At 36.3% G+C, this 144,179-nt stretch overlaps 11 protein-coding genes across 13 annotated transcripts in view; 7 read left to right on the top strand and 4 right to left on the bottom strand.

Annotated features, from left to right (window-relative positions):
- LOC136224171 (peroxidase N1-like) overlaps positions 1-616 on the top strand; it is a 1,427-nt gene extending 811 nt beyond the window's left edge. Inside the window, exon 2 of the mRNA XM_066012436.1 lies at positions 213-616. Coding sequence (XP_065868508.1) covers positions 213-616 — 404 coding nt within the window. The remainder of the gene's footprint in view (positions 1-212) is intronic.
- A 14,060-nt stretch (positions 617-14,676) lies between these two features.
- Positions 14,677-21,053, top strand: LOC136224059 (rust resistance kinase Lr10-like). 2 transcript variants are annotated; one of them, XM_066012286.1, is made up of 7 exons: positions 14,677-15,114; positions 15,193-15,428; positions 16,474-16,526; positions 18,347-18,376; positions 19,462-19,503; positions 19,697-19,759; positions 19,846-21,053. In XM_066012286.1, exons 4-7 carry the CDS (start codon positions 18,361-18,363, stop codon positions 21,024-21,026), a joined length of 1,302 nt encoding a protein of 433 aa, XP_065868358.1. In that variant the 5' UTR covers positions 14,677-15,114; positions 15,193-15,428; positions 16,474-16,526; positions 18,347-18,360; the 3' UTR covers positions 21,027-21,053. The 2 variants fall into 2 exon arrangements, with proteins under 2 accessions (XP_065868358.1, XP_065868357.1); XM_066012285.1 differs by having other exon boundaries at positions 14,677-15,428.
- A 24,456-nt stretch (positions 21,054-45,509) lies between these two features.
- On the top strand, positions 45,510-47,449 carry LOC136222592 (rust resistance kinase Lr10-like). The gene is made up of 2 exons (XM_066010342.1): positions 45,510-46,227; positions 46,317-47,449. Exons 1-2 carry the CDS (start codon positions 45,510-45,512, stop codon positions 47,447-47,449), a joined length of 1,851 nt encoding a protein of 616 aa, XP_065866414.1.
- Positions 47,450-48,366: 917 nt separating this feature from the next.
- On the bottom strand, positions 48,367-49,735 carry LOC136222591 (rust resistance kinase Lr10-like). Its single transcript, XM_066010341.1, has 2 exons — positions 49,679-49,735; positions 48,367-49,547 (listed from the first exon to the last, which is right to left on the bottom strand). Exon 2 carries the CDS (start codon positions 49,516-49,518, stop codon positions 48,367-48,369), a length of 1,152 nt encoding a protein of 383 aa, XP_065866413.1. The 5' UTR covers positions 49,519-49,547; positions 49,679-49,735.
- A 1,030-nt stretch (positions 49,736-50,765) lies between these two features.
- Positions 50,766-65,700, bottom strand: LOC136222590 (uncharacterized). The gene is made up of 3 exons (XM_066010339.1): positions 64,935-65,700; positions 59,024-59,056; positions 50,766-50,818 (listed from the first exon to the last, which is right to left on the bottom strand). The coding sequence occupies exons 1-3, from the start codon at positions 65,698-65,700 to the stop codon at positions 50,766-50,768; spliced, it is 852 nt and encodes a 283-aa protein (XP_065866411.1).
- A 10,895-nt stretch (positions 65,701-76,595) lies between these two features.
- LOC136224732 (LEAF RUST 10 DISEASE-RESISTANCE LOCUS RECEPTOR-LIKE PROTEIN KINASE-like 2.8) lies at positions 76,596-106,467 on the bottom strand. The gene is made up of 6 exons (XM_066013143.1): positions 105,659-106,467; positions 91,733-91,765; positions 91,357-91,386; positions 85,623-85,664; positions 79,118-79,180; positions 76,596-77,975 (listed from the first exon to the last, which is right to left on the bottom strand). The coding sequence occupies exons 1-6, from the start codon at positions 106,428-106,430 to the stop codon at positions 76,864-76,866; spliced, it is 2,052 nt and encodes a 683-aa protein (XP_065869215.1). The 5' UTR covers positions 106,431-106,467; the 3' UTR covers positions 76,596-76,863.
- A 1,044-nt stretch (positions 106,468-107,511) lies between these two features.
- LOC136224733 (rust resistance kinase Lr10-like) lies at positions 107,512-110,378 on the top strand. Of its 2 annotated transcripts, none has more exons than XM_066013145.1 (2): positions 107,512-108,259; positions 108,964-110,378. In XM_066013145.1, exons 1-2 carry the CDS (start codon positions 107,551-107,553, stop codon positions 110,043-110,045), a joined length of 1,791 nt encoding a protein of 596 aa, XP_065869217.1. In that variant the 5' UTR covers positions 107,512-107,550; the 3' UTR covers positions 110,046-110,378. The 2 variants fall into 2 exon arrangements, with proteins under 2 accessions (XP_065869217.1, XP_065869216.1); XM_066013144.1 differs by having other exon boundaries at positions 108,901-110,377.
- A 15,931-nt stretch (positions 110,379-126,309) lies between these two features.
- On the top strand, positions 126,310-128,596 carry LOC136224736 (sugar carrier protein C-like). The gene is made up of 2 exons (XM_066013149.1): positions 126,310-126,807; positions 127,444-128,596. Exons 1-2 carry the CDS (start codon positions 126,340-126,342, stop codon positions 128,563-128,565), a joined length of 1,590 nt encoding a protein of 529 aa, XP_065869221.1. The 5' UTR covers positions 126,310-126,339; the 3' UTR covers positions 128,566-128,596.
- Positions 128,597-128,961: 365 nt separating this feature from the next.
- LOC136224734 (rust resistance kinase Lr10-like) lies at positions 128,962-132,316 on the bottom strand. The gene is made up of 3 exons (XM_066013146.1): positions 131,356-132,316; positions 130,556-130,582; positions 128,962-130,449 (listed from the first exon to the last, which is right to left on the bottom strand). Exons 1-3 carry the CDS (start codon positions 132,026-132,028, stop codon positions 129,347-129,349), a joined length of 1,803 nt encoding a protein of 600 aa, XP_065869218.1. The 5' UTR covers positions 132,029-132,316; the 3' UTR covers positions 128,962-129,346.
- Positions 132,317-132,325: 9 nt separating this feature from the next.
- Positions 132,326-133,299, top strand: LOC136222589 (uncharacterized). The gene is made up of 2 exons (XM_066010338.1): positions 132,326-133,111; positions 133,226-133,299. Exons 1-2 carry the CDS (start codon positions 132,343-132,345, stop codon positions 133,297-133,299), a joined length of 843 nt encoding a protein of 280 aa, XP_065866410.1. The 5' UTR covers positions 132,326-132,342.
- On the top strand, positions 133,108-135,328 carry LOC136224738 (rust resistance kinase Lr10-like). The gene has a single exon (XM_066013151.1). The coding sequence runs from the start codon at positions 133,635-133,637 to the stop codon at positions 134,703-134,705; it is 1,071 nt and encodes a 356-aa protein (XP_065869223.1). The 5' UTR covers positions 133,108-133,634; the 3' UTR covers positions 134,706-135,328.
- The last annotated feature ends 8,851 nt before the right edge of the window (positions 135,329-144,179 follow it).

The following is a 144,179-nucleotide window of genomic DNA, read 5'->3' as shown; positions in this document are numbered from 1 at the left end:
TTCCTATTTTACTAATAAGTCTGAATTACCCTCTCACTATTTCTGACGTGGTATTCAATTTATTTCAACCCTGGTAGGATCCCTTCTTGCTTAGACCTTCTATCAGGGCGTCACCCACTATGGACAGAGTCGTTACATAAAATCTCTCATATATTAGACTTGTAATGAACATATGGCATGTTTTTTTTAATCAATGTGTTATATTGATGCAGGTGGACATACCATAGGAACAACATCTTGCCAGCTGTTTAGTTACAGATTATACAATACCACAACGAGTGTTTCAGACCCTACCATTGATCCAACATTCCTTCCTCAATTAAGAACACTTTGTCCACAAAATGGTGATGGAAAGAAGCGGGTTTCATTAGATACTGGTAGTGAAAACAGATTTGATTCCTCATTCTTCAACAATCTTAAAAACGGTCGAGGAATACTTGAGTCTGATCAGAAATTGTGGACTGATGCTTCTACTAGACCATTTGTACAGCGGTTCTCAGGTGCTCGAGGAAACTTCAATTCTGAGTTTACAAAATCAATGATTAAAATGAGTAATATTGGTGTTAAGACAGGTACTGAAGGTGAAATTAGAAAAGTTTGTTCTGTAATAAACTAATGTTTCCGAGAATTTCTATTATGTATCGAGTAATGGACTGATTAATGAAAAATAGATTGCATATGTTGTTATACTTTTTGTTCCTTTGAATTTAATATTATTGTTTTGAAAGAACTGCAAATTTATCCTAAACTATAAAATAGTAAAATCAATTTATCATTCTCTAATAAAAAAATTTAAAAAAATTTAAATGTGCATTTTTTAAAGTAATTTAATGGTCACATCTTTCCAAAAAAGTTATTAATATACTGGAGCAGTTTTTGTATATTTTGGGCCGATTTTTGTAACATTGTTAATAGCATAGTAAATACTTTACGCAGATTTTGCCATTAATTTATATGGCAGAAGACTTAGTTGTTTGTAATTATATTAGTGACACGGTAATCATTTTATAGTTAAATAACATTAAGTTAGCTGGTATGTCGAAATCTCCTATTCCATTTTAGTGAAATTGATCTTACTTGGAAAAGTTACGGGTAACCATTCTATACTTTAAGCGTAAATCTACACTTCCGCCAATCGGTAGGTCAAAGAAGTTTATTAACAACGGAAATGAAGTCGCGAATTTATAGACAGAGTTAAAACAATTTCAGCAAATAGCAGATCTACACGTATACAAGTCGGATTCAACTTCAACATTTTTAGGAAGAAGCTCAAATAAATTGCAACTCAATTCTAATGCAATTTAAATAAAATGGCAGCAACTTATGAGCATGTCCTGTAATTCAAAGAAAAATCTAACAAGTCATCAAGCAATTCCATCACACAAGTTGCAACACACACCATCAATTTTTATACAAGATTTACTTTGGTGATCTTCATCTTTTTTCCGAGCCATGAACCAGGAGAAATCAAATGTGAAAATGACGAGGAAGCTGTAAAAACGCAAACAAATTTCAGCTTCAGCAAAATTGACATTGACAGGTAAAACTCAAACTAGTTAATTCTCGGTTTTAGAAACTAGTTATTTGTAACCACGGGTTGTGGTAGAGTGGTAAATGCTCCTCCTCCCTTAACCAAAGGTCCAGGGTTCGATCCTCGCCTTTGGAAATGGAAAGAATTTCCGTGGCCAGCAGTCCCACCTATAGAGGTGCAAACCATCTGCGAAAGTGAGTAAATAGTTATTTGTGTTTTTTATTCATAAAAAAACATAAATAGCATTGAAGGATTAAGTGAGTAACAAGATTGAGAGTAAAATAAATAAAATAAAAGACTTATTTTATGTGCGAAATTCCTTTTCAATTTTTTACACATAAAATAGAGGGCAATTGTTAGGGGTAATTTAATTTTTACATTTTTAGTATATGTTATTTTTTTTGGTAGGAAGGGAAAGGAAAACAAACAAACAAAAACCTAACCCGGGATCAGTCTAGGAAGGCTGACCTCAACCCTATCCTCAAGAAGAGTAGACAAAAGAAAAGAAGGAGGAACAGAAAGGGTAGAAACTCCTAACATCCCCCCATGCCCAGCAGCTGCCAAGCGATCCGCCACGCGGTTTTGCTCCCTGTAAATATGGGAGAAACTAAGAACTTCAAAGGCAGGACGAAGTCTCAAAATAGCTTTGATAAGATTCTGGCTACTCAGGCAAAAAGCCTGGCAATCAGAGATCCTGTTGATAGCCACCAAATTATCAGATTCCACCAAAAGCCTCTTAATACCCATGCGAATGGCCAGTTTAATTCCTGACAGAATACCCCAGAGCTCCGCAGAAAAGGACGAGCCCATCCCCAAGTTGTGGGTAAACCCAGCCAGCCAAGCGCCACTAGCATCCCGAAGAACTCCTCCAGCAGCAATTCTGCCATCACTAAGGCAGGAGCCATCCGAATTCAGCTTCACAACCCCTTCTCTAGGCTTACTCCAACCAACTAAATGGACCACTTTTTCCGGGGAAGGTCTAACAAGGGGCTCCCCTTCAAAGCTATCTAAAATAACAGAGAGCTTTTTCGAGAAGTAACCAAGTAAGTCAGGGATAAGGATAATCTTCTCAGCAAATAACTCTTCATTCCTCCATTTCCAAATTTGGTGACAGATAATCGCGAAGAAAATGTCACCATGATCCATATCGGCTAATAACTTCCCACTTGCTCCCTCCGAGAACCAGTCAACATCAGAATGAGCCATAAAGGAAGGGAGAAAGTGGATAGGAAGAACCTTACTCCAAACCACCCTGCTCTTGGGGCAGTCCCTAAGAGCATGGTACAAGGTTTCAATATGGCCACTGCACCTACTGCAGGCGCCCGACTCCGCCAAGTGCCTTCTATGTCTTTCCGCGTTAGTGAGCAACCTGTTCTTTACTCCCAGCCATAGAAAACTCCTAATACGGTAAGGGATTTTAAGGGCCCAGATAGACTTCCAGATATCTAAGGGAGGCTCGTCCCTGATAGGGAGAAAGGCTTCATAGGCCGATTTACAAGAATAAGTGCCATTGTTGGTCAGGGCCCAGCAATGCTTGTCCTTATCTTCCTCTTGATTGCTAACTTTGATTCCTCTTATTTTCAGGAGGGTATCCAGGTTAAAGAAGGTATCAAACTTTGACTAGATCCAGTCACCTTCAGAGTTCACCACATCGGCAATTTTCCAGCAACGGGTGTAATCCGGAGGGGGGGAATTACACACTTCTATAAGCGGTTTGTCACCAATCCACGTATCATACCAGAAACTGATCGATTGACCATTTCCCACCTCCAGGCCAACTCCAGTATAGAACTCTGCAAACACAGCGTTAAGCCCTTTCTAGAGGAAGGAGCAATTAACAACTCTCTCCTTAGGGCCACCAAAAACTTTATCTTTCCGATACTTACCACAGAGTAGACGAACCCAAAGAGAGGAAGGGCATTGCCACATCCTCCACAGAAGCTTCATCAAGAGGACCTTGTTGTTATCTTTTGCTTGTCTGATGCCAAGGCCCCCCTTGCTCTTTGGTTGGCAGACCTCCTTCCAAGGAACCAGGTGAACCTTCCTCCCACTCCCAGATTCTCCCCAAAGGAATCGCCGGTTGATTTTATCAAGATCTTTGAGAACCGGATCAGGGAGCCTACAGGCTTGCATAATATGGTTAGGAGCCGCACAATTGACAGACTGGATTAAGGTAAGACGACCAGCAAGCGAAAGGGAATTGGCTTTCCAACTAGCACACAAACCGTTGGCTTTATCCAGAGTATCTTTAAAAGAAGCTTTAGAGACTCTGTCACTATGAAGAGGAATCCCAAGATACTTACCCAAGGACTGAGTAAGGGGAATACCGGACAGATTGCTAAGTCTTCTGCTCAGGCTAATATTCATGTTCTTAGAGCAAAGCATCCGAGACTTCTAGATATTAATCTTTTGGCCAGACGCCGTACAGAAGAAATTAAGCATATCCATCACCACACTAATTTGATCCTCAGACCCCTCAACGAAAAGCATCACATCATCAGCAAAGAATAAGTGGGTGATAGGAGGGCAATGTTTATTAATGGAGACAGGGTGGAGAAGACCCTTCCTAACCGCCTCCTGGATTAGGTGAGACAATCTTTCCATAGCAATAACAAACAGGAAGGGGCTCATCGGATCACCTTGGCGAATTCCCCTGGAGGGTAAAAACTCCTCTGACATATCTCCATTAATCATAACCTGGAAAGTAGAAGAAGAAATGTATTTCTCAATTAACTTCCTCCAGGATTTAGGGATACCAGCTTTAAGCAGACTATCCATCAGAAAGCTCCAGTTCAAGTGATCATAGGCTTTCTCTAAGTCCAGTTTGAGAGCCACAATCCCTTTCCTACCTTTCTTTATCTTCATGGAATGGACCATCTCTTGGGAAATAACGACATTGTCCATCATTTGCCTGCCCGGAACAAAACTCCCTTGATTTTGGCTAATAATATCCGGGAGGATACGCCGGATTCTATTAGCCACAATCTTAGTGATAGCTTTGTAAAGCACATTGCAAAGATTGATAGGCCTCATCTGAAGAAAGGAGGAAGGCTTATCAACTTTCGGGATCAGAACTAGGAGGGTTTTATTAACCAGCCTAATATCATTGGAACCACCAAAAACACCTAACACAAAGTTGTAAATACCCTCTTTCACAATGTCCCAGTGTTTATGGTAGAAACTAGCAGGAATACCATCGATCCCTGGAGCCTTAGTGGAGCCGATACTGGAGAAAGCCCGATCGATTTCTTTCAGGCCAATAGGCTGGAAAGCTTCCTTAATAACTTCCTCCCCTACTCTGGGAAATGAGATCCCAGAGTGGGCACACATTAAGTCCACTACATCCTCTTTAAAGAGGTCTTTGTAGAACTCGAGGGCAGCCCGCCGGATATCTTCTTCCTCAAAAATGCAAACACCATTGGAATCTTTAATGGCATCGATCCTGTTTCTCTGTCTCCTGATAATCGTAGAAAGGTGGAAAAACCTGGTATTTCGGTCCCCATCCCTAATCCAAGCCTTCCTAGATTTCTGGAACCAAAGAAGCTCTTCCTGTCTAAGAACAACCTCCAACTCGTTTTGAAGGGATCTGAGATGACAGTTAAGATTGTGGTCAAAACGGATCTCTAACCAACGTTGAGTGCCTTCCATCCTCCTCAAAAGATTGTTCTTTCTTCTTATAATATGGCCAAATGTGTTTTTATTCCACCCTTCCACATTCCTCCTAAACCCCTCAGCAGCACGGAGAACATCAGAGTGAGGATGACAATTATCTTTGACAAAGTTCTTAAACTCAGGATGGGAATCCCAAGCAACAAGATACCTGAAAGGTCTGTTTCCTTTAATCTGATTGCCTTTAACTGGTTTAATCAGGATAGGACAATGGTCAGAATGACGGAAAGGGAGGTTAAGCACTTTTACCTCAGGGAATCTATAGATTGCAGCAGTATTAGCGTAAACTTTGTCTAAACGAACAAACACGTTATTCCTTTTCCAGGTAAACTTATGACCAGCGGCCCCCAGGTCAGACAGCCCGCTTAAATCCATACTCTGCCTGTGATTAAGGCACAGGTTCACATAATGATTACCCCATCCTCTTTGGTCACTCATAAGGGCAATGTCATTAAAGTCCCCTGTCACCATCCAAGCATCCCTCATGCTAGTACTGATAGAATAAAGGATCTCCCACAGCCTTCTCCGGTTAGATAACACAGGATCGACATACACCCAGGTAACAAAGAAAGGACTATTACCAGGGCAACAAACCTTACAATGGATAAATTGTCTATCCATCCTGATAATGTCAATATTAACTTGACCTGGCTTCCAAAAAAGCCAAATCCCCCCAGCCCGACCAGTAGCTTCCGATCTAACACAACTCCAGTTCTTAAACTTACTAACCACTTCATCTGCTTTGGACCCACTGACCTTGGTTTCCAGAAGAGCAAAACAAGAAGGATTAAATTGCTTAATAAGATCATTAACATGGATGCGGGTAGCCTTACTAGCCGCACCTCTAACATTCCAAACGAAGAAGTCCATCAGAAAGGAAGACTACTGACTCGAGACCAAACCCCTAGATCATGTATTTATTCGGGGCTCCAGAGAGCCTAGAAGAGGAACCTGAAGGCCCCCTTTTATCCCAAGAACCCACAAGATTATGGTTCTTTTTAGGTTTGGCTTTGGGTTTCTTAATATTAAACTTCTTGATTCCCATAGCCTTTCCAATAGGAACATCAAAAAGAGGATTCGAACTACTAACCTCTTTCTTCAACCCTTTTCCTGAAGAGGGGACAGCCTGGAGACTCCCTTTGGTGTCAACTGTAGAAACAAAAAGGGGGTTAATAGAGTCACCTAACGAGGAAGCAGGCTCAGCCATCTCCAGACCTGGCATACATGACTCCACATGCCCAACAGCAGGATCCACTTCATGTCCCTCCTCCATCGCCAAGACCCCGAACCTTGATCCTAATTCAGCAATTGAGACATTACTCGCCCCATCACCCCTTTTCCTCTCAGGAACCTTGTCCTTTCTCTCAGAATTAATATGGAGGGAGGCTATCTCTTTGTTGATGTCTGGAGAGGGACTCCTAACAACATTAGCATTTGGTCTCCTTCTATTCGATCTTTTGGCAAGCATCCATGGGCCAAAATTCTTTCCATCACCCTGATTATCAACAACCCTACTAGTGGTAGGAGCTTCCCTTTCCTCCACCACCTTCTTCAACTATGGACAGCCATCATAAGTATGGCCAAACATGCCACATTCATAGCAGATATTGTGAAGGCCTTCATATTCAATGTGGAAAACTTTATTCTTAACACAGAACTTGGACAGAAGCGGTTTAACAAGATCAATGTCAATACACACCCTGGCAAACTTGCCTCTTACTGCCCCAATGGTAGTCTTATCAACATGATGAACCATCCCAACCAGGCCACCAATCTTATTCAAGAATCTTTCATTGTAGTACTCCATAGGCAGGCCTAAGAATCTAACCCAGGTAAGGATCCTTTTCACAGAGCAATCATGAGGATTGAAATTTGGGACCCATGGCCTCAAAGCCAACACATGGTTGGAGATAATATAAGGTCCTCCATTCACCACCATGTTGAAATCCTCAGCACTTGTAAACTTGATTACATAATAATCATTTTCAAGGTCTATAATGGTAATTTTTCCTTTCTTTCCCCATTGTGCCCGAATCCTTTGAGCAAAGTAATTGAAACCAATCCTCTTACCAAGGACCGTGACTATCAAGGCTAATTTCCACTTCGATCTGAGAAATCGCTTATCCTTAGCAGACAGACGGATCACCGGGCAAAGCGGGTCATCAAGCTCTCCATGTTCAGCATCAGAATCGGATAAAAACTCCTCTGAGTCATCCTCAATAGAGAACTCCTCCAGCATAGGCTCTTCTTCAACAACCCCTAACACCTTATCTCTCCAAGATGTTCTCCCTATCTCACTATCCACATTAGAATTGTTTACCAAATTAATAAGTTTAGGATTATTTATTAAATTAATTTGATTACTAGACTCCAGATTAGAATTAGGTTTAAATGAAATTAGGTCCATAGCCCCTTGAGTCAACGGAGTAGTCCCCGGGAACCCATTCATCTCACCAACCACACTAGGATTAAGGGCAGAAGCCATCAAAACCGCTACACCCCCTATTGCCGCCGGAACCGACTGCCTACCATTCAGCTCGGAACTGGCCGCGGCTCCCTCCGACAGAGGCCGTTTATCGCACCCTTCCCCCAAGGATCTCGCCACACCGCCCGAGTACACTCCCGGCTCCCTGCCCCTCTGACCCGATCCATCCCCAATCAACCGGATCTCAGAATCCACCTCCCACCACTCCCGCGGCTTCACCGATATCTCCTCGCCATCGCACCCCGGGACAGACACCGAACTCCGATCCGAAGCCTCCTCAAAGGGCGGCCGACCGCGATCCAGAGATCGCTCTCCAACACAATCCGTAGTGGCCTGACCGCCAACAATGGTGCCCTCAGCCGTCGCCGGAAATCCTTTATTTTGCTCCCGGCCACGCACAGAACCGATCTCCCCTCCGCCATGATTCAACCCCACCGGACTCGGCCAACCGCCCTCATCAAAGGCCGGCCGCACCCTTTCAGACGATCTCTCCCTCACACGATCACCACCTCCCTTCCCTTCCCGCGACGATTCCACCTCCTCCGCCCTTCTGCCTTCCGTTCTCAACTCATCTGACGACAGATCCACCTCCAGCTCCTTCTCCGCCAACGGATCCCCCTCTCCTCGCATCGATCGGCCATCTGGACCACTCCTCACCATCGCCGCTTTAGGTTTTGTCGTAGCCCTAGGTTTCGCCATCCAGAGCTCTATTTTCGATAATTTTTTTTAATTTGCTCAAAAGATTTTTTATTTATTATTTTTTTTAGTATATGTTATAATTTTACTCTATAATTAAATTCATTTAACTAATTTCATCTTTCAACAAAATAAAATAAAATAAAATAAATAATATAAAAAAAAAGTAAAAACAGAAAAAGAAAAAGGAAAGGAGAAAGAAATAGTAAAGATACAAACATGGAGCCACATCAGATTAAAATCCACCATTGTCATCTTCCTTAAAGCTTCAAGCAATTTTTAGTGAAATCAAGATTATTTGAAACTTCATTTTCAAGTCATTCTTAGTTTACACACTTGTTATCAATCATGTTTAGAAGCTTTTTATTGCTTTCAATTAAAAACCCATAACATCTTGAATTTTTATTCTTGAAATTCATCAAACAACTTTTCTGGAGAACCATTTTCTAAAAAGTCTTCTGAGCTCTTTACTTCATCATTTCATCCCGAACTAATTTTAATCTCTTTAGTTACATCAAAGCTCCAACTCCCAATTTTTTTCGTCAAAAACGACCTTCTATAGCTTTCAACACCGTCACTAAAGTAGCTCCAACTAAAGTAGCTTACAACCTTCAAACAACTATTTTGTTAGAGTAGTTTTCAAAAATTTATTCCGAACTCGTTACTCGATATTTTTTTGAAATTCCACTTCCGAGTCCTTCCCTTACACACGAATTTTAAATATTAGTTTTCGTTTCGCTCAAATCAGATTTCTACGGCCTCCGAAAACGAGTCTCAAAGTCCCACAAAATCACTATTTTGGTCGAGAAATTGCTACTGTTACATTCATTAAATGAAAATTATTGTTTTGGTTCCTGAACTTTTTAAGTCGCTCCAAATTCGTCTAGAATTACCTGAACAACGCGATGGTCCTCATTTTCACACATCCCAACATCGTCAACAAGATCTGTTAATTTTATTTAACCCCCTACATATTGTTTTTATGATTTGTTTATAATTTCGAGCTTTAAAGTATTATTTCCAATTTATAATTTTCATACTTTATGCTTATATTTGTAATTTGAAAACATTGAAAATTATGAAATCAATAAAAATATAAAAGAAAAATTAAACAATTTATATTTTTATGTTGCTCTCATTGCGTTTACTTTCGGTACGATATTTTAAATAATTATTTTCCGACCGACCTGTCAAGCAACGTCGGGACCCAAGACGGTTGTTTTTATTTTCAGTCCTTGTAACGGTTGTCAATCATTTTTTATTTATAATTCAAGTCTTAAACTCATTTATTTTATTCAATTAGTATTTTACCCTTGAGAGCTAGCTTCTCTAGCACGCTCGCATTATTTTACCACTCTTTAACCCCACACTCGCGTATCAAGATTGAGAATTGAGAAATTTCAAAAATATCGCCAACAAGAGTATTAATTTATTTGGCTATATATTGAATTAATATTATTGTGTTATAAATTGAGTTAATACTATTAAAAAAGTCATAATGATTTCGTTTTAACTTGTGGAATGAAAAAAAAATTGTCCAATTCATACGGATTGTGTTTGAAATGTTTACTCTCGGCTTTTGGTGGTCTAGAATATTAGACAAAATGTGTCATCTCGTACGTTACACTTATTACATGTTAATTTTCATTTTCTTGAATACCCTAATTAATTTTATTTTCTATATGCAGTACAGCCTCGTGGAGCTTTTGCTCCTGACTTCGCCATTGTGTCCCCTCATATTATTTCATCAAAATTTAGCGCTTATATATCAATAAACAATATTTACCGAGCTCTAAATATTTGATCACGATAACTTGGAGTTAATTCATTATCAGAAAAATATTTGTGAAGGATATGTCTCACAAAAACTAAAAGAATCAAACACGAACTATTTAATTCGCCTTAAATACAAAAAAAGAGAGATAATCTTATCTCTATAACCAATTAATCTATATAAAGAGCCAAAGCCAAATATTTAGGGGTGTAAAGAGAGAAAAGACGGTGGTTTATAGAGAGAGAAAAGACAGTTGTCGTATCTGCGATAAAATTACTCATGTCGCAGCTGTGATAGCGCAATGCGACAACTGTTGTCGCATTTGTGACGAAATTTATCGCAAATGCGAGAACAGTTGTCGCTTCTACGACAAAATTACTCCTTTCGCAACTGTGACAGCGCAATGCGACAACTGTTGTTGCATTTGCGACAAAATTTGTCACAGACAATTGTCGCAGCTGCGATAAATTTCGTCACAAATACGATAAAAATAGAGGGAAATGGAAGTTGAGGAATTATGTGATATAAACATGTGCTAATTCTGAATTACTAAAATGAAATCATAAGTAATATATTAGTAATTGGTTCAAAGTCATATTTAATCACAAAGCACACCAAATTTTCTTCAAAATATTTTGTTAACTTCCAATTTAAAGGTTTAAATTATAATCCCAATCATATCCATATGTATGTCTGCTCTTACTTTTCCTTTTCATTTTCCTCTATATCCGTTTACATTGCACCTCAAGGAGACGCAGTTCTCGAGAAACGCAGCTCCGGTTTGATCCTGTTAGTGTCGAAAGAAATCTTAGAAATCAAAGCTTTGGATCTGAGAGAGAATAAGAATAACGAGAAAGAGGAGATCAGAATTGGAAATGTAGACATAATGGAACTACGAGTATATTTGTTCAAAATGGATGAAAATATCTAATTTAGTGAGATAGAAGCAAAGTGGATCAAATATGTTAATTGGTCTAGATTTATAATTTACCTTTTTATATATAGTATATATTATGTTTTTATTAAAGGTAAGTATCGAGAAGCTCTACATTATGGTCTTGCACATCCAGATCCACTGCACTTATTAAATATACATTATCTTTTCGATTCATATGCAGGAAATATTATAGTCACATGCGTCAAAAAGCAGAGGCTGATACTTTGAAATTTTCAAATATCATGTGGACTTCTAATTTTAATTAATTATTATAATAAACTATATAGAGGCCATGTCAACTTTGTTGTTCTTTTATTGGGTTATATCTATTTTGTCTTACTTATTATTATTATTATTATTATGGTACTCAATATTGTGTTTCTGAACTTTAAAAGATAGAGTTGGATTGTGTTCTTTGTCACTTAATTTCAACATCAGTAACATCAGTTCTGTTCAGTAGTATTTAGGTTCTGTTCTTTTTACTGAATTAAATAAATTGAACTGAACTGAACTGATGAATACTACTGAATTGAATTCTACTAAAACTGAAATAAAAATATAATTCTTTAAAAATAGAAATAATTAAAATAAAAAATCTTATAAAAATAAAAATGATTCTAATAATAATGATAATAATAATAATAATAATAATAAATAATTATAATTATAACAAGTAAGGATAAATTACTGAACTGAACTGGTTACTAAATTGAACTAGACTAAACTGAATGCTACTGAACTGAACTAGAATTATAGTTACTGAAATTTAGTGACAAAGAACAGAACATTAATTCAGTTCGGTTCGGTTCAATTCAGCATTTAATAATTTATTATTATTTAATATAATTATAATTATTTATATATAATTTATTATTATTATTTAGAATATATATATATATAATTTATAATTTATTATTATTTATATATAATTATAATTATTTATATATAATTTATTATTATTATTTAGAATATATATATATATAATTTATAATTTATTATTATTTATATATAATTCATCATTATTTATTATAATTATAATTATTTATAGGAAGCAAGCTCTAAAAATAATGATTGGAAAATAAAAAAATGGTATAATATGATACGGATCGAAAGTCGGGTGAAGATTTTAATCTTAAATCCACAAAGAATGCTTCTTCTCAAACCTATTTTGAAGGAGTGAATCCCAAGTTTGAAGAACAAGCTCTTAACAATGGAGGCTAATTTCATGTAATTTCATAAAAGTTGAGTTTCTTACAAAAAAAAAAAAAAAAAAAGATTATATACCTCTTTCAAAAGACAAATAAATCTCCACTAGGGTTACACCATGAAGTGTCAGAGCATAGGGGTAATAAAGGAACAAAAGGCTAAATGCTTTTTTAGTGATTAAACCCAAATGACAAAACAGTAAAAATCTAGGTGGCAAAATAGTAAATTCAAAAATTTATACAGGAAATGGCAGCCAAAACAAATTGGTCGGATTGTCCTCCAAGTAACTAAGTCGGTATGACATGGTGTGTCACGAATGGGGCATGACCTGTAAAAGGTCCAAGTTGGGGCAGAATGTTTGGGGAGCTCGACACGACGTGTCCCCCAACTAACACGGCGTGTCCGGCTAAAAATCAGCCGTCCTTGGTTTTCTTAGGGCGTGTCGCTAGATTTGGCGCAATTAGCTTCTTGCTTCGGACCGGTGTTGGAGATGCCCTCATTATTCACTCCTTCTTTAAAGGAGTTGGCCCCTAACTCGTTCCTTGTAGTCTCAAGAGTCCCATCCGGTTGCCATGGGCTTAAATCCCAAATGTTGAAAGAGGGCGAGATCTTTCCGAGCCAATTGGGAAGGGCAATATGATAAGCATTTGTGTTTACCTTCTTGATCACTTTATACGGCCCATACTTCCTTGGCTTTATTTTGCTACTCGGAGCATTCATGAGTCTCTCCTTACTCAAATATACCATCTCGTCCCCACCTCAAATTGAAGATTCATTCGGTGTTAGTCTACTATAGCCTCGACATTGCTATTCTTTTCTTCAATACTTTATATCACCTCTTGATGCATTTGGTGGTAGTCAGTTAGCTAGGTGTTGGGCAGCCGCATTCTTCATTACTATTATGCCATTATCTTTTACTGTTTTGCCTTTGCCTTTGCACATCTAATCTAATCTCATATCATCTCTATTTTTATCTTTTCAAGTTGTAATCCTAATAAAGATATTTTAGTATTTTTGCACAACTTTTATGAAATGAAATTTTTTGTTTTATAGATTTAAGATTAAAATCTTCACTTGACTATAGATGCATATCATCTTCTTCCTCCTCCAATAATGAAACTTTTTCCTCTCAAATTGGGTGGAGCTCTTTTTTTTATTCATCCCTTTTCTCCAACTGATTTTTTTCTTTCTTTTTATTTAGAGAGGTCCTTCGTTTGACATTAAAAATAGGATACTTTTAATAACTTGCCCTGTCCTTTTTCTTTTTGTTTTATGTCAAAAAATTGAGACTCCATTCTCCTGTCCGAGAAATTATATTATATGCAAAGTAGACCACGCCTAAATCCCATGCGGCATGACCTTACCAATAAAAATTTTACAGGTATTAAAAAAAATGAAACAGATCTGATTAGCCTACCTCCAGAAATAATGGAGCTGTGTCTTTTTTAATTGATCTTCTCTCCCAAAGTTCGAGCCCTTTTGATTAGTCCAATCTCTTCTTTTTTTCTTTAGAAACCTCTCCATTAACCACGTGAATCTCTGGCCTCTTCCCTTTTTTGTTTGCTTGTTCAGTGCATTGGCTCTCTAACTCTTGTCTTTAGTTTCTCTGTTAATGACACCCCATCACTCTACTGCCACCCTCCCCCTTCTCTCCTTTGCTTATTATTATTATTTTCTTGGATAATGGTCAAATTTGACATTAGGAAGTAGTTAAAACTGCCTCTCAACAACAATTTTTGTCGCTAATTCGTACTCCAGTCCTCTTCGCATTTGCAGTTGTCTCATTTGCGACAGGAGCAACTGTTTTGCAAATACTACAAAAGCAATTTTATCACAAATGTGACAACTGTTGTCGTATTTGTGACCAGCAAAATAAGTTGAGGCTTATAAACTAAAAGCATACCGTTTCTACTGGAAAACTTCATTTGTTTTGTGTTTAATTTCCAAAATTTAGAATACTTCAATAAATATTTTGCTATAATCTCTGTTAATCCCAAAATCGCTAACGAAACCGAACTCATGACACATATTCCTGACTACTGAGATCACCAAAATCAAAGGACATTCATACAAATATTTCATCTTTATTTTTGATCTTGGCTATATGGCTCTCTTTTGACTTTTATCTATTTTGGTTTGGTACACAAAAAACACGTGTGAGAGTCTGAAAAATGAGGTGAATTGAATTGAAATAAGGATAAACTTATCAAAATATGTTAATTGACCTTTTCGAATGGGCTAGATTTCCATTAATTCTAATACATACATGTGTAGTATAGTCAAACAGCGGAGGCTGATAGCATATATTTATATTTAAATACAACTAGCTACTCTTTCAAAGTATTCTTACCCCCACTAGACACTAATTCCATGGATACCCAAAAGCTCCTCTTCGGCTGCTTTATTTTCCTCCTCCTCTCACTCTTCAAAATCTCCATTGCTAATGGATATTCATGTGCACCTTCTTCTTGTGGAGATATTCACAACATTAGTTACCCTTTTCGATTAAAAACCGATCCTAAAGCCTGTGGAGTTTATACTTATGAACTCTCTTGTGAAAACAATTCCACAGTCCTATATTTCAACGATCAACTAACAAAATTAAATGTGAAAGCCATCAACTACGACAATTACACGATCCGAGTAGCCGATCCCGGCATTGATGGAGAAGATTGTTCCTCCATTCCTCGTTTTGCAATTTCCAGCTTTGAGAGTGTTGGGTATAGTATAAGCATCATGCGCAGAGGCATATTTCTACAAGATTTGACAGACACTATTAGTTTCATTAAGTGTTTGAATCCTGTGAATTCTTCGAGGTACTTGGAAATCAGGAGTCAATGTATTAATGCAGTAGTAAATTCATCAATGATGTATAATTATGCATTTCGTGGAAGGGTTAATGCCTATGATGATTTGAGAGAGAATTGCAGCTTAGAGATGACATCTATGTTTCCGACAAGAGATTTAGAATTGGATTCAATGGAGAAGTTCGTTCAAATTCATAGGGATATGGCGTCTGGATTTGAGGTCTCCTGGTATAGCTTCTACTGTGCTAATTTAAGTTGTCCGGGGCAGTGCTATCTAGACACAAGTCAAGGAAATAAGTTCGGATGCCCAAAATTTAAATTCGGTATGTTAGTGTTCTTATTTTTTTCATACAAGTACTATCTTACTGCATATAATATATCTCAACTTGTTACTAGTTGTTTGTACATGGTGAATCTCAATTTATTCCCTATTTACAAAACTAACTATATACTTTCTTATTGTTTCTAGTGAATGTCTAGAAGCAGTTCCAAAAAACTGAAACAATAACACTCGCTAGATGTCTGTTCAGTTCTTTTATTTGTACTTTTTTTTTTTCTTTTCACTTCAAACCTTAGAATAAAATGGTGGGTTAGAATTGAAAAACACTAACGGATAACTATTTCAAAAGAAAAATGGGAACTTCTATTAACAATAGCTTTTATATTATTATTATCTCTAACACACCCTCTCATGGAATGTTCCCTAAGCTTGAAGGGTATATATTATAGGTCCATCTTACCTTGTGATGAAATCCATTAATAAATGGAATTATAGGAATTCGAACTCTTAACCACTTGGTCTCCTGATACCAAGTATGGAACCAATTGAATCAAAAGGTTTAATAAATACTTAATGTTAAGCATCAAGAGATTGGTAAATCGAAAAGCTATATGACTAAATATGTAACACAATCCTTGCTTTTTTATGTATATTTTGGGTGGGTTAGACTTTTGTTATAGTTAACACTCAATAGTTAACTTTTATATTACTCTGACATAGCCTTGCATGCAAATCCGCTCTGATACAATACAGACATCTTACCATATGTTGAAATTTCTCCAATTAATGGCGTGGTAATAATAACTTTTACGTTTTGTAACACACCCCTGCACCTAAATATGTAGTAGGATTGATGTGTGAACAACACAAACTCATCCAATTAATATGCAGTAGGATTGAAGTGTTGAAATTTGACCAATTAATTGGAGTTGTACAAAATTTAAACTCTCATCCATTTGATCAAAGATACTCTGATACCGTATCATTGAACCAATTGAACTAAAATATTAATATGATAGTTAAATATCCAATTCATATTATCTTACAAAATCAATAATTTTTTATCTGTTATTTTTAATAATGTACAGGTTTTAGTTTTTTTAATTTTTGCTGAAGGGTTTCGCATTCTTCTCATTTCAAGGTAACTTCCCTTTATTCAAAACTAATAACAGTAGGACAGTAGTGTTCACATGAACTCTGATAACCAAATGAATTTAATTATTTAATGTTAGATTTAGACTTATTAGTTCTAAACCTTATGATGCTTTAAATCTATACCATAGGACACTAATAAACTTAAATCTAATGGTAAATATGACCAAATGAATTTGGTAAGTATGGTCCAACAATAATTTATTTGTTTGTTCTGTTAATATGCAAGAGCCAATAGTAACAAGGGAATTATAAAATAAATAATTTATTGTTTCATGATTTTCTGCATGTTTTAATAGTCAAATTCTTTTCATATATTATATAATTTCTAACTTTTTAAAAATCAATTATTTTGTTTTTGTTTCACAATTTTATTACTTAAAAGTTAAATTTTATACAAAATTAAAGAATTTGTAGATACATAATTTATTTTTTCTTGATTTTTTTACATCTTTTATTAGTCAAATGTTTTTTCATATATTATAAAATTTCTGACTTTTTTAAAATTAATTATTTAGTCTTTTCATTCATAATTTTATTATTTAAAAGTTAAATTTTATACATTTAATAGACTTAATACATTAGTAAAATTATACTCCATTCATTCCTTTATATAGATCATTCTAGTAATTAGTTTTTTCTCCAAATGCAAGTCATTCTAAGATTCCAAGAACTTCTAGTTTATTTTTTTATCCAAATATTATATTGTTTATATTGGTACATGTGTTTTTTTAATATTCCAATGCTTATTTCCCAATAGTAACATGAGAGAGAATTTTTTTAGTTAACCAATATATTTCTTAATTTGTATGAAATACCTTAGAATGACTTATATAAGGGAACAGATGGAGTAACTAAATTTATCGTTTCATGATTTTCTGCATATTTTACTATTGAAATTTATTTAATATGTTATAAAAAAAATTTAAATCAGTTATTTCTTTCCATTCATAATTTTATTATCTAAAAGTTAAGTTTTATACAAAATGACAAACTTATTCAACTAGTATAAGTTATTTAATTGGCTTAATATATTAGTTGCCTTGAATTTGTTCAAAAAATTTTATAGGCCTTCCGAATTTATATAGTATCTCATTACGCTTTTGAACTTGCTTAACTTGTTATTATTAAGTCCTTGAATATATAAAAATGTCCTAAAAGTCTAAAATTAGAAAGTCAATTAGTTTTAAGATTTAACATCACAAATTAGACTTTTATTTTATGCTCTATTTTTTCTACTAATTTGGAAAAATTGAAATTAATATCACTTTAAAGAAATTTAGGATCTAATTGTCATTGTAAACAAGTTTAATGGAGCAATATACCACTTTAAACAAATTCAGTTGATCAATAGATTATTTTAAGCAAATTTATAGAGCTAATGAGACATTTTATAAATTTAGAGGACCAATCAAGTTTTTAGAATAATTAAGTTTAGGGGCTCTTGATCTATTAATTCTATTTAATTGTATTTCAAAATGTTAAGTTATTTTGTAAAATTTAATTTTATAACTAACAAAATTCTTGATAAGCGACTAAATAATTGATTTTGGAGAAGTCAGTGATTATAATATATTTTTTAAAATAAATATATTTTGATAAATATAATATACAGAAATTTAATAAACTAATAATTTATTTACGGGATATATATATATATATATATATATATATATATGGGAAAAATATAAAAGAAAATGCAGTTTGTCCTATTTATAAACACAGATATGGTTTAAATGTACTTTTTCCTTGTATTATACACATTATTATTCTTATAAAAGTGTTGTTTATGCATGTTTCTGTCTGCAGATTTCCATAGACATATGAGGGCATTCTTTGGTAAGAACTATATTAATCCTTAAAATTATATATAACTAAGCATGTATTAAAATTTTAAATGATAAATTTCGGGAAAAATGAAAAAATTGGGTCAAATGGGAGGCTCATTTACATATTTAGACCAATTACTCAATACATTTCTAAAATACCCTTCATATATATATATAACACTTAGAAATTTCTTACTCTTTCTTCTTTATTTGATTTCGCATTTTTCGCAATTTGGGAAGCCTGCGAATATAATACTATTTAAGAACATGATTTTACATTGCATTTTTCGCAATTTGCGAAGCCTGCGAAGATAATACTACTTAAAAACATGAAACTTACTTCGTATTTTTCGCAATTTGCGAAGCCTGCTTAAAAATTATTCGCAAAATTGCTTTTACTTCGCAGTTTTCGCAAAATGATTAGACCTTAATTCAATAATAAAATGGAGTAGATAAGAGTGGGTCAACACTAAGAATTCGGCGACTCTGGTAGTATTTCTATCTAAATTCAATTTTGGTTGCCATTATTAAAGTCTCCATAAATAGTGCAAACTATATGCCCTAAACATCTCCTTCCACTTCATAAAGAAAATGATTAAAATCGAGAATTCAGTACTCGGACATGTTTAGTTTAAAAACCGAACAAATAAATTTGAATAAAAGGACACTATTTTGTACTATTTCTCTAACCAAATCTTCTTGATTCCACAATATTTGTCTTTCTATATAAACTTTTTGTTTTATAATATATGACGTTTCAATTGAATCATGCACATTAATTGATTTTTACCAAATATATTCCTATTTAAGTTGCTTTTTTATTTTGGGAATAGATAAAAATTAATTAGCTTTTAATTAAAATTAATTACATTTTTTAATAATTATACCTTAACTTTAAAAGTCAACTATCGTAGAACAAAGGAAGTAATTATTCATAAGCATCAAGTTGAAGAAAATATTTTATCAAACATAATATATATGGATAATAAATATTAAATTAATACTTGTTTATTATAATTTTGTTAAATTATTGTATTCTGTTTTTGAGAATTAATTAAGCTTATTGTATATTTTAATTTTTCTTAATTAATGAAGATGGCGATTTCACTGTAATCCAAGTACTCAACGGAATCAAATGTAAGTTTATTCTGCCTCTTTCTCTACGTTAAATAAACGATAAAATTATTTTCCTGAAATATTATGAAGTACCATGCAATTTATTGGTGATGTCAATTTTAATATTATGAAACTGATGAAGACCTTATTTAACTTGATGGAATTTATTTCAAAGGGCTGAAATGTGTGTGTTTTCTTTTCATGTTTGATACAGGGTCTTTACGAAATAATATCTCTCAACCAATATATGAGATCGTATATACATTGAATCTTCTCGGTAAGGGCTACTTATATTTTCAAATATTTATATGCTATTTTACACTGCTATGGAAATTGAAATCCTTCCATAAATTCATTTTCCAGGAGTACTCTTCTTTCTAAGGAATTTATGTATGGCACCATTATTGATCATATTTGTAACCTATAAATGGCGAAGAAGGCATCTATCGGACTATAATAAGATTGAAGAATTTTTACGAAGCCAAAATAATCTTATGCCTATAAGGTACACTTTCTCAGATATCAAAAAGATGACAGGAGGTTTTAAGGAAAAGTTGGGTAAAGGAGGGTTTGGAACTGTGTATAAAGGAAAGCTTCGTAGTGGTCAATTTGCTGCAGTGAAAATATTAGCAAATTCAAAAACTGATGGACAAGATTTTATCAATGAAGTGGCTACCATTGGTAAGATTCACCATGCCAATATAGTACAATTGGTTGGTTTTTGTTGTGAGAGATCAAAGTTTGCACTTGTTTATGACTTTATGCCTAATGGATCTCTTGATAAACATATAGTTTCCGCAAAAGTTCAATCTATAACTTTAAGTTGGGAAAAATTATACGAGATTTCTGTAGGAGTGGCTCGTGGCATTGAATATCTCCATCATGGTTGTGAGATGCAAATCCTTCATTTTGACATCAAGCCTCACAACATTCTTCTTGGTGAAAACTTCGCTCCCAAAATTTCAGATTTTGGGCTAGCTAAATTTTATCCCAGAGGCGATGTGGGATCACTTACAGCAGCACAAGGAACAATTGGATATATGGCACCAGAGTTGTTTTATAAGAACATTGGATGTGTTTCGTACAAAGCTGATGTATATAGTTTCGGAATGTTACTATTAGAAATTGCAGGTAGAAGGAAGAACTTGAACTCGTTGTTAGAGAACTCTCGGGAAAGTTATTATTCGTGTTGGGTTTCCGACCAACTTTTTGACGAAAATCTTGCGTTAGAAGACAGTACAGAGGAGGAAAATAAAATTGCAAGGAAACTTGTCATAATAGGATTATGGTGCATACAAATGAAGCCATCGAATAGGCCTGCAATGAATAAAGTTGTGGAAATGCTTGAAGGAAATTTGGAAAGTCTAGAAGTGCCTCCAAGACCTCTACAGTATTCAATGGAATTACTACAGAGTACTGGCACAGAATCATCAAGCTTGATATCACATGATTTTACAAAGTCAAGTAGCTGGACAGAAAGTGAAGTTGATCCTGTATCGGAATCAATCAGCCTAATACATAATCAAGTTAATATTAACTTTTAGATTATTAATTTTGTGTGTTATTATGATTTATTTGAGATTGATGAAAGAGCAGTGATTACTAATTCAATGATTTTTAGATTTATTTATATTTTGATACTATCTTCCTTCAATCCAAATAAGTATGCTCATAGAATGAAAGTTGACGGAAATGTTAGATGATTTTGACAATTTAAATGTCAACGAAAACCTTAGTTAATTTGAACGATTAAATATCAATGAAAACCTCATAAGATTTTGACTGTTTAAACATCAATGAAAAGTGAGAAATCTTTTACTATTTAAACATCAATGAAAATGTCCGAATATTTTGACCAAAAAGATTAGTCATGACAAAATGATAGCATTCAGAGATGAAAATTTCCTTCAATATTCCATCAGCACATTGTTGAAACACCTTTCCACATAATTTTGATTTGACAAAATTGTTTAAGTATAATTGAATTACATATTCTAAACACACTAAGTTTAAATGCTTTGATTTATTCTACTAATGTGTTTGTTCAATGTTGAGTTAAAATTGTTTATAAGACACAAGAATTTAAAGGCCCAAGCCCAATACGGAAGTCAAGGCCCAAGTCAAACAACTCAGTACAACTCGGCCCGCGTTTGTTAAAACGCTGTCGCTTTGGACAAAACGCAACTCATCAAAAGAAGGATCTAGAAGACCTTCGGGAACAACTTCAAGATGAAGCTGCTGAGTAGTCTCGACAAAGTGTACAAGACAGCAGCTGGCTAATGAAAACTTCCAGACAAAGTATTTCTACTTTGGGTAAAGTTCAGACGACACAGTATGCTGTCCAGTTGACTTTACCATAAAAGGAGAGACAGTCTGCTGAGCTGACCGAGGACAGAAGATACACAAATCTGATTGGCCGATAGCTCTGAGCAAGTCAGGATGACAACGACAGGAAGCCGTTTCCCTCCAACGGTTATTTCGAAATTCGAAATGACCGATGCCCAGACGTCTCTATAAATAGTGCCATCAGAAGCTTCATTCTACACAGAACTTGATCAAGCCATTACGCTGACCCAATTTCTACACAAGTTCTACAAGCAAAGAAGCAAAGCAAATCTTACACTACAATTCATATATCTGTGTAAAAGTCTAGAGTGATTATTTCAATCGTCTAAAGTGTCTTAGCAAATCTTTGTATAGGACAAAACACTTATCATTTCTAGAGATAGAAAGGAGATGCTGAGTACTCGGTTATAGTACTCAGCGAGAGATTAGGATTGAGTAGAGGTATAGAGGAAGGTACTCTTGTTATACTCAGTTGCTAAGATTGTAAAAGGTTTGAGGCTCTACCTTTAAAGAGCTCAGTAGAAGATTCGAAATCTCGGAACGTGTTCCGGGGACAGGACGTAGGCTTAGAAGAAGCCGAACCTGGATAAATCTGCTGAGTGAAGTATTTCTTACCTTTAACTCCTTATATATATTGCTTGCTTAAATAACCAGAAACTGACCAAGTAAAGAGGTCAAGTAGAGTTGTGCGCGTTGAACATCCGAGCTCAGGAATAGACTCTAAGTGCTATCTCCTGACTCAAGCTAAGAAACTGACCTAGTCACCAGTTGACTAAGCCAGTATCTTGTTGTTTACTCAGCGCTGCTGTTAATACCTTTTTCCTTAGAAAAAGAAGTCTGCCCTAATTGCAAAAAATTTTAAATAGTTCCTAACCCCCCCCCCTTTGGAACTATACTTGCAACCTTACAAGGGACCAACAAGTGGTATCAGAGCTTAAAAGCTCACTGTAAAAGGTCTAACAACCTTGAGCTGATCCCTACCATGGGCGAAAACAGCACTCGGTTTCTACCTGGAAACCAAACAACTCAGATACTGCCTGAAGGGCTGTCCATTACTAGGCCTCCCCTATTCTTCGGGTCAAACTATACCTTCTGGAAGAATAAGATGAAAAATTTCATTCAGGCTACAAACATGAGTGCCTGGCTATCTATAGGCCAAGGCCCATTTGTACCTGTCGAAGTTGTGGCTGGCCTAACAGTTGTAAAAGCTGAGGCCAAATGGACAGAGGATGATCTTAAGAAGCTTCAAAATCACGCTTCGGCTATCAATATGCTTCACTGTGCGCTCGATGCTGCAGAATATAATAAAATCTCAGATTGTGAGTCGGCACAAGAGATCTGGAAAAAGCTGGAAGTCACCTACGAGGGAACCAATAAAGTAAAGGAGTCCAAGGTGAATCAGCAGATGAGACTGTACGAGCTGTTCGAGATGAATAATGATGAGGGCATTTCAGATATGAATGCAAGGTTCACCAACATCATTAATGAGCTCAAGAGACTTGGGAAAATCTTCACTGAGGAAGAACAAGTCAAAAAGATACTCAGGAGTCTTCCTAAAGACTGGTAAGCAAAGAAGACAGCGGTTGAGGAAGCTCAGGATTTAACCACCTACAAATATGACGAACTCATCGGCTCGTTGCTGACCCATGAGATATCCATGAAAAACTTTGAGGTGAAGGAAAAATCTGAAGACAAGAAGCAGAAATCTCTTGTCATGAAAGCTGACTCCACTGACGGGAGCTCAACTGATGATGAGGAGATGGCTATGTTCACAAGGAAGATGAAGAGGCTATTCAGGAAAAATGACAAATACTCTAAGAAGCCTTACAGAAAGTTTGATAAGTATAAAGCTGACTCAAGCGACAGCAAATACAAAAAGGACAACTCAAAGCCCATTACATGCTTTGAGTGCCATCAAACTAGCCATATTAAGTCAAGCTGTCCCACACTGAGGAAAGACAAGAAGAACGGCAAAAAGGCAATGGTGGCTACATGGAGCGACAGTGATGAGTCTTCATCTATAGAAACTGAGGCCACTGAGTCAGCGAAGATATGCTTCATGGCTGACGAACTTGCTGAGCCATGCGTCTCTGAGCATGCTGATCTATCTGTCGCATCAGATGACGAGGAGCAATCAAATGAGGTAATTTCTCTTCCCCAGCTCAGAAACGATATGGTTAATGCCCTGAGTGATCTCTACACACTTGTCAAGAAGTGTAATAAGAAAGTTAGAGCACTCAGCAGGCGCTGTGACGAAGTGGAAGAGGTCAAACTGAGTGACCTCAAATTCCTTCTTCAGGACAATTCAACTCTGCATGATAACATGAAGATCATACATGAGTCTGTCTCTGAAGTCCAGTCAGTTTCAAAAAAACTGAGAAAGGACGTCACAACTATCCAGAACCAACTAAAGGTTCCAAATAAAAGAAACAGTCCTCTGAGAACTCAGTACCAAGGTACTCAGCAGAGATGGAATCCTCAGCGAAAAGTCCAGTGTGACTTTTGTGGGAAGTTAGGACACACCACTAAGGTGTGCTGGCATGCTCAGCACTAGGGTGCTGACAAGTCAGTGAAACATCCTAAACAGAAGGTCAGCTGTGACTTCTGTGGAAAGAATGGCCATGCTGTCCATGTATGTCGCCATAAAATAAAATATGATGCTTTACCTGTTGCACCTAACAAGCAAGGACCCAAAAAGAATTGGGTACCTAAAAGTAACTAGTTACAATGCAGGTAAGCCTGAGATGTGCCGAGAAGTCAAAGATGTGGTATATTGACAACGCATGCTCAAGGTATATGACGGGTGATGAAACTCAGTTCATCACGTTTGAGCGTAAACGAGGAGGAAGTGTAAGTTTTGGAGACAACAAGAAGGGTAAGATAGTAGGGTCAGGAACCATCGGAGGTAATCCTACTATTGAATCTGTCTCCCTAGTCAGCGGACTCAAATATAACTTACTCAGCCTAGCTCAGCTATGTGACAATGGGAGAAAAGTTATATTTGATGCTACTGGATGTAAAATATACGAGGGTAAAACAAATGAGTTAATTTTAACTGCCCCTCGCATAGATAATGTCTTTATGCTAGACTTAGAGAAAAAGTTTTCAAAAACTGTGTGCTTAGTATCAAAGGAAGAAAATTCCTGGCTATGGCACAGGAGACTTGGTCATGTAAGCATGGACCTCTTGGCCAAACTAGCAAGAAAGCAATTGGTTGAGGGACTGCCTGAACTTAAATTTGAAAAAGATCAATTATGCCACGCTTGCCAAGCTGGAAAATAAACCAAACAATCTTTTCACAGCAAAAATATTGTTCTCAACTAAGCGTCCGTTAGAGTTACTACACTTGGATCTCTTTGGTCCAGTCCAGCCGCTGAGTCTGGGTGGAAGAAGATTTTCCTTGGTCATTGTAGATGACTTCTCTCGGTATACGTGGGTTATCTTGCTGACCAGCAAGGATGAGACCTTTGAGACATTTTCAAATTTGGTTAGAAAAATTGAAAATGATAAAGACCTAAAATTAGCTCACATCCGTAGTGATAACGGTGGAGAATTCAAAAACCAAAAGTTTGTTGAATTCTGTGAAGCCAGCGGCATTGACCACAATTTTTCTGCTCCTAGAACACCTCAGCAAAATGGGGTTGTAGAAAGGAAGAACAGAACTCTAGTTGAAATAGCCAGGACAATGCTGGATGAGCATAGGCTTCCAAAGTATTTTTGGGGAGAGGCTGTCAACACAGCGTGCTATATTCTTAATAGGGCTCTAGTTAGACCTATACTCAAAAAAAACCCCTATGAACTTTGGAAAGGACGAAAGCCCAATATTGGATACTTTCGTGCCTTTGGCTGTAAATGTTTTATTTTAAATACCAAAGATAGCTTAGCAAAGTTTGATTCAAAAGCTGATGAGGCTATCTTTTTGGGCTACTCAACAAACAGCAAAGCATACAGAGTTTTTAATAAGCGAACTCAAGTTTTAGAAGAGTCAGTACATGTAGAGTTCGACGAAACTAACCCTGCAGGTAGATACCAGCCGCTGACCGAAGATGATCCACACTCAGTAACCACCGCTGACCAAGAACCAGCTACTGAGTCATTCACGAAGAGGCTAACCAAGAGTAAGAGTGAACATAAGATTACTTTTACTGACCCATCTACTTTTGTAGAGATTGTTGAAACACAGACAGCACAAGACATAAATCTACCTAAAGAGATAAGGATTCCAAGAGGGGACTCAGAAAGTGCAATCCTTGATTCTGCTGGGAATACCCTGATGACGAGGACTCAACTCAGTAAGTACCTCAGTAATGTTGCTTTCGTCTCAGTTCAAGAACCGAAGAATTTCGCTGAAGCTGAGTACGATGAATTCTGGATGAATGCAATGCAAGAGGAGCTCGATCAATTCAGAAGAAACGATGTATGGGAGCTAGTGCCTCATCCAAAGAGTCAAAAGACCATTGGAACAAGATGGGTCTTCAGGAACAAGATGGATGAACAAGGAAATGTAGTCAGGAACAAAGTAAGGCTTGTAGCTCAGGGCTACAGTCAGCAAGAAGGTATTGACTACGGTGAGACCTTTGCCCCAGTGGCAAGGCTAGAGGCAATTAGAATTCTATGTGCATATGCATCTTACATGAACTTTAAATTATTCCAAATGGATGTCAAAAGTGCATTTCTTAATGGAGTTATAAACGAGGAGGTTTATGTTAATCAACCTCTAGGTTTTGAGGATCATAAATTCCCTAATCACGTTTATAAACTTAAAAAGGCTCTGTACGACCTCAAGCAAGCACCACGTGCTTGGTATGAGAGGCTGACCAGTTTCCTGCTGACCAGAAATTACATCAGGGGCAAAGCTGATACAACCTTATTCATTAAGAGAAAGGGTAAAGATACCCTGCTGGCCCAAATTTATGTTGATGATATAATATTTGGTGCAACTAACGAATCAATGTGCAAGGAGTTTAGCAAACAAATGCAGACTGAGTTTGAAATGTCCATGATGGGAGAACTCAACTTCTTCCTCAGTCTTCAAATTAAACAAGGAAAGAATGACATCTTCATCAGTCAAGCCAAATATGCCAAGGAGATATTAAAGAAATATGACTTGGAGAATTGCAAGCCAATATCCACTCCTATGGGCACTGACACTGTCCTCTGCGCTGACGAGAATGGTAAGTCAGTAGACAGAAAATTATATCGAGGTATGATAGGCTCTCTACTTTACTTAACAGCCAGTAGACCGGACATTCAGTTTTCAGTATGCTACTGTGCTAGATATCAATCTAACCCTAAGGAATCTCATTACATTGCTGTAAAAAGAATCCTTAGATATTTGCAAAGCTTAGTGAATGCAGGTTTATGGTATCCAAATACTCATGATTTTACACTCATCGGATACACTGACGCTGACTATGGACGAGATAAGCTGGAACGTAAAAGCACCTCTAGAGGATGTCACTTCTTAGGAAGCTGTCTTGTATCCTGGTTCAGTAAAAAGCAGGCGTCAGTAGCCTTGTCTACCACTGAAGCTGAGCACATTGCTGCTGGTCATTGTGTTGCTCAAGTCCTATGGATTAAGCAACAGCTTGAAGACTATGGTGTTCAAACGAAGACAATTGAAGTCAAATGTGACAACAAAAGTGCAATTGATCTTTCAAAGAACCCAATTCAACACAGCAGAATGAAGCATGTCAGCATCAGACATCACTTCATTAGAGACCATGTACTCAAAGGTGAGATCAAGCTGACCTTTGTCCCAACGGACGAACAGCTTGCGGATATCTTCACGAAGCCACTGGCTCGTGAGCAGTTCAGCATACTGAGAGAAGCTATCGGTATGTTTAATCCTCTTCAGTAAATTCCTGTACTAAATGAATATGTATGCTGAGTGAATTATTATGCTGAATGATTGGTTTTGCTGAGTAACTCATAGAAATTGATTGAACATCAAATACTGAGTAAACTTGCACACTGAGTAAGTTAGTTTAAACTTGAACTTAGAAATCATCCCTTCATGCAATACTGACCACTCAGAATATCAAACGCTTAGTATTCTAAACGCTGAGTGTTAGATCCGTTAGAATAAATGCAATAGCACGCGTATAGCCCTAGGATGACGTATGCGCCGTATGTGTCATAAATACCAGGATCTTTGTCGGTTCACAATCCCAAGGCAAAACTGACATATGGATTCGATTAAGATCCACACCACACCTTACCTCTATAAATAATGGGAAATTCCCCATTTTTATTCTTTACACTTATCGAATACTCTGGCTAAGAAATTCTTTCTGTCTAAAAATCCCTCTAAGCTTTCCCATCCTCAACGATGACTAAGGTTTCCTACAACATCTCCGGTGCTGGCCACTCTAAACCCAGCTCCGATGACACTTCCAGGCAAACCTCTGTGCCGGAACCTACCAAAGTAACCTCACCGAGCAAAGGACAAGCTGGCCAAACCTCTAGTCAGGGAAAGCCTGTAAAGGTCAGGACCTACTCCAAGGTCTTTGAGAACGTCTGCGAATGGAAAGTTGAGCCCTCAAGATGGGTATCAGAAAACTTCGTACAAAATGAACAACCGTTCTGCGAGTGGATTTCACAGAATGGATGGACTGGGCTATTTTCAGTTAGGGATTATACTTACCCTGACCTTGTGAGGGAATTCTACCACAACCTCCGCATTGCAAATGACAACACTGACTATCTGTGTATTGTGGTTAAAGAGAAAACCATCTTCATCAACCCTCTCTACTTAGGAAATCTGCTCAAGTTGAAAACTGAGGGAGCAAGGCTGAGAAGATCTGGAGATCAGGATGGCGCTGGGTATGAACACAACTTTTGCAAACCTGAGGGCCACTCAGGAGAAGTCTCAGCTTCATCAATGGGTCAGCACCAGAAGATGGCTCATTATTTGCTGACCTACTTTATCTACCCAAAGATCAACTGCACTACATCAGCAACTAACTTCGAGCAATGCTTTATATGGCATATGCTGACGTACACTCCCATCAATATGCCAGTCTTTCTTGTTGCTGGTTTCCTTCGAAGTACTGGCACGATGCGACTAGGATCACTGATCACCAGAATCCTCATTGACCATAAAGTTGATCTAGAAGGTGAGGAGAAGACTCGAGGATCTGAGATAACAGCTGCCTCGCTGAGAGCACTAAAATTTGGACAGCCTTTGAAGAAAGGTAAAGCTGCTGCTGCTGCTACTGCTGCTGGACAAACTGAGGGAACTGTTGAGCCAAAGAAAGGGAAAAGGACTAAGGCCCCAGCTTCTCGCAAAAGAAAAACTGCTGAGACTCCTTCCAAAAATGTTGAGTCTCCAGCGAAAAGACAGAAGTCAGTTGGTAAGTCAGCTGAGAAATGCAGCAGGCAAAGTGAGCCTGGAACTGAGAAAACTACTGAGCATCCTCAGAAGAAGCAAAAGCCTTCTACACTGACTCCCCTCAACGCCATACCTACTGACTTCGTTGTACCGGGTGACTCTCACTTCACCCAGTGTCAAGGTACAATAGCTGAGTCCGAAGAACATGAGGTACAACTGGATGATCACTTCATCTCTCAAGTTGAGGAAGAACTTGATGGTGACAGTATAGAGGAAGAAGAAGAAGAGGCCAGCGGTCAGGATGACGCTGAGGACTCTGAGGAGACAGCTAGTGAGCATGAAACTGAGTAGGCCAATGCTGGGTTTGCTGCTGGAGATGAGCAAGTACTTGATCAACACAATGTTGATCCATTCCAAGAACAAGCTGACCAGCCTCATGATGAGCAACACGAATCTTCTCCTTCTCACTCAGGAGATCCTACTCAAACTGTCACTCCACCTCGTAGAAGAAGAAAGTTGGTTAAGGCCAGTGAGAAGCCTGTCAGTGAAGATTTTGTGCCACCACCAACTCTTCCTGACTTTACTATTTCAAAGACAACTAAGGACCCCTCCTCAGTAAAGCTGAAATTTTTCAAACGCCAATCAACTTCCACTACATCGGCGCCATTAGAAAAGCAAGCCTCTGTTTCTTCTCAATAGGAACATGCTGACCAAAATGCTTCCGCCACCTCAACTTGTCAGGTTGAGCCGATTACTGTTCATGCCATTTCTTCAAGCATGGTGCTGACTCCACACACTTCTGCCGTCAGCACAGACAGTATTCGGATTACCACTTCTCCAACTCAACTCTCTGCCGATCAATCAACTATACCTAAAACTCAAGTGCAGATTGAAAATGCTATTCCAGTCACTGACCAAGTTACTCCTTTCACTCCTCTTCCTTCCGGTCACACTGATGTCCCTAAAGGCTCTCAAAGCTATGTGAATGCCACTGAGTCCGGCAAAAAGCTCATTGACTCAGTTCAAGCGCTGATCAGAGACCTTCAACATTCCACTCCTCCTGCTGCTGGGTCTTCATCTCTTGAGACTACTCAGCTCTCCCAGGTCACTCAGCTTCTCAACGAAGTTAAGGGACTCAAGGACTTGCTGAACATCATCATCTCTTTTCAAGCACAGCAAGCTAAACAGGATTCAATCGCCAAGCTGGCTGAGATCCAGCTGACAACTGTGCAACACTTGAACTCTTTACAACAACAAGTTCAGAAATTGTCAGCTGTGAATACCGACTATGCCACTTCGTCTGAAGTCAAGATGCTTTTTGCTCAGCTTCACACCGAGTAACTTAAGACAAATGAGCAAATGGTTTCTTACAATCAGTGCTCAGTAGAGCAAATTGGTGAGGCTATTCGCTTGCTTAATCTGAATAAGCAAGAGATGGATACTGACGCAATGAAGCAGACCGAGATGCAGTCTATCATCCAACAAACCTTCAACCACATTCGTCATAACAATATTCAACGTCAGTATTACGACACAGCCCTTTTAAAGACCTTTCACCAAATCTTTGCTGGTCTTACTGAAGCTCTCATCTGGCAAGGCAAAGCTCAAGCATTTAGTGTAAACATGCTCAGTGCTGCTGACCTCAACATACCCGAAGAGGTATCAACTGATGGAGTTGCAATTTTTGACGGCGTCAATGAAAGCGCTGAGAAACTTAAGGAGCTGTCCCAAGAACTGACTCGAGCTGCCTTAACTGATGCCTTCAGACTTCCTCCTCCTGATGCTGACAAAATGGGGGAGAAAGAAAAAGCAGCTAGAGCTCAGCATGAGCGAAGTCAGTCGCAACACAAGAAAAAGAAATAGATAGGCTAGCTCAGTATAGACTAAGTTAGATGTAATCTTTATGCCTTATCTATAAGTTTTGCTGTGTAAACACTGACTTCCATCAATATATCATATTTGCATCTTTTATTCATATTCCTGAGTTATGATATATGTTAATATATGTTACTGTGTACTGAGTCATTACGTATCTTCAATTAAATCAGCTATGTTTTATACTTATAAATCTTATTGACTGAATCAAATGCTGATAACATGTTTGACATTGTCCTATGTGCTTATAAAACATTGTTTGTTAAGAATCCATTGAACAACAAATTACTCAGTGCACTCTATATGATTAAACCTTCCGCTTTATACTGAGTAAATAGAATATGTTTAATAAGCTGACCTATATCTGAAAACTGACCTTAGACTTACTCAATTAAACCTTTAAATGTTTAGAGTAAAACTAAGTCAGTAGCTCAACCCTTACGGGGGAGTTTGCTAAATTATACTAGGTCAACTATCATGGGGGAGCTCATACTGAGTTTCTTGCTGAATAGTTTTGCCAACATCAAAATGGGGGAGTTTGTTGAAACACCTTTCCACATAATTTTGATTTGACAAAATTGTTTAAGTATAATTGAATTACATATTCTAAACACACTAAGTTTAAATGCTTTGATTTATTCTACTAATGTGTTTGTTCAATATTGAGTTAAAATTGTTTATAAGACACAAGAATTTAAAGGCTCAAGCCCAATACGGAAGTCAAGGCCCAAGTCAAACAACTCAGTACAACTCGGCCCGCGTTTGTTAAAACGCTGTCGCTTTGGACAAAACGCAACTCAACAAAAGAATGATCTAGAAGACCTTCGGGAACAACTTCAAGATGAAGCTGCTGAGTAGTCTCGACAAAGTTTACAAGACAGCAGCTGGCTAATGAAAACTTCCAGACAAAGTATTTCTACTTTGGGTAAAGTTCAGACGACACAGTATGCTGTCCAGTTGACTTTACCATAAAAGGAGAGACAGTCTGCTGAGCTGACCGAGGACAGAAGATACACAAATCTGATTGGCCGAGAGCTCTGAGCAAGTTAGGATGACAACGACAGGAAGCCGTTTCCCTCCAATGGTTATTTCGAAATTCGAAATGACCGATGCCCAGACGTCTCTATAAATAGTGCCATCAGAAGCTTCATTCTACACAGAACTTGATCAAGCCATTACGCTGACCCAATTTCTACAGAAGTTCTGCAAGCAAAGAAGCAAAGCAAATCTTACACTACAATTCATATATCTGTGTAAAAGTCTAGAGTGATTATTTCAATCGTCTAAAGTGTCTTAGCAAATCTTTGTATAGGACAAAACACTTATCATTTCTAGAGATAGAAAGGAGAGGCTGAGTACTCGGTTATAGTACTCAGCGAGAGATTAGGATTGAGTAGAGGTATAGAGGAAGGTACTCTTGTTATACTCAGTTGCTAAGATTGTAAAAGGTTTGAGGCTCTACCTTTAAAGAGCTCAGTAGAGGATTCGAAATCTCGGAACGTGTTCCGGGGACAGGACGTAGGCTTAGAAGAAGCCGAACCTGGATAAATCTGCTGAGTGAAGTATTTCTTACCTTTAACTCCTTATATATATTGCTTGCTTAAATAACCAGAAACTGACCAAGTAAAGAGGTCAAGTAGAGTTGTGCGCGTTGAACATCCGAGCTCAGGAATAGACTCTAAGTGCTATCTCCTGACTCAAGCTAAGAAACTGACCTAGTCACCAGTTGACTAAGCCAGTATCTTGCTGTTTACTCAGCGCCGCTGTTAAAACCTTTTTCCTTAGAAAAAGAAGTCTGCCCTAATTGCAAAAAAGTTTAAATAGTTCCTAACCCCCCCCTTTGGAACTATACTTGCAACCTTACAAGGGACCAACACACATTTCCGTCAATGATTCGTCAATTTTTATTTCTCACGCTTGTATGTTTGAGGTATTTGTTCCGTCCAAATTCCGCTAGTAAAGTTACTTACAAACGGTGAAATTTCTGTCATTCAACATGTATTTTCTTGTAGTGATTGTAAGAAAATATATATTGAGTGAAAGTCTGATTGAATTAATATTTTACAGATTTGTGAAAAAACTATACTCATATAAATGCATTATGTGTTGCTGGAAGAAGCAAATGAATGTAAGAATTTATAAATACCCCATTATGTAAACCTAATCATTGTAATCTGATTTTCGCCTCCTAATAATACTATTCTCCTTCTGCCCATGGACTAGCCAACATAATGTTGGTGAACCACGTAAATCTGTGTTTTTCGATTGCTTGTTTATTATTTTATCTTTCATTAATTCCGCACAACAAACTGGTATCAAAGCTTTCGGTTTCCGATCGGGGTTTTGTTTTCTGGAGAGAAAGATGTCTGCGATGAACGTGAAGATCAAAAATTCTGGGAATAGAGATTATTAGTTGCCCTGTAGGGGGCGACTCTGAGGCAGAGGGAGAAGTCTGTTCATCTGGCACTGTCATGGGTGCATCTGTTATGTTTTCAGGAGGATTCAAGTCAAGGTGGAGATTTGTCGTAATACCTTGAATCAGTATATCTTGTTTCCTATTCGGAGTAGTATTGGGTTTCGGATTCCTAGTTGGATTGGGATCATGGGTTCCTAGTTGGATTAGGATCATGGGTTCCTAGTGGGATTAGGTTAGATTGGGTATTATAAATACCCCATTATGTAAACCTAATCATCTAATCTGATTTTCGCCTCCTAATAATACTATTCTCCTTCTGCCCGTGGACTAGCCAACACAATGTTGGTGAACCACGTAAATCTGTGTTTTTCGATTGCTTGTTTATTTATCTTTCATTAATTCCGCACAACAAAAAGTTTACACCGGATTTTGTCAGCAATGATTTCTCATGATTAGCATAGTTTTCAATGGTAAGGATTGAAGAATGATGACATTTGAGCTAGTTTTAGTTGCTGTAATTTGTTGCACATTTGGTTGACTTGGATCTGGATTGGTATTGCTGCTATCAAAGATATATGGTTACTCTGTTTCTGATATGGTCTTCAGCTCTAGGTGAAGGCGTTTTTCAGTATTTTGTACCTTGTTTCTTGAAGAATTGAAAGGATTAGGAGGTATTTATAAATTTTCTCCTTCTCCTTCAAAGATTTGAATCACAGTTTTCATGGAAGGTCGATTTACTGTGTTCCATTGAATGCACCATAATCCCAAAACTGCAAGCTTCTTTGCAATTTTAATATCTCCCTCTTCCCCAATTTCCACCCTTAGATGGTCTCGTTCTTCTAACAGATTATATATCCATTCCAGAAAGTATACTTGCTCATCATTTTCCTCTTTTATTCACAGTGTTTCTTCCTCCAACCATTTTTAAAACCAACATTCCAAAACTATAAACATCTGATTTGAAGGATACATTCCCAAAATTTCTAGAGAACACTTCAGGTGCCATGTATCGTATAGTTCCTTTATCAGTGTCATAGACACTATATTTTGATTCTTGTCACGCAACTTAGCCAAACCAAAATCAGAAACTTTTGGATTGAAATCATGATCGAGCAATATATTCTGTGGTTTGATATCAAAGTGGAGAGTCCTTCGGTCACACCCTTGATGAAGATATTCAACACCCTTAGCTACGCCAAGAATTATGTTTTGAAGTCTTGTCCAACCAAGGAAACACTCTTATGTGTCAGCTTAGGAGATGAATTTTTTTAGCGAACCATTTGACAAATACTCATCAACTAAAGCTCGTAAATATTCATCCTTGTTTCATAATCCTCTTAATATGAGCATAAGAAAATCTTGTAGGCTTGAAAGCTTAATGTGTACGCGAACAAAAATAATGTTTTCAGTTTTACACTTAATTAATTCAAAATCCAATCCGCGGAAGGCAAAGGAAAACTGGGAATTAAGTGGACAGGGCTGTACAGGATAATCGTTAAGATTGGACCCGCCACTTTCAAAATTCAAGACATGGAGGGAAATATGATGCCACGGACGTGGAATATTCAGAACCTCCACAAATATTTTCCCAGAGAGTAGGATGTAATCAAAGGTCTTGAGCACTCTTTTTCTTTTAGTAGGGTTTTTCCCATGAGGTTTTTCTTATTAAAGGTTTTAACGAGGCTCACATAACCAATCCGCTGTAATAAGGCAAATCGCCATTCAATAAAATGAAATGCTTGTTTGGAACTTCTCTTTTTAAGTATTTTTTTGCAGAAATATAAATATTCCAGATTCAAGGATGAGAGGCAACAAAAGCATTCCCATCATAGAAAACGCCACTACGGCATATCTACCTTCTCCTCAAAGATATGAGAACAAAAAGCTCCAATGGTGGATCAATCTACCTCAAAGATAGGAAAAGGATTGACCACCATCAAAAGCGGGTTAAAATTGTCTCAAACATGAGATCATTACACCCTCAACTTTCTCCTCACAAGAGAATCAAAAGACCCACCGGCGGATCGACTTACCTCAAAGATAGGAAAAAGTCGATCGCCACCAAGAGCAGCTTAATTTCCTCAAACGGAATAAAGCTTTTAACCTTCAAAAAAGGTCCACACATTGAGGTACGGCTGGCCACCTGCCCTAAACAATCAAACAAATCTTAAACCAGATTCTAAGTAATTACTTGCTAAAAGATATGATGCATAAGTAAACAAAGTTCTAGGAAAAGAAGGATTCATTCAAACAAAAAAAACAATAATTGTACTTGTTTACATCGAACGAGTCAAGTTTTTACAATGGCATCCTCCCCTGCACCTTTCTCTAAAGGCGCATCCTTCTGAGTAGCCTCATCCCCCTTGTTGGCAACCTCCGCCTGAGGAACTTCGCCATCAATCTCCACAACGTCAACCTTATCACTAGGCTCCTTGGATGCTTCGCTAAAATCATCCGCCTCAAGGCTGACAATAGGCTTCGAGTTTTCTTCATTCAACTTCTTCAGCTCGTTTCGAACTTGACCACGAATGAAGTCACGAGCATTCACCATCTTGTCATACCTGATAGCTTCCTTGGAGGAAGGGACGATAAACTCTGGATCCATAAAATCTATCTCCGGATAGGTAAGCTTGACGTAGGCCATGATCCGTTCGCCATAATAAAAGGCACGGCTACCAGTCAAGACCTCCATATTCTGCAAAGCAGCCTTATGGTCTTTAGCATCTTCGACAATCTTCTCTTCCAGCTTGTGGATATTGGCATTCTTACTCTCATTAAGCGCAATGGCTGCAGTGGCATTGGCACTGATGACAGACACTTTAGCCTCCAACTTTTTGATGGTGGCCTTATCGGCAACACCCTGGAGAAGATCCACCTCCATCACGCACATATGGGCATACGCCTGATGAAGGGAAAAAGGTCATTTCGAAATAAGATCCATAGAACTAGGACCACTCTTTTATCCAAAAATGTGAAACAAAGGGAAACTTACCGTGAGAAGATCCTTTTTTCCCATCTTAGCATGGGCGGATCCAGAGTACTTGGCATGGCTCTCTCGCACCTTCCCCAGCTGACCGATAGCTTCATCCAGATCATTTATGACTGCCTCGTTCTCAAGGGCTCCCTTCCCCCCGTTCTTGGCGAACCAGTACTTCCCCAAATCTGGTTTCGCCACCTAAATGGAAAAAGCAAGAATTAGGACCCATGGAAAAGGCAGAGTAAAAAGGAGGAACTATACCTTCTCCTGAGTAAGACCCATCGAATCAATTTTAGGCTTTCCCGCCCTCGAAGCAGCAGCCATCAATTTTGCTCCACCTACAGGAGTCGCCTTTGTCCTCTTGTCTACGGGAAGCTGAGCGCCTTCCAAAGGGCGTTTCCCGTCTTTCTTGCTGGGATTCACGACTGGCTCATTCCTCTTCTTCTCTTCCAGCTCATTCATCTTCTTACGCCTCTTTGCAAGGGTGTGATTGGCCTAAGACAACTCCCTGGCAGGGGACAAAAAAGAAAGTCAAAGTTCAAGGAAGAATAAAAGTACCTTCATCAAGTTGAGAAAATGTCACATAATCGATCTGTGTGCCCACTCGGCGGACCAAAGGAACCTCAATCCTCATGAACTCAAGGGCATCAGCATAGGTCCAAAATTCTATCTTTATACTTCTCATGAGATTCGCCACATACTTCTCAATAGGAGTCAGCTCGGTTGATCCGCCAGCCATGTGTTGGGGTTTATAGTTCCAATGAATCGGGAATCCCAAAGATTCGCCTTCTTTCAGTTTAACGAAGAAGAATTTTTCATCCCAGTTATGGACGTTCGATATCTTATCACAAAAAGGCGAGTAACCCCTAAAGTTAACAAAAGTTATGAAAGACTGCTCTGTCATTTAGAAGGTTTATGAAGGAACCTGAAGACTCGTGGAGTTAAATTTACCCCCAGATTGGCTGCCAAATAAGCATCCAAAGCTAAATCCAACCAGCCGTTTGGATGCAATTGGTTGACAGTGATCCCAAAGAAATCGAGGACTTCTCCAATCACTTCGGGAAGGGGTAGACAAAAACCCCTTTCCAGATGGCTCTTGTACACAGAAAGGAATCCCTTAGGAGGGCAGGCAGGACGCTGATGGGCATTCGCCAACATCAGTTCAAAATTCTTCATCCAAGGATGATGATCCGCCAAGTAAGCAAGATCCCCAGGACTCATGCGATACGAAGTGATCTTTGCACGGGGACCCTTTTTCCTATAGGGAATCAAAGGAGAAGCCTCCATCCCTGATACAATTCTAGAAGTCGCCGCCGATACAACTGGGGCAACAGTAGCGAAGGAATTCTGGTTCTCTATAAACCCAGAACAACGATTCCTACGTTCCTCTAAGGCACTACGCAAACTAGACGAATCACAGCTCGGAGTACTCTCAGAAGAATCCATGCTTTCAGAAGATTCTAACCTAAGTGAGTAATCAGTGGAAGAAGACAAGTCGAAAAGCTCAGAGGTAGAACCAGAAGGAACTCATAAAAGCAAAAGAATTGGTAAAACGGAAAGAGGTACGAAGTCTACTTACATGAAATTCCGAGGTGAAAGGGAAGAAGCTCTAACGAACAAGTTCTTGGCACGAAACGAACTGTAGAAGAAACTCAGGCGAAAATTAGAAGCTTGAACAATGGAGAAGAGAAATCTGAAGAAAGAGAAATAGAGAGTTTTAAAAGAAAGACGTCGCTTACATCGGACAGAGTGTCCCAGACACCTGTCAATCGAAGAATGGCCTGGGACAGAGCAGCTAACAATAAGCCGCCTATTGACGGCACGCCAGGAAGATCAAAATCCTTAAAGGACTTTAGCGGCATTTTAAGGGGGGCTTCTGATAACACCCAGTTATTATTTACGGGACTAAAAAGGTAATTAACCAAACGATCGCGGATAAAGGGGATCGCCAAGGCTAATGGCGTATGAAGCAAGGCTCCTAGACGGCGAATCAGATAGATTCCTCAACACGCCATTGATAGTCACACACTTGGGAGACCCGCCATCTCACCTCGATACGCCTACAGAACGGCAGAGCCGATTCCTAATAAAGCCAACTAATAACTCATTAATAAGCTAACGGTCATACTTGAATAAGATCAGTAACCGTCATTAATGAGGTATTAATGGAGACTTTCTAGTTATCCAGAGTTACAACTAAATGAGTATAAATATCTTGCACCCCAAGCTATTGAGGTACACACTTTCCAAAACCCCACTTCGTGCTTACATACAAGTTACTGACTTTGGCATCGGAGTGTCCCCCGCCGATCCCAACAGCGCCTCACAGGGAAGGGCTCCGATCAAGAATTCATCATTAGTCATCAATGATATAGTTCAATCTTACCCCAAAAAAAAAAATTGATATAGTTCAAAAAGGGAATTTTATGCTAGTAAATGATATAGTTCAAAGATTTTATATCTTTGAAACTTATAGCCGTAAAAAAAAAAAATAAGAAGTGAGTTTACAACATGGTCTCTAAACTCTTCTCTTCCATTCACATGGTCATGAAACTTCAAATTGGGACATTATGGCTTTTGAATTTTAGCTTTATTAATAGGGTATATAATTTATTAATCACCATATTTTTATATAATATATTATTTAATTTTTATATTTTAAAAAATATATTATACAATATCAACTCTGTGGTCTTTTGACAAAATTAAAACCTTAAAATTGACAAGAATTAAAATTATTTACACAGTCACATTTTTAATAAGATCGTCATATTTTTTATTTTTTAAACTTACGCTCTTTCTAAATAATATATTCTCTTCAAACAAAGCAATATCTAAACGGTATCAAAATAAAAAGAATCGTAATATTAATACAGTTCTAAGGCTATAATCTCTAATTTTAAAATTTAGAGATAATAGTAAAAGTAAAAACAAAATTAAAGGTGTCATGGATATAAGTTGCCAATAGAATAATAACAATGGTTTTTGATAAATAATAACAACAAAATTGACGAGACTTGTGTGTAGTTTACCGTAATAATTAATTAAAATATTAGAAGTCCACATGGGATTTGAAAATATAAATTTGTCAGCCTAACCTTTTTGAAGCATGGGAATATATGATAGTAAAATAATATATTTGAAAAGATAATATATTTAAGGGTTAAGGTGCAAAAATACCCCTAACGTTTTGGGTCTGGAGCAATTTTACCCCTAACGTCTAAAATAGTGCAATTTTACCCTTAACGTTTGTAGCCAAGAGCAATTTTACCCCTAACGTTGATAAATTGGATCAATTTCAGAAATAATTCATCAAACTGTTTTCTCGGTCATGAATCTTATCATCTACACTTCATATATGCGTCATTTTATCAGTAACAAATCATAAACATATGCTGGGATGTGAAAAAAATAAAAAAATATATTGTCTTTTGTATGAATTAGATAAAAAAAAAATTCAAAAAATTCACCGAATTTGTAAATATTAATCTCCAATTCTATTATTAAATTACAAAAAAACATGAAATTCTTTTTTTAGGATGAATTGATATGAAATTGGTGCAAAATAATGAATAAAAATATATGTGTTTTATAATAATATCTGAAATTGACCCAAATTACCAACGTTAGGGATAAAATTGCTCTTGGCTACAAACGTTAGGGGCAAAATTGCACCATTTTAGACGTTAGGGGTAAAATTGCTCCTGACCCAAAACGTTAGGGGTATTTTTGCACCTTAACCCTATATTTAATAAGTGCAGTGGACGAAAGACAATAATATAATGGGAAAATTACAAAACTAGGTCAAATGGGAGGCCCATTTACATATTTAACCCATTTACTCAACCTATTACATATCTAGACTCATTTTGTGTGACTTTCCAAAAATACCCCCAATATTTACGCGCGGCTCGCCCCATCCCGTCTGACTTCGCATATTCCATACTATGCGAAGTCTGCGAAGTAAATGTTTGGGTTTGCTTGATGAATTTAGTTCGCATATGCGAAGCCTGGATGTGTTTTGAAGCTAATTCGCGAAGTAGTATATAACAAAAAAGGGCAAACAACAACGGATTCTAACATTCAAATCATAACATTATCAAAATTTACAAAAAGATTGCCACAATAACAACATTCAAATCATAACATTATCAAAATTTACAACAAGATTGCCACAATAACTAATCCGGTACCAATTTTGAAACGAAGATTACTCATCCGCTTTAAAATTGGCACCGGATTAAGTTAGGTCCACTTTGAAGATTGGCACCATAGGATGGACGTGTCCCATGGTGCACCCCGAGATTGACACAATCTCTCATAACGAATCATTTCAGGAGTGAATGTGTCAATCTTGGGGAAGTTCATCCCTATATAGGAAGGAAAATCATCTTCCCTGCAGCCCAGTACGCCGCCTTCCAGAAAGGGATGTTACGTATTCAACCAACAACAACAACAACAACAACAAAGCCTTAGTCCCGAAATGATTCGGGGTCGGCTAACATGAACCATCATATAAAACCGTGAAAATCAAGTCGTGTCAGCGACACAGATTCGCTCCCTCCACTCCGTCCTATCCACTACCATATTTTCCTCAATTCCCAATAAACTCATATCATTCTCGATCACCCTCCTCCAAGTTTGCTTAGGTCTTCCCCTACCCCTCACCACTACATCCCTTTGCCACTCTTCGGTTCTCCTAACCGGCGCATCAAGCGCTCTACGTCTCACATGGCCAAACCACCTTAGTCGGTTTTCTCTCATTTTATTCTCAACAGATGTGACCCCTACTTTTGTCCTAATTATTTCATTACGCACCCGGTCCTTTCTCGTGTGACCACACATCCATCTCAACATACGCATCTCCGCCACCGCCATCTTATGGATGTGGCAGTGTTTCACTGCCCAACACTCCGTACCATATAACAATGCTGGTCTAATTGCCGTCCGGTAGAATTTTCCCTTCAATCTATTAGGCATGCCGGGATCACAAAGGAAACCCGTAGCACTCTTCCACTTCGACCAACCAGCTTTAATCCTATGGGCAACATCTCCATCTACTTCTCCATCCGTTTGGATAATAGATCCTAAATACCGGAAGCAATCCGAGGCCTGAACAACTCTCCCATCTAGGGTGATTGTCCCTGCCTCCCTACTCCTACGGCCGCTAAACTTACACTCCAAATATTCTGTCTTACTTCGACTCAACTTAAAGCCTCTAGATTCTAGAGTTTGCCTCCATAGTTCCAACTTCATCTCCACTCCTTCTTTCGTCTCATCAACCAACACAATATCATCTGCAAACAGCATGCACCATGGTATACCATCTTGAAGTGAACTTGTTAGTTCATCCATAACGATGGCAAAAAGAAATGGGCTTAGTGCGGAACCTTGATGCACTCCAATCGTAATAGGAAACTCTTCAGTTTTCCCAACACTAGTACGTACACTCGTGCATACTCCCTCATACATGTCCTTTATGATGTCAATATATTTCCGCGAAATGCCTTTCCTTATCAAGGCCCACCAAAGTACTTCCCTTGGTACCTTATCATATGCTTTCTCCAAGTCAATGAAAACCATATGCAAGTCTTTCTTCTTATTTCGATAGTGCTCCATTAATTGTCTCATTAGATGGATGGCTTCCATAGTTGATCTTCCCGGCATAAAGCCAAACTGGTTTTCCGAGATCTTCACCGTCCTCCTTAGCCTTTGTTCAATCACTCCCTCCCAAAGTTTCATAGTGTGACTCATTAATTTGATTCCCCGATAGTTGGCACAATCTTGGACATCGCCTTTGTTCTTATACAAAGGGATTAAGGTACTTTTCCTCCATTCTGATGGCATCTTATTGTTTCTCCAAATTTTATTGAAGAACGTCGTCAACCATTCGATTCCTCTTTCTCCCAAACATCTCCAAATCTCAATAGGGATGCCATCAGGTCCTACTGCTTTCTTCAACTTCATCTTACTTAATGCCATTTTGACTTCACCCTTTTGAATTCTCCGCAGGCATTCATGATTTATCATATCGTGATAGATACTTATATCTCCAACATCTTGTTGGCGATCTCCATTAAATAAGTCATCAAAATAGGACCTCCATCGTTCCTTGATATCCTTATCTCCAACTAGGACTTTCTGGTCCACATCCTTCACACATTTAACTTTTCCGAGATCTCGCGTCTTCCTATCTCTCATCCGAGCAATTCTATATATGTCTCTTTCCCCTTTTTTCGTATCCAATCTTGTATACAGATCCCGATTCACCTTAGATCTAGCATCTCGTATGACCTTCTTTACTTCCCTTTTAGCCTCTTTGTATTTTTCGTAGTTCTCGTCACTCCTACATTTCCCCAATAGTTTATAGGATTCTCTCTTACTCTTTACTGCTTGTCGTACTTCTTCTGTCCACCAAGATGTGTCCTTACCCGGTGGCATGCTACCTTTAGATTCCCCTAGAACTTCCTTCGCTACTTCCCTTATACTATGCTCCATCTTATTCCATATCGAATCTATATCTGAATCCATATTGCAAGTCCAAATATCTTTTTTGGTCATCTCATCCACAAATTTTTGTTGATTCTCCCCTTGCAATTTTCACCACTTAATCTTAGTCTCTACTTGAGGTGTTTGTTTTCTTATACATTTCCTACTTCGAAAATCTAGCACCACTACTCTATGTTGGGTTGTCGTACTCTCACCAGGGATCACCTTACAATCAATATAACTCTTTCTCCAAGCACTCCTTACTAAGAAGAAGTCAATTTGGCTCGCATTACCGCCACTCCGATAATTCACTAAGTGGGATGTTCTCTTCATAAACCATGTGTTCATGATACTCAAGTCATAGGCTGATGCGAATTCCAAAATATCATTTCCTTCTTCATTCTTATCTCCAAAACCATACCCTCCATGAACACTCTCAAACCCATCTCGCCTAGAACCCACGTGTCCATTGAGATCACCCCCTAGTACCATTTTTTCATCCCTAGGAACCTGTTGCACCACTTCCTCTAAGTCATCCCAAAAAGCTTGTCTTATAGACACATCTAATCCTATTTGGGGCGCATATGCACTAATGACATTCACAACCTCATCCCCTATCACTAGCTTAACACTCATAATTCTATCGCTCTTCCTAGACACCGCTACTACCTCATCAATATACTCCCTATCAATAAGAATACCTACTCCATTTCTACCCTTATCCTTTCCTGAGTACCAAAGCTTATAACCCCAAGGAGCTATCTCTCTAGCCTTGGCTCCAACCCACTTGGTTTCTTGTAGGCATAATATATTTATTCTCCTCCTCTTCATAACATCTACAATTTCAGCTAATCTTCCTGTCAAAGAACCTATGTTCCATGTCCCAAAGCGTAACCTACTACCCTTACCCCTACCCCTACCATTACCGTGGACTAACTTATTTACCCGCAACCTTTGCATATTTGACACCACCCCCGGGTCCTGGGGTGGCGCGCCGCTTCGGGGCGACGACCTAGCAACCCTTACATATTCAACCATCTACAGAAAAAATTAACCGTGTTAGTTATGAAAAAGGACGATTTTGGATTCGCGAAATGAAAATTAGCGAAGCATGCGAATGTAAATGTGCATGGGAAGAGGTGATTTTACTTCGCATAACGATTCTTTCGCGAAGTCTGCGAGGTCTGAAATGTGACTATCTACGTCGCATATCGATGCTTTCGCGAAGTCTGCGAGGTCTGAAACGTAAGGATCTATTTGCAGACTTCGCGAACTAATAGATTCGCGAGGTAGATCCATACGTTTCAGACTCTTTCTCTTCGCAGAACGTCGCGAATTCATCGATTCGCGAAGTAGATCATCAAGTTTCAGGCTCGTTCTCTTCGCAGATCTCCGCGAATTCATCGACTACGCGAAGTGAATTCATGGAAAACGCAGGAAAAACAGCAGATACTTACATTTTTCGCTCCTAACAATATGATAAACTGGGAAGAACGACGGAAATAACGTAGAATAACCATTTCTGGAATGGTAACAAGAAGAAAGAAACCAATTAACGAACAGGAAGATGAAGAACCATGGCTTCGTTTTCTAGGGTGAGGAAGTTGCAGAATCAAGAGATGAAAAGAGAACTTCATTGTGATTTGGAAACATGGTGTAGATTTCATGCAATTTAAAGGCAAATAGGAAGATCAAAAGTCTTCAAATCATTAATGGAGGAGCCAAACCGTTTTCGCGCACCAAGGAGAACAGGGGAGAGAAACCGATAGAGTGAGGGGAAGTGGGAAGGGTAGGGGTATTACGGGAAAGTCACACAAAATGAGTTTAGATATGTAATAAGTTGAGTAAATGAGTTAAATATGTAAATGGGCCTCCCATTTGACCTAGTTTTGTAATTTTCCCTAATATAATAGGGAGCTTCTAGATACTCACCTTTAATCAGAATATAGTACTAAATATAAATAATATGAATGTTGTTGTCGTCATTGTAACATCTACTTTTTTGGGAATTAATTTGAAGAATTGGTGTCAGGTAAATGGGTTCCAGATTTTGACCATGCTCGGTACAATTTTATATGCATACAATTAATCAATCTACAATTATTTATTTAGGCTCTAATTAAAATAATTACATTTCTCGACAGAAAATACTCGTCTCTAAATATAACAATCCTGCTAATTTTATTAGTTTTTAGAGACGCAACAGATTTGACATAATATAGAATTGGCGACCGATTTTTCCGTTGCTGCTCTTAATGTCAAAAAATGAATATGTATTTCTTGTGTGGTGGAGATTAAAATTATCATAAGTCTTAGATTTGCACTTCCTAAATCTAATGGTGATTGACCACATTCACTTTAGTCACTCACTGACTAGATGAAAACTACTGTAATAGATGTAAGACAAGCATGAGGTGAATGCTTGATTATATTTTCAATGGGCATCAGAATTGAAAACAATAATATGAATAAATTAATTCAGCGTTAACTAAATCATTATTTTTAAACTTCCAGATCTTAACCCAATAAGAAGGATATATAGTATAGCTGTTATTTAAACTAAATCATTATTTTTCTTTGTTTCTTTGAATATGTTGAGGCTTTTCCTCTTCTTCTTCATCAATACTTGTGCAGTCTTCTCTATTGTCAATCATGCCAATGGACTAGAGTTTGACGAATGCAAATACTCCTCAAAATGTGGGGAAAACGGACCACCTGTCCGATTTCCGTTCCGAATAAAAGGGCAGCAACCAGACCACTGCGGCTATCCTCAACATTGGTTCGAGCTATCCTGCTCTCAAAACAACGAAACTATTCTTCACTTGACGCCTTCCTATAAACTCATCATCAAATCTATTGACTACTCTTCTCAACACATTTCTGCTTTTGATTCCCAAGTTTGCACCCCGAAAAGCCTTGTAAATTTCAATTTCTCCCTTTCTCCCTTCCAATTCAAGGATGCCGCATCCCAAAGTAATTACACATTACTTAATTGTTCATCAACAAAAGAAAATAGAACAGAAGAAGAAGATGAATTTTCATACTTTGAGATCCCCTGCCTTGGCGATGTTCATTTCGAAGTATATGCCCTTGTCGCAGGCAACTATATTGACTATTACAAGACTTTATACTCTTGCATCAAGATTCATGATATTTCATCAGTTCCAGGAAACTATCTCCTCTCTCGAGATAAACATCTCAACTTGACCTGGTACACTCCGGATTGTAGATCTTGTGAAGCCAAAGGCGAGTACTGCAGATTGCGAAGTAACACAAAACGATCTCAAACTGAATGCTATGGGAAACCAGGTTTTGTACTCTTATTCTAGCTATCTTTTGTTGTAATTACATAAATTTATAGTGAAATCAGTATCAAATAAATTTGTACTATTTTGCAGCCTCAGTGGCCAAGTTCATAGCAACAGGTGTAACATTGGGTTCTATTCTTCTTGTGGGAGCAGTAGTCCTACTCCATCGGATGTATAGGTGCAGCAAATCGGAGACAGAATATCAGTCAAAATTTGAAAAGTTTTTAGAGGATTACAAGTCTTTCAAGCCTACAAGATTTTCTTATGCTCACATTAAGAGGATTACGAACCAATTCAAGGATGAATTAGGCCATGGAACTTATGGAATAGTGTTTAAGGGAAAGCTATCTGATGAAATTATGGTTGCTGTTAAGGTACTCAATAACTCCAAAGGGAATGGGGAAGAGTTTATCAATGAAGTTGGAACAATAGGCAGAATTCATCATGTCAATGTGGTTCGCCTGATCGGATTTTGTGCAGAAGGGTTTCGACGAGCTTTAGTTTATGAGTATCTGCCAAATGATTCACTACAAAAGTTCATCTCCTCAGCAGATGCAAAGAACAGTTTCCTTGGATGGAAAAGACTTCATGATATTGTTCTTGGCGTCGCTAAAGGAATCGACTATCTTCATCACGGATGTGATCAAAGAATCCTCCATTTCGACATAAAACCACAGAACATACTCCTTGATCATGACTTCAATCCAAAAGTTTCTGATTTTGGTTTGGCTAAGTTGTGTGACAAGGATCAAAGTATAGTGTCTATGACAACTGCTAAAGGAACTATAGGATACATGGCACCTGAAGTGTTCTCTAGAAATTTTGGGAATGTCTCCTTCAAATCGGATGTTTATAGTTTTGGAATGTTGGTCTTAGAAATGGTTGGAGGAAGAAACACTGTGAATGAAAAAGATGAGCAAGTATACTTTCCGGAATGGATATATAATCTGTTGGAAGAAGGAGAGGATCTAAGGATGGAAATTGGGGAAGAGGGAGATGTTAAAATCTCAAAGAAGCTTGCAGTTGTGGGATTATGGTGCATTCAATGGAATCCAATAAATCGACCTTCCATGAAAACTGTGATTCAAATCTTGGAAGGAGAAGGAGAAAATTTACATATACCTCCTAATCCTTTCAATTCTACCCCTTCTTCAGGAAACAAGCTACAAAATACTGAAAAACGCCTTCAGTTAGAGCTGGAGACCATATCAGAAACAGAGTAACCATAGATCTTTGATAGCAGCAATACCAATCCAGATCCAAGTCAACCAAATGTGCAACAAATTACAGCAACTAAAACTAGCTCAAATGTCACCATTATCAGGACACATTGAAAACTTATGGTAATCATGAAAAATCATTGCTGACAGAATCTGGTGTTATTAGAGTGTAAACTTTTCTTGTTTTCTCTTTCTAAGTTGTACTTCTTATTTACTAGATTTGTTGTAGATTTTAGCATGTAATGATTCGTTTCAATCATTGACAATGAATATAAATTCTTGCATTCATTTGCTTCTTCCAGCAACACATAAGGCATTTATATGAGTAGTTTTTTGACAAATCTGTAAAATATTAATTCAATCAGACTTTCACTCAATATATATTTTCATACAATCACTACTACAAGAAAATACATATTTACTGACAGAAATTTGGCCCTTTGTAAGTAACTTTACTAGCGGAACTTGGACAAAACGAATACGAAAACATACAAGAGTGAGAAATAAAAATTTACGGATCACTGACAACAATCTGCTGATGGAATATTGAAGGAAATTTTAACATTTTGTCCTGACTAATTTTTTGGTCAAAATATTCACACATTTTCATTGACGTTTAAATATCAAAAAATTTCTGACTTTTTTTATTGGCGTTTAAACCGTCAAAATCTTCTGATGTTTTCATTGATGTTTAAATCGTGAAATATACTGACGTTTTCATTAACATTTAAATTGTCAAAATCGTCTAATTTCCATTAAGTTCATTCTATGAGCATGCTTATTTGGATTGAAGGAAGATACTATTAAGATATAAATCTAAAAATCATTGAATTAGTAATCCCTACTCTTCATCAAATAAATCATATTTAAAATTAATATTCAATCTAAATTGAAACATAATAACACATAAAATTCATAATCTAAAAGTTAATATTCACTTGATTATGTATTAGGCTGATTGATTCTGATACAGGATCAACTTCACTTTCTGTCAAGCTACTTGAGTTTGTAAAATCATGTGATATCAAGCTTGATGATTCTGTACCAGTAGTTTGTAGTAATTCCATTGAATACTGTAGAGGTCTTGGAGGCACTTGTAGACTTTCCAAATTTCCTTCAAGCATTTCCACAACTTTGTTCATTGCAGGCCGATTCGATGGCTTCATTTGTATGCACCATAATCCTATTATGATAAGTTTCCTTGCAATTTTATTTTCCTCCTCTGTACTGTCTTCTAACGCAAGCTTTTCGTCAAAAAGTTGGTCGGACACCCAACACGAGTAATAGCTTTCCCCGGAGTTCTCTAACAATGAGTTCAAGTTCTTCCTTCTACCTGCAATTTCTAATAGTAACATTCCGAAACTATATACATCAGCTTTGTACGAAACACATCCAATGTTCTTATAAAACAACTCTGGTGCCATATATCCAATTGTTCCTTGTGCTGCTGTAAGTGATCCCACGTCGCCTCTTGGATAAAATTTAGCTAGTCCAAAATCTGAAATTTTCGGAGCTAAGTTTTCATCAAGAAGGATGTTGTGAGGCTTGATGTCAAAATGAAGGATTTGCATCTCGCAACCATGATGGAGATATTCAATGCCACGAGCCACTCCTACAGAAATCTGGTATAATTTTTCCCAACTTAAAGTTATAGATTCAACTTTTCCGGAAACTATATGTTTATCAAGAGATCCATTAGGCATAAATTCATAAACAAGAGCAAACTTTGATCTCTCACAGCAAAAGCCAACCAATTGTACTACATTGGCATGGTGAATCTTACCAATGGTAGCCACTTCATTGATAAAATCTTGTCCATCAGTTTTTGAATTTGCTAATATTTTCACTGCAGCAAATTGACCACTACGAAGCTTTCCTTTATACACAGTTCCAAACCCTCCTTTACCCAACTTTTCCTTAAAACCTCCAGTCATCTTTTTGATATCCGAGAAAGTGTACCTTACCGGCATAAGATTATTTTGACTTTGTAGAAATGCTTCAATCATATAGTAGTCCGATAGATGCCTTTTTCGCCATCTATAGATTACAAATATGATCAATAATGGCGCCATACATAAATTCCTTAGAAAGAAGAGTACTCCTGGAAAATGAATTTACGGAAGGATTTCAAACAGTGCAAGATTAATCAATTGCTTCTCTAAAAGCATTCAAACAGTGTAAAATTTCATATAAATATTTGAAAGTGTCAATGTTTTAGTAAGTAGCCCTTACCGAGAAGATTCAATGTATATACGATCTCATATATTGGTTGAGAGATATTATTTCGTAAAGTCCCTGTATCAAACATGAAAAGAAAACACACACATTTAAGCCTTTCGAAATAAATTCCATCAACTTAAATAAGGACTTCATAAGTTTTATAAGATACAGTTACTTTTGTAAGAAATAATGTACATCATTCGAGTAAAATTTGTCAAAAATAATATATAAAAACGTACTAGAGTTGTTTAAACTAAGGGGTCGAGAATTTAAATACTGCTATAAAAAATATTACTAGACTTTATTATTTATTAAGTTAAATTTTCAAGTAAATTCATTGATAATATTAAAATTGGCATCACCAATAAATTGCATGGTACTTTGTAATATTTCAGGAAAATAATTTTACGGTAAATAAACGTAGAGAAAGAGGGAGAATAATAGACTTACATTTGATTCCGTCGAGTACTTCCATTACAGTGAAATCCCCATCTTCAATTCTCATAAACAAATACAAATAAGTCTAATTAATTCTCATAAATAAAATAGAATAATTTAACAAAATTATAATAAACAAGTATTAATTTAATAATTATTATCCATATATGTCATGTTTGATAAATATTTTCTTTTTGCTTATGAATTACTTTCTTTATTCCATAACATTTGGTTTTAAGATTAAGGTGCAATAATTAAGAAATGTAATTAATTTTAATGGGGATATATTTGGTAAAAATCAATTAATATGCATGATTCAATCGAAACATCATATATTATAAAACAAAAAACTTTATCTTGAAAGACAAATATTATGGAAGGCAAGAACATTTGGATGGGAAATAGCACAAAATAGTGCCCTTTTATTCAAATCAATTTGTTCGGTTTTTAAACTAAACATGTCCGTATAGTTGAATCCTCGATGTCCTTTTTTTTGCTAAGTGGAAGGAGAAGTTTATAGTTGGGGAGTTCTTATTGTTGACCCACTCTTATAGACTCCATTTTATTATTGAATTAAGGTCTAGTGACAACTCTTTCTCTAATAGATAAGCTCCAAAATTTATCATTTAGAATTTTAACACATACTTAGTTATATATAATTTTAAGGATTAACATAGTCCTTACCAAAGAATGCCCTTATATGCTTGCGGAAATCTGCAGACAGAAGCATGCATAAACAACACTTTTGTAAGAATAATAATGTGCATAATATAAGGAAAAGTACATTTAAACCATATATATGTGTTTACAAATAGGATAAAATGGGTAGAAAAATATAAACATAAATTTAAAAACACTAAAAAAAGAAAAATACAATATGATATGGATATATTAGTACCAAAATTATATAAGGACATATTAGAACCACTAGAACATAAAGAAAACTCAATAATAACAATATCAGAAGAAATATATAGAGATTTTAATTCTAGAAAAATACGACCAATTCAAAAATTATTACCTAAGATAGAAGGAGGAAAGTTAAATTTTAAAAAAGAATTAATAAGACAACCAATTCAACCTCTTATCAAAAAGATATACCTTGGTTATATTCAGTGTGATACGGATTAATTCTATCTGAGAGTTTTAAACCGTAAACTCACAAAGGCTAACACTTATCTAGCTAAACTAGAAGGAGTGGATCCCAATTCATGGACTAAATCCATTCGAAATAAGAATTCCCCATTGTTGAAGGATAAAACCTTAACAAGCTTCTTAAAGAAGAATTTTAGTTGATTGATAAAAAGTTAACCTATTACAAAGAGAAAGAGATGAATTTATAGCATCTCAAAAACCTAATTGCCAAAGTACAAAAAGGGTAAACTATCTACTAATTACAATACAAATATAAAGGGTAAAGTAGGGTTAATGGTAAAGGGGTGGCATGCTTGTAAATAAGGAGTGGTAGAGTTGTAAATAGGGAGTGATCCCAAGTATGGAGAACTTGGGGAGGAAGTATTCTTCAGCTGAAACACGCCCCGCGTGTCACGTACTACGCCCCGCGTGAAAGCATCTCTGAGTTTGAATGCTCCGAAAGTGGTCTTGCACGCCCCGCATCTGAGGAGACACGCCCCGCGTATGAGGAGGCACGCCCCGCGTATTAGGAGGCACGCCCCGTGTACATGAGCTCCTGGAACTGGTTCTCTTTGAAGGTTCGATCCACGCCCCGCGTGCTGGACAACACGCCCCGCGTGGACTGCCTGCGTGGCCCCCTTCTCGCGTGGTTTCCTCCTTTCTCCCGGCCCCGGATTCACGCTCCGCGTCCAGGGACAAGATGTCCTCATCATTCTCCTCTTCTTCAAAAGAGTTGGACCCCAACTCAACTATAGAATAAGACTTGTGCTCGGTAGGGGTTAGCCACTCCATATATTGTTGGCTTCTTCCTCTCGTTATGCACTCTTCCCACACCTCAACTCGTGTCTTTCCCTCGGTGCTCATCCCCCATAAGACTCGCCTCAATATCCGACCGACATCGAATGGAATATCTCGACGAAGTTGATCAAACCAATCCGTCCCAATGTCTTGGAAGCTCCTCCACACCCCCCACGACATGTCTAACCGACCAACCTCGGATCTCCTCTTTCTCCACTTCACGAACATGGACATTAATCACAACTTCAATCCGCTCATAGCCGACATCAAAGGGGATGTCCCGACGACACTTGTCATCCCACTTCGTAGTGATCCCAAGAGCACTTGTATTGATCCCTCCTTTGTCTTGGGTTAACAATCTCGCGGCTTCTCGAGTCGCCTCTCCACTAACTTGGCTACTTTCCCGCCATTCTTGAGTTTCTTCCATCCTCTCCACATCACCCGGACGGCCATTCCCGTTCACCAAATACTCTTTGGAGCTCACTCTCTTCATCATCACATCACTCCTCATTGACTCCTCATAGGGTTGATGTCCCCTCAACAAACATAACATATATCCCAACACATGCACCTCAATCAAGAACAAAATAACAAGTTCCGAATTTACCAAGTGAGAGGCTCGGTTCATTCCTAATGTGCGTGCGCTAAGAATCTCCTTTCTTCCTAGAGGCGTCACAACATACCCTTCATCTGTTTCCTTTAAGCTCAAGCAACTATGAGGAAGACATAGCATACGACCTCCCGGATCCCATACAATGTCACGTGGTATCTTCCCCATAACTGTTTGGATGATCTTCCAACGCTCCTCATCTGGTTGCACGGACCACCCATGGACCCTCTTGATCTCCCCATCACGTACTTGAGGAATCAACACAACCTTCTTCCACCCATGGCCTACTTTGAATGGAATATCCTGACGACACATTTCAACCCAACTAGAATCAATCTCACAAGTATTCTTCAAAACCCCAACATGATCTTGAGTCGAATATGCCCGGATCTCAATGTACCTCACACCATTAACCCGGATGCTAGGATCAACCTCCACTCGCACATAGTCAACCTCATATAACAAGTCCCGGCGCCCTATATCAACCCAAATTGGAGCGATCCCTTGAGTACTCTTCACAACCCAAATACGATTTTGACTTGAATAGGCCCGGCCTTCGCTTTCATTCATGCCACTAACCCGGCTACCATGCTCAATCTCTCATTTCCCATGGCCCACATCAAACGGAATATCCCGGTGACACTTGTCAACCCACTTCAAAGCGAACTCAAGAGCACATAGATTAGCTCCATCCTCACCTTGGGTTAACAATCCCGGAACTTCAAGACTTGCCACATTACTAACTTGGCCCTCAATCCCCAACTATTGAATTTCTTCTACCTTCTCAACATCTCTCGGGCGGCTATCCCCATTCATCAAAGACTTCACAAACCCCACTCTCGTCATCCCCATATCGCTTCTCATTGACTCCACATAGGGTTGATGCTTCTTCAATAAGCACCACATATACCCCCACATATACATAGCAATAAAGCACAAAATAATGAGTTCCGAGTTTACCAAGTCTTGATCTCCTGCCATCCTTTCTATATTCCACGGGAAGCCATTCCCCTTCAACAAACCATCACCCAAGCCCACAACAAGATCAACCCTCTTGGTCCCATCATAGGAAGTGTCCTCCCTCAACATAAAGCTCACATCCCTCACAACAAGCTTGCCTCTCATAGGCTTATAATAGGGAAGGTTCTCACTCAATATAGAGTCCACATTCCTCACAACAAGATCATCTCTCATGGGCTCATCATAGGGAATGTTCTCCCGCAATATGAAGTTCACACCTCCCATGGGCTCTTCATAGGAAAGGTTCTCCCTCAACATACACAACCAAGCTTCCAACACATACATTTCAACAAAGTACAAAAGAACAAGTTCAGATTTTACCCAATGAGTGACTCGACTCTTTTGCAAGTGGCATGTGCTAGGCATCTCGGTGCTATCAATAGGCTTCATAAAGTAACCTTCCTCCTCCTCTCTTGAGCTCAACTCACTATAAGTAGAGTTAGGTGCACTATCTCCCAGATCCCATGCTATGTCTCGTGGTAGCCTTCTCAAAGGTGGAAGCCCTTTAGGAAACCTTTTAGATGGTTCATTGAAAGACACATGCTTGTCCCCCTCAAACATCGGCTCTACTCCCTCACTTCCAACTTTGCTATTCTCAACCTCATTCTCCTCTTGGGATTTGACTTCACTAGGAGAGTGGTTAGCTAGCTCAACCATGGAACCCAAGTCAAGATGATTCAAGGTCTCAACCGTTCCACCAATGCACCCATTCACGTTCAACTCCCGAGTTAGACAATCTCCCAAAGTGGTCTCCATTTTCTTACTAGGAGAACTCTTCAAAGGTATAAGGACGTATCGGATTCCACCTTTGCGTATGGTATAGGCATTGCTTCTTCCCGCATGTGAGGCATCACAATCAAATTGCCATGGCCTACCAAGTAGCACATCACAAGCACCCATCTCTACAACATCACACATAGCTTCATCCCTATAAGCTCCAATAGTGAAAGAAACCTTACACCAATGAGTAATTTGAAGCTTTTCCACCTCGTTGACCCAACCAAAGCGGTAAGGTCTAAGATGTGGCTCGGGAACCAACCCAAACTTGCTCATGGCGAACCGACTAATGATATTCACTTGGCTTCCTCCGTCGATCACCATCTCACACTTCTTCCCACGAACTAAGCATCGAGTTCTAAATAATCGATGACGTTGGCTAGGCTCCTCTTCACTAGGCATTGGCACCCTAGTCACCAAATACACATGATGCTTATTGCCATCATCATCAACTTCATAGGTGCCTTCATACTCAACACTTCTCGACTCATCCTCATCTTGGAACCGATTTTCTTCATCATTCTCACAAGAGTCTTTATTTCGGTTCCACTCTTCATTTCTCAACTCGTCGCCATAATGGAACCTACCTCCATCACTCTCATAGATATCTTCGTGGTGGTTCCGTTCAACATCCTCCAACTCATCATCACAATAGAATCTACACTCATCATCTTCATAAGGAGTCCCGTGTCGATCCCACTCAACACCCCGATGCCCACTCTCATTATAGTAGACCCCATCTTCGTCTTCCTCATAAGCGGTCCCATATTGGTTCCACTCAATGCCTCGACGTTCATCCTTCCCATGGTAAACTCTACCATCTTCATCATAATCAAGATCATAGGCACTATGACAAAGTTTACCATCTTCACATATCTCACCTACGGAAGCATGCTCTCCCTCTTCAACCCCATCCTCGAATTTGCCTTCACAATAACCATCTTCCTCATGTCTTACTAGCTCATTCTCGGATTGGTTTTCCTCTTTATCAATCTCCTCTACTAACTCCTCTTCTTCATGGTCATAATCAAATTCATTTCCATCTTCATCCACAATCCGTCTTTTCCCATGACCTCTCGTTTCCTTCCATTTCTCCCTATAGTTTAAGCCGGCTAAACCATTTGAATAGCTACCCGACCCAAACGACATGTTACACCCAACTATAGTTGAACCACCCACATCTCTCCCATCACCATAGCCATCAACCTCTACACATAAACTAATTTCATCATGCTCCTCAAAGAGATTACTAAGACCATAGTCACTCTCCCTTTCCTCAAGAATAATGCCTTCACTTTCCTCAAGCTTACAAATAAGAGTATGCTTAAGAGGAATTCTATCAAACACTTGGGGAGCAGCCCTTGCAACATGGGTTTCCCCAACATCATCTCCTACAAACATCCCTTCCTCCTCATCCACAAATGAATCTAAACCCTCCTCCACAATTTCATTGTCAATAAGTTCACAAGAAGAATTTAAATCCACCTCATTATCACAAACAACTTCACCAACATCCAATTTCTTCCTAACAATAGGATTATCCATAACTTCAACATTAGAAATGGGAAGTTTGGGAGTTACCTCTACAATATGTGACGGAGAAAAGGTCGGTGATGGATCTTTATGAGGAACTTCTACCGCGGGTTCGGGCTCATTTCGGTCTCCTAGCTTGCGACTCTCCAAAGAGGCCTCAAACTTCCTTGCTATCTCGTGTATCACCCGAAACTCCTCCTTGCAACTCGCTTGTTGCCTTCTCAAGACGGCTGCAATCCTTTCCAACCCTTTGATGAAAGGATCTTACCTTTGAGATAAACGTGGTTGAACCATAGTCGAAAGAAGTCTCCGTTCAAGGAAAACGATCGGCTCTGATACCAAATGATACGGATTAATTCTATCTGAGAGTTTTAAACCGTAAACTCACAAAGGCTAATACTTATCTAGCTAAACTAGAAGGAGTGGATCCCAATTCATGGACTAAATCCATAGGAAATAAGAATTCCCCATTGTTGAAGGATAAAACCTTAACAAGCTTCTTGAAGAAGAATTTTAGTTGATTGATAAAAAGTTAACCTATTACAAAGAGAAAGAGATGAATTTATAGCATCTCAAAAACCTAATTGCCAAAGTACAAAAAGGGTAAACTATCTACTAATTACAATACAAATATAAAGGGTAAAGTAGGGTTAAAGGGGTGGCATGCTTGTAAATAAGGAGTGGTAGAGTTGTAAATAGGGAGTGGTCCCAAGTATGGAGAACTTGGGGAGGAAGTATTCTTCAGCTAAAACACGCCCCGCGTGTCACGTACTACGCCCCGCGTGTCACGTACTACGCCCCGCGTGAAAGCGTCTCTGAGTTTGAATGCTCCGAAAGTGGTCTTGCACGCCCCGCGTCTGAGGAGGCACGCCCCGCGTATGAGGAGGCACGCCCCGCGTATTAGGAGGCACGCCCCGTGTACATGAGCTCCTGGAACTGGTTCTCTTTGAAGGTTCGATCCACGTCCCGCGTGCTGGACAACACGCTCCGCGTGGACTGCCCGCATGACCCCCTTCTCGCGTGGTTTCCTCCTTTCTCTCGACCTCGGATTCACGCTCCGCGTGTCCTCTCTTACGCCCCGCGTCCAGGGACAAGATGTCCTCATCACAGTGGCGGATCCAGGGGTTAAAGGTTAGAGGGGCTACACTGTGGGCAATTTTTTTTTAATGCTACTTTAACGTATTTATAAAAAAGATATCATGCAAAAATATCCTAACGTTTACATTCAGGAGAAATTTAACTCTTAACGTCTAAAATGGTGCAATTTTGCTCCTAATGTTGACAGAAAAAGAGCAATTTTACTTCCAGCATTGGTAAGTTGGCTCAATTTTAGACATCATTATACAACACACATATTTTGTTCGTTATTCTACACTAATCTCTAAACAAAAACATATTAATAATCTCTAAATAAAATTCTAAATTAGAAATCACACAAAAAAAAATCCCAATTTAGCAATCCCTATATAAATCATAAAATTAAATCTAGAAACAAAATAAACAATAAGTAAATAAAATACTTATTGGAAAGTTAGAAGTTGGAAGTTAGAAGTTGAGTGAAAATAAAAAATAATTGAGGAGTAATTTTGACAAATTTCCCTTTGTTTAGGAGTAAAATAATAAATTGACTTTTTTCTTTCTTTCTCAATAAAAAAAAAAAAAAAGAAGAGGCCAAGAGAAACAGATGGAAAGGCTAAAATGTCCTTCCATATGTTTCCTGTTAATGAAGAAGAAGACCTACAAATCTTTTTCTTCAGCCACCATGGCTTCAGGGGTTCCAATAATGGCGGGACTTTTGGCGGAACCAAGGTGGAAAACCCCATTCCTGAGGTTTTTCGGTAGGGTTGGAGGGTCGGCCGACCCTTCCCGCCCCCTCTGACTCCGCCCGTGGTTATATGTCATCTCTTTAACAAGTTTAGCAATGAGTATCAAACTACTTTTTTTTTTACTTTTCCCTAATTTATATATATATATTCAGTAAATAATTTATTAGTTTATTATATTTATCAAAATATATTTATTTAAAAAAATACATTATAATTACTGACTTCTCCAAAATCAATTATTTAGTCGCTGGCCAAGAATTTTGTTAGTTATAAAATTAAATTTTACAAAATAACAAATTGATGCAACATTATGGAATAATATTAAATAGGCTTAATAGATAAAAAGTCCCTAAACTTAATTATTCTAAAAACTTGATTGGTTCTCTAAATTTACAAACTGTCTCATTAGCCCTATAAACTTGCTTAAAATAATCTATTGGTCAACTGAATTTGTGTAAAGTGACATTTTGGTCCACTGAATTTGTTTACAGTTATCAATTAGATTCTAAATTTGTTTAAAGTGATATTCATTTCAATTTGTCCAAATTTATAGAAAAAAAATAGAACATAAAATAAAAGTCTAATTTGCGAAGCTAAATCTTTAAAACTAATTAACTTTCTAATTTTAGACTTTTAGGACATTTTTATAGATTCGGGGATTTAATAATAATAATTTAAGCAAATTCAAAAGACTAATGAGATACTATGTAAATTCAGGACGCTAATAAAATTTTGGGAAAATTACACATAAATTCATGTTTTATTTACAACTATGTCAAGTCATAATTTTGGATTATATCAAACTAATAAATCAGTACTTTTAATATATTTTAAGAATTAGAATTTACAAATTAGAAGTCTAGAATATATTTTTAGGGTTTATGATTTATAAATTGGAGTCTAGAATTTTTAAACTATAATATAAAATCATAATATATAGGAAATAATGACATATTGAGAATTAAATTTGGTAATATGACTTTAGTTGTAATTGTATACTTAATTATGATATTCACGTATTTGATCCTAAAATTTTTTAGACAAATTCACGAGCAACTAATATATTAAGCTAATTAAATAACTTATAATAGTGGAATAAGTTTGTCATTTCATATAAAACTTAACTTTTAGATAATAAAATTATGAATAGAAAGAAATAACCTATTTAATTTTTTTTATAACATATTAAATAAATTTAACTACTGAAATGGAGGAAATTACCTTGAAATGAGAACAGCACCAAATTGCGAAACCCTTCAGAAAAAATAAAAAAAAATAAAACCAAATTAAGTCATTAAAACTCGTACATTATTAAAAATAACAGAGAAAAAAGATAATTTTGTTGTAAATGTGTGTATCTCATTACTTATGGGTGTAACATATATATAGATATAACAGGGGTATAATGGTCATCCATTACATTATTTATAACACTCCCCCTTGGATGTCCATTATACAAAAATAAGTAAATGCGCTTAGGGATGCTGCCTCATTAAAAACCTTACCAGGAAAACCCAGTGGGAAAAACCATGGTCGAGGAAAAGAGTGCAGCACGCATTTACTCCCCCTCATGAATACATAGCTAAAAATCTTTACAACGACGCAATCCAATGCGATAAACTAACTTCTTGAAAGTAGCAGTTGGAAGCGCCTTGGTGAATAAATCCGCCAAATTGTCACTTGAACGAATCTGTTGAACTTTCACATTACCATTCTTTTGTAGATCATGGGTGAAGAAGAATTTTGGTAAGATATGCTTCGTTCTATCTCCTTTAATGTATCCTTCCTTCAGTTGTGCAATACATGCAGCATTATCTTCATACAAAACTGTTGGAGCTTCTTTTCCGGTAGATAGACCACAATCTTCTCGAATATGTTGAGTTACAGACCGTAACCATACACATTCACGACTAGCTTCATGAATAGCTAAAATTTCTGAATGATTAGAAGAAGTAGCTGCTATGGTTTGCTTCATAGAACGCCAAGAAATTGCAGTATCACCACATGTAAACACATATCCCGTTTGTGATCGAGCAGTATGAGGATCAGACAAATATCCTGCATCATTGGCTCTAGATACTTAATGATTGATGGGGATTCAAAACCAACATATATTCCCATCCTCCTTTGAGGACCCATCTTAGTGCGTTGTGGTGGAGCAATTGGAACATATACCGCACATCCAAAAACTTTTAAATGAGAAATATTTGGTTCCTGACCAAGAACCAATTGTGATGGGGAGAATTGTTGATTACTCGTTGGCCTGATGCGAATTAATGCTGCTGCATGTAATATAGCATGTCCCCAAGCTGATATTGGAAGTTTGGACTTCATAAGTAATGGTCTAGCAATCAACTGCAAACGTTTAATTAACGATTCAGCTAGACCATTTTGTGTATGAACATGAGCTACAGGATGTTCAACATTTATCCCAATGGACATACAATAATCATTAAAAGCTTGTGAAGTGAATTCACCAGCATTATCGAGGCGAATCGCCTTCAAAGGAAAATCTGGAAAATGTGCTCTTAATCTAATTAATTGAGCAAGTAATCTCGCAAACGCCAAGTTGCAAGTTGATAATAGGGAGACGTGTGACCATCTAGTCGAGGCATCGATTAAAACCATAAAATATCTAAATGATCCACACTGTGGGTGAATTGGCCCACAAATATCTCTTTGTAAGCGTTCCAGAAAATTGATTGATTCATGTATAACTTTGGCTGGTGAAGGCCTAACTATTAATTTTCCTTGTGAGCAAGCAGCGCATGTAAAATCATTAGGAAGAATCTGCTGGTTCTTCAATGAATGTCCACATGAATTTTTGATTATTTTTCGCATCATTATTGAACTCGGATGGCCTAATCGGTCATGCCAAACAGTAACATTATCAGTAAACTTCTGGTTTACTATAGCATATGATTCAATTGTACTAATATTAGTGTAGTACAATCCAGTGGAGAATGCAGGTAATTTCTCAATAACATGTTTAGTGCCTTGGGTAATACTCGTGATTTGAAGGTATTCTACATTTCCTTCACTTATTGTCTCAATATGATATCCATTCTGACGGATATCTTTAAAACTCAATAAATTTCTTTGAGACTTGGGAGAGTACAATACATCCATAATGTCAAATTTCGTTCCCATAGATAATAATATATTTGCTCTTCCGGAGCCTTCAATAATCTTTGAACTACCCGATATAGTATTAACACAAGTTTCTTTCATTGTCAAATGAGAGAAATATTTCCTACTTCTCAGTATGGTATGAGTAGTTGCACTGTCTGCTAGACATAATTCTTCACTATCCATGTTCTTCAAAATAAATAAATTAATAGTCACATAAATAACTTTAACAACTCAAGTTCAATAATATCTCATGCATATAAAATTCAAAATAAAATCCATAAAATCATAAACTCATAGTTTAACACAAATCCATAAAAACATAATAATGAAGAAATCCTAGTTGTGAAACTTAGGGTGTTCCTCTTATTTATCAAGTAAGCTAGCAAATTCCCAAGTTTTCGATTTTTCCTCAATTAAACTCCACTAGTCTTCCTCTTGGATTCTATCTTATTCACAAACACTAAGCATAAACAAACCAAAAAAAAAAAATTTCAAACGTAACAGAAAATCTGCACTTCAAGTAATCCATGGGCCTCATATATCCTGATCCAAAGTCTATAGACAATAGAGCTCAATACCTTTTTCTTTTCCCAAATTCTAACATCAGTTGTATCAAACTGATAAACAAGGGCAATATCTCAAAGCCATAATGGGCTAAAGAAATCAGGTCCAATAGGCCATTCAAAATTTATATTCTTGTACAGGGTTAAATGGGATTTTGACACTTAGAACTCCAATCTCAAACTTCTATCATTTTGAATTTAAACATTATCACTAAGTAAGGTCCTGACAGCATTTATAACCAAATAAACAGAGCAGATTGTTTTCCAGCAATCAAGCTACCTAAATGTGAGAAACAACCATACAGCAAAGTGCATACCCACAGCAGGAACATGCAAATCACCTAAACAATCTGACATGTTAAGACACCCTTTTGCAAGCCAAAAAGACTTAGCAGCAAGCAACTGCCCCTTTTACATTTATATTGCAAACTAAACAAAGGGTAATATTTTAGCTATTAGAAAAACATAAAGAGATAAGAATTTGAGCACATACCGGAGTATTATTATAGCTTGTTAACTACATGTGTAGAGAAAGGAGCAACTCTTAAAACAGCTAATCTTATCAGGAATGCTCAAGCCAAACAGCATTATTTACAGTTAGGTTTATATCATAACAGTTTATTTAAGAAATTTTATTTACATTTAAAATTATCAAAGCCTCCCACTCTTGGTTATTTTATGTTTGAGCCTTATGTTTGTCCAAGTTTGATTGGTTTTGATTTCATGTTATATTTCCATTGCGTTTATAGCTCTTTTAGTCAGTATATTCAGCTAGATGAAAAATTTGTTCCTGTTGGTATTTTGAATAAGCAAGAATATAAATATGTTGGTGATTTTACAATTGCAAAAATAAAGTACCAAAAATGGGAAACTGTTGGGATGCAGGCTCCCCGAATTCTAACACAAACAGAAAACCATTCCCTGCCTATGTTCATTGTCTAATAATCCCCAGAATTATCTAGTTGACAGGCGAAACCACGAGAGGAATATTACTGTTACATTAACCAAGAGTTGCATTAATTACAGCTTTGGTAGTGGAATTCAGTAATCATGGTAATGGAAATCCACCTAAAATAGAGGACTAGAATTGTTACACTATATTCATTCCGAATTACATCACCTGTTTCTGAAAACAGGATGAAAATAACAGCTTAATGCCAAATTCATGTTTCTTTTCTTCCATTTTATAATCAATGAAGATTTGAACATAAAAATAGCACGGAATTGAAAGGAACTAATCTATAGAATGCAGAAAAGTATGTTTCAGTCAAAGCAGCCCAATTCTCAATAAATAAATAAACAAACAAAAGAACGATCACGCGCGATGACGATAGGACCTTAAACCCCATTGAACAAGGAGCTTAATCTCATTTCTTTACCCCTTAACCAGAATTTTCACACAAATCAAACAAACAGAGAAAAAAAATGTGAAAATTGAGCAAAAAAAAAACCAAAAGATATAACCAAAATGGAAGAGGAATGATGAGGATAATGATAGATGAAAGCAATAAATACTGCGGGTACCTGATTGTTAATTGATGAAAGAAAGCCAAATGTACATTAAATACACTGAGGTTTAGCTTTCAGAGTAACGCCAAGACAATAGGGTTTTGATTCTGCACGCATCCAGCAAGGAAGACAAAGAGAGTGAGAGAGAAAGAGCCCTGCAACGATAGTGGCTAGGATCGTCTACTGTTGATGGGAGGCGTGCTCAGACGGCTAGGGTTTCGTGCTGATAACGTGTTGTAAATGTGTGTATCTCATTACTTATGGGTGTAACATATATATAGATATAACAGGGGTATAATGGTCATCCATTACATTATTTATAACAAATTTCCATTATTATTATTATTATTATTATTATTATTATCAAAATATAAAAAAAAATATTGATTTTGTGAGATTAATATGAATTGGATATTTAACTATCATATTAACATTTTAATTCAATTGGTTCTATGATATGGTATTAGAGCTTCTTTGATTAAGTGGATGAGAAATTTTGTACAACTCCAATATGCAAGGGTGTGTTACATAACGTAAAAGTTATTACCCCATTAATTGAAAAAATTTCAACACACTGTAAGATGTTTGTAATGTACACACTTCAAGCTCAGGGTGCATTTGCATGCGGGGCTGTGTCAAATTAATATAAAAGTTAACTATTGGGTGTTAACTATAACAAATGTCTAGATTGTTTTACATATTTAAGGAGTCATATAGCTTCCCAATTTAGCAATATGGGATGCTTAACATTAACTATCTATTAAACCTTTTGATTCAATCGGTTCTATACATGGTATCAGGAGACCAAGTGGTTGAGAGTTCGAATCCCTATAATTCAATTTATTAATGGATTTCATAAGGTAAGAGGGTGTGTTAAAGATAATAATAATAAAAGCTATTGTTAATAGAAGTTAACCCATTTTTCTTCTGAAATAGTTATCAGTTACTGTTTTTCAATCCTAACCAACCATTTTATTCTAAGGTTTGAAGTGAAAAGGAAAAAAGTATAAAGAGAAGAACCGAATAGACATTAAACGAGTGTTATTGTTTCCGTTTTTTGGAGCTGCCTTTAGACATTCACTCGAAACAATAGGAAATTTAGTGTGTAGCTAGTTTTGTAAATTGGGAATAAATTGAGATTCACCATGTACAGACAACTAGTTGACAACTTGATTTATCTCACCTTAACAAGTTGAGATATATCAAATGCAGTAAGTATAGTAAGTCGATTTATGGAGAATCCGAAGAAGCCTCATTTACTAGTTATTCGAAGAATTTCACAATATGTCTGAGGTAGCATGGACTATGATATCTTGTACAAGTAAAAAGGAAAGAGTGAGGTACGTAGATATTGTACTCCTGATTATGCTGGTGATCACCACACAAAACATTCGACCACAAGATATGTGTTTAGTCTCAGATCATGACTTATATCTTGGTACAACAAAAATACAACCTACAGTTTTCATATCGAGGCAGCGTTAGGGCATCAACAACTAAAGCTTATGTTCTTCATCAGCAAGTCAATTACTCAGGCAGTTATATTATGATAATCAGTCAGCGATACACTTAACTGAAATCCAATGTTCCACACTAGAATCAAACATGTTGAGGTTCATTATCACTTTGTATGAGAAAATATCTTTCATGGAGACATTAAGATATAGTATATGAATAGTGAACACCAAATTTCTGACATATTTACTAAAAAAAACTCAACCATTCAAAGTTTGAATACTTCAAAAAGCAACTTTGAATGACTAGCAAATACGATTATAAGTGGATGTTGAGAGGAGTAATGAAGGACACCACCAACTATGAATTTTTTAGAATTTAAAAGAGAGTTTCATATAAATAGACTGTAACTAGATTATATTTCTAAAATTGAAAAATAGTACTTGTATGAAAAAATAATAACACTAACATACCGAATTGAGAGTCTAGAGTAGGGCATCCCAACTTATTTCCTTGAGTTGTGTCTAGATAGCACTGCATCGAACAACTTAAATTACCGCAGTAGAAGAGATACCAGGAGACCTCAAATCCAAACGCCATCGCCCTATGAATTTCAACGAACTTCTCCATTGAATCCAATTCTAAATATCTTGTGGGCAACATAGATGTCATCTCTACGCTGCAATTCTCTCTCAAATCATCATATGCATTAACCCTTCCACGAAATGCATAATTATACATCATTCTTGAATTTACTACTCCATTAATACATGGACTCCCGATTTCCAAGTACCTCGAAGAATTCACCGGATTCAAACACTTTATGAAACTAATAGTCTCTGTCAAATCTTGTAGCAACATGCCTCTGCGCATGATGCTTATACTATACCCAACTTTCTCAAAGGTGGAAATTCCAAAACGAGGAAGAGAGGAACAATCATCTCCATCAATGCCGGGATCGGCCACTCGGATCGTGTAATTGTCGTAGTTGATGGCTTTCACATTTAATTTTGTTAGTTGATCGTTGAAATATAGGACTGTGGAATTGTTTTCACAAGATAGTTCATAAGTATCAACTCCACAGGCTTTAGGATCGGTTTTTAATCGAAAAGGGTAACTAATGTTGTGAATATCTCCACAAGAAGAAGGTGCACATGAATATTCATTAGCAATGGAGATTTTGAAGAGGAAGAGGAGCAGGAAAATAAAGTAGCAGAAAAGGAGCTTTTGGGTATCCATGGAATTAGTGTAAGAATACTTTGAAAGAGTAGCCAGTTGTATTTAAATATGAATATATGCTATCAGCCTCCGCTTTTTGACTATACTACATGTGTATTAGAATTAAACAAGTATTTTTCACATTAACCTGATCACGTAAATTTGGTAATTCACCGTTAAATGTAGATTGATTAAATCAAAGCCTTAGTATATTTTGAATCTCCACCTTAGAATTTTAATCACCCTATATCTAACGATGAATGACTAAATTCACCGTGATTATCAGGGTCCGTGTGAACACTACTGTTATTTATTTATCTAATAAAATAAACTTAGTGGAAAATTTATAGTTTAAATGTTATTTCATGGTGACTCATCTATATTCACCTTCAGAGGAGGTTGCTAAAGGCCTTTATGCTATTGTATGCATTTGAATTTTGTTCGGTGTTCTTGTAAATGTCTGACCATATTTCGACGGAATTTTACTCCGTCAGTATACTATTTCAGACAGAATTTTACTCCGGCGGTATAGTTATTCCGTAAAAACATACTTTGACAGAAGTTTCCATCAATAGTTTTAAGGTTTTTGTCCTCTTATACAAAAAAGTTTGATTGGTCCTTTAAACTTTTAAAGTATCGCGATAGCCCCCTCAACTTTATAAAATGTTCAGTTAGCCTCTTAAACTTGTGTAAACTGTAATTAATTGATCACTCGGTCGTAAAAACGTAAGTTAAATGCGGAAGATGTATTCCACGCATCTTAGAATGTTATTACATAATTCAAAAATAGATTAAAAATGAAGTTATTGTTTGCTCAACTATACAACTTGTCGTTTTACTTTTTTTTAAGACTCCTACAATACATTTTCCGTATTTAACTTACTTTTTTACAACTGAGTGATCAATTGATTACATTTTGCACAAATTCAAGAGATTAACGGAACATTTTATGTAAGTTAAGGGATTATCGGGACACTTTCAAAGGTCAGGGAACCAATGAAGCTTTTTGGATAAGTTCGGGAGTAAATGATATATTAAGCCTAGTTTTAACTACCCAATTCCCAATGTCAAATTTGACCATTATCCAAACATAAAAATAATAATAATAAGAAACTAAAGACCAGAGAGCCCATGCATCACATTCACTCAACAACCAAACAAAAGAGGGAAGAGGCCAGAGATTCACGTGATTAATGGAAGAGATTGGACTAATCAAAGGGGCTCCAACTTTGGGAGTGAAGATCAATTAAAACGGACACAGCTCCATTATTTCTGGAGGTAGGCCAATCAGATCTGTTTCATTTTTTTCTGTGTTTTTTTTAGATTTAAAGCAACTATTTTTGGATTAATGGGGGAACTATTATATATGCTTGGTCTACTTGGCATACAAAAAAAAAAAAAAATTTAATACATGTAATTTTTTGATCGGTAAGTTCATACCACACATGGGTTTTTGGTGCGGTCTACTTTGCAATAATATAATTTTTCGAACAGGGGAATGGAGTTTCAATTTTCGGACATAAAATAAAAAGAAAACGGACCAACCGAAATAGAGGGAGCAGACCCAAATAAAAAGAAACAAAAAAATCAGTTGGAGGAAAGGGATCTAAAGAGCAAAATAAGCTCAGAAATATTTGCAATACAGAAGAATTTCAGAAAAGGAAGAAAAGAGGAAAATGACAATAAAATGTCTTTCATTCATCATGATTGCAACAAGAAGATAATACAGCTATATAGACCAGTACACTAGCAAGCAGCCAAAATAGAATAACAACCTCACCTATTGTGCTGCTTACACGTACCTGATTTAGGGAAATAAAGATAACAGTACAGAAATACAAAAGTAAAGGAAAAAATGCTAATAAGTCCAATAAGTAAATGTAACAAGCTAGAATGCCCCTTAATACTCCCCCCTCAAGCTGGAGAGGAAGATGACACTCCAAGCTTGGAAACATGTCAAACATGATCTTTGACTGGCAGACCTTAGTGAGCAAATCGGCAACCTGGTTAGTTGAGGAGACATGAGTAGGAATATTAGTGCCAGCATTAACTTGATCTCGTACACAGTGACAGTCTAATTCTATGTGCTTAGTGCGTTCATGTAGCACAGTGTTGACAGCAATTGAAATTGCAGCATGGTTGTCACAATGTAGAACAGTATGTGGTAAATTCTTGAGACCAAGATCTTTAAGAAGAGTTGTAAGCCAGACAATTTCACAAGTAGTGAGAGCCATTACTCTATATTCTGCCTCTGCAGAAGAACGAGCAACTATAGATTGTTTCTTCGCCTTCCATGACACAGGTGATGCCCCAAGAAATGCAATAACATGTTGTTGATCTTCGAGACATTGGACAACTAGCCCAATCGTTGTCACAATATGCAGCAAGCTGAACTACAAAAGAAGATACAAGCAGAATTCCCTGAGATATTGTCCCCACCAGATACCTCAAAATTCGTTTAGCAGCTTGCATATGAATAGATGTAGGCTTATGTAGAAATTGAGTCAAAAGTTGAACTAGAAAAGCAATGTCTGGCCCAGTGATGGTGAGATAGATCAGTTTTCCAATCAATCTTTCATATGCTGATGGATAAGATAAAGGATCTCATTGATCAGGTATGAATTTCACATGACTTTCCATGGGAAGTTTCAGCGGCTTAGAATGAAGCATACCAAACTCCTTAAGAATGTCCAAAGTGTATTTCTTTTGTGAGACAAAGAATCTTGACATAGACCTATCAATCTCAAGCCCTAGAAAATACCTTATTGGACTAAGACCTTTCATGTGAAACAAGCTAGAAAGCATACTCTTCAGATGATCAATTGAAGTCATGCAAATTTCCTGTAATAAAGTCATCCATATAGACTAAAACCACTGTAAAAACAGTATCAGTGCTTTGAACAAATAAGCTATAGTCTGACTTTGATTGAACATATCCCAAAGATGTAAGAGAAGTAGACAGTTTGAAGAACCATTATCTAGGGGCTTGCTTCAGTCCATAGAGCGATTTCTTAAGTTTACAGACAAGATTAGATTTGACCTTTGATGCAGAGGAAGAATTCATCTGTGTGACAATTCTGCAACCCAAGTGTGAATATCCCTGAGGCATCTGCATATACACATTCTCAAGGAGATTACTATGGAGAAAAGCATTTGTAACATCCATTTGCAAAGTATGCCAGTCACCAATGGCTGCAACAGCTAATAAGGCACGTACGGTTGTCATTCAATTGCGCCATCTGGATTATACTTGGTTTTGAACAACCACTTGCATCCAACGGATATCTTTCTTGTAGGTAGAATGGTCACATCCCAAGTGTCATTAGACTCTAAGGCATCAAGTTCAATGTTCATAGCCTTAACCCAATGATCATGAGTAACTGCATCCTTGAAATATACTGGATCATAGGTATTAGTGAGAACAGTCATGAAACAATGAAATTCAGGTGCAGTATTGGTGAAGGCCAAGTTAGAGATATGAGAAGCAGTGAAGTCTTTCAACCAAGAGGGAGCTTTGTGAGTTCTCATGGATCTTCTCACATGAAGGGGAGGTGGAAGTTCAGGAGTAGGAGAGATGATAGGCATAATATTTAACAATGGTACTGATGCTGTTAGAGATGTGCAGGATTGAGAAACTAGAGATGCAAGGATTTGTGTGAGAGTTTATTTCTGGATTTGTAGAATCAATAGGTGATGCAAATAAATAAATGTGATCAAACATATCAGCCTTTGGAATGGAAGAATCAAGAGTTGGTATAGGGTGCATATAAGAACCAAAAGACTAATTTAACCTCCTAAATGTCATCACTTTTAACCTCCTAACAAATAAAGTGGATCCCACCTAATGTTAAATGATTAATTCACCTTAGTTATATATATTTCACTAAATACCCATATTCTCTCTCCTAATTCTCTCTCTCATCTAACTCTCTCTTCACTCTTTCAACATTCCGGTCGAAAATGGAGAGGAAACATCAATGACGCCGGCCTCCTCCCTCTCACGTCCTCCTCTCAGCAGCCTTACCTTTAATGCTTCCTCTCCATTTTCCACCTCCATTTTCTGTGACAGAGGACAGAATCAAGGTTTAAGCTTGGATCTTGGTTAAGTTTAGAGGTCGAAGTAAAGATCTGGAGTTGACCCATGTCCAGAGCTTAATATTGTTTTATCTTTCTTCGTCTCGGCCCAATGGAGAGTTCTCTCATCATCCCTCAGTCGCAGTAGCCGCCTCGGTCTCAGTTCCCGAAACTTCTTCGTCTATTGAGATCCCTCCTCCACCTCCGCCCCTACCAAATTTCCAGAATATGGTGCCTTTGCAGCGAGCAGTGAGCATGCCAGAGATCAAATAGAAGATGAAATCGAAAATGGAAGACGAGGAGTTGGAGTTACAAATCCAATAATTTATCCAGTAATTTATTAATGCATGACATGTTACTAATAATGTGAATAAAACTATGCAATAACTTACTTACATTGATTGAAGTACCTTCAAAGATAAAGAATGGAAAGCAAGGAATATATATATATATATATAACGAAGGATACATTAGTCATTTACTAAGGTAGGACCCACTTTTATTTTTTAAGAGGTTAAAAGTGATGAGGTGGCAACGTTGACTTACGTTGACCGATCAAAATTATCGGTTGTACAGTTTAGTGGGAGATCACTAAAAGGTTGTACAATTTAATGTGATAAAATTTTAATCCTATATAATCGTACCCACCAGTTGAATTAAAAATAAAAGAAGAAAAATAAAGCAACAAGTTCAAATTTTAATCCTATATAAAGAAGAAAAATAAAGCAACAAGTTAGGGTTTAGAGGAGATTTGGGCGTCTCTTTCTCTTTATATACTCTGGATTTTTTAATAATATTTTCTTATTCTGTTAATATATATATATATATATGAGGGATCAAGTGAGAACCCCCCCTAGGTGAGAACCATCCAAAACTACATAGTTTTGGGTGTAAAATTTAATAAAAAATTATTGTTGCTTAGGGGAGTCGTACCCTGACCTCTTGATTTCCACTTCACATTGCTTACCACTGAGCCATTTACTTTTCTTGTATACTTTGCCGCGAGCTAATTAATATACCAATGCCCTTGTAGCTTTTATTGTTTAATATTTGATGCATGCACTTATTAATATTGATTAAATTTGCATAATAATTATTAATAGAAAAAAACAAATATGCATAATAATTAATTATTAAAAGAAAAAAACCAAGAACATACTCTAATTTCTTATTTATTTAATACTTCTATATTTATGTAATTTATATTTTAAATTGTTAAAGACGATGTTCTAAATATTGTTACATATGTTCTAAACTTTATAATTTGTGTTCTAAAAATTAAGATAATGTCTTAAAAAAATAGTAATTATATGGGCCATTTTTTTGTTCAAAAAAAAAAACTCACATTCTAAATAACATAATGTATGTTCTAAAAAACATAACATATGTTCTAAAGTTGATAGTTTGTGTTCCAAAAATTAAGTATAATTTTCTAAAAAAAGCAGTAGATATCTGGATCTTTTTTTCACTTGTTCTATTTATAACTCATGTTCGAAAAAACATAACACGTGTTCTAAAAAAACATAACGTATGTTCTAAAAAATATGTCGTACGTTCTAACTTCATAGTTCGTGTTTTAAAAGTTAAAATATATGTTCTAACGTATGTTTTAAAAAATATATAGTTTGTGTTGTAAAAATTAAGTATAATGTTCTAAAAAATCAGTAGATATCTGGATCGTTTTTTCATTTGTTCTATAATATAATTTATAACTCATGTTCGAAAAAACATAACACATGTTCTAAAAAACATAACGTATGTTCTAAAAAATATGTTGTACGTTCTAAACTTCATAGTTCGTGTTTTAAAAGTTTAAAATATATGTTCTAACGTATGTTTTAAAAAATATATTTTCTTATATAACATAAATTACAAAAATATAAAGGAATTAAATAAATAAGAAATTGGAGCATGTTTTTGGATTTTTTTTTCTATTAATAATTCATTATTATGGACATTTTCTTTCTATTAACAATTCATTATTATGCAAATTTCTTTTTTTTCTATTAATAATTTATTATTATGCACATTTAATCAATATTAATAAGTGAATGCATCAAATATTAAATAATAGAAGCTAAAAGGGCATTGGTTTATTAAGCATTGCACAACATAATACACAAGAAAAACAAATGGCTTAATGGTAAGTAGTGTGGAGTATAAGGGAGGAGGCTAGAGTTCTCACCTAGAAAAGGGTTCTCACAAGAGCCCTCTCCTATATATATATATATCTCATATATATAGAGTGAGGTTATAGAGAGGGATTCCCTTACTTCTTATTCTAAGGGAAGAATATCTCTATTCTAATTACCAAACAGTATTAATGTTATTTAATTAAACAAATTTAAGTGAATTAAAATTCTAATATGTATCTTTTTCTCTCCTCCTCTTAAACACGATCTCTCTCCTTTTAAACATTCACGGCTCTCTCACTCCTCCTTCCCTTAAACTATTGTTCCTTTGTGCCTCATTCCGGAGAGAGTCGGAGAGAGTTTTCCGGTGAGGTTATTGCTGCTTAACTTCAACCATAAAAGTGAAGGTAATGAGCAAATAGAGCTTGGAATATCACCCACCAGGTTGTTTTTGGAAAGATCTAAGACCATTAGTCTCTGTAAATTCTGAAAATTTGAAGGGATTTTTCCTGAGAAGTAATTGCTTGACAAATCAAGGAAACTTAAATTCCTCAGTTTACTCATGGATTGTGGAATGCTACCATTCAAAGAGTTCATTGAAAGATCCAGGTTCTCCAATCTAGGCACAATTTCTCCAATGTTTGTAGGAATTGGTCCTGACAATAAATTGTTCCTCAAAGAGAGATTCGTCATGTTTGGCCAAAGTGGTAGCTGACCTTCCAAGCAATTGAAACCGAGATCAACCCATGCTCCGAAGTTACTTACTGTTATTGAGTTGGGAAGTCTTCCTTCTAGCATGTTATCAGAAAGATCCAACCACCATAGCCATGGTGATAATGTCCAAAGCCAATCAGGTATGGTACCTGAAACTGCAGTGTTTGAGGGTGATACTTGAGAAATTCGGTTTTGAGTTTTGAGCCATGAAGGAAACTCCGGGCCGACTTGGCAATCATCGAGTGCTAAAACACTAAGATTAAATGGAGGAATCCAGTCCGGACTCACATTGAAAAACAAATAATCTGATGCAACAGATGACAAGGAAAACTCATTCGAACTTGTGAGATTCTGAAAACAAGTTTTAGTGACGATTCCTTCCCATGAATTCCCACACAGCCCCAGATAATATAACCGATTAAGTTGTCCAATGGTTTCCGGGATGCTCCCACTCATAACGTTAAAGGACATGTTGAAAACGGATAAACTAGACAAATTTCCAATAGATTCTGGAATTTTACCAGAGAATGAGTTATGATTGAGCCTAATTGATCTTAAATTCCTAAGCAATCCCAGGGAATCAGGCAAACCCCTGCAAATTTGTTGGAACTAAAATCTATTTCCTCCAGGCTATTATTTTGACAACCACTTAAAGAATCAACAAACTCTTTTATTTGGCCATCAAGAGCATTATATGAGAGATCTACACTACGCAAATTGCATAACCTTCCCCATGAAACTTCAGAAACGTTTCCTGTAATGTCAGAAACCCAGAGATTCAGTGGATACACAAATGTGGTAAGATCAAGTTTGATAATTTTCCAAGATGTTGAGAGAGCCCTGAATGTTTAAGAGGAGAGAGATCGTGTTTAAGAGGAGGAGAGAAAAAGATACATATTAGAATTTTAATTCACTTAAATTTGTTTAATTAAATAACATTAATACTGTTTGGTAATTAGAATAGAGATATTCTTCCCTTAGAATAAGAAGTAAGGGAATCCCTCTCTATAGCCTCACTCTATATATATATGTCACGTCCGTGTCCAAAAATATTAATTATAATTTGATATTAGGTTTATATAATATTTTTAGTTTAATAATTAACTAATTTGTGTTAAAAAGGTAGAATAAGAGTTATTTTTATGTTAAGGAGTTATATCAATTGTTTAATGTTGGAAAAATTCTTATAATTAAGATAACTTAATATAATGGAATTAGATTTAAAAAAAAATTAATTAATTAAGGGTTATAATATTAAGTTAATATGTATAACATCATAATTAGATAAGTTTGGGGTACAAAAGGAAAATATATAGGAAAAATGTGGTAGGAAAATGACTGATTATTTTGTTAAGGATTATTTTGGATTTTAGGGAATTGGAATTAAAAAGGGGAGTTTCTCTTATCCGGGTATCCTCTCTTTTCTTTGTCTCTCTCTCCCTATCTCGAGTACACGAAGGGATTCTAGAAGGTCCGATTCTTTTTCCTCAGATCATGGTTGCCTATGAAATAGACCTTATTATTCATTCATAGAGGGATTTTATTTCGGTCTGTGTCATCTCTGTTTGGTTCTGGCTAATTTGAACGGTTCCTTTTAGTTTCGAATGGTTTCAGTGAGTTTCACTTGCTTTCACCGGTGGGAAATTAAGCTTCTAGCTTAGATTCCTTGTTTTTCTTGGTTCTATGACCCTTTTCAGGAGAGATTGGTTATAGATCGGTGAACTTTTCTAGATCTCCTCTGGTCGGATCTGGGCATGCAGGTAAAGAGGTAAGTCATTCTAGTTGTTCGGGTTCTATCTGTTTTTCTTTTGGTAATTTATGACTTCTTTTTATGATTTTTGTGGATTAAGAGCTTTAAGGGTCTGATTTGTGGGGATATTTAGTTCAAGGGTTTCTACTACCTTCTTTATTATAAATTGAAATCAATATTTTATTTCCTTATAGGAATTTCTATATGATTTGCATTGAGGATTACTATAGTTCATATATGAACTTCCTGGTATATTTTTCAATACATGTTGCTGTTACATGTTTTATTCATCTATTGTTTTCCTTGGTAAATAATAGATTAATAAGGAAGTTGTGCTATGAACTTCTTAAGTTTATAAGAAGATGAACGTATGAACATCTAGATTGTTGGAGTCGCTAAAATTAGAAATTCGTGAATGCTAGAAATATGATAGTCGTTTTTGGTAAAAAAAAGTCGTTTTAGGACTTTGAGATGTTTTTGAACCGGGTTTGTCCGGTAGAATGAGTAGTTTTAGAATTAAGACTTGATTTGGATTTGTTTAGGTTAAAGATACGTTTGTACTTTAATTAAATCCATATGGTAAAAAAAAAAGAATTGCTTAGTCCCTGAGTTGAATTGTCTTGAAAAAAAAAAGAGTTGTTTATGGAGGAAAACGAGTTCGGTTCAATATGTGAAATTAACAATTACTATAATAAAAATTAAATAAATGAAATAAGATAATCAGATGATATAAATTTATTTTATATATCATTGTTATGATAAAAATATTACAGTGTTTAAGTTCGTAAGTGGTTGGAAGATATTAAGAGTGTAAATTATTTAGGATATAAACATTTGACTAGAGTCAAAATTGATATTATAAAAGAGTAGGTATCGTATTAGATGTAAAAAGATAGACATGCTAAGATTAAGAGAACTACGTGGCTTTGATTCCCTATTTCAGAATATCGGGATACGTAGGAAGCTTGATAATAATGTATTATCGAGTCCAAGCCAAGTAGATACCTTAACTTTGAGAGTTTAAGGAAAATGTTTATTTCGGTTTATTTGATTATTGGATTAGAAGAGTAAAGATACAAGTGTTAAGATTGTGGTATTCGTGTGGTGTGATTTTGTGATAGAGCTATAGATTTTGTAATATTGTAGAGAGAATCCGAGTTTGAGAATAAAATAACGACTAGAGAGCAAAAGTAAAGGAAATTAGTTATAATTCGACTTGTCAAGAGTTTATTAGACTATGAGATTAGCTAATATATATAATTTCAATATCATTTGTTCGTGTAGTGTAGGAATTAAGTGACAGAAATATAGATTTAATGTTACCGCTGAATGAAACTGGTTTTGAAGAATAGTTTGATGATTAGATAATGGGAAATAAAATTTACTGCTGATTGTGATGCCCAGGTGCGGTTTTATAGTATTAAGTTATGAGATAATTTTTGTTAAATTACTGGTGATAAACTGGATAAAGGTTTATATATTAAGTTACATGTCATTTTACTTAGAATTGGGACCGTACTGTAAAGGGTTATGTGTTCGTTATCTCGTCTTTTTGTTCTGCCTGATGTTGTTTAGGGTCGGGTTTGACAATATATATATAAATTTTAATCCTCTTAATTTTTAATTTAATTTCTTATTCTGATAATAATAATAATAATATATTTAATTTTTTTAATCCTTTTAATTTTTAATTTACTTTTTTTTCTTCTGATAATAATAATATATATAATTATTTTATAGTATACTTAATTTTTAATTTATTTTCTTATTGTGATAATATATATGTTTATATATAATTTTTTTATAATTTTATCTCCTACACATTTTATGGTAGGTGACTAGTATAATATGTTAGTGATATCACCTACAATTAAAAACACCTACTAAACGTGTAGGTAATTGGGGCGGGAATAGTCCCACCAAAAAGTTCCTACACAATATAGGAATGTGTAGGTGACTACCGACACATCTTTCTCGTCGGTGTGCCGTCGGTGATTCCTACACAAAACTTTGCGTTAGTCCATTGTGTCAGTGTTGGCGTTTTTTCTTGTAGTGATCAACAGTCCTATATAATTTTACCAAACACTAATAATGAAACAAATAGTTAGAAGCAACATGATACAAACATCAACAACAACAGCAAGTTAAATCAAGCAGCCCCTTAGACAAGTTAAAAAATCTTAATATATACAATTGTTACACTGAAAAAATATTATTACCAATTTACATTGTAAAAATAATAATTGTTACAAATATATTTTTTTAAGCACAGCTAACTAAAATTGTAACCAGATTTTAGTTTAACTTAAAAAATTATATGTAATTTTAACAACATTTTATTACAAACTTTTAACAACAAACATGTGTAACAACTCGTAACAAATTGTTACAAAACTCTTTTTTTTTTTTTGAATTAAAGTTACAAAACTCTTATTTGACGACTTTTCAGGATTACCTGCTATTAAAATGTTAATCACCTTATTTTGGTTACCTTATTGATTCTACGAAATTAACTCATCTTCCTGTCAAGCTGCTTGACACATATGATATCCTTGATGATCTTGTACTAATAGTTTGTATTGGTTCCATTTTATATTGAAGAGGTCTAGGAGGCACTTCTAGACTTTCCAAATCTCCTTCGAGCATTTCCACAACTTTATTCATTGCAGGCCGATTTGATGGTTGCATTTGTATGCACCATAATCCTATTATGATAAGTTTCCTTGCAATTTTATTTTCTTCTTCGGCTGCATCTCCTAATACAAACTTTTCGTCAAAAAGTTCATCATTAACCCAATATGAGTAGTAACTTTGGCCAGAGTTCTCTAACAGCGATTTCAAATTCTTCCTTCTACCCGCAATTTCCAATAGTAACATTCCAAAACTATACACATCGGCTTTATACGAGACACTCCCAATATTCTTGTAAAAGAACTCCGGTGCCATATATCCAATTGTTCCTTTTGCCGCAGTGACGGATCCAATATCGCCCTTTCTTGGATACAATTTAGCAAGTCCGAAATCTGATATTTTTGGAGCAAAGTTTTCATCAAGAAGAATATTGTGAGGCTTGATGTCAAAATGAAGGATTTGCATTTCACAACCATGATGAAGATATTCAATGCCACGAGCTACTCCTACGGAAATCTCATATAATTTTTCCCAACTTAAAGTTACAGATTCAACTTTTGGGGAAACTATATGTTTATCAAGAGATCCATTAGGCATAAATTCATAAACAAGAGCAAACTTTGATCTTTCGCAACAAAAACCAACCAATTGCACTATATTAGCATGGTGGATCTTGCCGATAGTAGCAACTTCATTGATAAAATCCTGCCCGTTAGTTTTTGAATTTTCTAATATCTTTATTGCTGCAAATTGACCACTGCGAAGCTTTCCTTTATAAACAGTTCCGAACCCTCCCTTACCTAGTTTTTCCTTAAACCCTCTAGTCATTTTCTTGATGTCTGAGAAAGTGTACCTTCCAGGCATGAGATTATTTTGACTTTGTAGAAATTCTTCAATTTTGTTATAATCCGATAGATGCCTTCTTTTCCATTTATAGAATATAAATGTGATCAAGAATGGTGCCACACATAAATTCCTTATAAGGAGGAATACTCCTGCATGTTCAAAAATCAATATTTATATAGTTTATTATAATTATCAAATTCATCTAAGTTGGAAAGTCATTAAAACTTCTCATAGTATATATATATATATATATATATATATATATATATATATTATACTAACAAAGCAATTTTATTTAGATAATAATTCATATTTATCTGTAAGGATTAGAACTTACAATATCTGTGAGAGTCAAATAACAGAGTTAGAAACGGATCATAATCGATCTAAATAAAGACGAGCCTTCGCATTCATAGCATAGAGACAATCCACATCAGTCACACATAGAGACAAGCAATAAACAATAGAGAAAGGGGCAGTAAATGTGAATAATGCATTGAGCCTTTTATTAATATAAGAATGCCAAATATACATTTGGCATGCTTTTCTTCAGTAGAGACAACCCTAGTGAAAGTCTCGGGTGACTAACAACTCTACATATAGTGTTTCTTATGCCAAATCGAGGCCCAAGGGAGTGGATGTTACAACGTCTCATTCGCTAATGTCCTTGATTGCCTGAACAATCTCCCCCACTTTAAATACGTAATTGATGGGGTATGCCCCAGAACTAGGGATGAAGGCCAATAATGGCTCTTTTCTTTACCCTAAAGTAATAGGTAAGAACGGGAAGAAAGCCTGCCCTAAGGTACAGGCAAAGAATGTGGGCTCCGGTCCCGGGTAAGAATGTTAGGTCTAAAGCCGGTTAGCCTTACCTTAGGTAGGACTAGCTTGGGAAAGAATCTAAGTCAAGAATTGAATCTTTACGCTACACTTCTTCCCATCTTCAACAATCTTTTCTGTTCATTAGACCGTGAACTAATAATTGCATAAGAGAACTGATAGTCTGTTTACGTCGAAGTAAGGAATAAAGTAAGAAAGCAAGTTACACATACTCACTCTCCCCCATTACATATATACACTCTCCCCCTATCATTACTTCCTTTACACTAATTTGAGAGTATCATGGCTATATTCCTATTGTTTAATTTTATTTTTTTTATCATGAAGGTACTACTAATAATCTAACAGAAATATATTTCTTAGGTGTATTAATAAATTAAAATGGTTCAACCAGTATAAAGTTTCAATAAATATTTGAAATATCAATGTTTCAATAATTAGTAGCCCTTACCGAGAAGATTCGATGTATAAATGATACGATATATTGGATTGTAGTTATTCCTTCGGAAAGCCACTGTGTGAACCAAAAAAAAAAAAAACACGTTTCAGGCTTTGAAATATTTTATAAAGTCAAATAAAGTCTTCATAAATTTCATAACAGATTTTCATTTTTTTTAAACCAGAAAATAATATATGTAATTTGAGTAAAATGTATCAGAAATGATATATAAAAAACTATTTTTCTTTCTAAGTGTTTTTTATATAATTATCATGAATAATAATAAAATGAGGGCGAGCCTTGGCACAACGGCAAACGTTGTTATCGTGTGACCAAGAGGTCACGGGTTCGAGTCTTAGGAGCAGCCTTTTGCCAAATAAATTGGTAGGAGAAGGTTTGTCCCACCCGGACCCTCGCTCAGCGGCGACCCAGTAATGCACTGGGCCTCCCCTTTAGATCGTTTATAGTAAAATGAATCTGTGTACGTAGTACTAACTTTCAAGTTTAGAGGGAATTTGTATGTGGGAACCTGATCAGATGTAATAATAAAACGGGTACAAAAGTTATATATATTATTAACCAGAAAACAAAAAGTTCACAGAGTAAACATTAAACGAAACGAAGTTGTCCCTTTTCAAAGTAATCATCCGAAATAAAATATTCCAACATCAATGTGAAAAGACCACCAATGAACCTCAGCACTCATTTGACCAATGCAAGTTAAGGAGTCAACGGCCTGATTTCATTATTAGAAGATATGCAAAACCAAAAAATACATGGAGAAAATATGATTTAAACATAGCATGGTGTCTTTGTGGCAGGGATTCATTTGGAAAATCTTCATTCCTTCGTCTAGGTCGCTTGTATGTTTGCGGGTTCTAGAGGGTTATATTCCTACTCTTTATATTTCTTCTTCATTTGGCAAACATGTTTTCCTTAATGGCTTAGTCCATAATCTTGTTGTTCGTGGTATGGATGATATTTTTAGCCCTTAAATGAGCCGACTTTGGTCAGCAGTGATTGCGAACTGCTTTTTGCTCATCGGGAAGGGAAAAATGAAGCTATTTTTTATGATTTCCCTCTTAATGTTCATTTATCATTGCACTCTCTTTGGAAGTGTACCTGAGAAGTGGATTATCTCGGAAAGGGGAATATGTTTACTTTCCTCAATGAACGAGCTGTTGTTCGGAATTTCACTATTACCGGTCGTCTCTTAGGATCATTTTGTTGTGTTGCCAGCCTCCTCCTCTAGGATGGATAAAATGTAATGCAAATGGTCACCTCTTGGGTTTTGGGTCTAGCTGGTGGGAGAGGTATTTCTAAGACAACACAAGGGTTCCCTCATAGAGCTTTTTCCTTTTAAATCTCAGATTCTTTTGCTTTTATAGCCGAGCTAAAGAGTGCAACTTTTGCAGTCAACCGAGCTTGGGAAAATAACTTGCACTTAAATATGATTCGAGTTATGTGGTTAACATTTTTCAAAGTAGTGGGAGGTTCCTTGTGAGGTTCCTCAAGAATGGATGTCAATTCCTCTGCTAACCTCTCAGATCTGCTGCAAAGTAGAATCCGGAAGTGGAGACAGTGTTGACCACAAGTCCATAGGACTAAAATCTTCGACACGAGCATTAAGGGGCTACTAACTGTGCTTGCTTAAAACAACTTGCATGATTAATGAAGTACAGTCGCTAGTCTAAACTGTCAGACTAGAATCGCTTCCATCCTCTAAAAACATGATGAGTCTATCAACATGATCAAGTCGATAAAAGCCTGAAACAGGGCTCATATGGTATGTCATGTGAGCCATTGAGAATCAAAAGGGATCGAAGTGAAGAAGCAACACGGTGTGTGAACCATTTGAGACATCGTGTGAGTCCCCTCCAAACTCTGTGCCCATTATTCACAAATCCACACGGCGTGTCCCTAAATCCATACGCCATGTGGGATAAAAGAGTGGCAGCCCAAGGCAAATTTTGAACATGCCTCACACGTCGGTGGGATTTGTACAAATCCAGCCATACGCCATGTGAGGTAGACCACACATCGTGTGGCTGAACTTCGGGACTAAGTTAACTGCTTCCTACCATAGCCTTGCCACCACCTATTTATTATTTTTCCATTATGTACCATTTATATTTATTTACTACCTTGCTACTACCATTTTTAAACCCCACTTCATCCCAATTGTAGTATTCTAAGGAGGGGTATTTGGTCAATTACTACTTAGGGTTGGCTAGGTATTTAAGCTCAAATGTTTGTAAGGATGTTTAACTTTTTACCAATCAAACATATTTTCATCTTTGAAGTGAGGTTATCAACCTTGAATTGGGTTATTTCCTACTAGTTAAGCTAGTGAAGAGATTATTTCTTTTATGGTTTACGATCAAAACCATCATTATCATCACAGATCTGTATCAGTTGATATTAGAGCCGATCATTTTCCTAACACAAGACTTCTTCGGTAATGTATGGTTCAACCAAGGTTGCCACAAGAAGCTATGGAGGCACAAAACAATAAGATTGAACAGTTGAGAACCGAAGTAAGGGAGCAACACCGGATGGCTATCTATGAAATAAGGGAGATGAGAGCATCCATGGAGAGTTTCCAGCTAGAGATGTAAAATGTGAACCAACAACCCGTGGGAGGCCATCAAAGGAGAAATGAGGAGATTATAGGTCCTCAACCCTAATGACAACCAACACCAACACTTTCACCTCCCCCAAGGAGGAATTTGGTACCTCTAAACCCGCATCAAAGGGGCCCAAGGGCCCATGAGTTAAGAAGACCAAACTTTGTAGTTGTGCATAATGAAGATAGTGATATTGATGGATATGATGGTGTTTGAAATATTGGAAATGTTGGGTTTATTGATGATGGAAATATTGATGTTGTTGGGAGAAATCCATATGTTGGTGTTGATTACTGTAGAGATGCATATGCCAATAATTTTGACAAGGACGGTGCTTTCAAATTATAAATCAATTTATCTTCGTTTAAGAGTGAATTAGATATTGAAGGGTTCTTGGATTGGTTATCGGAAGTGGAAAGGTTCTTTGAGTATGTCGGGATTCTAGATGAACGAAAGCTTCGTTTAGTACCTTATCGATTAAAGGGGGTGCTTCGATATGGTGGGACCAATTGAGAGAGGAAAGAAGTAGAGGTGGAAGGGAGTCGATTCTGTCTTGGCTTCGAATGAAGATGATGCTTCGGGAGTGGTTTCTACTGCTGCATTATGAACGTGAAGGGTCGAGATAGCTATCGTCGGTCTAAGGGAGATAGTTTGTCTATGGGACGAGATGTACTAAAGACGCTTGATAAAGGAAAGCAAGTGGCAAGTTCTAGTAAGGTGAAGGCTCCTATTAGAGGGAAGACATTGGTGGGGTATGTGAGACCTTTTAGGGGAATACCACTGCCTCCTAGGGCTAACAACCCTTATGCTAAGCCGACACCTTTCAAATGTTTCTGATATAATGAGTCGGGGCATTGCTCTACTGACTGTCCTAAGAGATGAAGTGCTAATGTGGTTGAGCGTTATAAAAGATGATTAGGAAGATGATGATGAGGTATTTTATGAGCTGATAGATGAAGAGGATGATGGAGAATTTGATGATGGCTATATCATGCATGTTGTGAGGAGGATGTTGGTATCCAACCGGGTTGAGAAGGATCAATGACATCAATTGTTTCGAAGTCATTGCGTGTTGCAAGGGGAGAGGTGCAATGTGATTATTGATAGCATAAGTCAAAAGAACATAGTAAGAAATGTCACCGTCCGAAAGTTTAGGTTGGTTGTAGAAACCCATCCAAGCCTATATAGTGTGGGGTGGATTAAGAGTGTGGCAGATTTGAGAGTGGATCAAAGGTGCAAAGTGTCGATTGTCATCAAGGACTACCGAGATGAGATTTATTGTGATGTTGTGGACATGGACGCATGTCATTTACTCTTGATGTGACCTTGGCAATTGGATAGAGATGTTACCTATACCGGGAGGAGAAACACTTATCGGTTCATGAAGGATGGGGTAAAGTATGTGTTGACCCCTATGTTCAGGGAACCAAATCCGAAGAAGAATGCAACTTTGATTGTATGCCCCTCTCACAAGTCATTTATCAATGAGTGTGAGGAGAGCTAACTCGCCTATATGGTTATGGTGAAAGCTAGTGGAAGACCGAAGGGTGAATAAGAGAGAAGTGTCGGTGGAAGTGAATAATATGCTTAAAGAGTATAAGGACTTATTTCCCAAAGAGTTGCCATACGGATTACCACCATTGTGGGGCATCCAACATCGCATCGATTTGGTGCCCATGGCTAGTTTGCCAAGCCTGCCATATAGTCGCATGAGTCCGAAGGAAAACGAGATAATGAAGGAGAATGTGGAAGAGTTAGTGGAGATTGGGTATGTACAGGAGAGTATGAGTCTATGTGTGGTTCCAGCTTTGGTTATATCGAGAAAAGACGGTTCATGGTTTATATGTGTTGATAGCTGAGCTATTAAAAAGATTACTATCGGATACAAGTTTCCAATATCGCGATTCGATGACATGCTAGATCAAATTAGTGGGTCGAAAGTCTTCTCTAGATTGAATTGCGAAGCGGTGTTCATCAAATCTAAATCCGAGCCGGGGATGAATGGAAGACGACTTTGAAGACAAGGGATCACTTATAGAGTGGCTATTGGTGCCATTTAGGATGACGAATGTCCTGAGCATCTTTATGAGGTTGATGAACCAAGGGCTCCATCCGGTCATCCGGAATTTGTGGTGGTGTACTTGGACGATATCGTCATCCATAGTCAAACCTTAAAAGAGCATGTGGAACACTTGAAATCTTATTAGCATAATTATTTTTGAATTTTATCACATGATAGAATGAACATGTGTAATGCACGTTTGAAGAAAAAAAAATGTTTTTTTAAGTGTATCAAATGTAACATATTAAAATATAGGGTAAATTTCAAATAAAACCCATGTGGTTTCACTAATTTTCAGATAAAGGGTTTTGTGATTTACTTTTTTTCAAAACAAGGACTGAGGTTTTCAACTTTAACAAAATAAGGACTTTTTCGATTGATACTATTAAGATCACCCTTGACGACTTCAATGACATATTTTAAGAAGGCCTAATACACAAATAACCCCTGAACTTGTCCAAATGTTGCAACTGCCCCCTCCAACTTTCAATTGTAACAACTTACCCTCAAACTTGTCCAATTGTAAAACATAACACCTTAAACTTGTCCAATTATAAAACATAACCTCAAATTGCTGACATGGACTGCAATTGAAGAAACACGTGAAATACAAAAGCTGCAACACTCGTCGAGTGTGATAATCAGATCTTTGGCGTGATACGAATCCGGAGAAACGTTTTTACGGTTGCTTCAAGTACGGTGTAAAAAAATTCCCAATTTGGGGTTATGGTTTACAATTGGACAAGTTTAAGGGGTAAGTTGTTACAATTGAAAGTTGGAGGGGGCAGTTGCAACATTTGGGCAAGTTAATGGGGTTAATTGTGTATTAGGCCTTTGAAGAACTACTGATATTTTAAGCAACTTTAATTCATCAACTTTTTTATTTGAGATTATTTAGATGATGTTTGGTAAAGAGAGAGAAAGTTAATGTTTAAAGAGGGAAAGTTCCAAAAAAGATGATTTTCAAAAATCGAAAATGTAGTTTCATAGCAAATATAACATTGAACAACTTTAATTCTTGCAAATTTTTATTTTCAGGTCGTTAAAGATGGTTTTAATAGCATTAATCCAAAAGGTTATTGTTTACTAAAAGTGTCTCAATCCTCGTTTTGATTAAAAAGTAAACCACAGTCCTTTATCTGAAAATTAGTGAAACCACGTGGGTTTTATTTGAAATTTACTCTAAAATATACTCTTAGATTAATTGAAAGTTTTAGGTAAAGTTTTTTCTTTGAGAATATTAAAATTGACTCACTAGTATTATATTTGAGATTTAGTAATTACATGGTACCCGTAATAGTTTAGGGTGTACCTTTTTCTAAATGGTTAAATACATTATTGGTAACTGAACTAACATTGTTGTTTTAAAATGGTCACTCAACTTCAATTTGTTTTAATAAAATCACTCAACTTTAAGTTTTGTTTAATCAGGTCACTCCAGCAATTCAATAGTTAAAAGGACATGACAACTCAGATGTTTATTCGAAACGACATGTAACAGTCACATGTTAGTTATTTTTATGAAAAAACTAAATTTTATTTTTTCATAAAAATAACCGATACATGGCAACCAGTTAGCACATACGTAGATGTTATGTGTCATTTCGGTTCATAGATATGAGTTGACTCATGCTAATGTATCACTTATGTCATCATTCTGATCTCTTTTAATCACTGAAATCGTTAGAGTGGCCTAATTAAAACAAAACTCAGTAACACAAATTGAAGTTGAATGACCATTTTTAGACAATCACATAAATTCAATAACCAACGGTGCATTTAATCATTTTCTAAATGGTTTGAAAGCATAGAGAATGAATGGACTTACATCTGATGCCCTCAAATGCTTCGGGTATATTGAAATGGCTACCTTCATTAATCAAAGAAAATAACAACAAATTAAAATTACAATAAATAAATAAAGAAATTAGTTATCATGAAGAGAATAGAATAAAAAAAGGTTTTAATAAATTTCGTTTAATGTTTATTGTTCATGTGTTGTATTTGATAAAATATTTTGGCAAAATAATTTATTATTAAGAGCCGGATATTTGAGAAGAAAAGAAGCCGCCCAATATTATTCATTGACTTTTTATCTATTACATTAGTCAATTATCATATCAATAAAAATACATTACAAGTTCTTTTGGATAGAAATTGGGACGAGAGAGAACTTGGGTGGGGTGAGCACCCATGGCTCAAGAACTGACAAACCCGCAATATATATAAATAAAAGAAAAAAGTGAATGTTTGAACAAGAGAAGAGGAAGGAGAACAAACGAAAGAGGGGGATGAGACAGGAGGTGAAGGCCACCAATTGATCACGGAGAAAGAGACTCCAAACTTTACCAATGCATCAGCAACTCTATTTCCTTCCCTAAAGATGTGAGAAAAGATAACGTTCATTCTAGAGCAAATGCTGAGATAATACAACCACTCTTGTCGAATAGTGTCCTAAAGACAATTGTTTTAGGATATAAATATTAATGAATAAATTGTTTATTTAGTCATTTGTTTAATCAGATATATAGCATTAAAATGTAACTTTATATAAAGGCACAAATCTTTCATAAAGAAAGTAATCATAAGTTTATTTAAGTAGTTATAAAGTGTTCATACAAGCATGAAGTGAGACTATAGTTTATAATAGACTAATAGACTTAAAATCAACCCAAGTCAAGTAATATGTTATAGGCGTTGACATATTACTGTTGAGACTTGCATGTAACAGTGTTTTCTGTTGAGACAGAAAGCTGATCTCACAAGCTTTAGATATTTAGATATCTAGACAGTTACATGGATCCGGTGAAGGAGTTCATTAGGATCGGGACCCGACTTGAGATAACAGCATGGATTAATTTATCTGAAAGTGTCAACTGTTCATCTCATTTGTATTAGTAGGTATAACTAATCCTCAGACTCAAACATTCGTTAATTAGTGATTCTGGATTATAGAGTCTGTTACTTTGATTCTGTGCGAGCACGATCCAACAGGTGAGAGCTTGGGGTGTGTGAGAGCAGGGTTGGGTATCACACAAAGTAATTGCAGAATAGTTAATGTCAGATTGAGCATTCATCACTCCCGATAAATGGGGGAGATATCCAAATGGCCGCTTGTGGTGAATTAACTGAAATCCTTGCAAGGTGATAGAGTTAAGTGTAGAAATGAATATTTCACTTAACTTATCTTTAAGAGTGAATTCAACCTGTACAAGTAAAACGGACTCTTCGTTATATGTAACCTTGACACGTTCCATGGTTATAAGGAATTGACCAATAGGATATAGTTGATGAAGGATCGTATTATACTGCACTATGCTGAAAGGTTAACGTCAGTTATCAACCTGACTTCTTAATTGCTCTGGGGGAATATCATAGGTTCTGCTAGTAACAGCTGGAGATGGTATTGTGTTATATATATGTTGGGATTAATCAAGATGAATTAATTTCAAAGAATATATATACGGCTAGTGACAATAAAGAACCTAATGGGTCGCATATGGCACTTGGAACCAGAGGACGAAAATGTAATTAGTGAGACACTATATATGGGTCGAAATTTGTAGATTAATTAGGGATAAATTAATTTGATTAATAATTATAAATTAGATTATAATTGTGAATTAAATTAAATGATTATCTGATAATATTAATTAGAAATTTTAATGTGATTGAAACTCTAATTAATTATCCCTAACAATAATTAAATTATTAATTTGATTAATAATATTATCTAGATATAATTAGTTATTAGGGTAAAGTTCAAATAAAACCCCTGTGGTTTCACTAATTTTCAGATAAAGGACTGTGGTTTACTTTTTATTAAAACGAGGATTGAAGTTTTTAACTTTAACAAAATAAGGACTTTTTTGATTGATACTATTAAAATCGCCTTTGACGACTTCAAAAATGACATATTTTAAGAACTACTAATATTCTAAGCAACTTTAATTCTTCAACTTTTTTATTTTGAGATTGTTTAGATGATGTTTGGTAAAGAGATAGAAAGTTAGTGTTTAGAGAGAGAAAGTTTCAAAAAAGATGATTTTCGAAAATCGAAAATGTAGTTCGATAGAAAATATGACATTGAACAACTTTAATTCTTGAAAATTTTCATTTTCAGGTCGTTAAAGATGGTTTTAATAGCATTAATTCAAGTTTGAAACCTCAATCCTTGTTTTGACAAAAAGTAAACCAGAGTCCTTTATCTGAAAATTAGTGAAACCACAGGGGTTTTATTTGAACTTTACCCTAGTTATTATTTAGATAATAATAAAGTGTTTATTTAATTATCTAATTAGTAATCCTATTCCGAATAAGATTCTAATTAATTAATTACCTAACACAACTGGGATTAGGGTTTTGAGAAGTCTATAAATAGACTCTTTAATCCCATATTTCGACCAACTCAATAAGGAGGAACCGTTCCGTCTTCATCTCGGCTAATTTACATTATTTCTTACTCTCTTTGATCTCGTATCGATTTCTGTTAGAGGCAATCATTGCGATTGCTATTATAAAGATTGATTACTGATTAGTTATTCTTTTCTGTGTTGTTTCTTTTGTTGTTCGTGATACACGGATTAAGAGTTGTGGGTACTTTGCAACTGTAGATAGTTCTTCAGAAAAGGTATTTCATTCTATCCCTCTTTATATGAAATAACAATTAACAGATCTTGGGAAAGGGAAATAGATAAAATAGATAAAATTTTATTATTCCGCTGCGTCTAGGCTTGTCTATTTTCCTTCACATCCATGGAGCAGTGTCTAAACAGATTAACCAAATACATTGAGTTTGACTCAACCCAAACCTGATGCCAATTTTTCTCCCAAGCAAGTTCAATTGCGAAAATAGCGGCTCTCAATTCAGCCATATAAGCAAAAGAATGAGGGGTAGAAAAAGCAAAACAACTTTTGGGAAAGTCTCGATAGTTGCGAAAAATGCCTTCTGCTCCTGCCTCGCCATGAGTGCCAAAAGCAGAGTCGTCCACATTGACTTTAATCCAGCAGCATCTCTCCAAGAAGAGCAAAAACCTTTAGAAGTGGCCAAGGACTCTCGAATCATTCGAAAGAGGGTGATCTTCGAGTGCTGAATAGAAGGAGAAACTTCCTTAAATATTGCTTCATTCCTGTAATGCCAGATTAACCAGATGCAAGTGACAGCGGCAATACGCCAGATCATCGACACTTGTGAGCTAAAATGAAGGCTACGAAGAGTGCTGAAGAAGTGGATGAATTGGGAATAACGAGGCAAAGAGCAGTCAAAATGAACAACTAATGAATAAATGGTTAATTGACTCAGGATCCCTACCACATATAGCACAACGAGAGGCAATGGAGAATCCTAGATGCTGCAGAACCCGTCCATGCAAAACTCTCCAGAAAGTGAAGGAACCAGAAGGAGGAGTGTGAGCATTCCAAACAAACTTATACCAGTCCACCGAGGAGGAACTGGACTGATAACCAAATAGTACTTTTTGGCAAAGAAAATACCCTTCGTAGAGGGCTGCCAAGCGCAGAAATCAAAATCATCTCTACCCCGGTGAATAGATCGAATACTGTCTTGAACAACCGAAGGTAGAGTACCTAAGTCAATCCACTCCGAATTACCAAAAAATCATCAACAGAATTATAGCGAGAACGCTTATCCTGATGATCAAGACCCAATCTCTCCGCCACCGATGGAACGATTCACTTATCTGTCCAGAAATTAAGCGATGAAGACTGGCCAATCCACCAAAAGGTCTGGTCCCAAATGGATGAATAAACAAACTTACAAGAAGACTAATCGAGGAAGGAGCAATGGTAGATTTAGACAAACCAGAGACAGCCAGAAATTTAAACTTCATCAGAGAAATAGCTAGACTTGTGCCTTGAACCAATTCCCAACATATCTTACCCAAGAGAGCCTGGTTAAAGATCCTAAAGTCCTTAATGCCCAAACCTCCACCTTCCAAACTTTTGCAACAAGTCTGCCAGGGAACCGTGATTAGCTTCCTCTGATCAATACAACCCGTCCAAAGGAAATTCCTAACACTTCTATTGAGCTTATTCAACAATCCCAATGGCCACTTATAGATCAAGAATGAGTGAACCAGAGAACCAGTAATAGCAGACATAATTAGAGTTAAACGCCCTCCAAAGGAGAGAGAGCTACCTTTCCACTTGCTAAATTGAGAGAAAAATTTGTCAGTAAGAGTGCTGAGATGACGAGCACTTGGAGCACCTTTGAATATAGGGACTCCTAAGTAACTAAAAGGGAGAGACTCCAAACGGATGCCAAGACAGTGAGCAAGACGAACTCTCCTCGGAGGACTCACCTGAGAACCAAAAAAGATAGCAGATTTGTCCCAACTAACCTGCTGACCGGAGATCTGTCCATAGAGCAGGAAGAAATCCTTGAGTGCATGCAAATTGCTCAAGGATGTCACTCCAAAAATGAGCATGTCATCGGCAAAAAGAAGGTGAGGGAAAAGAATTTCCTCCAGAATAATACATGGGACAATAAGTACACTCTCTCACCTGTTTTCGAACAACACCCATACGGTTTAAAAGTATAATTATTATTTAGTTTATCACATTACAAAGGCGATTAGAATATTTATTTAATATTATTATGATTCTAGATAACAATTTTATTATTTAGTATTGCTGTAAATGTAAAATAATATATGCATTATTTGGTACTAGAAATTATTTTAAAATTGGACTACAAAAAGGTAAGACAACATTATATGGTTTATATCCAACTTGATTGGTTCGGTTTGGACTGAACTAAACCTAAATGTAAGTCGGTTTGGTTCAGTTTCAAAATCACCTTTTTATTTAGTTCGATTTGTTAAATTTTTGAACTAAATTAGTATATGCTCACTCCTAGAGCAGGTGGATTGTTATTCACCACCTCCAAATTACTTATCATCGCCCTCTCTTGGATACTTTTGTCCTTTTCATTTTTTAAATTCAAAAACTGAAATTTTCTCAAATTTCTTCGAAATTTAAAAATCCGAACAACATTCATGGGACTTAAACATGATAGAGGAAAAAGACTAATGATTCCTCGGATAAGTATTTTTATTTGAAAATGGATCGAAAACATGAGTTCCGTCTCCGGATTCGGAGACAAAACTCGTTGAATATATGCTAAACGGGTGATTCACACCACCTGACCTAGGCAGAAACGGATGAACTACCCGTTTCTGCCTAGGTAGAAACGGCTGATCCATCTGTTTCTGCCTAAGCCAGGTAGTGTGAATCACCCGTTTAGGCCAATTTGGATGAATTTTTTTTGTATATACTGATTGGATCGGTTAGTTTTTGGAGACGAATTTCAATTAGTGTAAAAAGGAACTGTAGCAATTCAATTTCCTTAACGTTCTCGCATCCATTTTTCAGAAATCCAATTTTTGGCTCGGGAGAGAGATGATATTAAGTTTTTGAATGGAAAAAAGAAACGGGCGAAAATGTCCAAAAGGGAGCGACGATAAGTAATTTGAAGGCGGTGAATAACAAAACTCTTGGAAATTTATTATATATATAATTTTAAAAAGTACAGTAGGTCTTACCAAATAATATCTTGATATTCCTGCGAAAATCTGCAGGAAACATGTATGTATTAAGACCTTTTTATAGGAATGAGACTAACTAGTTTACCAGTCCTTACAATTTTATTTAATACATTGTTTACTTCTCGTATTTTAATAATATTATTAAGTTTTTAATTTTATTTTATTCAACAGATTAGTTCTTTATAGAGAGACCAAATATTTAGTTATTTAAACATTTGAGTGATTAAACTGTTCAATAAAATAAAAATTCAACACTAAACAATATAATATATTATTAAAATATGATGATTAAATAGTGTATTAAGTAAAAATGCAAGAAGTAATAAATTATTTACGTTAAGAATAATGTGTATATATGGTAAAGTTAAGTTACCTCTGAATGAGAAAACCACCGATTTGTGAAACCCTTCATAAAAAAAAGGGAACAATTTATATAATTAAAGTTAAGTAGTTATATAAATAAAAGAGAAAAGTACGAAAAAAATGTATGTGATTTGCTCAATTTGCAAACAGAGGTTTGCAGTTTAAAAAATTACAAATAAAGATTTGTGGTATGTTTTATTTACAAAAGAAAGTATTACAATTACACAGTTAAGTTCTGATTACAATCAAAGACATTTTTATCTTAAAAAATTTATTTTTACGTACAGCAGAACACAACACCCTAAAAAAAACAACTTTCTAAATTGAAACAATAAATAATATAGTGAAATTTTACATTTTTTACTAATCTGACAGTTTATTAACTAAATTGATATTTAAGTTTATGATTTTGGAATCTGTATTTTGTCAATATATCAATGTAATTAAAAAATGTTATTGATTGTTATCAATTACTTAAAAGTTTAATTTTAAATAATTTGTTTTGTAAAAAAAACATACCACATACTTCTATTTGCGAACTTTTAAACCACGGGTCTCTATTTGCAAACAAGGCAAACCACGAGCTTTTTTTTTATAGTTTGCCCTAAATAAAAATTTAATCAAACCTTTTAAATATACTCTACTCATTCAAAAATTATATTTTATATTTCTAGTTTTGTCCATCTCAAATTGTATATAGATCCCGTTTGGTAAGACGTAATGACCTTCGTAATGGAATAACAATTACATTGAAGTTCTATTACCATGTTTGGTAGCATGTTACAATTTTATTGTAATGGAATGAGAAAACATTGAGTTAAATTTTGTTGACAAATCTTGTAATTCCCATTACATAGAAAAATGACTTGAATTCTCATTACATTGTCATCCAACCTCTCATTTCTCAAATCTCAATTTTTCCTCTCATTCTTGTCAAAAAGCACAAAAGTAGAAAAACATAAAAATTGAAAACAAGAAAAAACGAAAAAACGAAAAAATGTGAAAAATGAAAAAAAAAAAGAAGACCCAAAAAAAGGACAAAATAGAAAAACGATGAAAAATGTTGAAAATGGAAATTAAAAAAATGGTGAAAAATATTGAAAATGGAAATCAAAAGAAACGAGAAAAATTAAAAAAAAATCGAAAAACTATATACTAATTTATTGATTTCGGTTAATCTAATTGTATTTGATTTCCGATTCGATTTTTCACATTTTTCGTGCTTTTCACGTTTTTCATGTTTTTCATTGATTTTAATCATGTAAATAAAATTTTTTGATTACATTTAATTAGGAAAATATAAGTATTGTAATGGTAATTGCATTCCATCATTTTCTTTTTAATTGTCAACCAAACATGGTAATAGAATTACATTCCATTCCATTACATTACAACTTGATTATATTATATTACATTACGGCATAACAAACGGATCCATAGTTCATTATTTTTCATTTTTTGAAATTTTGAAATTTTGAAATTTTGTCTCTCAATATAACTTATTTAATGCGCATTGCTATTTATGAAATATGAAAAAAGAATTTAATTTATACCCCAAACCATAATTCGGGGAATATATACTACAAAAAAAGCCAGCATCACCAACAAAAAATATTTTGTCTAAAATACAAAAGTAATACTGATAGGTAATTACTATCGATAATCACCAACTCATTATATATATATATATATATGACGAGATTTATTCTGCCGCATAAATAGTTGGTGATGATATGTGCTAATTATCACGAAGCCAGGTCTGGGCCAGGTCACAATTCCGTGAGGTGCCTCGACTTCTCCCAAGTCCCGGCTAGCCATCTCTTACTGAAAGAGTCTATCCTCTTTAAGCGTCTCGTCAATGCATATGTCGGTATTCCGTCTCAGAGGGTCTACCTGTGATTAAACCTCTCCCTATAATGGGCACGCACTATGGGCTCTCATCAGTCCCGTAGTGTCCATAGAGTTCGTCTTTATGGAGATATATGTCTCCCTTCGCGAAGGACGTATGCCCGACTCTCCTGTCTCTAGTGGAGATGGTGGATCGCTTAAACTAGTTCCGACTATTAATCCATGGGGTGGTGGAGATCCAACGGCATGGTAGTCTTTGTCCCCTATAGTGTTCTTTATACCAACTCTGCCTCTTCCATCAGCGTATGTTGATATGTCCCTTTCTCCACTCCATGCTGAAGCCTTCTCGTAGCTTTGCCAATGCTTAGGGTTGAGTTTGCCTATGGCCAAACTCCCCCCCCCCCCCCCCCCCCCTTACATCCTCCCTCACTTAGAGGATCAACGTCCCATTGATTGGGTTCATCACCTCTTGCGGAGATTTCCTTTCTACTTGAATGTTAAGGAGGTTCCACCAAGTTGTCGGCATTCTTGTTTCCAACTGATCTCCGCTTGCACTTGAACTCTACTTGAGTTTCCACATTGTTCGCTTGTCACTAGAGATGGTTTCAACTTCGACCATCATTCTGTTGATTCTGTAATCTGCAACTTGAACATCTTCGACCAAAGAACTTCTCTTACGTTGCATTTGTAAACTTTATACAATAGCAAAAGTATCTTTCAAAGGTTTTGAAATTTTGAAAAATTCTTTTCCTATCAACTCGGATTTCCATCTGAGTACTCTTTCTCCAAGGATCTTCCTCCGAGTCTTCTTACTCCAAGGATCATTCATCCCACTCTTCTTCTATAATCCATCTCAATCTATCTTACTCTTCCATATATCTTCTATGATATACCATAAGGGGGATCCATATAGGACCCATTTCCCCCCTCATGTATGCTCCCCATTTGCAGCTCAACGTCCCCGGTGAGCGGGGGAACGTTTGGAACGTCGACAAGACTATTGATGTCGACGAGCCAAAACAAAAAAAAAACTCGCCGATATTTGCTTCAATGTCTACCTGTCCACATTCACGATTCTTAATCCTTTCCTTTCTTTCAAATTTGTACCTTGCAAGAAGGACCAAAAGGACAGCCACAGTATTCGTAACATGAAAATGTGAATGTTGGTAGCCCAATACTTTTTAAGTAAGCATACCAACATTCACAATGGAAGCAAAATATCAAGATAATAATATCGTCATTATTATTCACAAAAGAAAGTTAAGAACTCTTACACGATTTTGCAAGTATTCAAATACTTGATTTATCGAAGTATTGATGTTGATACACCAACTATATATCCGATATCACTCATTGTCGTCTATGGTTGAGGAGGAAACATAAGGTAAGCTTGGACTTGTCTGTCGACGGTTCAAAATTTGCTTCATTACCTGCCTCCTTTTGTATCGAACTTCTGCCTCTATTGTCACCATTTGTTCTACCTCGACTGTCACCATTGGGTTGCTTCGTCTTCTCCCTCGGGATGAGTTCAAAGTTGAAGTTGAAACCCAAAACTAAAAACCTCAGGGTTTTTCCATGGATGGTTTTGAAATCTACCTTCATCAAATCTTTGATTAAGCTATTCTTTCACCGATCATTGCCTTCATAGGATCTGATAGGATCGCTTGGTTGTCTCATGTTTCAGCTCACTAATAAAATGCCTCCTATTTGGTTGGACATGTCCACAGTTTGTTAAAACCTTTTCTTGTTAACTTGTTAATCGTCGAACTCGTTTATCCAATGCGCTCGTCTGACTTGCCTTTTTCAAAATTAAAAGAGCAATTAGTTTTAACAAATCAACGGATCTCAAATTAGCTGTCTCTATTTTGATACATCTTGTTTCATGCTTGGACAAGCTTTTGCTCCGTTTGTTCTTGTATCCTTCATTCCTCATAGTAGGATCATCACACTTTTTGTTATTGAGACTCACTTTTCTCAAGTTTATTGGAGTTAAAATATCTGCACAAAACATGTCCTTTTTTTACATGAGTTGCTTTGGACGTCCCCTTATGAATTTAGATATAGATTCGATATGGACTAAGATGGAGCATAGTATAAGGGAAGTAGCGAAGGAAGTTCTAGGGGAATCTAAAGGTAGCATGCCACCGGGTAAGGACACAACTTGGTGGACAGAAGAAGTACTACAAGCAGTAAAGAGTAAGCGAGAATCCTATAAAATATTGGGGAAATGTAGGAGTGACGAGAACTACGAAAAATACAAAGAGGCTAAAAGGGAAGTAAAGAAAGTCATACGAGATGCTAGAGCAAAGGTGAATCGGGATCTGTATACCAGATTGGATACGAAAGAAGGGGAAAGAGACATATATAGAATTGCTCGGATGAGAGATAGGAAGACGCGAGATCTCAGAAAAGTTAAATGTGTGAAGGATGTGGACCAGAAAGTCCTAGTTGGAGATAAGGATATCAAGGAAGGATGGAGGTCCTATTTTGATGACTTGTTTAATGGAGATCGCAGACAAGATGTTGGAGATATAAGTATCCATCACGATATGATAAATCATGAATGCCTGCGGAGAATTCAAAAGGGTGAAGTCAAAATGGCATTAAGTAAGATGAAGTTGAAGAAAGCAGTAGGACCTGATGGCATCTCTATTGAAATTTGGAGATGTTTGGGAGAAAGAGGAATCGAATGGTTGACGACGTTCTTCAACAAAATTTGGAGAAACAATAAGATGTCATCAGAATGGAGGAAAAGTATCTTAATCCCTTTGTATAAGAACAAAGGCGATGTCCAAGATTGTGCCAACTACCGGGGAATCAAATTAATGAGTCACACTATGAAACTTTGGGAGCGAGTGATCGAACAAAGGCTAAAGAGGACGGTGAAGATCTCGGAAAACCAGTTTGGCTTTATGCCGGGAAGATCAACTATGGAAGTCATCCATCTAATGAGACAATTAATGGAGCACTATCGAAATAAGAAGAAACACTTGCATATGGTTTTCATTGACTTGGAGAAAGCATATGATAAGGTACCAAGGGAAGTACTTTGGTGGGCCTTGATAAGGAAAGGCATTTCGCGGAAATATATTGACATCATAAAGGACATGTATAAGGGAGCATGCACGAGTGTACGTACTAGTGTTGGGAAGACTGAAGAGTTTCATATTAAGATTGGAGTGCATCAAGGTTCCGCACTAAGCCCATTTCTTTTTGCCATCGTTATGGATGAACTAACAAGTTCACTTCAAGATGGTATACCATGGTGCATGCTGTTTGCAGATGATATTGTGTTGGTTGATGAGACGAAAGAAGGAGTGGAGAGGAAGTTGGAACTATGGAGACAAACTCTAAAATCTAGAGGCTTTAAGTTGAGCCGCAGTAAGACAGAATATTTGGAGTGTAAGTTTAGCGGCCATATGAGTAGGGAGACAGGGACAATCACCCTAGATGGGAGAGTTGTTCAGGCCTCGGATTACTTCCGGTATTTAGGATCTATTATTCAAACGGATGGAGAAGTAGATGGAGATGTTGCTCATAGGATTAAAGCTGGTTGGTCGAAGTGGAAGAGTGTTACGGGTTTCCTTTGTGACCCCGGCATGCCTAATAGATTGAAAGGGAAATTCTACCGGACGACAATTAGACCAGCATTGTTATATGGTACGGAGTGTTGGGCAGTGAAACACTGCCACATCCATAAGATGTCGGTGGCGAAGATGCGTATGTTGAGATGGATGTGTGGTCATACGAGAAAGGATCGGGTGAGTAATGAAATAATTAGGACAAAAGTAGGGGTCACATCTATTGAGAATAAAATGAAAGAAAACCGACTAAGGTGGTTTAGCCATGTGAGACGTAGAGCGCGTGATGCGCCGGTTAGAAGAACCGAAGAGTGGCAAAGGGATGTAGTGGTGAGGGGTAAGGGAAGACCTAAGCAAACTTGGAGGAGGGTGATCGAGAGTGATATGAGTTTACTGGGAATTGAGGAAAATATGGTAGTGGATAGGACGGAGTGGAGGGAGCGAATTTGTATCGCTGACACGACTTGATTTCACGGTTTTATATGATGGTTCATGTTAGCCGACCCCGAATCATTTCGGAACTAAGGCTTTGTTGTTGTTATTGTTGTTGCTTTGGACGTCCCCTCCACAGAGCTTATTACATACAAGGAACCTATGAATTATTCCAGGTGTCTCCTCAATACATTCATAGTACTAGAAATATTCATCTCCACCCGAGGAGGTATTCATGGGTATCTACGACCCTGGGTTACCATGATAGAAACAATTCTAAAAGTAAACAATATAACAGCAGCAATAGAGAATAGAATAGAAAAGTGAGAAAGCTTTATTAATCCGATTGGAAGGAATGAAATAGACACCAAACCAGGAAGGAATCCTTCCCTCTCTCAAAGAGAGCCCTGCTTACAGCAGAAGAGAATCACAAAACTGCCTACCTCACTCATTCACAAAATACCCTATATAACAGTACGCTTTCCAGCTCACATCCCTAGGTATAACTACTTTTCCCATAATGCCCCTAGGAATAACTAACTTGCCAGCTAGCTATTTCTCTTTCTTCCTTCGCATATAGACCCTTAATTCTTTGGGCCCGGTGTTATCTTGCATAATTTCTCCTGTATTAGCATGTTCTCTATCATTGCCACCCTGTTGAGAAAGAGACTTGTCCTCAAGGCTCAGATTAGGAAATTCACTCTTCAATACAAACTCATCTTCCTACGTAGCCTCATCCATGCCTTTAGTTTGCCATTGAATCAACAATTGGGAAACAGATTCTCCTTGCCGTTGAATGGTGCGAGAAGCAAGCACTTTTTCAAGGAGCAGAAGCAAAGAAGGATGTAGTTCCAGCTCAGGTGGCAGCTAAGACGAAGTTGGGAGAGGGCCTTCAGCCTTTTTAAGCAAGGATACATGGAAGACATTATGTACCTTAGAAGAAGCAGGGAGTTGCAGCCTATAAGCGACAGTTCCAATCTTAGCTTCAATTTGGAAAGGGCCAAAATAGCGAGCAGAGAGTTTGGGATACACACGACGAGCCACGGTTTGCTGTTTGTGGGGACGGAGCTTGAGATACACCCAATCGCCAACTGCAAAATGAATTTCGCGTCGATGTTTATCAGCATGCTGCTTCATAGACTGCTGGGATAAATCAAGATGATGTTGAAGTTGCTTAAGAGCCTCATCCCGGTCTTAGAGATCCCGAGCCACTGCTTCTACTTGAATTTCACCAGGGACAAATTGGAGAACGGTGGGGGGCTTACGACCATAGAGACCTTCGAAAGGGGTAGTGCCCGTTGTCACATGATAGGAGGAATTAAACCAGAATTCTGCCCAAGGAAGCCAGTGAGACCAATAACGGGGCTGATCAGATGCAAAGCAACGGAGATAAGACTCTAAACAGCGGTTGACCACTTCCGTTTGTCCATCCGTTTCAAGATGATAGGCGGAGCTGTACTTTAACTGAGTTCCCTGAAGTTTAAACATTTCTTGCCAAAACTTGCTCATGAAAACAGGATCTCTATCACTGATAATCGTCTTAGGAAAACCATGTAGACGGACCACTTCCTTTATAAAAAGTTCAGCAACAAGTCGGGCTGTATAAGGATGTTTTAAAGCAATGAAATGACTGAATTTTGTTAGACGATCAACGACTACCATGATAGCCTCATAGCCCTTTGATTTCGGTAGCCCCACGATAAAATCCATCGAAACATCTTCCCACACAGCTTGAGGAATAGGTAGTGGCTGAAGCAACCCCCCCGGTGAGAGAGTGGAAGCTTTAAATTGTTGGCAAGAAGTGCACTGCTTCACATAATCTTTGACTCGTACCATCCCACGCCAATAAAAACTAGCAGCAATTCTTCGATACGTTCTGTAGTAACCAGAATGTCCTCCAAGAACTGAATTATGAAATTCATGTAAAATGGCAGGGATCCATTGTGAGGACAAAGAGATTACCAAACTCCCCTTGCGATAAAGAATCCCCTTTTTTAATACGAAACCAGGCCGTGAAGAAGGATCGGCTAGCAACATTTCCCTTAAAGCAATAAGATGCGGATCAGTGCGGGCTTCCTCGATTAATTTCTCCCCGTCAACCCAACATGGGGAGGAAATCATAGAATGGAAATAAGCAGACTCATGCTGCCTGGAGAGAGAATCAGCAGCCCCATTAGTTTTGCCTGGCTTGTAATGAACTTCAAAAGTGTACCCCATAAGCTTGGCAAGCCAATTTTGTTGATCCATAGTAGTAATGCGTTGTTGAAGGAGGTGTCTGAGGCTTTTCTGGTCTGAATATACCAAAAATTTCTTCCCCAATACATAAGGACGCCAATGTTGAATGGCAAGAGCTAATGCCATCAACTCCTTTTCATAGGCAGACTTAGCTAAATTATTAGCAGAAAGTGTTTTACTAAAATAAGCAATAGGACGTCCTTCCTGCATTAAAAGAGCCCCCAAACCACAACCTGAAGCATCACATTCAATACAAAATTGTTTCTCAAAATTTGGTAGAGCAAGAAGAGGAGTTGAACTTAACAGTTGTTTCAAGGTTGTAAAAGCTTCTTCTGCCTGTTGATTCCAAGAAAAATTATTTTTTTTTGTTAACTCAGTCAAAGGCTTAGCAATTTTCCCATACCCTGATACAAATTTGCGGTAGTAGCCGCTCAACCCGAGAAAACCTCTGACTCCCTTAACGTTTTGAGGAACTGGCCAGCTTTGAACTGCAACGACCTTGGAAGGATCAACCGATACACCATGTTCTGAAATGCGATGACCCAAGTAATCGATAGTGGTGCAGTCAAAAGAACACTTTTTCTGATTAACTTGGAACTGATTGTCCAGCAAAATTTGAAGGACCAAAGTCAGATGTTGGAGATGGGTGTCCCAAGAATCACTGTACACCAATATATCGTCGAAAAATACTAGCACCATCCGACGCAAATAAGGGTGGAAAAGAGCATTCATCATACTCTGAAAGGTCGAGGGAGCATTAGTGAGGCCAAATGGCATTACTAAAAACTCATAGTGCCCCTCATGAGTACGGAAAGCAGTCTTTGGCTCATCGCCCTCTCTCATACGAATCTGATGAAAGCCAGACTGTAGATCGAGCTTAGAAAAGTACTTAGCCCCATTGAGTTCATCCAACAGCTCATCAACCACTGGAATAGGAAACTTATCAGCCACTGTAACCTTTTATTCAAAGCTCTATAGTCGATACATAGACGCCACGAGTTATCCTTCTTTCTCACCAAGAGAACGGGGCTTGAGAACGCGCTTTGACTGTGACAGATAATTCCCATGTGTAGCATGTCTTCAATTTGCCTTTGAATCTCCTCTTTCTGAATGTGGGGATATCTATAAGGCCTAACACTCACTGCATCATGTCCTGGTAACAGGTTAATGGCATGGTCATGCGAGCGACGAGGAGGCAGACCAGTTAGGGGTTCAAAGACAGCAGAAAACGACTGCAACAAGCTGTTCAATTGTGCATTCTGATCTTGGCTTAGATATTCGTTGGTGGATTGTAACTCAGAGGATGTGCCTCGCATGAACTGATAATTATCCCCATCGAGCCAATGATGGAGAGCCAATAATTCTGGTTGAGAGCCAGAAATTCCTTGTAATTCGACAGTCTGCCCTGAAACCTGAAATCGCATCCATTTCTTGTCCCAATTATGAACCACATCTCCCAAGGTGCGCAACCAAGCCATACCGAGCACCATATCCATAGGGCCCAAATCGAAAACCAATGCCTCTAATTTTGATGTGAATTCTCCAAATTGAAGATTAATTTGGGGACATTTTTGCTCAACTGATACACGATATCCATCACCCAATTTGATCCTAACAGTTGGAATAACATCAACTTCTAAGCCCAAAGATCGGACTAATTTCCCGGAGATAAAGTTATGGGTGGCTCCTGAGTCTACAAGCAAAACAATTGGGATGCCACAAAGTTCCCCTTGCAATTTCAGAGTGCGAGGTGGAGGAGAAGAGTTGTTGCTCATATGTGGACCTTCAATGGAGTGACATTCACCATCCTCCTGTAATTCGACTTTCTCTTCAGCCCCTATTTCGTTGCTTGGTGGTTCATCATCCTCATAGCAAAGATCATTCTCTCCGAATGTTAAACGTAGTTCACCAACTGCGCATCTGTGTTGCGGGTTATAAGGGAGCGCGCATTTGAAGCAAAGCCCCTTCCGCTTTCGTTCCTCAAGTTCCTTCAGAGAGAGATGTCTGGTTCCCCTGTTGCGATTCAGAGGAGCGGTTTGGGCTGGTAGTGATCGCAAAGGAGCGGCCTCAATAGGTAAAATTTTTGTTTGACCCGTATCTAAAAGTTTGGGTATGGGTTGACCCGCTGCCCTATTAGGGTTTTGACACCAGTTATAAGAACTTACGTTTGCTGCCCCCACGTGTGTGCTTTGCTCTTTCACTATCGATCGAGAACCAGGAGGGAGAAACGACAATTCTGCATTCCTAGCCAATTCCATTACCGACTCACATGATTGTGGTTTAAAGAAACGCACCCATCCTCTAATATTTTCCTTCAATCCCCCAACAAAAAAACCCACTAACCATTCATCATCATAATTTGGAATAAAGGCAGTAAGCATCTCAAATTCCTCAATATATTCGTCGACAGAACCAGTTTGAAACATTACCCGTAATTCTTCGTAGACGTTTTGACATCGGCCAACTGAGAATCGAGAAATGAGCTTGGCCTTGAATTTCTCCCAAGATATTCCAGGTTCGTCGCGAAGAACACGAGAAAACCAATTGACAGCAGCCCCTGTCATACACATTCGAGCCAGAGTAACCTTCATGTGAGCTTGGGTCTGATGAACATCGAAATACATTTCAGCTTTGGTGACCCACTCTCTCGGATCGGGACCGGAAAACACCGGTAATTTCACCTTTGGCAAAACAAGCGCTCCTCCTTCAAAGTGATTTGGGCGAAAGTAAGAATTAAGGGGAGGAACAGAGGGCTGACCAAAACGCACAGAGTGCTGAACCCGGCCAGGCTCCATCGAACGAACTCCATCTTGGCCAGAGGTCTGATCCAGGTGAGTACCCGATGCTTCTTCTTCTGGTCGTTTATCGAAATATTTTTTATTACGGGCATCCATTTGATCGACCTTTGCAACCACCATCTCCATGAACTTCCGTAGGTCAATAACGGATTGTTGAATAGCCCCAACAGTAAGCTTCATCCCGTTCATGTCTTCTTCTTGCTCCTCAACCCGAGTCTGTAAATCTTTCTTCGTTTGTTGTCTGGTCTGAATCGGAGGATCATTCCCCATTGTCGGCAACGGAAAAGAATTTCCCACAGACGACGCCAATTGATAGAAACAATTCTAAAAGTAAACAATATAACAGCAGCAATAGAGAATAGAATAGAAAAGTGAGAAAGCTTTATTAATCCGATTGGAAGGAATGAAATAGACACCAAACCAGGAAGGAATCCTTCCCTCTCTCAAAGAGAGCCCTACTTACAGCAGAAGAGAATCACAAAACTGCCTACCTCACTCATTCACAAAATACCCTATATAACAGTACGCTTTCCAGCTCACATCCCTAGGTATAACTACTTTTCCCATAATGCCCCTAGGAATAACTAATTTGCCAGCTAGCTATTTCTTTTTCTTCCTTCGCATATAGACCCTTAATTCTTTAGGCCCGGTGTTATCTTGCATAATTTCTCCTGTATTAACATGTTCTCTATCATACCACAACCCAAAATATCATCAATTTCATAATGACCTCTACCAGAATATTCTCGAGTGATCACAGCCTTTTTTTTCTTCTCTTTTTTTTTTTTTTTTGTATTGACTTGTTATATACCTTGAAGTGTTCGATATATTTCAATGACCAAGGTGTCCAAGTGTGCATGGCGGGTGTTTCTCAACTCATGAAAATTGAATTGTTCCTACATATTGGAATGGAGGTTTTTCCCTTCAGAATATCTCATTTATTTCGGTAGTTGAAAATTCAAAGGTCCTCCCGCAAGAATATGAATTACTACTTTGTGGGTCATTCCCTAGTTAAGGGCGGGTTTTGCCTTTGGGTGGACAATGTTGCGATTTCTTGAGAAATCGATCTAGCAATTCATTCTCTACCATTTTATCGAGTTCCATGGCCAATTGTCTACAGTCTTCGGTGTCATACCTTTCGCTTTAGTGGAACTCGCAGTAAGTTTCAGAGTTTGGAATGCTTGAGTTTTGGCAGAAACTCATAGTTTTTTCATGTTTGCTCTACCAAATACATGAAATCCTTTTAGGGGGGCATTTAAGGAGCATATCTCGTATTCGAGATGTTCTTTCATGCGTTTTCGGTCCCTCTCTCGATCTGTCGTGGATGGAAGATCTTCCAGATGTTTGTCTTTTAGTAGGGAGTTTAACCGATGGCCATTCCATTTGATGAAATCCCCTAGTCTGTCGCATGAGATTCGGAAATGATCGAGGCCAACGTGTGGCAAGTTCCTTTGATAATTTATTACTTCAATAGTTAGCTATTGCATCCACCGCAACGTCATGTTGAGGTGTCTGAATTGAATGGAAGTTTTATGGAACCTTTCAATCCACCCTTTAGGAGTTGGTGTTTGGTCCTAAACCAAATAATTTGGGTCATGCATAGTTTTATGCTCCAGTAGCAAAGTTATAAATGTTGGGCGAACTCTATGGCCATCTGATTGAAGTTTCGGATAAACCATGTAGAAAGTTGCGCATACCAGTATGCTGCTACCTCCTTCAGTGTGGTGGGAAACAATGTGCAGATGAGGTCATTAGTGATTATCGTGGTCTCCAAGGATTGTTGAATGTCCTTCACATGTACGGTTGGATCTCCCATCACGTCTTTAAGGGAAGAGTACTTGAAACCGTACGACATGGACTCTTCTAGTATATAGGTACAAAGTGGAGAGATGTTATTAATAACTTCAGTGTTTCAGGCATAATACCTACATCAATAATGGTTGTTTTAAGCCAGCGCTTAATAACTTCAGTGTGGTTGGTTCAGTAGATGGTGCAGCGGGTTTGGATGCTGGTATTTTCGTGAGGGGAGTTTGAGTGAGCCATGGCGGTTGTATTCAATCCACACTCACCACACCAAATTGAAAATATAAAATTGGATTTTGATTGATATTAGATTATTAGATTTGCAAAACCAAAGAAGGTCGAAGTAGGGTCGGACAACAATCACTACATTATGATGCCCAAGTTAGCGAGGGTTTAAAGAGAGAAATTTGGTAATGTAGAGAGGGAGTGTGTGTATGAGAGAAGCATTAGAGACTCGTTAAAGTTTAGGTGTGGCCTTATATAACTGTAAATGTTCTCATTGTTATTGTAGGGCCTAAGGATGGTGGATTATCTTCATTGGTTGGAAGTCTTATTTGGATGGTATGTCTAGATGGTCAGATTCGGTTATGCAAGTGTCTTCCTGTGGCAGGAAACCAGCTAATTGGTCCACGTGTGCATGAGAATTCGGTTGATATAGTGGGATCGGTTCATTTATTTTGTCTGTTATTAGTAAACACCAATAGAAAAAGGCTGGTGACATTGTAGGAACTTCGACAAAAATGGGTCGGCGATGTTGATCAAATTTTAGACGGAATTCACAAACTACAACTTGGTCGCAAATAAGACACATAACTCTTAACATTATGTCAAGGATATCTAAGACACAACATATCATCGACGCAAATGGATCCATTCAATTCCATTAGTATCGTGATCATGACAAGATTTAGGATATCAGAGGCGTAATTTTTATTGGGATGCTGATTTTTCTTGTAGTTATCAAATATAAGTTATGATATATATGAGAAATTGTCTCTAAGTTAAATCTAACTAGATTCAAAACTATTTTTTGAAGTAAAATTTTATAATAATCTTAAAACAATACATCCGAACTAATCAATTCATGTCATTTGTATACTTATATACTTAAGTTCAATCATTTCCTATTAAATATTATTTATTCTTTTTTTAATTGGTAGGATATATTAGTCAACGAGTATGTAAGAGAAATAAATCATTAAGAAAAAAACAAAAACAGAAAATCTAAGGAAAACATACCGACTTTGGAGCTTTTTACGCATCTAATTTTATTGGCTTGGCTTGTGTCGAGGTAGCATCCTTGTGAACAATTTAATCTGTCACAGTAGAAGTTATACCAGGTAAGCTGAAATCCAAACGCCATCTCCCTATGAATTTCAACGAACTTCTCCATGGAATCTGCATAAGAACCATTTGTCGGCAACATAGATGTCATTTCTATGCTGCAATTCTCTCTCAAGTCATCATATGCGTTAAATAGCCCACGAAGAACATAATTATACATTATTGTAGATTTCGAATTAGAGGAATTTAGTAGTCCATTGATACATGGATTCATGATTTCCAAGTAACTTGAAGAATTCACCGGATTCAGACACTTTATGAAACTAATTGTCTCTGTAATAGTGCGCCCATATCCATTTTCTCTATTCAAGAAACCATTGGCATAGCTACGTCTCTCAAAATGAGAAATTACAAAACGAGGAAGGGAGGAACAATCATCTTCATCAATGCCAGGATCCGCCACTCGGATCGTGTAATTGTCGTAGTTGATGGCTTTCACATTTAATTTTGTTACTTGATCGTTGAAATATAGGACTGTGGAATTGTTTTCACAAGATAGCTCATAAGTATCAATTCCGCAGCCTTGTGGATCGGTTTTTAATCGGAAAGGGTAACTAATGTTGTGAATATTTCCACATGAAGAAGGAGCACAGGAATATTCATTAGCAATGCAGATTTTGAAGAGGAGGAAAAGAAAGCAGCTGAAGAGGAGCTTTTGCGTATCCATGTATGTAAGGATAGATCTAGAGAAAGAGAGAGCACAAGTGTGTATGAACAACTACATATCAAACTTTGGTTTTTCTTTTTCAGAATTTAATGATCAATTTTTTTAAAAAGAATAAAAGTCTAACAGTACAGGTTTAGATCAACCTCCTTTTTTTACTAGAAAAATATCACTATTTACTGATCAAAAAGCATTAGTATTACACTAGATGTGTTACCTCGGTTGCACGGTTTAGAATATTATTTTAAAGGATAAGATGCAAAAATAATCTAATGTTCACGTTAGCAATTTTATTCCTAATGTTTAAAATAGTACAATTTTATCCCTAACGTTGGTAACCAAGAGCAATTTTACTTCTAACTTTGGCAAGTTAGATCAATTTCAGACATCATTATTATTATTATTATTATTATTATTTGACTAATTCAGATAAATGTATTATTATTATTATTATTTGACTAGTTCAGATAGATGTATTATTATTATTATTATTATTTGACTAGTTCATATAGATGTATTAGTATTAAATATTAGTGATTTGTTAATTTATGGGACAACGTCATATTAGACTTCAAGGTTTCCAAAAAAGTGCATATTACATCTAACGTATAAAATGGTAGAAAATTATCTCATAACTTTTTTAAATAAAATCAATTTTATCTCTCTATTATCTAAAATTTAGAAATGCCGGTTTGACTGTTATTTAATTGTGAAATCAGAGAGTCCAAACATCAATTGTCGTCAAAGATATTTGATATGTTACTAACACAGTTACAAAAAAAAAATATTAAAATACTAACAACTAAGTCTGACGCATATAAATTAATAAAATATCTAAAATGTTTTCTATCTTACTGAATATAGATACAAATAAGCAACGGAAGAAATAAAAAATAAATATAAGATGCTTGATTATTATTTTCAGTAACTAGACGTGAGCGTTGAAACCAGGTGCTTAATTATTGGCTCTAAGCAGTAAGATTATTCTTTGTGAACTTAGTCAATTTTTGTTGGCGGACATATTTTCCACATCTTAAACCAATACTTTATATCTAACTAACTACAAACATGCTTGTAAGTTGATTAAAAACATATATACCTATTTTCAGGCTTTTCTTTGAGTATGTTGAGGCTTTTCTTCATCCACATTTATGCATTCTTCTTCTGTATTTTCAATCATGTTAATGGACTAGACTTAGACCAGTGTAAATACTCCTCAAAATGCGGGGAAAACGGACCACCTGTCCGATTTCCATTCGGGATAAAAGGGAAGCAACCAGACCACTGCGGCTATCCTCAACATTGGTTCGAGCTTTCCTGCACCCGAAACAATGACACTATTCTTCAATTGACGCCTTCTTATAAACTCACCATCAAAACTATTGACTACTCTTCTCAACTCATTTCTGCTTTTGATTCAGAAGATTGCGTTCCCAAAAGGCTTATAAATTTTAATTTCTCTCTTTCTCCGTTCCAGTTCAAAGATCCAGAAAGGCAAAGTAATTACACGTTACTTAATTGTTCGTCGTCAAAATCAAAAGAAAATGAAACAGATGGATTTTCATACTTTGAGATCCCCTGCCTTGGCGATCTTCATTTCAAAGTATACGCCGTTGCCTCAAACCACTATATTGTCTATTACAAGCATTTGTACTCTTGCATCAAGATGCATGACATTTCAATAATTCCAGAAAAATATCTCCTCTCTCAAGACAAACTTGTGAATTTGACCTGGTCCAATCCGGATTGTAGATCTTGCCAAGCAAAAGGCGAGTACTGTAGATTACGAAGTAACACAAAACAATCTCAAACTGAATGCTATGGAAAACCAGGTTTTATACTGTTATACTATCAATTTTTTTTTTTGTATTGTCTTACTACATCATTTTATGGGTTAATTACACTTAGATGGCACGTGGTTTCGCTGATTTGCAGATAGGTATCTATAATATTTTTTTTTTTACAAACGTAACTCTGCACCGTTACCAAAATCAAATCAACAGTATGAAAACGGTTAAGTGAGTGACGTGTCAAAGGGTATTTTGGGAAGAATGAATTTTTTTTTTACTCTTCTTTTTTCTATTCTTAATTTTTTTAATTCTGAAATTCGAAAAAATTTAAGTCTGCAAATTCCAAACGTTTTCCAGAAGTTTTGGAATTCTAGAATTAAAAAAAAAAGAAGAAAGAAGAGGAAGAAGATAAGAAAGGAGGAGGGGGGAGGGGGAGAAGAAGAAGAAATGAGGAGGAAGAAAATGAAGATGGAGAGAGAAAAGTAAAAAAAAATCAACTTTTTTTCTGAAATTACCTGTAATATTACAGGAGTTGCCTTAATTTTGATAACTGTATTACGTTTATAAAAAAAAAACTATAGGTACCATCTGTAAATTTACAATAAAACCATAGGGCTTCTATATGTAATTAACCCTAATTTTATATTGAAATCGGTAAGAAATAAATTTGAACTCCTTTGCAGCCTCATTAACCAAGTTCATAGCAATAGGCATAACGTTGGGTTCTATTCTTCTTGTGGGAGCAGTAATCCTATTCCATCGGATGTATCGGTACAGCAAATCGGAGATAGAATATCAGTCAAAATTTGAAAAGTTTTTAGATGATTACAAGTCTTTCAAGCCTACAAGATTTTCTTATGCTCATATTAAGAGGATTACGAACCAATTCAAGGATGAATTAGGCCAAGGAGCTTATGGAACTGTGTATAGGGGAAAGCTATCTCATGAAATTCTTGTTGCTGTTAAGGTACTCAATAACTCAAAGGGAAATGGTGAGGAATTTGTCAATGAAGTTGGAACAATAGGCAGAATTCATCATGTCAATGTGGTTCGCCTTATCGGATATTGCGCCGAAGGGTTTAGACGAGCTTTAGTTTACGAGTATTTGCCAAATGGTTCACTACAAAAATTCATTTCCTCAGCTGATACACAAGAGTGTTTCCTTGGTTGGACAAGACTTCAAAACATAATTCAAGCCGTAGCTAAGGGGATTGAATATCTTCATCAAGGGTGTGATCAAAGAATTCTCCACTTCGACATAAAACCACAGAACATCTTGCTTGATCATGATTTCAATCCAAAAGTTTCGGATTTTGGTTTGGCTAAGTTGTGTGACAAGGATCAAAGTATTGTGTCTATGACAACCGCCAAAGGAACTATTGGGTACATGGCACCTGAAGTGTTCTCTAGAAATTTTGGGAACGTATCCTTCAAGTCGGATGTTTATAGTTTTGGGATGTTGGTTTTGGAAATGGTCGGGGGAAGAAAGATTATTGTTGATGAAAAAGAGGAGACTGGTGAACAAGTATACTTTCCTGAATGGGTATATAATTTGTTGGAAGAAGGAGATGATCTAAGGTTGAAAATAGGGGAAGAGGGAGATGCTAAAATTGCGAAAAAGCTTGCAGTTGCGGGATTATGGTGCATTCAATGGGACCCAGTAAATCGACCGTCCATGAAAACGGTGATTCAAATCTTGGAAGGAGAAGGGGAAAATTTGCAAATACCTCCTAATCCTTTCAGTTCTACAGCCTCCAAAAGAAACAAAGCGAAAAAGTCTGAAAAACGCCTTAACCTAAAGTTGGAGGTCATTGCAGAAACAGAGTAATTGTAAGAGTCTGGTCTAATATCATCTGGATATTGTCTGTTTTGGCTCAAATCCAACACCTTAGGTTTCACGGTTTTAAAACGTGTTTACATGTATTAGTAAGTCAAAGTCACACTTTCTCCGTTTTAGATGTGAGATTTAATTTATTCATTCCTCATTCTCATCCCTTAAGGTAGCTCCTTGTTCACACTTTTTACCCCAACGAACTCATTCTAGATCATATTTTTACAATAATTGTAGATTATCTTTGGTAATCTATTTTAGTTTATAGCTTAATACAAGTATATAAGCAGTCTTTTCACTGTGCTGTAAAATATAAATTCAACCTATTATAGTAAATAGCTTGATACATTTTTAGAAGTACTTTATTTTAATATAACTAAATTAGTTGACAGATTTTCCTTTTACTTCATATGCTTAAATAAAATTTTAACACATATAACCTCTCTACTTCAATTTTTCATAAAATTTGACTGTTAAGATATAGTTTTGTTAATAGTATATCTCAATCATTGTGATCAAATTATATTCTTCAATTGTATGCTGATGTGTACTTCGGAATCTACACACGAGTTAAATGTGTCAAATTCAATGTAGAGGGATCAAAAGACAAATTGTGCCAAGTACATGGGCTAAATGTGTAAAAAACTGAAATACAAGGATTAAAATGACAAATGACATCCTTATTTGTTGAGTAGGATGCCCACGTGGAACTAGGAATGATTTATATCTCTCTTTTTATTGGTAAAATGTATTATTTCTTTTTTTTAATAAAAGTGGAAGGCTAGCAGGAGCGGGAGTGGAACATGCCAACTAGGTTCGCACCCCCACATCACGAAAGAGAAATTGGGGAGTTTACAAAGAAAGAAAGAATGAAACTATCTAAAGCAAAACTGCTCAGGATCACCGTAGTAATTGAAAATAAAAGAGTTACAAAATGTTGGTGCAGAGGGCCACGAAGTAATGGAAGCAGCCGATACACCGAACCTTGTAAAGGCGTCAGTTGCTATTTTACCTGCACGATAGATATGAGAGACTAGAATCTACATGGAGTCCATGTGTCTTAAACATGCAAGCCAATCCTGTTTAATCAACCAGGGAACCTCCGTAGATTTTTCCATAATTTACACATCGTTCCTTCACCCATACTGCGTGTCCCTTCTAGACCCGCTTGTATGGTTTCGTTTAAACCTGTTTTAGCCCTTTTTAGACTGAAAATCCTGATCTGCTGGAGTGATGGGCCAGTCTCTTATCTATCTCAATCCTAGGAGGTAGTTTACTCGCTTCGGTCCGTCTTTGACTGTGAATTATAGCATTCCAAGTGTGGACTAAGCTGCCCTGTCCTAGATGCGGAAAACCGGAAACCTTAGAAGGAAGCTAAATGCTCTTTCTATAAAGAAAGGGTACCATACCAATATGGAAAAAAATTGTTTCAAAGATCTAGAGCTATTGATCAGGAAGATTGAGCTTTCTTTCAAGCAAGCTTAATCAAAGCTGTGATCCATTAGGTTTTTCCTATAATTCGAAACAAAGTATAATTCAAAACAAAGAGAGAGTCCGACATAGAAGAAGAGAGAAAGAGGGGGGAACCAATCCACCACTTTAGGAGTCTCGGAAGTTTCTAGTTTATACAGCAAGACCGGGGGAGGAAGAAATCCGATATTTGAGCAAGCGCATTACATCATGGATCCAACTTGTCCAACAAGGACTCCTCGCTTGGTCCCCAGTAAACCTAGTCTGTACCTCCCCCATCCCTGTTGCTGTTGGTCGAGCGTCTGCAACCAAGCCTTTCAGTCTAGTTACTTTGTTCCCGGTAAAGAAAGTAGCTGCGAGCTTCCACCACCCCTTCTCCCAACCAAGGTCAATCGCAAATATTACTTCCCTGAGTTCCATGATCGCATCGAAGGAATTCTGGATCGTAAAAGCATAGCAGCCTCACAGAAAACCTCTGGAGGTTCCCAAGGAATTTAATATTTAGTGATGACTTAATTAAAATAAAAAAGAAAATTTCAATAACTTTATTGAAACAAAATGAAGTTCAGTGATATTTTTGTGACTAGCTTCAAACTTCATTGACAATCCACGCAATTAACCTATAATTATCTTTGTCGAAAATTGTGTCAAGTTGAAAATATTAAGGACAAAAGTTTATTGAAGGACACAAACTGTTTGTTGATCTCATACCATAACAGAATGAGAGAATGAAAGAATGTATCATCTATAAACTGAATCTGAATGTGTAAGCCATAATTACAACTTAAAGCTCATTATGATTATATAGAGCTGAGCTAATGAACAATGTAAAAACAGTTACAAGTAGTTGTCAAAGTTGTAAAACAAACTATAGTTAACAAACTTGACCTCTACTCTAGTTAATCCTAACTAATCTTCATAAATAATTAAGGCCTTGTTCTTTGTCATTTAATTTCAGTATCAGTAATTTCGGTTCAGTTCAGTAGCATTCAGTTTACTTAATTTCAATAAAAAAGAACAGGGCCTAACTTATTAACTAAAGTTAAAGTTAACTTCTCATACTGATATGCTATTGTGCTCTTCATTTTTTAAAGCTAGTGTTATTCATTTTTACAACCCTCAATTTGAGAAATCATGCTTGACCACATCTCTATTTCATGAAATTGTTTTTAACTGGTACGTTGCTCAATAAATTGTTGTTATGACTACTAGTTACTCATGCTTGAATCTACTCAAAGGCCACAAACTGGAAAAATATATCACAATAATAGAACAATTATAGAGTCGCTGATTTATAGATTCTGACTTTTCATTCCGATCGACTTTTTCAACTTAAGAGGATAAATTCAATAATATAGAAAGCAAATGGGTTTAAACCATTTTCCAATTCAAGTATAACCTCAAAAGCAGGAGATGAACATAATCAAATACCAAAATCAGTTGGAGAAAAGGAAAGGGTAGGAAAATGAAAACAACAAAAGCATATGTACGTAATAGCAGTTCTAGAGGCTTCAAGTTGAAGGACAATGCATGTGACTTACCTCGAAGGTAGGAGATGTGACCCTAAATCGTTTAAAGGAGAACAATCAAGACCGATCAACGCCGCAAATGCAGAAACCGATCAACATTGCAACCAAGTCGAGCTTCAAGTCACCCATAAACTCCATAATCGAGTCGAGCTTCAAGTCACCAATCAACACTGCAACCAAGTCCAGCTTCAAGTGGAGCGCAAGAAATGATCTAGGGTTTAGGTGAAGAAGTCGAGAGCACTTAATTTTAATTTCAGTAACAATTATTCTAGTTTATTATTACCAATCTGTTCAATTCAACATTAGCTAATTTTTTTTTGACAAATGCGAGTATTATTAAGAGTCTAAAGTAAGAGCGTTACACAGAAACGGAGGCGGACTTAAAAGCCAAACCCCCCGACCAGACATAGACATCGTGGCTCTAGCTAAATCATCAGCAACGTGATTCGCTGATCTACGGACAAAATTGAACACACAATTCCCAATGTCACGAGCAAGTGACCGACAATCCTCAATAACGGAGATCAAAAGCTGAACTGTTTGCTGGTTTTTTTTTCACTGAGTAAACCAGCAGTTGCAAGTCAGTCTCTATCACGACACCTTGCCACGCTTTAGCTTTTATCCACGACAATGCTTCACGGCACGACAGTGCCTCTATCAGGAACGGTTCCAGTGGGCAATTTAACTCACCATTCCCTGCTGCGAGAAAGCAACCAGCATCATTCCGTGCCACAAAGCCGAACCCGGCATTATTGCTCTGGCGGAATAGTGCCCCGTCAACATTTACCTTCACCCAGCCCCTTGGCGGCACGGACCAACTTGTCGTCGATTGGTTATGAGCCGTCCCTTCCCCCTTATTCCGCTTCCTCGCTTCTGACCAGCCGGTAAATGCAGAAACAGCGGAGTTATAGAGATTTGAAATCGGCACAGTCATTCCGTTCCAAACCTTATCATTCCGGTTCGACCAAAGGGTCCAGCAGATTACTGCACACAGACCAGCAACTCCCTGGGGCTGATTGGATGAGACATTATGCCAGAATTCCAGAAAAGTCATGAATTGAGGAGCCAAGTTACCTGTAGGCGTTAACAGCCAAAGCCGTTGTGCCACTGGACACCCAACAAGTACGTGGAAAGTAGATTCCTCCTCCCCCGAGCAAATAGGACACGCATCATCGACAGGGATATGGCACGAGCGAAGGGCAAAGAGGGTCGGTAGGCACCCTGACAGGGCTCTCCAGATGAAGTTGCGGATCTTCGGGGCGACATCCAGCGACCAAACTACTTTCCAGTTTGTTGCAGTATGATCAGAAGTACTGTTAGGGGAGGCGGCCAGCAGCTTTTGATATCCACTCCTCACACTGAATTGCCCTTTTGGGTCCGCCGACCAGCACCACGAGTCCGAGTTAGGACGAAAGCTAAGAGGAGTACGGAGTATCAGTTCTGAATCTCTCTCACAGAAGATACCACGAACTAGTTCAGCATCCCACACACTGCGCCCCGGGATCCGCAGCAAACTGACCGAATCCGACGCCAGCCCTTCAAATTTTCCACTAACCATATACGGGTTGATAGGATCATCAAGCCACGGATCATCCCACATATTTATGTCCACACTATCCCCCACCACTCGTCGGGCGGACGATCGGATAAGCGGCAGCGCCTCCATCATACTCCGCCACATATAACTCGAATCTGACCCACATTCGGCTTCTAACAAGGAATTCTTTGGGAAGTATCGCGCCTTTAGTACCCGCGCCACTAGCGAGTCTGGCGATGTCAGGATCCGCCATCCCTGTTTAGCCAAAAGAGCTATGTTAAACAAACGAAGCTTCCTAAAGCCCATACCATCGGCTTCCTTCGGGGTACACAACTTGTCCCATGATTTCCAATGCACACCAGTACCAGTAGAGCCGCCCGAGCCCCACCAAAAGGAGTTCATAATTTTCTCCAGGTCATCACATAAGCTAACAGGCAAGAGAAATAAACTCATAGCATATGATGGCAATGCCTGAACAACAGATTTAATCAGTACCTCTTTGCCGGCTCTCGATAGGAATTTAGCCTTCCAGCCTCTCATCCGGGCCACCACTTTGTCTCTGATATAGCTGAATACCTGTGTTTTATTTCGACCCACCAGAGAGGGCAAGCCAAGGTACTTTCTGGGTGTAGAAACAAGCGATATACCAAAGAGAGAGCTCAGGACACTCCGCACTTGCTGGCTACAGTTCTTGCTGAACGAGATTGAGCTCTTGTCAAAGTTTATTTTTTGCCGAGACGCCTCTTCATATTGACGGAGACACGTCCTCATCGCATCAGCTTCCACTCTAGTAGCTCTGAAGAATAGGTAGCTGTCATCAGCAAAGAATAAATGGGAAATGGCCGGCGCCCAACGTTCGCTAATTTATTATTATTTTTTTTTTTTGCTAATTTATTATTATTTATTATAATTTTATTATTTATATATAATTTATTATTATTATTTATTAAATTTCTTAACTACATTTTAATTATTTTTAATCATCTTTATTTTGAATGGAAATTTATATTCATATAGAAATTTGTATTTAATTTTATAGGTTTTAAATTATATAAAAATTTGTATTTGTATATAATTTGTATTTTTAGTTAAAATTAGACTCATTTTTATTAAATTTCATAGACTTTTATCGAACCGAACTTTTATTTGAGGGTTAGGCTATGCTTACTTTGTTTTTGACAAAGTAAGCATAGAAGGCACCTTTATTTGATATTCAATTTAGTTTTACCTCTAATAATATATTTATTTATTATTGTTATTATTATTATTATTATTAGAACCATCATCATCATTATTATTATTATTATTATTATTATTATTATTATAAGCTTATTAATATCTAATATTATCATTAAAATTATTTTAAAGTCTAATATCATTGTTATTGTTAAGTTCAGTTAAGTTAAATTCAGTAGCATTCAGTTCAGTATTCAGTAGCATTCATTCAGTTCAGTAACATTTAGTTCAGTTCAGTTCAGTTTTTTTTCAACGATAAAGAACATAGTCTATGAGGTGATGAAGTCAAGAGCATTATAAGGATTTAGGTAAAGATCTCTCCTAATCCCTTAATGAAGTTAAAACCCATTTTCTCCGACATGACGCACATTAGGCACCCGCGTTGCTATGAAGTCTAACGGTTAACAGCGACGGGTGTCGCTATTTACTATTGATAAAAAAAAATTCATCACATGGTGTGTGACATTTTCCACACGCCATGTGAAACGCAGAGAAACATTTTATTTCCCTTTTACCATTCCACACAACATGTGGGAATGTAACACATCATGTGGAGTCTTTATTATGCACGTCTTTACTATGTAGTGTGTCAAATCTAATTATTATTCCGACTCAAAATCTCATGATATTATCGGTTTATGTTGTATGTTGATTTTTCCACTTAAAGGTTCAAATTTTTCTTTTCGTTTTAGAAATCAATTTACAAACTAGCTCACTTGTGAACTTGAAGTTAAAACTAAATTATCAAGAATAAATTAAAACCAATAATAATAAAAACACTATGTATGTTTCCTCACTTAAAAACTTTAATTCATTATACACCAAATAAAAACTAACATAAAGTAAACACACGAACGAAAAAGTACTAATTCAAAAAGTACATAAAATAAATGGATATAAAAAAGAGAAGAGACTCTCTCAAAATATTGGACAAGGCGGTGGAGGCGGCCACTGGTAGTCATTGTCTTGGTAATATATTTGGGAAAAATAGTTGAAGTTGTTATATTGCTCATTTGCTCGTCCTTGCCCCTCAAACAATCTATGGATCATGGACTGAGTTTCAGCATTGGAAATGGCTAGAATGTCTAGGGAGCGATCATTTGTATGAACTTCGTGCCAATGTCGAAGTCCAAGTCCATATGTTGTCTCGTGTCGAGTTCATCACCCATCTATTCATCCTTTTGTCCCCCACCGGATCCTTGCCCTTGTTTCTATGCATTGTCTGATGGACCACCCTCCATGCTTGTGTTTATGGTTTTGAGAAAGGCAGCTTGTATTATCTTCAATTTCACCGATGCCAAACCTGCAAAAAGTTTTACACACCTTGCCCATACCAACAAGCATGGTATGACATAGACATGGACTTTATAGAGAAATTTCATGGGTCTAAGGGACATGATGCTATTTTAGTTGTGGTTGACAGGTGCCCTAAACTAGGAACACTTCATTCCACTAGTCCATCCATTCAATGCTTCAAGTGTTGCCAAGGCATTCGTGGACAAGATTTTTAGACTTCATGGCATGCCAAGGTCTATAGTTTTAGACAAGGACATGATTTTTACAGGTACTTTCTGGAAGGAGTCGGTGAAATTACTTGGAACAAAACTGTAGTTTAGCAACACCTACCACCCTCAAGCAGATGGCCAATCGAAGAGGCTCAATCAATGCTTGTAGAATTATCTCTGTAGCATGTGTTTTATTACCCCTAAGGAATGGATGGAATCTTTAAGTCTCGTAGAATACTGTATAACACTAGTTTTCACAGTTCTCTTAAAATGAGTCCCTATCAAGCCGTATAAGGTCAGGTACCTCAACTTCCTACTCTGACCTCAACTGCTTCTCAAGTGGCTTCAATAAAAGACTTCCTACAAGCTAGAGAGCAAATTAGTTCCTATTTAAAAGATTGTATGGTCTCAACACAGAATTATATGAATCAAACTACTAATAAAAAAAATGGTCAGCACGAGAGTTTTAAGTGGCAAACATGATTTTCTTGAAGCTCCAACCTTATCGATAGGTCATTATTGCTATCCACTATTCCCTGAAATTATCGGTTAAGCATATGGTGCATACCCTATGATTAAAAGGATTAGGAAAGTCGTTTATAAGTGCCAGCTTTCGCCTGCTTGCAGAATTCATGTGTTCCATGTTTCCTTAATCAAAAAGCAAGTAAGTCCCATTTCTACTGTGTCTACTACACTGTCCTCTGTATTTGATGAAGAATGGGTCATTCAACCTCAAAAGGTCCTCAATACTCAATATGTTATCATAGGAACTCTACTTTAAACAATTGTTGATCTTATGGATTGGATTCTCAACTGTCAACTCCATGCGGAAGGATGGGAGTACTATCAGCAAGCAATACCTATATTTTTACCCTTCTAGGGGACAAGAATGTGCGAAACAATGGCGTATTGTCACATATGTGAGACGTAGAAAGTTGAAGGAGTAATTCTGTTACTGGTCTTTTTACTATTATGCCATCGGTGGTAGAGAATTATGTTAGCTGCTATTTTGGTTTTTAGCAGTTGTTGCTAACCTCGGCTGTACTAACAACATACAAGGTCATGGAAGATATAAGGCATATCTATCTATGAAAATTATCAATAAATTCTTCTTATATTCTCTTTTCTATTCTCTATCTCTTCCTTTCTATCTCTTCATCTAATTCTAATTATATGGATTCAAAACCTGGTTAATAATGATGTTCCGGTCATTTCAGATAAAAAAAACTCACCAGAATAGTAACGTGACAACTGCGTTGTTTTCCTTTTTTATTTCCTTAATTCAACTGCTTGAAATGGTTACTTGGCAGTCAAAAAATGTTTTTTTTTGCTATCACGTTATTTTCATGTAGCTAACATGTTACGCATAAAAAGTAAAATCTTTCCAACATGGTTGTGGCTAGGGGTGTTCAAAATTGAACAGGGCCGAAATAACCGACAAAATCGATGAATTTTGATTTTTCGGTTCGGACTTGTAGTCTATTTAATTCGATTTCGGCCATAGTTTATATAATATTTTGGCAATTTCGGTTGGTTTTGTTTTGTGACAAAATTATCGAATTAAATGAACCATACGAAATGAAGTTTAATTAGATTTACAAGTTATAACAACAACCAGGCGATTAATAATATTAAATTATTAATAGCCTTTTCAAGTTTTTAATTTTCTGATTAGTGAATTTTTTTTTTTTTTGCGGTTCTATTAAACCGTTAAATCTATATATAATATAAAACAGTAACGATGGAACTGAGGTGTCACTTCCTCTTTTTTTAGTGATAAAAAATTTAATATATTAATTTTAATTTTATTATATATATTTATCTATAAAAAGATTATTTTATCCGTACTATATCTAAGAGTTCTACAGAATTTAAATTAATCCCTAAAATCTCTCTAATTCTCTACACATCTATATATAATATAAAACAGTAACGATAGAACTGAGGTGTAACTTCCTCCTTTTTTACTGATAAAAAATATAATATAATATATAATATATTAATTTTAATTCTATTATTATATTTATCTATAAAAAGGATTATTTTATCCATACTATATCTAAGAGTTCTACAGAATTTAAATTAATCCCTAAAATCTCTCTAATTCTCTACACATCTATCTATATATAATATAAAAAAGGAACGATGGAACTGAGGTGTCACTTCCTCCTTTTTTAGTGATAAAAAATTTAATATATTAATTTTAATTTTATTATATATATTTATCTATAAAAATATTATTGTATCCGTACTATATCTAAGAGTTCTACAGAATTTAAATTAATCCCTAAAATCTCTCTAATTCTCTACACATCTATCTATATATAATATAAAACAGTAACGATGGAACTGAGGTGTCACTTCCTCCTTTTTTAGTGATAAAAAATTTAATATATTAATTTTAATTTTATTATATATATTTATCTATAAAAAGATTATTGTATCCGTACTATATCTAAGAGTTCTACAGAATTTAAATTAATCCCTAAAATCTCTCTAATTCTCTACACATCTATATATATAATATAAAACAGTAACGATGGAACTGAGGTGTCACTTCCTCCTTTTTTTAGTGATAAAAAATTTAATATACTAATTTTAATTTTATTATATATATATATATCTATAAAAAGATTATTGTATCCGTACTATGTCTGAGAGTTCTACAGAATCTATCTATATATAATATAAAACAGTAACGATGGAACTGATGTGTCACTTCCTCCTTTTTTTAGTGATAAAAAATTTAATATATTAATTTTAATTTTATTATATATATTTATCTATAAAAAGATTATTGTATCCGTACTATATCTAAGAGTTCTACAGAATTTAAATTAATCCCTAAAATCTCTCTAATTCTCTACACATCTATATATAATATAAAACAGTAACGATGGAACTGAGGTGTCACTTCCTCTTTTTTTAGTGATAAAAAATTTAATATACTAATTTTAATTTTATTATATATATTTATCTATAAAAATATTATTGTATCCTTACTATATCTAAGAGTTCTACAGAATTTAAATTAATCCCTAAAATCTCTCTAATTCTCTACATATCTATATCTATATATAATATAAAACAGTAACGATGGAACTGAGGTGTCACTTCCTTCTTTTTTAGTGATAAAAAATTTAATATATTAATTTTAATTTTATTATGTATATTTATCTATAAAAAGATTATTTTATCCCATATATCTAAGAGTACTACAGAATTTAAATTAGTCCCTAAAATCTCTCTAATTCTCTACATATCTATCTATATATAATATAAAACAGTAACGATGGAACTGATGTGTCACTTCCTCCTTTTTTACTGATAAAAAATATAATATAATATATGATATATTAGTTTTTATTTTATTATTATATTTATCTATAAAAATATTATTTAAAGTAAATGTGAAAATCAAATAATAATATTTAATTTATATAACACATTTATGTCATTAATTGTAATTATTAGATTGTATTTTTATTTATTTTTTTGTAGAAAAGGAAAAGAAAAACGAACAACAACAAACTACCCAGGAATTAGCCTATGGAAGCTAACCCCAATCCTATCTTCTAAGAGAAGAGGAGAGATGAAACTAGGAGAAACAGGAAGGGTAGTAACGCCTAACGTCCTTTCATGGCCCGCCGCCGCCAAGCGATCAGCAACACGATTCTGCTCTCTAAAAATGTGTCTGAACTCTACGAACTCAAAGGAGGAGCAAAGCCTTTTAATAGCTTTGATGAGGTTGCGACTGTTAAGACCCATAGAATGATTCTTAGAAATCATTTTGATTGCTTTCAAATTATCAGACTCCACAGAGAGCCTCTTAACACCCAGCCTTTTAGCAAGATTGATTCCAGTAAGAATAGCCCAGAGCTCCGCAGAAAAGGAAGAACCCAACCCTAAATTCTGGGAGAACCCAGAAAGCCAGGCGCCCCCTGCATCTCTAAACACACCTCCAGCCGCAATGTTACCGTTACTGAGGCAGGAACCATCAGTATTCAGCTTCACAACCCCCTCTCTTGGCCTGCTCCATCCCACGAGATGGACATCACAACACTGAGAGGCTCTGGCAAGGGACTCTCCTTTGAAACTATCGATAATAGAGAAAAGTTTTTTCAAGAAGAAATCAGCTAAGTTTGTCATAAAAACAGTTTTATCTCCAAAAATCTCCTCGTTTCTCCATTTCCAAACTTAGTGATAGATAATAGCAAAGTATTTTTATTAATATTTATATATTAAGATGAATCCGTGCATCGCACGGGCCAAAAACTAGTTATTATAATATATAACAAATCAATTTTTCAATTATTAATTTATTACAGTATGAATTGTATAATTTAGTAATTAACAGTGGTAAATGATTTTTTTTAGAACAGATGAGGGAGTGAAATGGGAGTTCGATGTGGTCTATGTGTTTTTACATTGTTTATACAATCTATTAGAATTATACATTGTTTATACTTCTCCATTCTTATCCTTTATTTATTTCTATCTCTTATCTAGTTCAATTAGAATTACAGTAGAATTAGGGTTAGGGTTAGGGTTAGACTATTTATCCAGAATTTAGACATTGTCATCGTATTTTGGGATAAGTTTCAAAAGATCACTAAATTTAAAAAATTTCAAGTAAATTTGATTTTTTTTTTAATAAAGTCATTGCAGCAAATTCATAAATAATTACTACGTCACTATTTCTGTGATTTTATTTTTATTGTTATCATGCCATACATAAAAAAAAAGTCATACTACTTAAAGATAGTTGTTATATCACGGTAATATTATTTTTTTATGAAAATGACTAAAATGACTTTATTCATATTAAAAAAATTTAATAATTTTATTAAAATAAAATAAAATTGAATGATTTATACGAAGGGGGTGTTTGTTTCAGCTTTTAAGATGAGAGTTTAGTGTTTCACTCCAAACCGCAGAAAATATAGCGCTTTTGTTAGGTTTATATAACCGTAACGTTTATCATTTTCTCTAGAAATGACATGCTTTGGAGTTTTTCACGAAAAACTCCTTTTTGGAGGTTTTAATGAACAATTATTTGTAATTATTCGTTATTGACAAAATTATTCTTCTTATTTCCACAAAATATGTTTCTTTTATAAGATTATTTCTATTTCTATAATATAATTAATGAAAGAACAAAGTTTGTTACGTTCAATAAAAAATTTATTTTAATTTAGGTTATTTTTGTTAATTAGTGTAATACATTTTTTATTTTATAATTTATTTGTTAATAATTAAAACATGTCCATATTATATATTTTAAATACTAACAACAACAATCAACATATATTTTACCAAACACTAATAATTAAACAGTTACAACCACAAACAACAACTAAACTAAACAAGTCCGAAATAAACCCTAAACTGTAGGGTTTTTTACATGAAATTCACAAATATAATAACATTTATTGTTTGACCAATATTGATAATTTAATTAGTAATATATCAAAAATATGAATGTTGATCTTAGAAATGTCAAATTCTTTATCTGCTGTTTGCTGTTTTGGTTGAAAAAGAAGATATAAACTGTTTGGTTAAATATTCAAAACAGCTGCTGATTACTGTTGAATAAGGAATTAGCTGCTTTTTGAATTAGCAGCAAAACACTACTTTTTTATAATGCATTCTGTCCATCACAAGCATTATTGTTCTATTTCATTTTTTTTATTTTTTTTTATTGTATTGGATTTGAGCACTCTAATAAGATGTTTTGGCCACCCAATTTTGGATTGAGAATGATTAATGTTTCTGCAAAAAAAAAAAAAAGATAGATTCATTATTCAATTGGTGAGTGTTTATGAATAAAATATAAACGTAATTTAAATTATTTATTTATTAATTTTAGAATTAGATTTATATATTGATTTATTGATTTGAAATAGGTCTATATTCATCATCTATACTATATATAATAGCGGAAGCAGAGAGAAATGAGGAGAAGTGTTTTAGAAGCTTTTTTGATGAGTTGTCAACGTAGTCTAAAATCAAAATAAAAAAGATTTAATTAATTAAAAATAACAAATTTATATTTATAATATATTAAACAATTATTATCCTATTAATTAAAATAATAAAAGACAGTAAGAGTTACAGGAAGATGAAAAAACACAAAGCAAAGGAAATCCAAAAATCACAAATAAACTTCTATATAAAGCATGATAGATAGTATTCCACCATTATATTCATTTGCCATGATAGATAGTATTATATTTTTGAAGCTAATTATTCGATTTTTTCATATGTTGTAGTTATTTTCTTCTCAATTGTGTTGTTGTTTTATTTTTATTAAACAATAGTTGTTATAGTTTCATCTTTCAGATCTATTTCTGTCGTTACCCAGGTTCTATATCTCTTGCTATCTTATCCATGTTTTCTTTTTTATATGTCTTTTTTTTTTCCAAAACCGATATCTCCAATTGAAGAAATCCGATAGAAATAGAAGATGCATGGACAACTATAATCGGGAAACACAAATGTGTCAAAAATTACAAGAAATTATTATGTTTCTCAAGGTAATTATTCGATTTTTTTTCATATATTGTAATTATGTTTGTTCTCAATTGTGTTGCTTTATTTTTATTAAATAATAGATGTTATAGTTTCATCTTTCAGAGATGAAATTCCATTTCTGTCGTTACCCAAGTCCCATACCTCTCCCTACCTTATCCATGTTTTCTTTTTTATTTTATTTTTTTTTCAAAATGACTAAAATAAAGATTTTGTATATTTGCATTCTTTTTTAAGTATATGTTGCTAGGTGTTATCGTTTCGATTGTTAACTCTAACTAAAATTTAGATTTTCGGCTTTATATAAACTCAATTGTTAGCTTTAACTGAAGTTAGATTAATTTTTCTAATTCGAAACCTGTTGAAATCCATTCATTTTTTTAGTTTGAGTTTATCTAACTGATATGGATTATATATTTTTTATTTTTATGCATTTTGATACAAATAGATATAAAGTTTCACACAATAGTTGTTCATTGAAGTTAGAGACATATTGTAATTCTTTTGTATTGTAGATATAATATTTAATTTTAATTGTAGTTTAATTCAATTTTTGTTTAATATGGATTGTAATTCTTTTGTACCCTAGATATAATATTTAATTTTAATTGTAGTTTAATTCAATTTTTTATTTTTCATTATATTCTAATCTTTTTTTTAATTAATCTCCTATTTTATTATCATTGTTTTACAGAATTCCAATTATATAAAAATATAAAAATATATTAAAATTATTAAAAAGTATAAATCATTGAATTTTATAAAAATAAATAAATCATTCACCTTTAATTAAAATTCTATAAAAAAAATTAATCAATTATTTTCAAAATTAATTTAATTTAATTTGAATTATCAATAAAAAATATATATTAATTTCAAATATACATAATATAAATTTTGTTCATAGGATGATATAAAATTATTTAAAAGTAAATATGTCAATTTATTTATCTAAATTATATAAAAGTTTCATATCTCGTGCATCGCACGAGTTTTTGACTAGTTTTATATAATAACAGCAACTGTTGATTATAATTTTACCAAATACTAATAATCAAACAGCAAATAACAAAACAGCAAACAGCAACAGTAATCGCAAACAATAATTAACAACAGCTAAACCAAACAAGCCCTTAGTGGGTGAAATGGCAATGAAAATCTTTAACTGCCAAGTAATATTGGACTTTACATAATAATAATTGTTTCTGACAAATTTGTAGATAAATTTTAAATTTTGAATTCCCATGTAAATTCCCCTAAATTTTAATTATTATCGGTGCAATTTTCCCTTTTCAAAATTCACAATTAGAAAAACAGAAAGAGTAATTGAATCAGGAATCCAAATGAATCGATTATTGAATTGAATCTATTGTAAGAATAAAGTTACAGTATGATAAGGGAAAATGAACCCAGTTACTATTATATACTTTATTTTGTTCACACTATTAAATATCTAAATAAAATTACGGCATGTTTGTTCGAAGGGATATAGTAGGTAGGATATGGATAAAAAGACGAGATAAGTTATTTTATATTTGTTTGGGAGATAAAGAGAGTGAGACAGTGGAGGTATAAGTCTCTTATCCCAGTAAAGTTATATCTAGTGGGAGATGATATAAGACATGTAGATAACTTATTTAGATGGAAAAATCTAATTCCCTTAAATTTTATTATTTATTCCATTTGTTGTGTTTTGAAAATTTAATAGAGTATTTCAAGTATTTCTCAAATTAATCTTAATCTTTGAACTTTTAAAAACATAAGTTTGTCCATATATTATTGTAGTATCAATGTCGAATAAAATTAATTAAATTTAATCTATCATCTTAAATATATTAGTTATTCCATTTTTTGTGGTTTGAAAATTTAATACACTATTCCAAGTAGAATTTCCCAAATTAGGTTGATAGATTAAATTTAATTAATTCTAGTCCACGTTGATACTACAATAATAAATACATTCTATTTAAATTTGGATAGGAGTAATATAGTAAAATGAATCATTTTATCCATATCTATATCCTACATATTAAACATGAAATAATAAACCCTCCTATTTTATTTTTATCCTTATGTTCATCCCAACATTTATCCCAATCCATATCCTCACGCTTTCTAAAACGCTAATTTAATTACAAAAGATAATTTGAAGTTAAAAGATAATTCTCTCCTTTTAAGAAAAAAAAAAATCATCCGAAAAAATTCTGCAAAATTTAATTTATTCAGAATCCTAAGTTTTATATTAATTCTAGAACATGCAATCCTAGTAGTATTTTAATCTTAACAGGAAGGAATGAGATAAGAATCCTAGTCCTAGAATTTGATTGAAACAATAATCCTAGCCCTAGTCCTAGTCCTATCCTAACTACAACAACGTACTTGTCTAATTCCAACACTATAAATTCCCATCGATTGGCTGCGATACACATTCACCATTTTTTTTCACTTATTATTCATACATTCCGATAGATACTAACATTACTATGGCTCCTTCCGTTTTACCAACTCTTCCCGGCGGCAAACGTGATTCTAAAGATTACGTCGGTAACCTCACATTCTATGTCGTATTTACTTGTGTCGTCGGAGCTTTAGGCGGTTTGATATTCGGATATGATATCGGTATCTCCGGTGGAGTTACTTCCATGCCTTCCTTTTTACATAAATTTTTTCCGACTGTTTATGAAAAGCAAGTATCGGATACCTCCACAAATCAGTACTGCACCTTCAATAATTCAACTCTCACCATGTTTACGTCGTCGTTATACTTAGCCGCTCTACTTTCATCTCTGGTTGCTTCTTCTGTAACAAAGAGTCTTGGTCGGAAGTTTTCCATGTTTCTTGGAGGTCTAATATTTTTTGCAGGAGCTGCTTTGAATGCTTTTGCTCATGCTACTTGGCATCTTATTGTCGGCCGTCTTTTGTTGGGCGTCGGGGTTGGATTCTCCGTTCAGGTAATCTTATTTATTTGGTGTTTGTTTTAACTTTTCCGATGAACGGCATAGCATTTTCTGTTTTTCACAAAAAGCTTTTTTTTTTTTTTAGCTTTGCATGAATAACTATTAGTAGTTATTTGTTATTTATAAAATTATCTATCTTATTTTGTTAGGAACTAATGCAAACACAAACAAAAACATAAGAATTGTTTACCCAGTTCGCTACTCAATTTAGAGATACGGATTACAAAGAAAAAGACTATATTTATACTCCTCAAGAAACCCTAATCATACAAAGAAAGAGGTTATATTTATAACCCTCAAGAAACCCTAATCGTGCAAAGAAAGAGGCTATATTTATACTCCTCAAGAAACCCTAATCGTACAAAGAAAGAGGCTATATTTATACTTCAGCGGGTTGGATCATTGAAGTACATCTATAAATCTCCAAAGCCCATCTATAAGTCTCCAAAGCCCAACAATTTCTACAAAATATTTTTAAAACACGTCCATAAGTTAAAGATAACAGCAAGAACACAACCGCATAGCAGCAAGGGCTATTGGCTACAGCTTAACCAAACATACCTTTATTGTTCAAGTAATAGTATGTTTATATATATACATAATTTATCCTATTTGGTTTTGTTTTTCCAGTCAGTTCCGCTCTATTTATCAGAGATGGCACCGTACAAGTTTCGAGGGTTTCTGAACATTTTGCTTCAGATGCTAATAACAGTTGGTATTTTATGGGCTAATGTGATAAACTATTTTATGCCAAAAGCACATGGAAGCCAAGGTTGGCGTTATAGTCTTGGAATTGCAATGGTTCCTGCTCTACTCATATGTCTCTCGGCGGGGTTTCTTCCAAACACACCTAATTCCATACTGGAAAGAGCTACAAAAGAAGAAGATAAAGAAAAAGCCAAACAAAAAGCCAGAGTTGTTCTTATGCGTATTCGTGGGGCTTCCAGTGAGGAAATAGAGGCTGAATTTCAGGACATAGTGGCAGCAAGTGAAGAAGCTAAGAAGGTGGAACATGAACATCCATGGAGGAATATCATGGAGAGAAAATACAGACCTCATCTAGTTATGGCTATACTAATCCCAGCTCTTCAACAACTTACAGGAATCAATGTAGTCATGTTTTATTCTCCAGTGCTTTTCAGAAGTCTTGGTTTCGGAGGCAGTGCTTCGCTTCTCTCTGCAGTCATCACTGGTGCTGTTAATGCCGTTGCAACTTCGGTTTCCATGTGGGTTACTGATAAACATGGGAGGAGAGTGCTGTTTCTGGAAGGGGGAGTGCAGATGTTCATCTTTCAAGGACTGCTGGCTGGTTTCATTGGATACAAATTCGGCTTGTCTGGAGTTGTGTCGGATCTACCAGTTGGGTATGCTGTTTTAATAGTCGTCTTTATCTGCTTGTTCGTAGCAGGATTTGCTTGGTCATGGGGACCCTTGGGATGGTTAGTTCCCAGTGAGATTTTTCCATTGGAGATCAGATCAGCTGCTCAGAGTATTGTTTCTGCTGTCAACATGCTCTTCACTTTCTTAATTGCTCAGTTGTTCCTTTTCTTGCTTTGTGAATTGAAGTTTGGATTGTTTATCTTGTTTGCTTTCTTCGTCGCTGTAATGACCGCCTTCATCTACTGGTTCTTGCCTGAGACGAAGAACATTCCTATTGAAGAAATGTCTCAAATCTGGATCAACCATTGGTACTGGAAAAGATTCGTTGTTGAAGATGATCATAATGGTGATGCCAAGAAACTTCCTGTTTAAGACATTGCAGCAATTTTCTTTATTTTTTTGTTCTTTAATGCTTTTAGAATTTAATTCATAGATGTTAATTTAGTAGATTCTTTCAATTATTCTGTTATATAAATTCAATAAAGTTTCAGGTTAACTTATTGCAGCATTTATTTTTATTGACTATCACATAAACTTCTCTAATTATATGGGCATGATTTCATGGATACAATTAAACAATGTTATAAATGACAGCAGCTTAACAATCAAAATCAGAACATACAGCAGAAAAACGTGACATTTTTAATAGGTGACAGTTCTGACGAGTCCATCCATATTTCATCTGGATACAATATAGGCTTGGGAGGCAATTCTACACTTTCCAAGTCTGCTTCAGTCATCTCGACGACTTTGTTCATCGGAGGCCGATAAGAAGGTTTCATTTGTATGCACCATAATCCCACCACATTCATATCTGTATTTGTTGCTACATTCCCATTGTAATTTGTAGACTTCATCATAAACCCATAGAGGAAAGTAACAAGATTGGCTTCTTAATGCAATATCTGCATATCACAACCTTTGTGTAGATATTCAATGTCACGAGCAACTCCGAAAGAAATTTCATGCAATTTGTTCTACAACTTCCTAATTAACTCAAATTTATTCTAAAACTTCAAATTAGCTTCTTGAATAATGTATCAACAGATAACAAAGTATTCTAAGCCTGATCAAGTAAAAACATGACTCATTATTTCTACCTATACAATACTTTGAAAGCTTAAGAAACCCAAGCATTAATATACATACATGATTACTTTGTTTCTGAAATGATTTCCAGCTCTAGGTGAAGGCGTCTTTGTGGCCTTTTTGCAGAAACTGCAGACCTGAAAGGATTCGGAGATATCGGTAAGTTTTCTCCTTCTCCTTCCAAAATTTTGACAACAGTTTTCATGGAGGGGCGATCCACTGGGTTCCATTGAATGCACCATAGTCCAACAATTGCTCTCTTCTTTGCTATTTTAGCATCTCCCTCTTCTTCAATCTCCAACCTTAGATCTTCTCCTTCTTCCAATAGATTATATATCCATTCTGGAAAATATATTTGTTCGTCATTACCCATTGTTTCTTCAACAATCTTTCTTCCCCCAACCATTTCTAACACCAACATTCCGAAGCTGTAAACATCGGACTTGTATGAAACATTCCCAAAATTCCTAGAGAAGATTTCAGGTGCCATGTACCCAATAGTCCCTTTTGCAGTTGTCATAGACACTGCACTTTGATCCTTACCACACAACTTAGCCAAGCCAAAGTCTGAAACTTTTGGATTGAAATCATGGTCAAGCAAGATATTTTGCGGTTTGATATCGAAATGGAGAATCCTTTGATCACATCCTTGATGAAGATAATCAATCCCTTTTGCTATTCCAAGAGAGATATCTTGAAGTCTTCTCCAACCAAGGAAATGGCTTTTGGTATCTGAAGAGGATATGAACTTCTGCAGTGAATCATTGGGCAAGTACTCGTATACAAGAGCTCGACGAAACCCATCAGCACAGAATCCAAATAAACGAACTACATTCACATGGTGGATTCTTCCTATTGTTCCAACTTCATTCACAAACTCCTCACCATTTCCTTTGGAGTTACTAAGGACCTTAACAGCAACCATAATTTCATCAGATAGCTTTCCCCTATGCACAGTTCCATAAGCTCCTTGGCCTAATTCATCCTTGAATTGGTTTGTCATTCTTTTAATATCAGCAAAAGAAAATCTCGAAGGCTTGAAAGATTTGTAGTCATCTAAAAACTTGTCAATCATGGACTGATATTCTCTGTCTGTTTTGTTGGAGCTGTACATCCGATAAAGCACAACAACTGCTCCCACAAGAAGGATAGAACCCAGGGTTGCACCTATATACAAAATAAACCGAATTGATTCTCTTCACTTCCTTTGCTTGACCATATATTAAAACAATGGAGGTAATTTCATGAACAAAGTACAGATTAGAGAACTAACCTGTTGCTATTAGCTTGGTTGATGCTCCTGCAAAATACAAATTTGTTTAGTTAATGCTTTAGCCAAATGTACCATATGATTGTATTATCTTCATGCAAGGATTGAAATTTCTAATTGCAGATGTACCATATGATTGGTTTGCACTTGTAATGCAAAAAGAGAGATATTAAAGGAAGAAGTAATTAACTTTCAAACTTCTTAACAAGTTATTTTCACACATCAAAACCAATATGTAGATAAAAACTACTAAATAACAAAGACTATTATAAGCATGTTAGAGAAACCTTTGGCAAACGGAGATGGAACTTGAGAAGAAGTCAAGAAGAGCTAAAACACATGCTTCTCTCAATGGAAGAAGAGTCATTCTTCACATAACAAGTAATAGGTTTGTGAACAACTTCAAAACTTAGGTATTTCAGTTCAATTAGAATGGTTTAATTGAAAGAATATTTGGAGCAATTGCAATCAAACATAATCCGTTGCAAAAATCTTAGTGGCAGGGCAGAACTAAATGATGTATTTCTAGACATACTGATAATTTAAAAGCAACCTTAAAGAAAGTTGAAGAGTAGTTTATCTCTTGAAGAAAAAATGACTTCACTTGAGTATCACCATTTTCTAACTCCATATACTGATGTTATAGGTTAAGTTAAGCAGCCATATATCCAAAACACTCACTGTACATAAGAAGTTACAATACTAAACAATAATAAAATAACTCCAATCACAAGGTAATCAAGTTGTCGGAAATATATAGCATTTTAAACTGAAAGACTCAAATACAAATACAGAACACACACCTGGTTTGAGCATGGCATAGCATTCAGTTCTAGATCCTGTGTTGTTTCTTTGTAATCTACAATACTTTCCTTTTTCTTCACAAGATCTACAATTTGGTTCTGACCAACTCAATTCCAAATTATTTTGCTGGTAAACTAAGTAATTATATGGAATTGGTGAAATATCATGTATCTTGGTGCAAGACAGCAGATGCCCGTACCCACCAATAGATTGTCCTGAACTAATACCATAGGCTGCATAGTGTAGATTACTAAGGCACGGAATTTTGTAATATCCGTTCTCATCTTCTGAAGAGCAATTGAATAACGTGAATTCATACTTGTAATGGTCGTTAAACTGGAAAGGAGAAACAGATAAATTCAAATTTAAAAGCCTTCTTGGAAGGCAACCTTCAGAATCATATGCAGAGATGAGTTGAGATTTATAGTCAATTTTTTTTATGGAGAGTTTCCACGAAGGAGTCAACTGCAGAATAGTATCATTATTTTCAGAGCAAGAGAGAAGAAACCAGTGTTGAGGATAGCCACAGTGATGTGGTTGCTTGCCTTTGATCCGGAATGGAAAACGGACCAGTGGTCCATTGTTCCCACATGTTGAGGAATTACACTCGTTTATATGGACAGAAGTGCTGAATGCAATGAAGAGTAAGAAGCAAGACAAATAAACAACCATCTCACAATATAAAATCTTCTGTAGGAAGAATGCAGTTTTAGCTTCAATTTAGAGGAAGCTTTCAAGACGTTGATGTCATTATGAATGGACTTTGACTATTTCCTTCATGAAGCATGCCTGGACTCAATAAATTATGGAAGTCAATGGTATTTTTACATACGAATCAAATGCAGAAAAGCATACCATGTAATAAAGAACTCCATAGAATTTATTTTACACAATGATGTTGGCAGTGATGTATGGCTAAGATTGCAAAATTACTAACAATATAGACACAATCTCTCATTAATTTTCTCCATTTTCTTCCTCCGACAATGCTTAGGCTTATCATTACAGGTTCTGTATTCTTCTTTATTTTCCTCATAGTGCTTCAGAACAGCATTGCTACAAATACAAATCATTGCCCTCCCTCAGCATGTGGAAGAACAAATATCAGTTACCCTTTCAGCCTACAGACTGATCCAATCAGCTGCGGAGATGATAAATATAAGCTATCTTGTGAAAATAATTTCACAGTCTTGCATCTATTTAATGGAGGAATGTATCACGTGCACGCAATCAACTATGACGACTTCATGATCCAATTGGTGGATGCCAGTGTTTATAGAGATGATTGCTCCTCCATTCCTAGTTTTCCTTTAACAAGTTATAGCTTTCGTTTTGAAGATCCATACACCTTGTATAAATACAAACAGGAGACCAAAAATAAATTCAGGTGGGAAACGTTACCAGCAGAGACGATCGGTTTCATTAAGTGCCAAAATCCTGTGAATTCTTCTGTTTACTTGGATACTAGTCCTTGTATTAACTCTTCTACCAACTCTTCACTCTCTCATTCTGGAATGTATTCTTATGCATACATTGGCGAAATAGCAGGAAATGATTTAAGGGATGGTTGCAGCTTAGAAATGGTGTCACTGTTCCGAAGACTGGATTCCAAGAATAGAATCTCATCCTTCATTGAGATTCATAGGGAAATAGCATTTGGATTTGAGCTTTCCTGGCACAACATCAACTGTAGAAACTGTAGTTCGCACCTATGCTACCTAGACAACAAAGACCATTTTCATTGCCTAAAAACGGGTATGTAATGTTTTGTGCATTATTATACAAATCGATTAATCATTTTCACACATTTCCTATAATTTATTATACAATTGCAGAATGTTAAATTATTATTGTATGAAATTAATATAGGTTTCCTTGTCCGTAATGCAAGTGACTCTATTAAAAACCATTGTCTTACAGATGAAACCACTTCTGTATTCTGATGTTATTGTCTTCTTATAATAGGAATTGGTTTCATGGTGGTTCTTTCTGATATTCTATGTAAGTTCCCACTTTCTCTGTCCAAAAGTCTACGCCAATATAATTGTAATACATGTTTCTTGTAACAGTAATTTTTTTTCATGTTTGCCTCAGGGATACTGTTCTACATGATGGCAAATCTTTGTAAGGACACTTCTCATTCCTACATTTATATATGAAACTGAATTCCTAGACAGGTTTATTTATAGATGGGTATTGTATGAGATACTTTTGCAAACATGGAAAATACATTTTAACTTATCTACGAGCTTATGCCTCTTGAACTCTTCACTCAGGCATGTTGCTTGTTGCAAGAGCTTTATGTGGAAGTCCTTGTGTTGCTGCATTTCTAATCTATAAATGGCGAAGGAGACATTTATCAGGATACGACACAATTGAAGAATTCCTACAAACTCAAAACAACCTTATGCCTATAAGGTATGCATACTCAGACATCAAGAAGATGACCGGAGGCTTCAAGGAAATGTTGGGTAAAGGAGGCTTTGGTTCTGTCTATAAAGGAAAACTTCGTAGTGGCCAGTTCGCTGCAATAAAGATGTTAGAAAAATCTAAAGCCAATGGACAAGATTTTATGAATGAAGTTGCTACCATTGGCAGGATCCATCATGCTAATGTTGTGCGATTGATTGGTTTTTGTTCCGAGGGATCAAAGCATGCTCTCATATATGAATTTATGTCTAAGGGATCTCTTGACAGTCATATTTTTAGTCCAGAAAGATCCATTTCTTTAAGTTGGGAAAAACTATATGAGATTTCCCTTGGAGTTGCTCGTGGTATTGAATATCTCCACAAGGGTTGTGAAATACAAATTCTTCATTTCGATATTAAGCCTCACAATATTCTTCTCAATGAAAATTTCACTCCAAAAATTTCTGATTTTGGGCTTGCCAAATTATATCCAACAAGAGGAAGCATTGCATCTCTCACAGCTGCAAGGGGAACAATAGGATATATGGCACCAGAGTTATTTTACAAAAATATTGGACGTGTGTCATACAAAGCAGATGTGTATAGTTTTGGAATGTTGCTATTGGAAATGGCAGGCAAAAGGAAGACCCTGAAAGCTCCAGCAGCGGATGCATCAGAACAGAATTTGAGCCAAATATACTATCCATTTTGGGTTTATGATAAGCTCTCAGATGGGAAGTTAGAAATTGAAGATGCAACTGGTGAAGAGAATGAAATAGTAAGGAAAATGATCATAACAGGATTGTGGTGCATACAAATGGAACCATCAAATCGGCCTCCAATGAACAAAGTTGTGGAGATGCTTGAAGGAGATTTGGAAGATCTGCAATTGCCTCAGAGACCTCTTTTATATCCAGAAAAAACAATGCAAAAAGGATGAGGAACAATCATCAATTGACTTTTCAGAATCTAGCAGCCTGATTGAAATAACTTAATTTATTGGCAGATCATCATGCACTCTACTAAGTGCAAGGGTATCTAACATTTCTGGTAAATGGAACTAGCCTCTGATACTAGATTGTGGAAGAAATATCACTTTATCTTTTTTTAAATTGTTGAATACTTGATAATCTTATTGACTGTTAATAAAAGTTTGCTTGATGATATAATCTTATTATTGGGCAATTTTTCCTTCAAATATATTGGAAACTCTTTCCTTTTTACTCTTTATGTCTCTAATTAATCATATATTACATGATGGAAAATAGTTAGAGGGTCGACTGCAGAGTCTTTTAAAGAATTTTATAGCAGGAAGGAGAAAACCAGGAAGAATCTTTTGAAGGTGAAAAACAGTTACAGAAGGGTTTTGATAGTGAAGCCTAAGCATATTACAGAAAAATCCAAATTCATTTCTCTGCCTTGAATATACAATTTTTTCCATGGAAGCTACTGCTATCTTAAGTTAGAGGGGTCAACCAAGTTAAGGAAGTTTTGTTCTTAGATAAAGTGTTAGTTGACTACAAATAGCAATTCAGACAAGTTATACAGAGCTCGTGCTCCAAATAAGGTATCCAACAAGGGTATGAAACACATTTCTATATTAACTAATTCAGCTTAAGCAAAAAAATCAACAAATAATAGATGAATAAGTGCATCATGTATAACAAGGTTCACTTACAGATTCCTTCAGCATAAGTGCATCGTTTTTAATGCACAAGAAGAATTGCACATTTGCAAGTGAAGAATAGAAGAAATACTCCAAGAGAAAGCAGCATAAGTAATTCAATTATCACAGTTGATCCAAGGGCTGCACCAACAAAATGAAATTTATCTTTCAATTATTAAACAGGATATTAGGTTAATGTCTTAATTCACAACAAGTGACTAGAAAACGTGACAGAGCTACAAACAGAAAGATCAAGCGAATCATCTAAAGGCATTGAGAAATGAATTATAAAGATGGAATCTGTAATAGAACTTTTCTAACACAAAAGTTTGATTGGTGTATCAACTATTGCACTTACAATGAGCTGCTAATGAATTTATTGGTGTTTGTCGTACAAGATTGACAACAGTCTCAGCCTGCAGAGGCATGGATATCCTTTCGGCACTATCAGAATAACAGTCATAGTGTCCCATATGTTTGATTTCACTGATAACACTGCATCATCTTCTCCTCCCTTATTCTACAAGACAGAGAAATCAAATTAATGTTGGATTGGATTGATAAAATTTATAACAAGAAATTATGATCCCACATTAGTAATAAAAGAACCCTTACTAACAAAAGCTTCTAGACATGATTAATATCTAAAGAAAAATAAAACCTCCAAAGAAGCATTTATGTCGAGCATGTAAAGGGCAAAAAATAGAAAGAAAAGTTCAAAGCTAAAAGAGAGATAAACCTGGTACAACATTGAAATGGAGAGATGAATCAGACACCCTGAAAACATCATCATTGATGAAGACGCTAAGAACCCCTGAAATGATATGATCATTATTTCGCAATTTGAATAAAGGGATAATTACTGATCTAACCCAATCAAGGATCCCAATTTACATATCTAACCCACCGTGCTTCTATTTTATCAAATTAGACATTTAAACCCATTTTGGATAAAATTACCCTTATTCTTATATAACAACCATCTCCTCTTTCCCTTTCATTTACTTTCACATTCTCACAGCAAAATTCATCAACTCAACCCAAGATCTAAGCACATCCATACCCCATTCAAGTTCATGTAAGTATCATTTCTTCATTTTTCATACACATTACTAGAAATACACAGTTGGTATTCGAATGTATTTGCTTGAATCTTGACATTTTCCGATTCCGCCATTGTCGCCCGATGTGTCGCATTCTGGTGCTCAAATGCGACACAGAGAATCAAATGCGACAAGGACTCACATATACCTTGTCGCATTCAGAGCCATGTCGCATTTGCGGTCGCATTTGATGTAGCATGTCGCATTTAGCTGTCGCATTTTGGTGTAGTATGTCGCATTTGAGTCGCATTTTGGTGTAACATGTCGCATTTGAGTCGCATTTACATATGAATTGGCTTTATTATGTTTTGATCACGTGTCCATTTTACTAAATGTAGAAGTATGTCAACCAAAGAGAGGTGTACGCATTTTTTTATCTTGGAATGGACTGTGGACCACAGAGGGAACTGTGATGACATACGTGGGTGGTAAAGCGAAGTTGTTGGTTTTGCCAACAGAGATTTGTTGAAACACCTTTCCACATGATTTTGATTTGACAAAATTATTTAAGTAAAATTAAATATATTCTAAACACACTAAGTTTAAATGCTTTGATTTATTACACTAATGTGTTTGTTCAATGTTGAGTTAAATTGTTTATAAGACATAAAGACTAAAAGGCTTAAAGCCCAATACGGAAGTTAAAGCCCAAGTCAAACAGATCAAGACCACTCGGCCCGCGTGTGTCAAAACGCTGTCGTTATGTACAAAACGCAGCTCAGCGAGAGAAGGATCTAGAAGACCTTCGTTGAACAACTTCGGAATGAAGCTGCTGAGTTGAATCGACAAAGAGTACAAGACAGCAGTTGAGCAAGAACAACTTCCAGACAAAGTGTTTCCACTTTGGGTAAAGTTCAGAAGACACAGAACGCTATCTAGTTGACCTTACCATAAATGGAGAGACATTCTGCCAAACTAACTAAAAGCTGACCGAGGACAGAAGATACTCAAATCTGATTGGCCAAGAGCTCTGAGCAAGACTGAGTGACAACGACAGGAAGCCGTTTCCCTCCAACGGTTATTTCGAAATTCAAAATGACTGATGCCTCAGACGTCTCTATAATAGAGCCTTTCAGTTGCTTCATTCAACACAGAACTTAATCAAGCCATTACGCTGACCAAAATTCTACTCAAAGTTCTGTGAGAAAAAGCAAAGCAAATACTTACACTAAATTCTATATCTTTCGTGTAAAAGTCTAGAGTGATTATTCAATCATCTAAGGTGTCTTAGCAATTGTTGTTTAGGACAAATCTTTATCATTTATAGAGATTAGAAAGGAGAGGCTGAGTACTCGGTTATAGTACTCAGCGAGAGATTAGGAGTGAGTAGAGGTATAGAGGAAGGTACTCTTGTTATACTCAGCTTCTAAGTTGTAAAAGGTTTGATGCTCTACCGTTAAAGAGCTCAGTAGAGAATTCGAAAGCTCGGAACGTGTTCCGAGGACAGGACGTAGGCTTAGAGGCCGAACCTGGATAAATCTGCTGAGTAACATCTTTCTAACCTTAAACTCCTTGATATATATATTGCTTGCTTAAACAAAACTGACCAAGTAAAGAGGTCAAGCTGAGTTGTGTGTATTGAGTATCTGAGTTCAGGAATAGACTCAAGTGCTATCTCTTGACTCAAAGAAAGAAGCTGACTTAGTCACCAGTTGACTAAGCTAGCGTCTTAATTTACTCAGCGCGCTGTGTAATCTTTTTCAAAGAAAAAGAAGTTAGCTTTAACGTACTAAAATTTTAAATAGTTCCTATCCCCCCCCTTGGAACTAACTTGTTACGTTATAAGGGACCAACAAGATTGACTTGCAAAAGTTGAATGCGCTCAAATGCGGTTCAGAAAATTTCTTGTTGAATACTACTTGTCGCATTTGAGCGCATTCCAGTCAAATGCGACAAGGTTAGCAACATACCTCGTCGCATTTGAGTGTTGAATGCGCTCAAATGCGGTTCAGAAAATTCATTGTTGAATACTACTTGTTGCATTTGAGCGTATTCCAGTCAAATGCGCTCAGGTTAGCAACATACCTCGTCGCATTTGAGTGTTGAATGCGCTCAAATGCGGTTCAGAAAATTCATTGTTGAATACTACTTGTCGCATTTGAGCGCATTCCAGTCAAATGCGACAAGGTTTTTAAATAAGAACATAGAACACAATAGAATTACATAAATAAAACATAATATATAACAAAAAATGGAAGATTACAATATCATTTGAAATCTAACAACCGTCCATGAAACAACTCAACTGCAAGGCGCAAACGGAAGAAAGTGCCATCAGTAGAGTTGTATGGATATACATATGAGTCATCATGCGGGAGATCATGTAATCCACTTAAGAATTGTGCGTTTATGCAAGTCCAAATACCACAGTCATTTGAGCCGGACACTTGTTGTGGCACCCCTGAAACTCTACTCCAAGTGATCATCCGTCTCACATTTTCACGTCCATCTACAAAATAGCCGCTCAATTCCATGACTCTAACAATGACTTGTAAGGGTGTTTGGAGGAACGCATCCAAAGGTTGCTCTGACATGTTTGAGATAAGGTTGTCATATATGTTTAGGTGCATAGACCGCAACTCTAACACTCCTAGGATCCAGTGCTCTTGCTTGTAGTTGATCGGAATAAACACTCTTTTCACTGTGTACCAAGGGCGAACAAAATTATCTGCATCACCTTTTACTCTTTGTACGAAATAGTCTTCACTATCCCACCCCGGTTCATTGAACCCCTTCACATACATGGCTTGGCCCATTAATCCAACAAAATCTGTATCAATTGTAGTCCATTCTGCATCCACCTCAGTTTGTACTGACTGTCGTCTCAGTAAATACAGCCAACCATTGATATGCTACAACAGTGAGTGATTATGTAAACCTTTAATACTATAGTAAAAGACAAATAATTACAAATGAAAAGGGTATATTGGATGGATTAATGTTACCTCATTGCAGATATACGTCCCCTCAAGCCGAAGGGTATTGAAAAACTTTTCATCAAGCCAGTACATATCTAAACCATCCAAACATATTCCCTCAGTTAATTCAGGCCCGTTGATCCACGCATCTAGCTCCTCTATCAAACATGCATCTATTCGGTGGCGCTGATCATCAACATTAAAAATAACTAGTCTTTCCTCAAACCCGCCAATGTATTGGCCATCATATAAGGCTAATGGATCGGTGTACTGTAATGGATCGGTGAATTCAAATACTTGCTCATCTTAGGAACACATTTACCTTTTCCACGTGCTCTCCCTCTACCTCTAACTGTGCCTCCGCCCCGTGTAATGGATCGGTGAATTCAATTATTCTAGTTTATTATTACCAATCTGTTCAATTCAACATTAGCTAATTTTTTTTTGACAAATGCGAGTATTATTAAGAGTCTAAAGTAAGAGCGTTACACAGAAACGGAGGCGGACTTAAAAGCCAAACCCCCCGACCAGACATAGACATCGTGGCTCTAGCTAAATCATCAGCAACGTGATTCGCTGATCTACGGACAAAATTGAACACACAATTCCCAATGTCACGAGCAAGTGACCGACAATCCTCAATAACGGAGATCAAAAGCTGAACTGTTTGCTGGTTTTTTTTTCACTGAGTAAACCAGCAGTTGCAAGTCAGTCTCTATCACGACACCTTGCCACGCTTTAGCTTTTATCCACGACAATGCTTCACGGCACGACAGTGCCTCTATCAGGAACGGTTCCAGTGGGCAATTTAACTCACCATTCCCTGCTGCGAGAAAGCAACCAGCATCATTCCGTGCCACAAAGCCGAACCCGGCATTATTGCTCTGGCGGAATAGTGCCCCGTCAACATTTACCTTCACCCAGCCCCTTGGCGGCACGGACCAACTTGTCGTCGATTGGTTATGAGCCGTCCCTTCCCCCTTATTCCGCTTCCTCGCTTCTGACCAGCCGGTAAATGCAGAAACAGCGGAGTTATAGAGATTTGAAATCGGCACAGTCATTCCGTTCCAAACCTTATCATTCCGGTTCGACCAAAGGGTCCAGCAGATTACTGCACACAGACCAGCAACTCCCTGGGGCTGATTGGATGAGACATTATGCCAGAATTCCAGAAAAGTCATGAATTGAGGAGCCAAGTTACCTGTAGGCGTTAACAGCCAAAGCCGTTGTGCCACTGGACACCCAACAAGTACGTGGAAAGTAGATTCCTCCTCCCCCGAGCAAATAGGACACGCATCATCGACAGGGATATGGCACGAGCGAAGGGCAAAGAGGGTCGGTAGGCACCCTGACAGGGCTCTCCAGATGAAGTTGCGGATCTTCGGGGCGACATCCAGCGACCAAACTACTTTCCAGTTTGTTGCAGTATGATCAGAAGTACTGTTAGGGGAGGCGGCCAGCAGCTTTTGATATCCACTCCTCACACTGAATTGCCCTTTTGGGTCCGCCGACCAGCACCACGAGTCCGAGTTAGGACGAAAGCTAAGAGGAGTACGGAGTATCAGTTCTGAATCTCTCTCACAGAAGATACCACGAACTAGTTCAGCATCCCACACACTGCGCCCCGGGATCCGCAGCAAACTGACCGAATCCGACGCCAGCCCTTCAAATTTTCCACTAACCATATACGGGTTGATAGGATCATCAAGCCACGGATCATCCCACATATTTATGTCCACACTATCCCCCACCACTCGTCGGGCGGACGATCGGATAAGCGGCAGCGCCTCCATCATACTCCGCCACATATAACTCGAATCTGACCCACATTCGGCTTCTAACAAGGAATTCTTTGGGAAGTATCGCGCCTTTAGTACCCGCGCCACTAGCGAGTCTGGCGATGTCAGGATCCGCCATCCCTGTTTAGCCAAAAGAGCTATGTTAAACAAACGAAGCTTCCTAAAGCCCATACCATCGGCTTCCTTCGGGGTACACAACTTGTCCCATGATTTCCAATGCACACCAGTACCAGTAGAGCCGCCCGAGCCCCACCAAAAGGAGTTCATAATTTTCTCCAGGTCATCACATAAGCTAACAGGCAAGAGAAATAAACTCATAGCATATGATGGCAATGCCTGAACAACAGATTTAATCAGTACCTCTTTGCCGGCTCTCGATAGGAATTTAGCCTTCCAGCCTCTCATCCGGGCCACCACTTTGTCTCTGATATAGCTGAATACCTGTGTTTTATTTCGACCCACCAGAGAGGGCAAGCCAAGGTACTTTCTGGGTGTAGAAACAAGCGATATACCAAAGAGAGAGCTCAGGACACTCCGCACTTGCTGGCTACAGTTCTTGCTGAACGAGATTGAGCTCTTGTCAAAGTTTATTTTTTGCCGAGACGCCTCTTCATATTGACGGAGACACGTCCTCATCGCATCAGCTTCCACTCTAGTAGCTCTGAAGAATAGGTAGCTGTCATCAGCAAAGAATAAATGGGAAATGGCCGGCGCCCAACGTTCGCTAATTTATTATTATTTTTTTTTTTTGCTAATTTATTATTATTTATTATAATTTTATTATTTATATATAATTTATTATTATTATTTATTAAATTTCTTAACTACATTTTAATTATTTTTAATCATCTTTATTTTGAATGGAAATTTATATTCATATAGAAATTTGTATTTAATTTTATAGGTTTTAAATTATATAAAAATTTGTATTTGTATATAATTTGTATTTTTAGTTAAAATTAGACTCATTTTTATTAAATTTCATAGACTTTTATCGAACCGAACTTTTATTTGAGGGTTAGGCTATGCTTACTTTGTTTTTGACAAAGTAAGCATAGAAGACACCTTTATTTGATATTCAATTTAGTTTTACCTCTAATAATATATTTATTTATTATTGTTATTATTATTATTATTATTAGAACCATCATCATCATTATTATTATTATTATTATTATTATTATTATAAGCTTATTAATATCTAATATTATCATTAAAATTATTTTAAAGTCTAATATCATTGTTATTGTTAAGTTCAGTTAAGTTAAATTCAGTAGCATTCAGTTCAGTATTCAGTAGCATTCATTCAGTTCAGTAACATTTAGTTCAGTTCAGTTCAGTTTTTTTTCAACGATAAAGAACATAGTCTATGAGGTGATGAAGTCAAGAGCATTATAAGGATTTAGGTAAAGATCTCTCCTAATCCCTTAATGAAGTTAAAACCCATTTTCTCCGACATGACGCACATTAGGCACCCGCGTTGCTATGAAGTCTAACGGTTAACAGCGACGGGTGTCGCTATTTACTATTGATAAAAAAAAATTCATCACATGGTGTGTGACATTTTCCACACGCCATGTGAAACGCAGAGAAACATTTTATTTCCCTTTTACCATTCCACACAACATGTGGGAATGTAACACATCATGTGGAGTCTTTATTATGCACGTCTTTACTATGTAGTGTGTCAAATCTAATTATTATTCCGACTCAAAATCTCATGATATTATCGGTTTATGTTGTATGTTGATTTTTCCACTTAAAGGTTCAAATTTTTCTTTTCGTTTTAGAAATCAATTTACAAACTAGCTCACTTGTGAACTTGAAGTTAAAACTAAATTATCAAGAATAAATTAAAACCAATAATAATAAAAACACTATGTATGTTTCCTCACTTAAAAACTTTAATTCATTATACACCAAATAAAAACTAACATAAAGTAAACACACGAACGAAAAAGTACTAATTCAAAAAGTACATAAAATAAATGGATATAAAAAAGAGAAGAGACTCTCTCAAAATATTGGACAAGGCGGTGGAGGCGGCCACTGGTAGTCATTGTCTTGGTAATATATTTGGGAAAAATAGTTGAAGTTGTTATATTGCTCATTTGCTCGTCCTTGCCCCTCAAACAATCTATGGATCATGGACTGAGTTTCAGCATTGGAAATGGCTAGAATGTCTAGGGAGCGATCATTTGTATGAACTTCGTGCCAATGTCGAAGTCCAAGTCCATATGTTGTCTCGTGTCGAGTTCATCACCCATCTATTCATCCTTTTGTCCCCCACCGGATCCTTGCCCTTGTTTCTATGCATTGTCTGATGGACCACCCTCCATGCTTGTGTTTATGGTTTTGAGAAAGGCAGCTTGTATTATCTTCAATTTCACCGATGCCAAACCTGCAAAAAGTTTTACACACCTTGCCCATACCAACAAGCATGGTATGACATAGACATGGACTTTATAGAGAAATTTCATGGGTCTAAGGGACATGATGCTATTTTAGTTGTGGTTGACAGGTGCCCTAAACTAGGAACACTTCATTCCACTAGTCCATCCATTCAATGCTTCAAGTGTTGCCAAGGCATTCGTGGACAAGATTTTTAGACTTCATGGCATGCCAAGGTCTATAGTTTTAGACAAGGACATGATTTTTACAGGTACTTTCTGGAAGGAGTCGGTGAAATTACTTGGAACAAAACTGTAGTTTAGCAACACCTACCACCCTCAAGCAGATGGCCAATCGAAGAGGCTCAATCAATGCTTGTAGAATTATCTCTGTAGCATGTGTTTTATTACCCCTAAGGAATGGATGGAATCTTTAAGTCTCGTAGAATACTGTATAACACTAGTTTTCACAGTTCTCTTAAAATGAGTCCCTATCAAGCCGTATAAGGTCAGGTACCTCAACTTCCTACTCTGACCT

Source organism: Euphorbia lathyris, chromosome 3 (genome assembly GCF_963576675.1).
Source record: "Euphorbia lathyris chromosome 3, ddEupLath1.1, whole genome shotgun sequence".
Taxonomy (NCBI): Eukaryota; Viridiplantae; Streptophyta; class Magnoliopsida; order Malpighiales; family Euphorbiaceae; genus Euphorbia; species Euphorbia lathyris.
This window is presented reverse-complemented; position numbering and strand designations above follow the sequence as displayed.

Excerpts from the sequence above, each read along its gene's own strand:
- LOC136224059 (XM_066012286.1), top strand. Across the intron at positions 19,504-19,696 it reads AGTACTCAACGGAATCAAAT|GGTCTTTACGAAATAATATC; the intron begins GTAAGTTTATTC and ends TGTTTGATACAG. Across the intron at positions 19,760-19,845 it reads ATATACATTGAATCTTCTCG|GAGTACTCTTCTTTCTAAGG; the intron begins GTAAGGGCTACT and ends TTCATTTTCCAG.
- LOC136222592 (XM_066010342.1), top strand. The coding sequence starts at position 45,510 with ATGTTGAGGCTTTTCCTCTTCTTCTTCATCAATACTTGTGCAGTCTTC. Across the intron at positions 46,228-46,316 it reads TGAATGCTATGGGAAACCAG|CCTCAGTGGCCAAGTTCATA; the intron begins GTTTTGTACTCT and ends ACTATTTTGCAG.
- LOC136222591 (XM_066010341.1), bottom strand. The coding sequence starts at position 49,518 with ATGGCGCCATTATTGATCATATTTGTAATCTATAGATGGCGAAAAAGG.
- LOC136222590 (XM_066010339.1), bottom strand. The coding sequence starts at position 65,700 with ATGGATACCCAAAAGCTCCTTTTCTGCTACTTTATTTTCCTGCTCCTC. Across the intron at positions 59,057-64,934 it reads TACTCTAGACTCTCAATTCG|GGTTTCGCAATTTGGTGCTG; the intron begins GTATGTTAGTGT and ends TTTTTTCTGAAG. Across the intron at positions 50,819-59,023 it reads GGTGCTGTTCTCATTTCAAG|ATTTCCGCAAGCATATAAGG; the intron begins GTAATTTCCTCC and ends TTCTGTCTGCAG.
- LOC136224732 (XM_066013143.1), bottom strand. The coding sequence starts at position 106,430 with ATGGATACGCAAAAGCTCCTCTTCAGCTGCTTTCTTTTCCTCCTCTTC. Across the intron at positions 91,387-91,732 it reads GGTGGTTTTCTCATTCAGAG|ATTTTCGCAGGAATATCAAG; the intron begins GTAACTTAACTT and ends TGTTTCCTGCAG. Across the intron at positions 85,665-91,356 it reads GAATATCAAGATATTATTTG|GTAGCCATTTCAATATACCC; the intron begins GTAAGACCTACT and ends TGATTAATGAAG.
- LOC136224733 (XM_066013144.1), top strand. The coding sequence starts at position 107,551 with ATGTTGAGGCTTTTCTTCATCCACATTTATGCATTCTTCTTCTGTATT. Across the intron at positions 108,260-108,900 it reads TGAATGCTATGGAAAACCAG|CCTCATTAACCAAGTTCATA; the intron begins GTTTTATACTGT and ends ACTCCTTTGCAG.
- LOC136224736 (XM_066013149.1), top strand. The coding sequence starts at position 126,340 with ATGGCTCCTTCCGTTTTACCAACTCTTCCCGGCGGCAAACGTGATTCT. Across the intron at positions 126,808-127,443 it reads GGGTTGGATTCTCCGTTCAG|TCAGTTCCGCTCTATTTATC; the intron begins GTAATCTTATTT and ends TTGTTTTTCCAG.
- LOC136224734 (XM_066013146.1), bottom strand. The coding sequence starts at position 132,028 with ATGGTTGTTTATTTGTCTTGCTTCTTACTCTTCATTGCATTCAGCACT. Across the intron at positions 130,583-131,355 it reads CTATGCCATGCTCAAACCAG|GAGCATCAACCAAGCTAATA; the intron begins GTGTGTGTTCTG and ends TGTATTTTGCAG. Across the intron at positions 130,450-130,555 it reads AACCAAGCTAATAGCAACAG|GTGCAACCCTGGGTTCTATC; the intron begins GTTAGTTCTCTA and ends TTTTGTATATAG.
- LOC136222589 (XM_066010338.1), top strand. The coding sequence starts at position 132,343 with ATGCTTAGGCTTATCATTACAGGTTCTGTATTCTTCTTTATTTTCCTC. Across the intron at positions 133,112-133,225 it reads TTTTCATTGCCTAAAAACGG|GTTTCCTTGTCCGTAATGCA; the intron begins GTATGTAATGTT and ends AAATTAATATAG.
- LOC136224738 (XM_066013151.1), top strand. The coding sequence starts at position 133,635 with ATGTTGCTTGTTGCAAGAGCTTTATGTGGAAGTCCTTGTGTTGCTGCA.